Source organism: Mixophyes fleayi, chromosome 1 (assembly GCF_038048845.1).
Source record: "Mixophyes fleayi isolate aMixFle1 chromosome 1, aMixFle1.hap1, whole genome shotgun sequence".
Lineage (NCBI taxonomy): Eukaryota > Metazoa > Chordata > Amphibia > Anura > Limnodynastidae > Mixophyes > Mixophyes fleayi.
In genome coordinates, this window is record NC_134402.1 from 435,894,505 (window position 1) to 436,038,683 (window position 144,179).

The 144,179-nt window shown below is 40.4% G+C and overlaps 1 protein-coding gene across 1 annotated transcript; it reads left to right on the plus strand.

Moving 5' to 3' along the window:
• The first annotated feature begins 4,608 nt into the window (after nucleotides 1-4,608).
• On the plus strand, nucleotides 4,609-92,372 carry NPR3 (natriuretic peptide receptor 3). The gene is made up of 8 exons (XM_075184628.1): nucleotides 4,609-5,577; nucleotides 31,720-31,842; nucleotides 40,374-40,540; nucleotides 63,102-63,237; nucleotides 72,922-73,016; nucleotides 82,798-82,924; nucleotides 85,087-85,171; nucleotides 86,193-92,372. The coding sequence occupies exons 1-8, from the start codon at nucleotides 4,902-4,904 to the stop codon at nucleotides 86,302-86,304; spliced, it is 1,521 nt and encodes a 506-aa protein (XP_075040729.1). The 5' UTR covers nucleotides 4,609-4,901; the 3' UTR covers nucleotides 86,305-92,372.
• Nucleotides 92,373-144,179: the final 51,807 nt, after the last annotated feature.

Consider the following 144,179-nt stretch of genomic DNA (forward strand, 5'->3'; position numbering starts at 1 on the left):
ACACATTGTTTAAGACTGTCTATTCTTTTTGTTTCTTTTTGCTTTTTATCATTTCATATACACATGGTTGCTTCACACATATAATTTTTAAAATAAGTGTTTTTATTGTTTTTCTTTTTTTGTTTTTATTTCCTCTACAGGTCTATTTTGTGCATAGTACCTAAACTTATTACATCTAGGATATCCTATATATATATCTTGCTAAATATGCAAGATAATGTATTTAAATGTATTCACCTGGAATATCAATGGTAGAAATACCGATCCATCTACTCCTGCTCCAGAATCTTGCACTTGTGGCAAACAATTTCATTTGGTTAGATCCTCCCGTTTCCATGGGCTCTGTTTATAAGGAAAGAAAAGCCCTATCCCTGGTAAAAGCTGTGCTTCCAACAGAAATAGGGCTTTTACTTAACTGTAAAAGGGTTACTGGAAAAGATTGGGCAGGTTTTGTCTATGAAAGGTTCCCTATGTAAAGCCCTTGAAAGCCTATTTAATAAGAATCGTGGCGATACAAGTAGCAACGCAGTCCCTATTCTGGGATTTCACCTCAACAAGGTGACTTTATTATATATATATATATACTGTATATATATATATATATATATATATATATATATATATATATATATATATATATATATACATATACACAGCATTAAAACCACCTGCCTAATATGCCACCAAAACAGCTCTGACCCATCGAGGCATGGACTCCACAGGACCTCTGAAGGTGTCCGATGGTATCTGGCACCAAGACGTTGGCAGCAGATTCTTTAAGTCCTGTAAGTTGTGAGGTGGGGCCTCCAAGGCCCGGACTTGTTTTTCCAGCACATCCCCCCTCAGGTGCTCGATGGGATTGAGATCTGGGGAATTTTGGAGGCTAAGTCAACACCTTGATCTCTTTGTCTTGTTCCTCAAACCATTCTTGAACAATTTTTGCAGTGTGGCAGAGCGCATTATCCTGCTGAAAGGGACCACTGCCATCAGGGAATACCGTTGTCCTGAAGGAGTGTACTTGTTCTGCAACAATGTTTAGTTAGGTGGTACGTGTCTAAGGAACATCCACATGAATGCCAGGACCCAAGGATTCGCAGCAGAACATTGACCAGAGCATCACATTGCCTCCGCTGAATTGCCTTCTTCCCATAGTGCATCCAGGTGCCATCTCTTCCCCAGGTAAACGACACACACGTAACCGACCGTCCACATGATGTAAAAGATAATGTGATTCATCAGACCAGGCCACCTTCTTACACTGATCCATGGTTCAGTTCTGGCGCTCACGTGCCCATTGTAGGTGCTTTCAGTGGTGGACAGGGGTCATCATGGGAACTCTGAAAAGTCTGCGGCCATGCAGCCCCTTATGCAGCAAGTTGTGATGCATTGTGTGTTCTGACACCTTTCTATCATAGCCACAATAACTGTTTATATTTCAAATGCCAAAGCAGTTTGGCATATAAAATATATACACAAAAGCACAACAAAAAGATGTTTCCAGTTCCAACAGATACGTCTAAAGATGATATTGCACAGTAGCTCTTCTGTGCGATCTGAGCAGATGGGCTAGTCTCCACTCCCCACGTGCATCAATGAGCCTTGGGCGCCAATGACCCTGTCTCCGGTTCACCACTTTTTCTTCCTTGGAAGGTACTAATCACTGCATACTGGGAACACCCCACAAGACCTGACGTTTTGGAGATGCTCTGACCCAGTCGTCCAGCCATCACAATTTGGTCCTTGTCAAAGTCGCTCAGATCCTTACGCTTGCCCATTTTTCCTGCTTCCAACACATCAACTTCAAGAACTGACTGTTCACTTGCTGCCTAATTTTACCCACCCCTTGACAGGTGCCACATTGTAACAAGATAATCAATGTTATTGACTTCACGTGTCGCCGGTTTTAAAGTTCTGGCTGATCGATGTATATTATTAATTTACATTTCTTTATAAAAAAAAACCAAATACAAATATTTACATATAAGACTATTAAGAGAGTAGGATATTATCAATAGTGTATGATTACTTGTTTTTGTTGATTCTTTTTGTTGTTGTTATTTGTCTTTTCACTTTATCATTCTCAGGCTACATAGATGCCTGACACATGTCATTTTAGAATAAGTGGGGAGTGTTTTTAATTTCTCTGTCTAGGTTACTTTCACTACATGTCTATTTTGTGTGCAGTTACTTTTTGCCCACAAGATGGCAGCATGTTTTCATGTAGCTAAATGAATGAGTTTCCTCTAGAATAACCTGTAATACATGTTCTCACTTTAGATTAAGACATTGCTAATTTTATGCAAAGTTTTAAAGGTAATAAATGTTTTTCCAAACCCCCTATAAATAAAAATAAGTGCTCATAAAAAGTGACCTTCTCATAAATGAATTAACGGTATTGTACAATACTAATGCATATAGACCTATTCCTTATGTTTAGAGGTGTCCTGCAACAACTAATATTATTTATTTTTTTTTAAAAGAAAAAACAAAGCTTAAATGGTCAAATGCAGGTAAAATAATACTGAACTTATACTTGTGTTTAGAGCTAATTCTAATTTTGGAGGGCGTTTGAGAATTTGGGAGCTCCTTCCCCCCTGCATGTGTATTTTCTGTCAAGGACATAAGACAGGGATAGATAATGTCACCTGATGTTTTATTTTTTTTAGAGTACAGACTTAAGCTGGGTACACACTGATGCAATTATCATGCAGATCACAGAATAAACGGCCGTTTGGTCAGATATTGCAAGACTGTGTACGTTCCCACGATCACGTTTTATTGTACCAGGCACATTGTATCATCATCATCATCATTTTCATTTATTTATATAGCACCACTAATTCCGCAGCACTGTACAGAGAACTCACTCACATCGGTCCCTGCCCCATTGGGGCTTACAGTCTAAATTCCCTAACGCACACACAGACACACAGACCTTCGATCAACAATGTGGAAGTGTGTACGCACTCACGACCAGCAGTGTAGGCAGATTGCTATAGAGTGTGCAGAGCCTTGATCTTTTCAGTAGATGGTTATGACAGATGAAAATGACCGATCTGAAGGTAAATCGTGCAGGTGTGTACCCATAAATCTGCATGATCATCGGGACTTTCAGTCGTTGGTAAAATCCTTACAGAAATCGCATCTGAAGTTATTTTCAATAGTGTGTACCCAATTTATTATTGTACAATAAATTGTCAATCCCAATTTAAACCGGTCCCTACTTGCATGACACATGACACACACATTTAACGCAGTCTATGACCAGGAGATTTCTACTTTTATCATCTCTGCGTGGAGATTTCCATAGGAATAGATGTGTGGCTGTGAGATCAAGCCTGAATTCAGCAATGACTGCACACACTGTAATCCCCAGCTCCTCCTCTGAATTCACAGAGGAACAAGACCTTCAGTCAGATACACTGCAGCCCCTTATATGATTATTCATACACTGCTAACCTTCACCTTCGTGTACGGCATATACCAGGAAACAAAGCCAAGTATTTTTGTTTGTGTTTACTTGTTTTTCTTGTCATGACTTCAAAATTTCCTTTTGGCTTTTTTTTTTTCTCTCCAATTTTGTTTATTTTCTCCCCCCCCCCACTCCTCCTCCATACATAGTGGCAGTCCGTTCTAAGTGCCACTCGGTTACTCTGGGTTTTCATTCCAACTTCATTAGATAAGAGTGTGAAAACTGTTCTCCCAAAGAATGTTCCACACTGATAGACAGCTCTGCAGAACGCACCACGCTGTAATTCCACTCAGCACTATGAAACATACCAGAAGCCGCAGGGAACCCAAGACAGCCCCAGTGAGTAAATTCACTGATTTTAACGATTCAATAGGTAGTGGATTGATTTCAGCTGAAAATAAATATATATTTTATATAAAGAGATAGGGCTATGTGTTGTAAAAATATGGCATGTTACCTAAAATATTATAAGTTCCAGTGTGAGAGTTATGGGGGGCTGTTTATAACACACCAAATCTGGGCATTTTTTTTTTTTAAAACATATTTGTTATGGTGTTATATTTCTGCAGGAATGCTTGCAGTGCCCAGGCATTAGGCTGTGTGTTTAGCAAATAGCACTTATACTTTAACCAAAGTGACATCTCAAAGTTCATTCCTAATAACTCTTGTACTGGGAATGAATCACTGTGTATATAAGTAGTGGTGAAAATGGATATGTGAAGTGTTTTACATTCCCCACATACTTTTATTTTTATTTTACAGATTGTGTGCATACCAAGCTACTTAAAAAAAAAGATATGCCTTTTATGTATTGATATTTCTTTTGCATATAAATGTATGTATCACTGGAGTTGATATTAAATGTATCCCAAAAAATTAAAAGTATCCAAAGCTGCTAATTTTAAAGCATATAACAGCAGCTTAATTCAGGTTTCTTTAGAATTTTAGTTGCAGTGATTTTTTTTTTTATTTAATTTTTTTTTTTTTTTTTGGTGTGTGTGTAGTTTTTTTTTATTTATTTTTTTACTTTCAAACAATGCCCTGTTGCTGCCTGGGGAGTGTACAGCTTTAAGAAAGAGGCGTGTCTGAGTGAAATGACGTAGGAATGTTAATGAGTAACTCTTGAGAAAAAACATCTTCCTCAGTGCACCATGTGTGGTAACAGGCTTGGCTGCCACACTATTTAAACAGAGGATATACCAAGGAACAAGAAGAATCAATAAGATCAAACAGGAGATCATCAATGAGAGGGAGCAGAGTGTTACCTTAGAGAACCCTAAACACAAAGGAACAGAATAGCATTCAGGGTTACATTTGTAACACATTTTTTTTTATATATTATTATTCTTTGCTTAAACACAGGGCTGCTGAGGTTAAAAAAAATCCCAGAGGAATAGATTCTACATATATATATATTATTTTTTTAAGGATGTCATCTTTTTTATTGTTTGACTTTCTTTTAGTGATTTTGGTGGTTGTAATAGAGTGCAACACTGTGGATGATAAAAAAGTGAATATGTTAGTGGTTTTACCTAAGGATGATACCTATATGTTTTCAATAAACAGGGTGCAACCTGCAATTGAGTATGCCCTGAAATCCATAGACAAGAATTCCACCCTTCTGCCAGGTTACACTTTAAATGTCACTTATCAAGACTCAGAGTGTGGTAACCAGGCACTCTTCCATCTAGTAGACACTGCCCTGAAGCAGAAGATACCAGATGTGGTGCTAGGACCAGTCTGTGAGTATGCAGCTGCCCCTGTGGCCAGGCTAGCCTCCCACTGGAACATCCCCATGATCTCCGCTGGGGCTCTCGCAATAGGTTTCATGCAGAAGTCGGATGAGTATTCCCACCTAACTCGCGTGGCACCTGCCTACAGCAAGATGGGCGAGATGGTGCTGGCTATGTTTCGCTACCACAAATGGAACAGGGCAGTGCTGCTGTACAGTGAGGACAACCATGAGCGGAACTGCTACTTCACCTTGGAAGGGGTCCACGTTGCCTTTAAGGAAGAAGGTTATCACATGTCCATCCACAACTTTTTTGAGACAAAGAACGTGGATGCAGAGGATATCGTGCACTCCATCCAGAATAAAGAGAGAGGTGAGTGTCTGTGTGGGATGGTCTGATATATTTAAAAAAAAGACAAGTCACAAAGTACAATAATTCTACCTGGGATAATAGTAGCCTTAGAATGCTGACATTTAATTAATTTATCTCTGGCAACTTATTATCTCTGATCGCAATGAGCAATAAGCATCAGAGCATTAAGTCTTTGTGACTGGTGACTCTAATAAAGTCACCAGGCGCAGTGACAGGGATGTTAATGACTGTAGGCATGGTGTGGGTTGAATGCAAGTGTGTAATTACTGTAATTGTCTGTTGGACCCTGTTAACGTGAATCTGTCTGATTTTATGAACACAAGTAGATTGTTCAGGTAATACATTTGTTTCATCCACAAAGACCTGTAGAGCTTGCAATCTAAGCTAAGTCTGAAGCCAGCTGTCCTTTAACTGTGCAGCTGAGCTTTAGAGGGTCCAGTTGTGTTTGAGGATTAGGAACGAGCTGTTGCAAAACGGGCAAACAAATCGGTCCCCGGAACCTCTCTGTCACCTGAAAGGTTGCAGATGATCAATAAACGCTATATTAAACCGTGTCAGATGAAAGCTATATGCGATCCCTTAGCCGTGCCATGTTAACTCATTCAAGCCCAGCAGCTGGGCGTTCTTGGCATGCAAAGACTGGCATTTTCCATGTCTTCATTATGTGTGCTCCAGAAGCATGTACCATGTTCTCAGCGCGCCAGCTGAGCCAATATCTGGGCTAATGCAGGAATTAGAAGCATGAGTGTTGCAGTCAGAGGACACTAGGAAAGAGTACTGCCTGTTACCTCTGCCTGGGGTTGCCCAAGGAGAAAGCTAAAACGAGTTATGTGCTAACCAGGATTATTAAAGATATGTGGTTACAGTACAGTTACACACTTTAACTGATTGAATTTTACGCTTCATTAAACACCAACATAGCAGAGCAGCTTGTTCCTTCTTGTAGTTCATATGCCAGTTTGTTTTTTTCATGTTTTTATTCTTATGCAATGCCCATCCATCCATTTATTATTTCATATGCTTTATGGCATGTATCAGTGCAGTTACATCAAGTATGTTGTGTTAAAAAGCTATTTTGAACCATCATCATCATCATTTATTTATATAGCGCCACTAATTCCGCAGCGTTGTACAGAGAACTCATTCACATCAGTCCCTGCCCCATTGGAGCTTACAGTCTAAATTCCCTAATATTGACACATACTCACAAACAGACATCAATACATTTTATGAGTCTAATGCTACAATGTGATCATGTTATAGCTTAGGTATCACAGTAGCATTCAATAAAAGTTTTAAGAGAGCCACAATGTCTTGTACCTTATACTGTAGATGTGATAGAGAGACATTATAATGATGGCAAAGGGTTTGTAAGTCATTTTTCTGCTAATACTTGAGTGTGTGCTCTTTAGTTGGGTGAAGTCATTGCCCTCTGTAGGTACATGATATAGATAAACCATACATACATCAATCCAAATACAGCTATTTATCTTCATGAACTGTTCCTCCTGCAATAAAGAGATTGCATCACATCCGATTTATGTTATATGCACGGAGGAATGTTTCAATTAGTGCTCTAGTTCCTTTGCATTTGGCGGGGGTAAGGGAAACAGGGGAATTTTGGAGACAAATCTTTGCTATTACAGATACTGTCGCTGTTCCTGTGAAACAGCTGTGATCACTAATACTGGATATGATTACTAATGAAAACAATGTTACACCTGGCAAGTTAAAATGATGATTACAGTTGCAATTAAATATGTAGCCAGAGTTATCCCAAATATATCATATCAGAGTTAGCCTAAATATATCAGACTATACTAGATTTATCTCTAAATCATATGTTAAACTGCATTCCTTAGACTAAAGTTTTGTGTCCTTAGTGTAGATAGGGTTGCGAATTATTGTTTGAGATAATAACTAGCGGCATCTGTACCTACAATATTCTTGCAATGGAAGAATAAAACTACAAGGTGTATGTAATGTGTGCAAGGAACGAGCTCACGGCTAGATTGTTCTTATGATCTTCCCTTGTAAACACTTGCCTAATGACATCATAGAGTGCTTCACCAATCACTGGACAGCTGACTGTCACATCACCACCACTGTCTGAGTAAGGTAACGGGAATTGAGGGCAGTGCGAACCGACAACTATTTTAGTAAAAGCATGGCTTGGAGGCAGACTGAGACAGAGCAACCCATTTTAACAACAATTTGGGAGTCAGGACCATCACGCAGTTACTATCGGCCACACCGGCAGTTCTGGCAAAAGCCATAATTGCCAATTACGGCCTGGTGATGTCTCTGTCCTCCAGTGAACTGATAGGTTACATTATCATGAATAAAACTCCAATATGGCTGCCTCCAGTGTGTGTAGTTGGAGAGTGATCTTTCCAAATTTCCTTTTGAGCAAAATAATTGCCGATCTACATTTCTGATGGTGACAGGTCTTAACATATGTTACCTAGTCAGTAAGGTGTTCATGTAGGCCTTCTTGTTTAAAGGTTTTCTTAAAAGCTCTCCGCTTTACTGACTTGGGTTGTAACAGACATATATTGAAATGGACCGATGGACTGTGCAAAAACAATGTTTCTGGGCTGATTTCGAATTGCACTTGACGGGACACCTCCCTCCCAGACCAAATTTGTTCACGTTAATGCGGTGATGGTGGAGGTGGGAATTCTTCATTCAAAATATTTACAAACTCATGCATCCCTATTGCCCAGTAAATGCAGGCAGCCAGGAGCACACCAAGCAATACAAATCCAAAATAAAAGTCACAATTTACTGTTTAAATTTCGCTGCGATAACTGAGTGATACTGACTGGCAGCTGTATGGTTGAACTTAACTTTTCAGCTATATCCTGCGATTGCTAACAACAGCAGGAGCGCCTTGATAAATTGGGAGATGCCTACCATAAATAGGCCCCTTAGTGTAGAACATGAATGTACATTTGTGATTTCAATATCTTCCTTTTCATAAAAAAATCATCCTATGTTTTACATTTATTGATATTCTAGTAAACGTAGAGTGTATTTGCAAAGATTATTTTCTTTAAGGACTAATTTTAAATAGCTTTTGCTTAACATAATAACATTAACATTGCAGCAAAACACCTATAGACTTATGTAAATTGCATTACCAGGTAAATACATGCAGGTTGATGACCCTGGAAATCCTTGAATTATATACAGTACACACAGCTGCTGTGATTCCCATTACTCCCACCAGGTCATTGTTAGAAACTTGTGCTAAACACAACAGAGAACTAAGTACGACCTGTAATGTTATCCTATGATATTAACATTTGACATTTGCTAGATTCAGGGGAGCAGTAATCATTGTAAATCGATATGTGATTGTCTTATATCTCAATGCACAATGCTGACATTACAGCATCGTTCATTAAGGCACGCAAAACAACATATTGTGCTTTTTTTTGTTAAATGCCCGTCCTTCTGACATACGCACATCAGTTTAACCTCCTATACCACTCTGTTTTATTTTGATACTAATTTATGCAGATACTTCTCATTATCTTGGCTGGTGTATAGTTTTATGCATCTATAGTATTATGGTTTTATTTATATATACACCACCATGTTACACAGCGCTGTACAGAGAACATTCAACCATTCATATCAGTCTCTGCCCCATTGGAGCTTACAGTCTAAATTTCCTATATCACAAACAAACTTTGGGAGGAATTCAATTAGCCGTGGAGGACCTCCGGAGCGGTCATGAAGGCACTCCGCGGGCTATGTAACTACAGATCTCTCGTCGCGCTCCATAGAGGTGGGAGGAGAAATCTGCACTCTTGAAGTACCATAGTACCTAGAGATGTGTGCAGCCGCGATGTTCATCAGCACATTGTGCACAATTGAATACCCCCCATTTATTGCTCTGCCAACTAACCTACCATTAGGTCTTTAGAGTATGGGAGGAAACCGGAGCACCCAGTGGAAACCTACATAAATACCAGGAGAACATACAAAGTCCACATCGATAGGGCCCTGGTCAGAAACAAACTTGTGACCCCATAGCTGTGAGACAGCAATGCTAACCACTGTACCACTGTGCTGCCCATCATTTTCTCTGTAAATATGTTCTTATTAAAGGATATTATGTTAAACATATATGCAAAATGTTACCTGTGTTCTGATGTTCCACCTGATCTATGTAACAAGGCTGCCTTGGCAGGAGTACGGAGAGCTATGCACCCTTTAAGTATTAATTTTTCTTAGCAGTCCTTCTGCAAATCATTATCTCCTTTTCAAAATCTCTCTGGAGGTTCATAAATGGCTGCCAATTATTTAGAGATAGCCTCACAGTTCTCAGTATGTCATGTGAAGGCAGACGGGGGAGGAGAAAGGGGAGGATTTTACAGTACTCAGAGCAGATAGAGCTCAGAGGGACATTCCAAAACGTCTCTGCTCACTACATCATATGACTGTGGTTGCCATGGTTGTCTATGACACTGTGCAGAATTATTAATAGAACAACCTGAAGCCTGTCAATTCATCTCAATGGTCACAGCAGTAAATAGCCCTCATATATTGGTGAGGATAAGGGGAGGAGAATGAAGATAAGTGGAAAGCCGCATGCTGAGAGTTAGATAGTGGAAAGAGCAGGGTCCTCCAGCAGAACAGAATTATGAACTGATTACATGATGATTGTGGGGTTAAATGCATCTATCTATCTATCTATCTATCTATCTATCTATCTATCTATCTATCTATCTATCTATCTATCTATTTATCTATCTATCTATCTATCTATCTCATACTTGCCAACATTTTGTATTTACCTTCCACTAGCTGCCGTGGGGGAGGTGGGCGTTCGGGGGGCAGGGCTCAGAAATTGCGTCATTTTGGACCCGCCCCCCCGTGACGTAATGACGCAAATGCGTCATTTTATAGTGGGGTGCGGGGCAAAATGCCACGATTAACTGAGAATCACTGTATTTTGGCCCTAATTCTGCCCACTTCAAGTGGGCAGATGTGGGAGATTGCCATACTCTCTCAGGAGTCCATGAGACTCACCCGAAATGCGGGAGTCTCCCGGACATTCCGGGAGAGTTGGCAAGTATGATCTATCTATCTATCTATCTGTTCACTATAAAATGTAATAAGTATGCCTTGTGTTCACTTTTTTGATACATTGTTGCCTTATTAACTCTTTGGTTCCATTTATACAGTAATAATAGCACATTTGTATTACATTACCTGTATCCCTTACAATGCATATTTTCGCAAGTTTTACCAGAAAGGGTGTACGTCCAAAATTTTTATTATTTATTCAGTGGTTATGGTTTGTTTATAGCAATATGTTTGCCTACATCAACCAGCTAATGAGTAGTAAACTTTGTTCTTAGGGTGTTTGCCTTCATGTCTTTATTAAGAATTAACACTTCCTGGTGACTGAGCAGTATCCTCCTTGCCCCCCCCCCCCCCCCACCTTCCTGAGTTTGATGTCTCTGACCAGACACTGCAGTGAAATGTACCAGTGCTGATATCAAGTACATGTTGGTATAGATAAGACATTTTTGGAAAAAGTGCTTTCATGTAAACAGCATGTGACTCTGTATTGAATATGGTAATGTACATCAAGTAACCAGTGCCTCGTACTCTGTAATCCCCAGCACTACATTCTGAATGCACGGCACTGGCAATATTTTTACTACTAACTCTTAACAGGGTTTTCAATCAATGGTTGTTATTTTATTGCTTTCCACACGTAAACTTTTTTTTGTACTTTTTACCCATGTCTATATTACCAGGAACATGATTCTTCTCATTCCCCTCAGACACTAAACAAAGCTGTTCTTTATATTTAATTGTATCTAATGCAGAGAATAAAGCTAGAGGAGGAAAATACACTACTCTGCCCGATCCAATAAATGCATGGCCGAAATGCACTGCAGGAACCCAGAAAAGGGATTAAGTTAAAGTTGCATGAGGGCATTGCCAAATCTAGTCGTCTGAAAGTGGAAAAGTTATTTTAAAGCTGAAAATCCCAGAAAGGGTTGAAAAGGCTGGAAAATTGTCATCATACTGCATCAAGTACCCATTTGCTTTTGTACCAGTACACGCTCATGACAATTGCTCAGGATGTTAACGTGTTCCAGCAACATGACAGCCTGCTGACACCCACGTCTATGTAAAATTAGGATTTGGGCATTTACACTTCCGCATTTAAAAATAAGCCATATATAGCTTTAAATACACGCATCAACACATTTATACAAACTTGGTCTGCATTTATAAAACATGTATTTAGGTTAAATATGCATTTTTAATGTGAATGAGTCCTTAACCTCAATCGTGATCCATTCATACTTTAATATATCATCATTCATTTATATAGGGCCACCAATTCATGACCGTGCTTCATTCATTCATTTATGCATTCAAATTGTTTTTGCTCATACCTTTTGTAGCATTCAAATAAAGAAATAAAGAATAGGTGCTTATTATTATTATTATTATTATTATTATTATTATTATTATTATTATTATTAATAATAAATAATATTATTAACAATATATTATGCAGTGTTATACAACCAGATTATTTATTAAATCACATCAGGGAAGCTCACCAAATTCATTCCCCCCAACTTTTTGATTGCATCAAATCGGGACGAGAAGGGGCGTGGCTACAGTACAAAGGGGAGTGGCTAAATCCCATTGGCTCTGGAGCATCCTCAGGGCCAACAAAGCCCAAATGTGCTCTGCAGACGTGTGTCCCTTCAATGTCAGCAGCTCACCTCTCCCAAACATCCTGTATGGGGGACAAAAGTCTTGATCCGCGGGGACAACAGAGCAGTCCCCTCACATCGGGCACACTTGACCTGCTCTCCTTCGAGTCCGGGAGACCTACACAGAATTCGGAAGTCTCCCGGACATTCCGAGAGAGTTGGCAAGTATGTATAAGAACATTAACAGCCCATTAAGTCCCCTAAAAAATTGCTACAATTTTTTTAACTGTATTTTAAACCGTGTCTATGTGGTGGAAATTTACAGGAAATTTAGGTGGATTTTGTTCTTGGGGAAAAAAACTAAAAACTCACCAGTTTCATGTCTTGAACTTGTGTCAGCACAATATACTAACACTATTCCTACATGCTTTACCACAAGTGGATCTATTACAACTATTCATCAATATGTATTTGTATCTCTCAGTATCTCATTATGTGTCTACTTTTAAATTCCTCTGGCCCGCACATATAGTGATGATAATACAACCTATCTTTTCACTAAGAGCTAATAACATCTATGAGGCAGAGAATGCAAATAGATAGTAACTCTGTGATTTCACTAGTAGCTAGTAAATAGAGAGGGGCTCAGTGATGCCTCTATGTCCTAATTATGACTTCTGTCTGTGCCAACCTTTAGGCCTTGTCTGCACTTTTATACCGTTAGTCTTTCCATCCAAGCAGCTAGCTTTTATGCATAAAATTCCAGGAGGTAAATGTATCAAGCTGTGAGTTTCTGGTGGGGTTTGAAAAGAGGAGATGTTGCCTATAGCAACCATTATTGCTGTCATTTTGTAGAATGCACTAAATAAACGGTAACTAGAATCTGATCGGTTGCTATAGGCAACATCTCCACTTTTCAAACCCGTGGCAAACTCACACATTGACACGTTTACCCCCAAGATGTTCAATAAGGGGCTGATTTTTTTGCATGCAGGGCAAATACTTCATCATCCTGCATGCTGCACACACACTGGCTATATATTTTTCCACTGCATTCTGGAGCTTGGGCTAGACTGCGCTCCTTTCACAACGGGATGTGCATTTTTCACCCCCTCGCCCCCGCCCCCCCTGCAACACACAATGGTTTGTCCAGGTGGAGATGCTAAAACTAGTAGCTGGATTTGCACCTTACTCTACATCAATCTCTAAATGAGAAGACACAAATAGTTTGGAGAACTGAAGACAGAGGTAGTAGTCCAAATCACTATGCAGACACAGTGAAAGCTAGCCATTGTCACAACCAGATCGGGCAATGTGGTACAGATTAATGCTAACAGGCAGAAATTTTGCAGCCTCAGCAGAAAGCCAAGGTAAAAAAAAAATCTTGCTATGGCACTTTGGAAATACACCCAGGGACCATTAAACTGAACTGAGCAGTGAGGGATAGCCTCACTTTGGGGTCTATTTACGAAAAACCATAGATCCAACAAATTCTATTTATCAAAGTCCCCTCCCGGTGATAGCCTCCACCGGGGGGCGCAAGCATGCATGAGGAAGCGTATTTATTATGGGCAGACTCCCGGGAGAGTGTGGCAATCTTCCGCATTTACAGGAAATTTAGCTGGATTTTGTGCTTGGGGAAAAAAAACATGGGGGCGTGACCACGCGGACTGCGCCGTTAGGCCACGCCCCATTCCAATCGTTGCCAATTTCAGCCTATAAGTGGGTGAGGGCGAGCCAGGATGACACCTTTAGCCCCGCCCCCACCCACTTCACAAACGAGGTGAGCTGGACCCTGGAGGTTGCCCTGCTCTCCCTGGAGTCCGGGAGAACTCCCAAAAATTCGGGAGTCTCCCGGACACTCCAGGAGAGTAGACAACTATGTTTTTATAAAGCATTTTTCCTGTTTTCTAGTTAAGGTTTTTTTTCTTTTTTTTTCTATTTTTTCTTTATTTTTTTTAAACATAACTTTATTTTTTCTATTGACTTCAGAACTGGGAGCCCAAGTCTGGGGTTTGAGTTCCAGTGCAAATGTGCAAGCCATCTCGCCCATGTGCCGAGGGACCCTGCATTGGCCTGGCGAGCGGTAAGACTCCTCCTCTTACCGCAGCCAGTGCCGTAACGAGGCAGGTACGGTCGCCCAGGCACAAGGCCATGGGGGTGCAGCAGCCGCCCGCTACCTGCCTCTGTACCTTCATCCTTTCAGTTCCGCAGTGGAACGCATGTGCGTTCCACTGACAGGAAGTTCGGCATTTGGAACACAAACTTGCGTTCCACTGCGGAACTGAAGGGATGAAGAAATTCTCTCTCTCTCCCCCGTAACTAGGCATGTGCGCCTGCTTAAACTAGCGCAGCTGCTGGCTCTGGAAGGACTTCAGTCATCTTGCAGTATGTGGCAGCCCCACGACACCATCCTAACTTTACTTCTTCACAGTGCAGCACTGCAAACTTGTACTTCCCCGTGAATGCGGCGCTGGCAGGGGATTAGCATGCTACTCCGTTATCACTCTGCTGTGCAAGGAGAGTCCCCACTCCAGTTTATTTTTTGCTGCCACTCATAGGTTGTTTTTGTTTTTTGTTTTTTTGCTGCCACTCAGTCATTGGATTTCAAGGGATATGACCAAAATTAAAAATGTAGGAATAAGCAGGAAAAAAATGTAAATATACCACAATCTGTCTCTCTCTCTCTCTCTTTCTCTCTATCTATCTATCTATCTATCTATCTATCTATCTATCTATCTATCTATCTATCTATCTATCTATCTATCTCTCTCTCATATTAAGAGCATACTTGCCAACTCTCTCGGAATGTCCGGGAGACTCCCGCATTTTGCGAAAGTCTCACGGACTCCCGGGAGAGAGTGGCAATCTCCCGCATCTGCCCACTTCCTAGTGAAGTAGGCAGAATTAGGTCCAAAACGCAGCGATTAATATATATATATATATATATATATATATATATATATATATATATACATATATATATATATATATATATATATATATATATCATGTATTTCCAAATATGTGTAACAGAATTCTCTCAGCGGCTAGCCACACCCCCACATTAGGTTGGCCACACCCACTTGACAAATGTCATTCCCACTTAGATGGGGGGCGCCGGTACCCTTTCTCGCCCAGGGCACTAAAGTGTCTAGTTACAGCACTGCCACCAGCCAGTATCACCGAGGAGCTGAGCATTGCTGGCGATCTTTAAATGATAACAGAAGAACAAAGAACATTTTATATCGGATTTTCGTAAATAAAGCCCCTGGACTCACACAGGGAATGAGAGCAGATGATATGCCTAGCGTGCGCCCAATATTGGCTTGCACAGACGTGCCAGTGACTGTGCATATTTGAGCTCGCAAAGGGGTCCAAGGAAATGGTGTTTCACAACCAAGTCGGGATAGAGATGTGCGTAGAATCCAATCACAATTGCAATGTATCAACTTGGTTTCACGCGCATCATTGAAAACTACCCATCATGAAGAGGAATTATATGTGATCAAACATTTATACAACTAGTAATTGGAAACATCTGAAGAAGCACACAACTTTCCATTTATTAATGCTAAACAAGAGGGAAGGACAATTCTGTGACAGAGGTACACAGACTGGGAGTGATAGTAAAGAGAGGGGCTGGCTGTAAACACATTAAAAAAATATGCGTATCAAAAAGTGACATGTGCCCTAAGCCCAACTGATTAAAAATAAATTGTTTTATTTGTGACTCTGCAGCTCTAGAAAACACAAAGGGGCCTATTTATTAACCTCCGAAGGGGTTTAAATCAAAATGTCTGCATTGTCAAGTAACAAGGGTATTTATTCTTAAAGGAGAAATCTGCTGCGGTCCCAACCTCATCGATCGCAAATTCAGTCCCCACAGGTGTCTAAGGGCACTGCAATTATACCCTATTTATCAAGCTCTGAAATTTGGAGCTTGACTCCCGACAGCTAGCTAAAGATGACATAAGTCGATCTTTCCTATGGGGAAAGTACTGGCAGGAGAGGAACACTAAGATCGCTCCCGGACAGGCTTCATTCCTCATTGCAAATTGTGCAGGGCCATAAGAACCTGTACTATAGTTTTATTATAGATGTGCTTTTATTTTATCAGAGCCACTGTCCCGGCTAATCAGTTGTAATAAATTGCCACATTAATTCTTTTGTTATCATTGCGATAAGAAATAATAATTACCAAGAGCAATATACGATGGGTCATAAATAGTCGCTTACACTATACAGGATTTAGTACACTAATATGTGTCTTAATTGGCTACATAAGAGAGCACAGAGATGTTGGGGCAGCACGGTGACTTAGTGGTTAACACTTCTGCCACACAGCGCTGGGGTCATGAGTTCAATTTCTGACCATGGTCTTATCTGTGTGGAGTTTGTATGTTCTCTCCGTGTTAGCGTGGGTTTCCTCCCACACTCCAAAAACATACTGGTAGGTTAATTGGCTGCTATCAAAATTGACCCCAGTCTCTCTCTCTCTCTGTGTTTGTATGTTAGGAAATTTAGACTGTAAGCTCCAGTGGGGCAGGGACTGATGTGAGTGTGCTCACAATGCTACAGAATTAGATGATGATGATGATGTGTCTATACACATACATACATCCCCTTCTCTCTGTAATATACTTCTAGGCTCATACTGCAAGACATTCATCTTTATTGTCATCATCATTTTTTGTTGATCATCAATGCAAAACTGAACATCCTGGGCCTGATTCATTAAGGATCTTAACTTGAGAAACTTCTTATTTCAGTCTCCTGGACAAAACCATGTTACAATGCAAGGGGTGCAAATTAGTATTCTGTTTTGCACATAAGTTAAATACTGACTGTTTTTTCATGTAGCACACAAATACTTGATAGCTTATTTGTACACTGAAATTTAAAGTTGATATTTGTGTGCTACATGAAAAAGCAGTCAGCCTTTGACTTAAGTGCAAAACAGAATACTAATTTGCACCCCTTGCATTGTAACATGGTTTTGTCCAGGAGACTGAAATAAGAAGTTTCTCAAGTTAAGATCCTTAATGAATCAGGCCCCAGATTCGTAAACTCAGTTGCAATCAACACACTTTCCAAGTCCATATGCAAAATAAAATCATCTAGAAAGAACGCAACAATAAGATAGGTGGATAGTTTATAGCGCAGTGTGAATGTTCATAATAAGCGGACGACAAGTGTCATCATTTTACTATCTGTGAGTATTTTGTAATGTTTTTCCTAAGAAGCTTCTGAATAAGAGATTGTGCAAGGTTTTTTTGTTGTTGTTGTAAAAAGCCTTTTAGTTGCTGTAACCTTATCACGTGGCAAAAAGGTTATTGGCATAAACAGGGCTGACTGGAAGCACAGTCTCCCCTCACTGACATCTTCACATTGCTTTCAAAGCAGGCTTTAATCCCCAGGACACGTTCCGGTAAATTTCTGACCATGTCCTAATTATCATAACCTGTAACAAGGTGATAATTCCCCTTTAGAAGAATACTGTGCTGGAGGTAAATGTAGATGTGAGAAGAGAACAGATAATATTGCCTTTTCACCTCATAAACTCCCGAAACCTCATGTGCGACGACAAGGGATAATGCAGCTCTTTCCGTGTTGCCCCCGAGCATTCCATGTGTTACTATTAATAACCAAAACTCTAATTGAGAAGACCAAAGAGACTGGGAATGACTCTGTTTCGGCTCTTGCCGCAGGCTCGCTAAGCTCCTATCCTAGGTGGATGGTGAGAACGTGGAGTCCCTGTAGTTTTTGGCCCCGTTTCTCAGGGGTTTATGAATCACAAATCATTGTCCCTACTGGTGTATATGTGTAACAGAAGGAGGTCATTGTTACCTGCAGCTATGTGCACGTTAGATGTAGCGAGTGTGTGAAATGAATATATTTTCTCTAGTGTTTATTTTAAAAAAGTAGATTGTTTTATTATTATTATCATTATTATTATTATTATTAAAACAATATATTTTTCTTCTCATCAACTTTACTCTCTCCAGCCTAGTTGGAAGTGGCGTCCATTTAAAACATTTAGTATATAAATGGGTTTATTTAATAACACAGAGCACAGATCACTGTTATAGCAACCAATCAGATATCCGCGTTTTGGATCCCACTCATGAGCTGTTGTAGTGCCTCATGTAGTTGTTTGGGCAATGCCTTTTAAATAGTGGTTTATTAAAGGATCCTCAATTTCTTCAACTTTTTTTCTTTTTTTTTATCAGTGGCTCTAAGGTCTAATGTTCTGGGATGCCTAAAGAGGTGCTTGAACCTATATGGGAAAACTATTGGACCCCAGAAATATTTTGAGACCTTAGACCCAAGGATTGAGCACCACTGATTTGCTAGTTATGATGGCAAGCATAGGGAGTGTCTAGATAGCATGGCAGTGAGTGGTCCATTTTTGTGCGATGTGTATCCCATAGGCAAACAGAGGGGGAGGGGGGGGGTTCCTAGTGCCTGGAAACCCCCTCCCAGCCTAAGGTACTGTATGCTTGAGGTGGCTGGACCCTGCCCCGGACCAGCCACTTTGCAGCTTGTGTGCAAATCGTTTCTGTCTGCACTGTTCACAGCCATCTCTTCCCAACAAGGATTGCAAGCAGCAAGAACAGGTAGGAGAGAGCAGGACAGTCTGTCAGCTGTTCTGACACATTCAATCAGGACTTTGTCCTGACTGTAGGGACAGTTGGGAGGTATGTCCTGCTTCACACGGCTGTACTCGAAAATGGAGAGCTGTGTGCCCCTAACAGTAGTGCAGGCAGCATTGCCCATGTATATGATGGGGATAGGAAGAGTTGGAGAGCAGCCAAGTACTGTCTGAAATTATAGCCACGCCCCCATACATGCTGGTCCCGCCCACTGGCGGTGTGGCATGGAAATCCCTCTCTACAAATCCTGCGATTGCCCCTGTATCCTTAAAGAGTCAGTCTAGTGTAGTCAGCGAAAGCTGATGCTGTATTTGGTTGATATGGATAGAGCACTAGGAGCTGCTGTATACAGCTATGCTTATAAAACAAATCATTTGTCAGTGGATGTAGTAGCACACAGGCATGGTGTCCAAAATGTGCTTCTTTATCCAACAGTTCAGTTACAGTCCTCACCCAAACAAATTATAGGTTCTGTTTTCCATTGAAAAAAAATATAAAAATATTAGAAATGGTAAATAGTTCTGCAGGACAATTATACACTGTGTCAATCACCAGATTTGGGTGATTTTGCTAAACCCCACCTGTCTACTGTGGACAACCCAGTCTTTAAAGTGGAAAATCCAATCTGAAGAGTGAAAAGTGAGAAGTATTTTCCGTTATGCACAATGTCGCAAAGATTTGATTTTTATTTTAATGATCAGGATACTTTGCTTGTTTCCTGACCTCAAGATCGATACTGTAGATTAATGGGCCTGTAATGTAGAAACTGTTTACACTTTATCTAATATGTTTATCTAGATGTTCCTAATTGTAAAAAATATTTTTAGAAATGTTATTTGAACATGTTCTGGTCATATTCTATACAGCACCTTACATTGAATAAACTGCAGTATTTCACTTGAGCTTTAAAGTCATGTGAAATATCTGCTCTCACAGGGGCTCATCATCATCACCATTTATTTATATAGCACCACTAATTCCACAGCGCTATACAGAGAACTCACTCACATCAGTCCCTGCCCCATTGGAGCTTACAGTCTAAATTCTCTAATACACATACACACACACAGAAACACAGACTAGGGTTAATTTGTTAGCAGCCAATTAACTTACCAGTATGTTTTTGGAGTGTGGGAGGAAACCAGAGCACCCGGAGGAAACCCACACAAACACAGGGAGAACATACAAACTCCACACAGATAAGATCATGGTTGGGTATTGAACTCATGAACCCAGTTCTGTGAGGCAGAAGTGCTAACCACTTAGCCACCTTGCTGCCCTCAACGCCTACACACCTGTTTGCATAAAATATGCAGATTTCTACACAAAAAAAGTGTGTGCCTATGTCCGCATGCAGAATGGGTACCTGCACCTTCTCAGGCTTGGAGAGGTAGAATGGGTGAGGAAAGAGGAAACGCAGGCCGACTACAGTAAGGGCACGTTCGTGTAATTACAAACTGAAGAAAACCTGTACATAGAATTAAGTTTTGAATTAATATTTTGCTAGTTTCATTCAGGATGATCACACAGGCTTTTTTATATTTAAATCAAGCCTAATAGCATGTGTACTTTTTGCTATCAAAACAAATGTTAACAATCTTTTCTTATACTTATGCCCTGGTTATGTGTAAGTATATATGGCTGTATGTCTGACCCATATGCATCTTGTGCTGCCTCCGACTCAGCGTCAGAACATAAATACGCTATTTTTACGCGCAGCGTTTTAGAGCTTATTATTGTCATGCATATACATCCATATCTGCATGACTTCCGCAGTCTTCTGTAAATTATTTTACTAATGAAAAATTTAAATATGTTATAAGAACAGACTTGCAAATATTTTATCTTTACAGTGCAATTTTTCAATACATTTTTATTGCAGAATTATTTTAGAGCATAGATATGTATTCTGGATATATTGCTTACAATTTCAGTTGCCAACTAAATGCAAAATTGTCATTTTGCATATAGAACAATGGAGAAATTGTGACATTATTTCAGGAGCCCTAGACAATGCCACCAGTGAAGGACCATGGGATTGAAGTCATGTATGGTTCAGTGTCTACTGTTTGCAGCCGTAGTTCCTCGAAAGCTGTAGGGTTAAGTATAAACCCCCAGTTCTTGGCTATTAGATTAGATAGCAAACAATGAGTTACATATTCTCTCTATTGATCAAATGTAACTTAAACCTTCTTAATTGAGCTTCTGTTGACCCTATTCATGAGAAAGTTCCCAGATTGCCCGGAGCAAAACTCTTTATTGAGTGGGGTCCTTGTAACAATGGCTCGGTTTTAAGCCCAGAAACAAGCTGTGTTTCATGACAAACAGAACAATAACTTAAGTTGTGGATGGAAGAATTCTGGAGCCCGGCAATCTACAAACGTAGGTTCTCCATAGCCAAACAATTAAATAGTCTGTGAAGGTTTAGATTTCATGATAATGGAGAGTATAAAACAAGCCAAGCAATTGTATCAAGCGTATTATTGAAAAGATCTGTGTTGGATACACAGCACGTCATTATATGTATCAACCAAGCGTGTATTTTTCCACAGTTAAACTTTGTTCTTTCCATAAATCCAGTGCAGGAGGTTCAGCGATCTAGATACCTTGACAAAAGCTATTCTTAACAGGCCACATAGACAAAGGAGCCGGTATTCTCTACCCCACCATGTATTTTCCATTTCTGCTGTAGATTTCTCAAAAGGTATCTCTGACTATTATACTGGGACCACCGAGACCACCGATCTTTCTAATTACCCCGCACACCAAAGCCACTGGCCATTTTTTTTTCTTTATTTTAGTGGGGAATTTCAATAGGGAATTGTTTTATTTCTGGTTGCGAGTGCACCTGAATATCCATTTACCCCGTTGAACGTGTCCAATTAAAGGTATTAGTACATTTCTAGGTCCACTCCAAGTAAAGCAATAGAAGTTGTCACATAATTGAAAACAGCCCAGATGTCCTCCTCGTGATTTATTTTAGCCATAACTAAGGGGTCTATTTATTATTGAGCTGCGGTAACAATCATTATGTATAATGAATTACTGCTGCAATTTACTGTGCCTGGGCTGTTCTGGGAGCCCCGGCATAGAACCCCCCTCCTCCATGAAGGATCTAATGGAAGAAGCGCATGCACGGCTAATCTCCGATTCCTCCTGTGGTAACCCCTTGATAAATTAAGAGAAGACCTGCAATAGTCATTCTCTGGAGAAAACAGCCATTTTTGGACATATAAAATATTGGGAGGTACAATGCATGGCCCTTGCATAAGCTGGCTCCACTTAAAGGGGTATTGAGCAATTCCCAACTCTTGCTGTCTCAAAAAGTGAGAGATTAGCTCACCTGAAATATCAGAGAGGGACCAGGCAAAGTAGTCAACAAATCTGATATCTGGAAAAATGTATAGAGTGCTCATCCTACAAATAGAGTGCTCATCCTACAAATAGAGTGCTCATCCCAAGACTAGAGTGCTCATCCCAAAAATAGAGTGCTCATCCTATTAATAGAGTGCTCATCCCACGAATAGAGTACATATCCCAAGAATAGAGTGCACATCCCAATAATAGTGTGCTCATCGCAAGAATAGAGTGCTCATCCCAAGAATAGAGTGCTCATCCCAAGAATAGAGTGCTCATCCCACGAATAGAGTGCTCATCCCAAGAATACAGTGCTCATCCCAACCAAGCACTTGTGATTCAACATCCACAACCCATGTTATATGAAGAATGTGGAAGTGGTATTTATTGGATTCAGCTCCATGTAACACAAGATCCAATAATCTTAGGTGTTCAGGGAAGATCAACCAGACCCCCTCCCTCACTATATGGGGCCTACTCAGACTAAAATAAGTAAATACATTCTTTGCAAGAAATAGAAATAAATAAAAAGTAAAAGAAAAGTTTATAAAACAAATACTTATAAGAAAAGTACTGGTTTTCCTCCCTTACCCCTTCCCAAAACCCCACAAGACCACGCCATGCATTTTGTATGACATTCTTTCTGTGCGACTATAATACACTAAAGCAAGAATCAATTAAGTGGGACACTCAATGACTGTCACCCAAAACAGCACCCAAAATTGGCTTCCCTGCCGCTGCCCCCCCCTTTCTTAAAGCTTAGGTGGGGTTAAGATTCTTTCAAAACTGTATTCTAAAGAATTTGGCTGTTGAAGGCCCATAAAATTAAACAATATTTATTCCAATATGCTACCAAATCAACGTCCTTAGTCCTGAAAACTATATAACATTTACTGTGTGGACAAAGGAATAACAAAGTTATCCCCAGGTAAACTCACAGATCACCAAAACATAGAAATTAATCCAAAAACCCTCTGGATCTAAAGGTGTTAAACAATTTTTTAAGTAAGTTCACCCTTCTCTTTGTCCTTTAATAACCCTTTGATCTTTCTTTAGGAATTTTTTTTTCCTGTACTGGATTTTTTTGCAATGCCAATAAAAATGTATATTTTTTTAAATATATTTTCAGTCTTTGGGTATGACATAGGTATGACAATATAGCTACACGAAAATAATAACTGTAATATTTAAAGATTACTTTGTAAATAATATGTATACTGCATATCTGTTTTCCATTAATAGAACATAGCAGGTATGCACTATGATGCACATCATTAAATGCTTAGTCACATATATATAGTACAGGGCAATCATGCATGTCTTGGGTACAAAGAACTGCTGCTTCTACCTTGCTTCTTAAAGCACAAACATATTATCATTAATCTTTCAATGTCCAGGACCCATACTGGTTTCATCTAATGTTAATTTCCAGATCATTTATTGTAAAGTGACTGAGTATTGTATTGCTGGTTTAATGGATCATAATGCTCCAGGATTAAACTGTGCCTCTCTGACCATTTGTCCAATTTAATGGCGTCATTATGTTTCTAAAACTTGGTCTTATAATAGTTCAGTTTATTTTAGTAACTTATACGTGGAAGGGGTGGGGCACAGTGTCATTATAAGTACATAGTCAGGCTTGAAAAAGACGCAGGTTCTTCAAATTCAACCTTTCATAAATTGTGATTGTGTTGATTTGGGGGAAGGCAAAGCAAATGCCAGGTTGCCAGTTACCAGTTTAGCTTCACAGGAGTGAAAAAAAAAATGACCTGGTTCTGTCATCCTCATAATGCCCTTAAATAAATAACTACAATGAGCATTTCTTGTACGAAAGGTATCAAATTCTTTTTTACATTATGCTAATGAATTTGCCATCACTGCATCATATGGTAAGGAGTTTCTCTGCTTACCACCCTTACAGTAAAGAACACCTCCCTATGCTGATAACTAAACCGTCTATCATCCACTCCTAAATGATGACCCATTGTTCTCTGCATGGTTCTTCATATGAAAAGCGAATTTGAAAAGTATTATTTATGCTTATTACTTTAAGGCATTACATAAGGCATTGAGTAAACAAACCTGAGCTTTCTGACCACTCTTTATAATTTAACCCTTCCGCTCCTTTTATTAATGAGGTTGACTACCTCTAAGCCCTCTCCTTTGTCGTTATTACAATGCAGTGCCCAAAACTGCGCCCCATATTCATGAGCTCTAACGAGTGACATACACATTAGTAATACTATGTATGATACACGTTTCTCCTCCTTTTATGCAACCCAGGATTTTATTCGCCTTTGCAGCAGCTGCCTGGCATTGTGCGCTGTGGCTCAACTTATTGTCCGCCATAAGCTGTATTTGTATGCTGGGGCTTGAAAGAGCTACAAGTGCCAACATACCCCGTGGCTTCTACAGCATGCTGACACTTGTGAGCTACAAGTGTCAGCATGCCCAGGGGATGCTGGGACCTGCACTGCAGCAAGAATATATACTATTAAAAGAAATAACACAGGGTGACAAAATAGTTTGTTAAAATAAAATATTCCCTCACCCACCTAAATCCTATGGGAGATCCTCTGCTTTCTTCCAGCATTTAATCCATCTCAAAAAAGTTGATATTTGTGTGCTACATGAAAAAACGACCAGTATTTACCTTATGTGTAAAATAATAAACTAATTTACATCCCTTGCATTGTAACATGGTTTTGTCCAGAAAACTTAAGTAAGAAAACTTACTCAATTCTTTTCCTAAGTTCCTTAATCAATCAGGCCCATAGGCATTAGTGATAAAACAGTTAAAAAAATGTTTGGTTTTTGTTAATATATTTTTTCCACATGAAATAAATTTATTAGGATGTTCTTAATGTCTAATGATCCTGATTGCAAACACATGTTATAGCATGCATACGCGACTGTCATCACTAGTAATCAGGATTTAGACTAGCCCTGTAGCTGGAGCAAGAGATAGGGCAGAAAAACAAGTACCTTAGAGATGCCCAAAGCTAGTATGCCTTCGAGTTTGGCACGCCCTTACCGTACATTGACTATGGGCGAACAACCCTTCCCCGCCCAATTCCCTCCCTGCATTTGTAAGCTGTAGTAAGTGTCCTTTGCGTGCGAAGATTATGGTCCGGTTCTGGACATGCAGAAATCCAATCGGCGAATTATACGTACAAAATCGGCATTTACATTCCTTAATAAACCAAGTTCATGGCATGTAACTGTAGAGGATTCTGTAGTCTGTGGTTCTAGCTCAGTTGATGATCTGGTAAACGGTGGAATAACTTCAGGATAAGTCCAGGGTCCTATTTTGTTTTATGTTGTCACCTGTGATATCTGCAAGTAAAGGTTTGGAGTTTTTTGCAGATAATACAAAGATTTATAACAGGGTTGATACTGCAGAAGGGTTAAAACAAATGCAATAGCGATTTACGGAAAATAGAGGAATGCATTAGAGTGTGGAACTTTAAATGTAATACATCAAAATGTAACACAACTCATGGGGGACACAAAGTTCCAAAAGCTAGAAGATATAGAATGAAAGGCAATAACAGCAGAAGACTAACAGAAGAGAAGAGACCTTGGAGTTGTAGTTTCAGATGATATGAAGGTAAGAACGCAGTGTAGTCAAGCGGTGGGAAAAGCCAGTAGAATACTTGGTGGTATAGGAAGACGTATTAGTAGCAGGAACAGAGAGCTTATATAGCCACTTTATAGGAGTCATATGTCTTAAAAGTCATTAATAAAAAAAAAGAGCTACTAAAATGATGCCTGGTCTATATAACAAAATGTCGAAAGGCTTCAAGAGCTCTACAGCTCTAAAGCATTTAAATATATCAAAAGTATTAACAGAAGTTAGGATGGCAGTACCCTTAAAAATCAGAGGATTTCTAGAACAAGAGAAAACACTTGGCGGGACGAAGACTGGAGGGTAATTTAAGGAAGAACTTTTTTACAGGAAGGGTGATAGAACCATGGAACAATCTACCAGCAGTTGTGGGGGGTCATGTAGAGAATTCAAGAACACTTGGGACACGCATATTGCTGTTTGTAAGTCTTAGAAAATGATAAGAAAATAAAAACACGCACATACAAAACAATGGATCTGTGGGTTATTTTCTGCTGTCAAACGTTTAATGCCAGCTTCTGTCTGTGGTGAATGCTCATTCATACGTGTGGTTTTGTGCAAAGTACATTTCAATACAATGATATTATCACTACCTTCTAAATCAGTAGTTGGTCATTGATCACTATGCTTCTAGTTCCTGGTCAACATAATACAACTAAAACAACGACAAATTGTTTGGACAAATAAAGTTAACACCTCCACTAAAGGGGTACATAGTTAAAGGAGGGGGGATATTCAAAAGTATTGTATGAACCCTTTAAACGAGTCTTTCCAGCATGTTATTTGTCCAATTTCCTTTGCTGAAGGTTGACTTTTGGGAGGTGGTGCTTCTTTGTCTTGCATCACAGTGGACTAAGGAAGCAGTGCAGGTAATAAGCATGTATTTCTCCTGATTGGTGCAATCAACTACAAGGCCTCCACTAGTCAATGCATGTTTAAAGGGACCTGCTATTAGCGTTTTGATCCATATCAGCAGCCTTTCATTTATTGAGTGGTCGGTAGATAGGACCATAGAATGCTATGTTATTTTTTTTTCTACCTTTTTATATACTGCTTTAAAATGAATAAGTGACTTAGGACCATTTACATCATTGGTCATTCTGTCCATCTTATTACTTATATTTGGATTTATACTATATATTGATTTTTATAAGTTTTGTATATGTAGTGGATTTGGTTCTGTGGATCATGTTAGGTTTTATATATATACACAATTGATATATGCATCATTAAATAATAAGAATATAAGAATATAAAAATAAGTTATGGTTATATGTCTTATCTGAATTAAATTTTAAAATAAATTGTAATTTTAAATATGCTTGATGCTTTGCGCTCTTCCTTGTTGGGTATGCTATTTTGTATTTTTGACAGATCCAGATTCTGTCTGTGACGAGCTGCAGCACTAGCTTTTTTTGAAGGGTAATTGCAGCGCCTTACAATTATATCTATGTTCACTTAGGTAGCCGACTGCACAATATACAGAACAATGCACAATAATAGAAAACCAAGAATGGAAATTGTGAAAAATGATCTCCTACATAGCTTTCTGCACATTACACGGTTCTGGTGTATCATGTTAACAAAATTTGTAGTCATCGCAAATAATACTTCAGTTTTCGTCATGGTGAGGTTGCACGTACTCTATTATTCCCGCCTCCCCTATCTCTGGCAGTCAACGTGTTCTTAAGTTAAAATTATTTGAAGGTCACGTTTTTGTTAGCCTTACTCTGGAGCTGTCCTAGTGCTCTGCATTTATTTTGATATATCCTGTTTACTATAGGGAGAGGATATTTCAAGTGTAGGCACTAAATCATTGCACAGTAATATGACCAGCGCCGAAATGTAATGGGGGTCTTCTTCCAACACCTCATTTGTATGGAATGCGAAACACACAAACAAGCTGCCTGCTATTTACATAAAATGATATTTATCAGAGTGAATGTGTTCGTTGTGCATTTTCCTGCCTCGCCGCTGCCACACAATAAAGCTACAGCTTGGAGTCTGGGCAAATGTAACAGCTCACAAGTCAGGTAGTCACAAATGTATGTTCCATTTTCACCAGTCATCTAGTGGTTAATAGTGGTTAGTCATATTTTCCCTTTGCTGCTATGGGTTGAGCTGAGCATTAAAATATAATTTTGCAGATGTAAGAATGTGTATGGTCGATACATCTGTAAAATGACTGTCCTGTTAAACTCTAATGGAAGTTGCTTTATAAGAAATAGCTCATCAGAACAGTGAGTTGTTTATAACAATGAAAAATAGAACCACAGAAATGAAATTTTCTCTGTTGTGATGCAATACTAATGTTGCACTGGGTTTACGCTTCTGTCCATAGATATGTAGCGACGTGGTGTCTTTGCATAGGAGGGATGCAATAGATTATAATAACAATTTGTTATTTATATAGTGTCTTTATCCCAATAAGACCCAGAGCACTTTACATTGTTGCAGAAGATGCGGCAACCATGGGCTATTAATGGAATCATACAGTCCCTGCCCCATTACAGACTAATTTCCCTCCCACACACATATTATTGGTACATTTTCGTCGGAAGCCAATTAACCTATCAGCATGTTTGGGTCTGTGTGGGAGGAAAACCCACGCGAATACAGACAGAACATGCAAACTCTACACAAACAAGGCCATGGTGGACATTGAACCCATGACCCCAGCGCTGTGAGACAGCAATGCTAACCATTGTGCCACCATGCTACCCCAAACTAAATTAAGAAGTCCCTACTGAAAATGAAACGTAGTTGCCATCATCTGCTCATCTGAGTCATTCATCCACTCCTGATTGTTGATATTATTAGCAGGGTTTGTTAGTGATAATGTAAATAGCTCTGAAAATAGGATTTAAGTGTGACACACGGACCAGACTGAATGTCTACTCATAGAGCTGTCTGGTGACAGTAAGGTCGTAACACACATCCCATCTGGGAGCACTAGGAGCATACTTACCAACTTTGAATAGTTGGTTTCCGGGAGCCAGTCATGGGAGGGGGGCGTGACGGGGGCGGGGCTCCAAAATGTGCGTAATTTTGCCCCCCCCCCGTGACGTCATAACGCAAAACGCGTCATTTGACAGCGGGGGCAGGGCCAAACACCGCGATTCCCCGGGAATCGCGGCGTTTGGGAGCTTTTTCTGCCCACTTCACTAGGAAGTAGGGCACTTCCTAGTGAAGTGGGCAGAATTCGGGAGATTGCCACACTCACCCGGGAGTCCGGGAGACTCTCGCAAAATGCGGGAGTCTCCCGGACATTCCGGGAGAGTTGGCAAGTATGGCTAGGAGTTGTGAAGGTGGCAGCTACAATGGTATTTATCAAGCCTGACCATGTGACCCGGAATCTCAACCAAAAGTATGGAGGATGTCTCAAATCATGTTACCCACAACCTTCCTATCACGTTAATACTGTAAACTAAGCATGAGAAAAACTCACAATCGCCAGCAAAATTGTAGGGCCCCTGATAGGATAAAGACTTGGGGGTAAATTTATCAAGTTTCGGATTTGAAAAAGTGGAGATGTAGCCTATAGCAACCAATCAGATTCTAGCTGTAATTTTGTAGTATGTACTAAATAAATGATAACCAGAATCTGATTGGTTGTTATAGGCAACATCGACATATACCCCTTAGACTTGGAACCTGAGCTAAGTTAACTTTCCTTGATTGGCGTCAAAGGATCGCCTTAGTCTGATATAAGTCCTTACATAAATAAAACAAGTCCTGGGAAGGGGACCACCTTTATATAAATGGATATCTCATTTATCTGGTGTAAGTATATGATAATATGTTTCATTATATACAATGTAATCCTTATGGTTCCGCAATGGATGCCAATCAGCATGGTGATGCTCATTATTAATTGTGTATAAGATCGTTTTACAGATGTGTCTTTAGTAGCACCTGGTGAAAGCTGACTGTTCCTTTGTAGTATAGTATAGTTGTTTAAACTTTCTAGTTTGATACTATCTCAGTATTGAGGTGCGAATATTGATATTTACAATATAGACCATGGGATGTCCATGGCAACAGTACAAAAGCAACATCAAATAATGTCATTAATAAGTATTAAATATTTAGTACATTCTATGCTATCCTCTAGATCAGTGTTTCTCAACTCCAGTCCTCAGACCCCTAGCAGTACATGTTTTCCATATCTCCTTTCTGGAGCACAGGTGTATTCATTACTGACTGGCACATTGTAGCAGGTGGTATAATTATTTCACTGGTCACCTGGCAATCCTGCACTGTTAGTGGGTCCTGAGGACTGGAGTTGAGAAACACTGCTCTAGATTGTATACTCTCACAATCAAGGTCCTCTCCTCCTCATGTCTTGGGTCTGTCTTCCTTATATGAACTTAGTGTAATTTCTTAAGCTGAATCCTCCATCATGTTTTTATGCACAATTGTTTTCATGTCACTGTTTTTATCTATATCTCCAATAATATTTAGGACTCTGATCCTAATTTTTATCTGGCATTCAGTACCCCTATGCTACCAGAGGTGCTGCTGTTTTGCTATTCCACGTCGTCTGCAGGAGTTAACCTCCTTCCCTGATCATCACATGCACCTGTTCCACTGTCTTATACACCGACTCAAACATTGCTCCTTGCAGTTCATCAATTGTTGCTGATTCTGGTCCCTGTCAGTTCTCCTGTGCAGCTGTGCCTGTTATTCTCCTGTTTATCTGTATTCTGCCTTATCCATCGTTTTTCACCTTTTACTGTGACCCAAGACCCCTGCTTTGTTTGACCTTGTTCCTGCTTACTCCCTTGTATCATTGTGGTTTGGCCGGCATCTGACCCCTGGCTTGCCTGACCTCCTTTGCCTGATTGTCCTGTGAATCGTCTGTATACCTGGACATCAGTCTCTGCTAAACCTGGTAACCTGCATCTGCACTTCCCAATTTGTGCCTGACATGCAATGCCTCATGCCTCCTGACTATCCTGGTATACAGTCTGATTGCACCTGTACATCATCTGTATACCTAGACACCAGTCTTTTCCTGATCCAAAATATACCCGGCCCCTGCTGTTTCTATGGTCTATGCAATTCTATTAACCATCAACTGCACCTATTTATATATATGTGTTCTGTGTTCACAATAAAGACACTTTTCTTTCACTACCAAGACTTTCCGTTGTATCCATACTAGGAATCCTAACAATAATACTTATTGTACTCATGTTTGTCATATCTGTAAGATGAGTGTCCGGTGCTATACAATCTGTGGTGCCTTACAAATACACGATGATGCTGATTCCTTGCCTTTAGATTTAAAGTCAGGGAGGCATAGCAAGGGTATAGAATAATTTTATTTAAATGGAGATGTCCTTAAATTGATATTTGTCAACTCAACGAGTCAGTCAAACTATGTAGATTTATTGTATGAAACAATATAGTAATATATTAATATATTTTCTAAATCAGGAATACTTTGACAATGATCCCATAGAGTGTAAGCTTGCGAGAAAGGCCTTCTTACCTCTCTGTCTGTCTGTGTTACCCAGTATTGTTTTATTCCTGTGTTTGCTCCCAACTGTAAAGAGCTACAGAATTTGCTATCACTATATAAATAAATGATGATGATGATGATGATGATGCTTCGTGTGGCTACAAATCATTTTGCTCAGAATTTATCAGATTAATGAAGGAAAAGTAAACTTGTCTTTTTCGACCAGCTAATTCAGTACACCACCTATAATACCATGTTAAGTGTATGAACGCATTGTTGAGCTGCCAGTGTCATCATTTTTATTGGTTTCTATCTCTTTTCGTTCTCTAATAGTTGTGATAATGTGTGCAAGCAGTGATAACGTCAGGAACATCATGTTGGCTGCACATCGACAAGGAATGACCAAAGGAGACTATGTATTCATCAACATCGAACTCTTCAACAGCTCGTTTTATGGTAAGATATTTCTGTGCTTTCTCTAAAGGTCATTTATGAAGCTGCAACACTGTAAGTCTGCAGCGCAAATGGCGTTTCACCTTCTGATGGGACATCCAGCTCCAGGTTTTGAGCGATTGCACCCTTTTATTTTATTATTATTGTTGTTGTTTATTTTGCACCACCATATAATGCAGCGTTGTAGTGACAATAAATATCTATTCACATCAGTGCCCCATACGATCTTACAGTCTAAATTCCCTACCACAAAAACACATAGATGTATACACACTAAGGTTTTTTTTTAGAGAGAGCAGCGACTTAACCCACTAGTATCTTTTTGGACTGTGAGAAGAAGCTGGAAACCCAGGCAAACACGGGGAGAACATACAAACTCCATACAGATAGGACTCTAGTTGGAATCAAATTCACAACCCTCTAATTTCCACACCACGCCATCAGTGGGCGTGACCAGCATGCATGGGGGAGTGGCTATAATTTTAGACAGTGCTTGGCTGCTCTCCAACTCTTCCTATACCTATAATATACATGGGCAATGCTGCCTGCACTACTGTTAGGTGCTCCCTTTTCAAGCAGAGCCGTGTGAAGTGGGGCAGGGTACAGCCACCTCAATTATACAGTGCCCCAGGCACTAGGAACCCCCCTCAGTTTACCTATTTTATGGTCAACCCTTACTAATAAAAGAGCATCCAAGCAATCAGCACCTGCTGCAACTAGAGATCAGTTTCGGCCAGAGAAATAATTCTTACTGTAGAAAGATTATTACGTTGTTAGGGATTTAATATTTCAATTCTGTGACTTATCCTTTAACCTTTCACTGTTCGTTCTCTATGTCAGTCTTACATGGTCAAAGTATGCTATGCTCAGTGAGGTGTAAACACTGTAAAATACTTATAAATAGCTAGTGTCCAGTATTTCCTTTTATTGCATTATTCAGGTTGTAAAGCTTGTCTGTAGATCCTCTCCCGAACACCGTTGTGTACAACGATGGGTCAATGAATCAGTAGATGATTCATCCGGAGAGTTTCACGTCTGCTACTCAAAAAAATACCCTGAAAACCTGTCTTGTCCTCGGTCGCTCTATATCTGAAGGTGCATACTGGAGATAATGCCTTCTGCAGCATTGCATCAATATGTAAATATTTCTGAGCCTTTGAACCAGATGCTGTTTGCATTCGTTTTGCTACCGACTGATGGAAAGTAAACTTTGTTTATAGCTTTCCAGGTTGAGTATTAATCTTGTAGACTGTCAGTTCAGGGTCTTATGGTTACTTATGAAAAGAGACGTTTTCTTGCATCATTTAAATCATGATGACGACATCTTTCAATTTAAGGTTCGTGTAGAGTTTGTAACATAAACATCAAATAATACAAGACACAACTTGGGCAGCCAGGAGGCAAAACAGGGGGAGTTAAGGGAGTAATCCAGGAGGTATATTTTAAAGGATGGTCCAAGAGAAACATAACAAGGATGAAATCTATTTTCAATTCTAAATGTGCATAATATTCATGCAGGTGAAGGTGTAGCAAGCAGGGTGGAACTGATTGAGTCTGTTGAGCAGTCTGACGGTCACCAAGTCTATTGAATGGACAAATCGCGGTCTTTGTTGAAGATAGACATTGAGAGGGATCTCCACAGATCTCCAGTGAGTTGACATAGAACAGGGATCAGCTATATGTATGTGTTTCACGTTTTCCTAGAAGGGTTTTGTAGACCCACCAATGGCCTTGTCAGAACATATATAAACGGTTCTAAGGGTATATCTTGGTGTAAGGAGGATTGTATGAGATGCTTTAGCCCAGAATACCAAAATATGACTTTACTGAACCTCTTGCCCTACACAATAGCCAACACTAGCGCTATTTGAGCGTGACACCCCCATCACCATGATGACGTCCCAACTTCCCATGTTTGGATCGCTTCCAATGGCAGCAGACGGCTCACCGTTGTGTTGCGCAGGACATACCTCTCAAGTTCTCGGGAGTCGGGACAAAAGTACCGACAATCTAGACGACGGGACATTCCTCTCAAATCAGGACTGTCCCACTTAAATTGGGACAGATGAAAGGTATTTCAATGTAATAACATTCTAACTCACAAAAGTAACATGCTAGACAGTCACTCTCAGAATTAATCTAAGACATAAGTGTCTTAATTATTATTTTGACTATGCTGTTTGCCCACAGTAAAGAAAAATGAAATGGCACAGTTTAAGATGACGCACTTCTGTTTTGTCTCTATTCACCTTAAAACCAGAAATAGGTTTAAATTCTGTGATGTGTGATGTATGTATCAAGGGATTCAACAGGACGAGACGGATGAAGGCAATGGGAAAAGTTTATATTCCTGGGATTCCACATTGATCTCATTGATGGTCGGATTGCTTCCAATGTCTGCATTGCTGCCATTCCAAGCGATTTAAACATCAGTGGTGCCATAATGTGGGGAACATTATACTTTTGTAGGGGAAACTGCATGGCAATCACCTCAAAGATCCAAAGGTCATATATATGGCCTGTAAACTTTAGCATGTGGCCTTCATCTATACCTGTAGACATGGAAGTGGTTGGAAAGCATTGGAAAATATATTAGATAAAAGGATTAAATAAAATAACATGTGCAACCTCCATAGACCACGTTGCATAACATCATTGACATATGTCCCATTAAATAACATTTCCTAATCGAACCCACTGTATTTAGGATCTGTACTTGCAAGTACAGATCCTAAATACAGTGGGTTCGATTAGGAAATGTTATTTAATGGGACATATGTCAATGATGTTATGCAACGTGGTCTATGGAGGTTTAGAGGAAATCTAGTAGCCGCAAAAAAGCATTGTAGAGCCACGTCAAACTAACAGCATACTTACCAGAATATCCAGGAGACTCCCAAATTTCAGGTATCAGCCATCCTTCTGCATCCTGCCCACTTTATAGTGAAGTGGGCGGGACGGGGGTCTCGATGGTGCAATTTGTGGCAGAAGGCGTTGTTTCCCCGCTCACATGCCGCTTGACCTCCCCTCCGGAATCTCTCAGAGGGGAGAAGAGTAATGTCAGCAAGTATAACTAACTAACTAACTAACTAAGGGCATCTGATACCACCACAGCTGACTAACATGTTTATAATAATTTGGCCCAGATGAGATAGTCTTCATGCTACGTGTGCAACGTGTTTCATTACAAAGCTTCTCTTTAAGATACATTTCTTCTGTTCTCACTCTTCCTGTATTATAAGCAGGAAATGATCATTTATACGCTACATCGTGCATTTCTGTTTGTGTTTATGCTGCACAAGGAATTTTTCCATCACCAGTCTGCTCAGACAGCATTTTGTCGATTTGATGCAGCCCTAACTAGCACTGAGATTACAATAGTTCAACAATGATCACAATTTTTATTTCCTTGTGTGATATCTGCATTGAAATCATTTTCTCTTGACCTTCTAATGTGTTTTTTAACCTATAGAACATTAGAATTTCAAGAGCTATCATTACAGCTGGGATTTTATCATTTATGACTGGAAGACGAAGGACGTCAAGTTTTGTGTCGTGTATCGCTTACACCGTTGCACCCACCTCTGAGAGCATGTACAACTTTTCAAGGCAAGATCCTAGCTTTTTCAGAGTCGCACAAGATTTCTGATATAGATGTGCAGATTAGTTCTTTATACATATTGACCTGTGTGCTCGGTATAGTACAAGATCCCTAAATTCTAAAAAAGTCTGTGCACGCCTCGTATTTGAATGAGTTACAAGGGACAGAGATGGGACAACATTCAAGCTGTTCCCCAGTGTACTTGCTGGTCCAGTACTGTGCGTGGCACAAAATAACTTAATTATAACACTGACTTGGTGGGGTATTGCCAACTATGGAATGGAATCTATTATTTCCAATGCTCAACAGTAAGGTTTTTCCATAATTTGGCTAACCATGCCAAATAATACCCTCATCTCTCCCCACATTGCCCCTGGCATTCCCTTCCTCATCCAGTTGTTTAGCAGTGCTCCTCACAGTGACTGTAGGAATAAATGACCAGGGATCATTGGTCATTGTTTACACTTTTTTCCTTTTTTTTTTTATAATGTTCTGCATAACAGGTTTCAAAATAATAGCTCCCAAAACTGTACATTTAATGGAATACTAGTACTGTATGCTCCTTCCATTAGGAGCAATAGCAAAAGTTCCAATTAATGACAGAGGGGTCCTAATCTGGGTCGCCATCAGGGGGGTATGGCCAGTACTTCTGTGAGGGGCCCGGACAGAGCAGGGGGCCCAGACAGACCTCTCCGTCTGTCCGGGCTAACTGGACTGTCCGGGCCTCTCAGTCTGACTGACCGTGCGGCCCCTGGGAGCATGGTGCAGTGACATCAGCACTACGCGACGCGCTCCCAGTGTATCAGTGACCGGGAGCTGCAGCATTGCAGAGGAGAAGGCAAATTATTTAGGTATTCATTTTATAGGAGAGGGGCAGATTGAAGAGGGGACATTAACTGTGCCTGGGGGTGGGAAGGGTACATTAACTGCGGAGGGGGGGGGCATCAACTGTGATTGGGGGGGAGGGAGGACATTAACTGTGATTGAGGGGGAGAGGGAAACATTTATTTTCGGGGGAGGGGAACATTTACTGTGATGAGGGAGTGGGGGGAATGTACTGTGATGAGGAATAGGGGGCGCATGTATGGTGAAGAAGGAGGGGGGCACATGTATGGGGAGGGGGGGCCTTGCCAAATTAATTAGTACTGGGCCACACAGTTTCTGATGGCAGCCCTAGTTCTAATATACAACAGTCGGTGCTTTGATAGAACTTTTTCACCTTTGCCTTTCCCAGCTCATATCAAAGCCACAAACTAACAGGGTGAATACAAGCACAAGGGCCAAGTTCATTGGAGCTTGACCAAGAAGGGAAGAATGCATTATACTAGGCGCAAAGGCACAAGTTCAGATTTGCATATTCAAGTTCACCATCCAATCAGAAGTGACCCCCAGTGCCTTTTATGCTTCTTAGAGAATAAAAGAACAATTTGTAATCTGCTCATCGTATCCCATTCATGTACAGAAGACAAACCCAGGGATATGGAAGTGTTAAACGAAACCCTGCTCTCTTTTTCTGCAAATTGCTCCTCTACCCAGAGCAGTGATGAGTTTTCCTCTATACTATTTTAGCCTAATGTAGAATCTGATTGCTACTTTGAACAATTTATTTATCCTCAATGGACTTGAATATTGTAAATGTTCTCATCAATTTCTGGAACAACAGTTATAATTGTAAAGCTTCGAAGAACTCTACCATAAACTTAGGAATAATTTCGGCAAACCAGAAGCATAATTTGTTGCTACGGTGTACGAAGAATTGGGTCGTTATCCATACATTTAGAACAATAAGAACAGATTTTAATATATTAGAACTGTTACATTCCTTTATAAGGTACAATTATTACCAGCTTATTCATTGTTCATTATTTCTGAGAGTATAATCTTACTCATAGTTGACTACTCTCCTCGAATGTCTGTGAAACACGCGTATTTTTGGGAGTTCTCCCGGATTTCCGGGAGAGCAGGGAAATCTCCCGCATTGTGCCCTCTTCGTTGGTGAAGTGTGTGGAGGCTGGGCTAAATGTGTCATCCTGGCCCCACCCATTATTTTGATAGGCCGATATTGAAAAAGTTTGACAGGGGGCTGGGCCGAACGACGCAATCCACGTGGCCACGCCCCCATTACGGAGCCCCGTCCCTGATATCATACTGCCAAAGTTGGCAAGTATCATCTTAATAGAGACAAAATCCCAAAAACAAGGACTGATTGCATTATTGTGTGTCATCCAGACGGAGATGGCAGTGCATGCTAGCACTTATAGTGCTACTTTGCTTGCACTATTTTTTTTACAGTATTACCCAGGTTCCCACCAGCCAGGGGGCTCAGTGCTACTCAGCCTTGGGCCAGTACTCTGCAGGTGCAAGGGGGCCCGCATAGGCAAACCAAGGGGAGTTTACTAGTGCCTGGAAACCCCCCTCCAAGCCTGGGGCACTGTATAATTGAGGTGGCTGGACTGCAGCAAGTTTAATATTATAGCCACGCCCCCATGCATGCTGGTCATGCCCACTGGTGGTGTGGTGTGGAAACCCCCCTCTACAAATTCTGCGTTTGCCCCTGGCCCGGTCATTTTTCAGATGTCCCCCATAGAGGACAGGACTTATGCTAAGTAGCTTGGCTGTTAGAGATGGGGGGCATTTTTTTGTTCATAGTTTATTAAATTTTTCCCCTTTTTCACAGACAAGATAGCTTAAAACAGCATGGGGTTTGTACTATCTCGCCTATCAGAACCATGTAAAAAATCTGCCTTTTCTTCAGGCGGTTTGACTTGCAGTTTTGCAAACCCTAGATTAATAAATCGCATGGTTTGTATACTTGCCATTTGAAAAAATCAGGATGGCGGTTTCAAAGAGTGCAGTTTGACAACATGCTGTTTTCTGTGCGTTTTGACCTTTAGTAAAAATCACGGTTTCCAAACCGCGCATAAAACGTGCAGTTTTGCAAAACCTCACTTTAGTGAATTTCCCCTTAGGTGTACAGAATAAGGTTTGACTGTGTCTACATGTACCAGCAGGGATCTTATTCCACAATAAAGTGAAGTTTAACAAGAAGCTGCTAGAGTCCAACGTTTAGGTGTTGGATCCCTGCACTTAATTTTAGAGGATAAAACAAACACAGCGTTCTGCATGTGACTGCTTAATCCCTTCTCCAAATACCATCACAGCGAGTTCGACAGTAAACACAGCTTTGAATTGCACCCAAATACTTATAACAATCCAGATGTAAAATGTGACATTTATTAGTAAAGCTATAAATATGTCAGCAATATATCTAAAATACTGATGCATTATTTTGGTTTCTATCCCCTGTATATGCCAAGGGATGAAGTTGTTTCATGTGCTCCGATTAGTGTGTGACACAGCTGCATAGAGGCTGCTGCATTATTTTAATTATACTATATAAACATTCATAAAATATTACAATTAAAATTGACTTTGGCAGCCAGTTCTGGGATCCAAAACCACAATTTAAAGGATCTTTGATGGGATGAGGGGAGACATTCATTTACAGCACTCCTGCACAACATCTGAAACTACAAACCCCAGCATGCTTTGCCAGACGATAGCTGACAGGGAATGCTGGGACATGTAGTTTCATAATACCTGGAGAGCCACAGGTTGTCCATGCCCGATTTATAGAAATTCCAGCCAAAAGGAGTTTATGTGGGATTGGCTGGTGGATGTGCCGCTCAGCCCCTCTCTTTGATCCCATTCCTTTTCAGTGTCCTGTGAAAGAGAGTAGTACTGACGGGTACTTGGCCACATGACTGAGAGTGTGGCCAACTGCTTACAGTTATATGGCTTTAGTACACTACATCATACTGACCAACCTTTGAAAAGTGAATTCCGAGAGATCCTGGGCAGGGGGCATGGTTGGAGGGCGGGAGGCGGTGGGGTGCGGTCAATTGCGTCATTTTGGCCCCACCCCGCAACAAAGACGTCATTTTGTCGCGGGGGCGGGCAAATCGCGTCATTTTGAAGAGTAAGTTGCAGTATGTGGGATACCTTACTGCTCTCCCGGGAGTCCGGGAGACCTACCTGAATTTTCGGGAGTCTCCTGGACATTTCGGGAGTCTCCTGGACATTCTGGGAGAGTTGGCAAGTATGCACTACATGGAGACCGTGGATAATGGGAACAAGTGCAATAACTTGCAGATATATGAACTTATGAATATATGTACCTATGTATACACAGAGCACATAAACACAAAGGGGAACAAGGAAGTCAAGATAGTGGGCTGTGGGAGGAAAGCAGAGCACCAAGAGGAAACACAAGGGAATGTATATACTCCATGCAGATAGCAAGAACTAAACCCAAGGTCCAAGCGATGCTAACTACTGTGCCTCTGCACGCTGTTCAATAAACTACTCTAATTTACAGTAGTTGAAGTGCACCCTAATGTACTATAGATGACGTTTGCATCCATTTACCGTAAACTATAATACACTATAAAAGAGGTCATTATGTTGTGGAAATAGAGGTATTAGCAGACCCTGTCAGCAGCTGAAAGGACATCTTGGGACTTGTAGTTCCACAACAGCCAGAGGTTGCCCCTGCCTGCACTGCAACATGACTTAAGTAAACATACATTCATACAGGGGTGAATATCACTAATCTGCTTCGTGTTCATTATATTTTTCACTTAGCAGACTGCAGGGAAGGCGATGTCTAGTGACAGACGCTGTGTCTAATGTGGCATGTCTAAGGAGGGCAGAAGTCTAAATAAAACGCTGCTTTAATGCTCCCAAGACACATTCCTGCCATTTTTTTTCTACTTCACTGGTGCTAAAAAAAAAAAAGACAAACAATAGACTATACTGTTATTTACAAACATATCTATTTACTGGACGCCTTATGCAGGGGCAATAGCTGATGGAGAAACTGCTTCTTTATGATGACTGGCCGAGATTGTAAATATTTTTATATCTCCCCTAGGAGATGGCTCGTGGAGCCGAGGAGACAAGCACGACGTTGAGGCAAAGCAAGCGTACTCATCCCTGCAAACAGTCACTCTACTCAGGACGGTAAAACCAGAGTTTGAGAAGTTTTCCATCGAGGTGAAAAGTTCTGTTCAAAAGCTGGGACTCAATGACGGCGATTACGTAAGTAGCTGATGGCCGGGCTAATGCTGCAGCTGTCTGTAAACAACTTCTTAATGTAATCAAAGAATCCTCTTCTCTGCTGACCTCACGCTCGCTGCTTACTGACATCTAGAGATGTTGGTTCATTTTTTTTAACATCTTGTCGACTGCTGATCGCCATCATTACGCTTTTAGTATTATTTGTGTCCCTTAAATCATTACAGCTCCACTAAACATAGATTCAAACTGCTTTATATAAATGAGCTTTTTGTGACTGATTTATATTAATATTATATTTCGGATAAGAGTTTGATCACAGTGGAGACATTTTTCTTTGTGAGCTCAATGTGGCCTCCAATCAGTTGGCTTGCCCGTGAGTGACCCAATCAAAATCCATCTTATCATTTTCAGTTATGCTTAACATTCCAGGATTATGTACAGGGGACGGCTGGCAAATGTTATCCCCAGGGGTGAGACTCAGCTGAGCAGCCTATTAGGGACATTTTAAAGGAATGCAGGTGTCCCAGTCCAAGGTAGCCCACTATGAGGCCTGCCCAGGAGGGGCATATGATCCCCTGCCCCCCAGTCCAGTCAGCCCCTGATTATGTATTATGTCTACTTTAAGTTTATTTAAAATTAATCAACAGTAAGTTATTTTGTAAATGTAAACCATTGAACTGTATATATTATTAGCTGAAATACCCGGCGGTGCCAAAGTTTAAACCTTGAAGTTATTAAGTTATTAATGAGTTGGATGTAACTGTCAACATTTTAAAAATAATTAGCAGCTTGGAAGCTGTTCCAACACACCCATGAGGTGGCTGCCCAGTGTCATTTTTCATCATCATCATTTATTTATTTATATAGCGCCACTAATTCCGCAGTGCTGTACAGAGAGCTCACTCGCATCCGTTCCTGCCCCATTGGAGCTTACAGTCTAAATTCCCTAACATACACACACACAGAAACTAGGGTCAATTTGATAGCAGCTAATTAACCTACTAGTATGTTTTTGGAATGTGGAGGAAACAGGAGCACCTGGAGGAAACCCACGCAAACCCAGGGAGAACATACAAACTCCACACAGATAAGGCCATGGTCGGGAATTGAACTCATGTCCCCAGTGCTGTGAGGCAGAAGTGCTAACCACTGAGCCACCGTGCTATATATTTTATATTAAATATCATCCAAATCCATCCAGTGGAAGGCCCAGAACAGGCTCCCCAGGTCAAAGTCCAGGTCAAACCAGTGGGAGGCCGGACCGATACCATGACCCTCTATTATGTCTTCTGGGATCCAATGTTACCAGTCTGTGAAGTTTTTGTCCAAATCCATCCAGTGGACGGCTTAGAACAGGCTCCCTGGGTAAAAGGTCTGTACAGCGTACATGAACGAGAGGTCCAACTGGGATCATAACCCCCTAAAAGCTGGCCAGTATCAAACTGGACCAACCCGCATTGGTTTCATCTCAATTCGTGCAGGGATGTGGAGGATATTCACCAACAAACAAACAAACTTCTTCATATATATATATATATATATATATATATATATATATATATATAATATATATAAGCCTAGTGGCGTGTGTTAGTCTGTGTGTGTGAAAAAAAATAAAACCAAGCTGCAGCGCCACCTGCTGGGCAGAGTTATACACTGACCTACTAAATTCTTAGTGTGTGTGGAAAAAAAACTCAGAAAGGGCTGAAATTTGGTATACTAAGATGTTTTTAATTTGTTAATTTAATTTGTTAATTGTTAAAAGTGTTTATAAAGATTTAAAAAAAAAATATATATATTTCTTGAAGAAGTGACAGTTGGGAGTGGTTGGGGATTGCCGGGGGTGACAGTTGTGAGTGGTTAGTGGTTGCCGGGGGTGACAGTGGGGAGTGGTTGGGGGTTGCCGGGGGTGACAGTTGGGAGTGGTTGGGGGTTACCGGGGGTGACAGTTGGGAGTGGTTGGGGGTTGCCGGGGGTGACAGTTGGGAGTGGTTGGGGGTTGCCGGGGGTGACAGAGCGGGGGGAGTGTGATACTCAGGACCGCTGAGAGAGATCCCTGTGTCTGGATAGACATCTGGATAGATGTGGCGATAAAGATGAAGGATGAGGTGATGGAGAAAAATGATGAGGTGGTGACATGTGGACAAAACCACGGTAAAAAAGGGCGCTTGCGTCAGGAAGTAACGCTCTTCCCCTGAGGAGGCCTGGGCTATGGCCCAAATGCATGACAAGAACCTTTTTAACACCTTAAGTAGCTTGATTTGACTAGAATGCATGAGTATCATGCACGGGTTAACTTGTATATATATATATATATATCTGATATATAAATGTCTAATGGCGTGTGTTAGTCTGTCTGTCTGTGTGTGTGTGAAAAAAATAAAACCAAGCTGCAGCGCCACCTGCTGGGCGGAGTTATACACTGACCTACTAAATTCTTAGTGTGTGTGGGGAAAAAAAATCAGAAAGGGCTGAAATTTGGTATACTAAGATGTTTTTAATTTGTTAATTTAATTTGTTAATTGTTAAAAGTGTTTATAAAGAATTAAAAAAAATATATATATATTTCTTGAAGGAGAAGTGACAGTTGGGAGTGGTTGGTGGTTGCCGGGGGTGACAGTGGGGAGTGGTTGGTGGTTGCCGGGGGTGACAGTGGGGAGTGGTTGGTGGTTGAGGCCTGGGCTATGGCCCAAATGCATGACAAGAACCTTTTTAACACCTTAAGTAGCTTGATTTGACTAGAATGCATGAGTATCATGCACGGGTTAACTTGTATATATATATATATGTGTATAAAGATATAAAGATACATAGAGGGAGCACAATTTCAGCTAATGATATTCTTGTCAGTTCGTGCCCCAGTGCTATATTCTTATGTTGCCATAAAGAGCCTATAAAAATATTAATTTACATTACAAGGTTGAGGTACGCCTTTACAACATGCCTCGTGACTCATTAAAAAAAAACAAAAAACTAGGTTTGTGGGTTTGTTCCGACACGTACGGCATCTGCCTGAACCTCGTGACAACAGATTAATTTGAAGAAGCCGGACTGCGATCTCTACTTGTTTCTTTTCTTGATACTGAAACGTTTTTAAGAATTAAAGGACATTCTGATAAATGGTGTTCAAGGAAATCCTCTCAGCTTTCTGTGTTTTCAGATAACAGGGTCTATCGTGCGCAATTGTAGCTCCTCAAAATAGAAAAATTTGTCCCTGACTTTCCTCTGGAAAGAATGCTATCTAGTTTTGCATATTGTTATACTGGAAGACAAACATAGGCTCAAATCCAGTGTCATCTAGTTTAAAACATTTTCTCCATGAAAATAAAACCATAAAAAATATGTGGTTTTGACTGCGCACACGGAGTTTATTAGAGGCAATATTTGCATTTTGCAGCAGAAAGTAAGCACAGCTAAAGTGATCTATTTATATTTCGCCTGAATCTCATAAATATGTGAGTTTACATAGTCATAAAGAGTTCAAAGTGGAGTATTTTAAGAGGAATTTCAGTATATCTTTTCTATTGTAATCAACCAATAACAGCATTGAACATTATTTCAATAAGCCAGTAATGGATTATCCTTTGATTTCCCTTTTGTTATATCAAATTGTTTGCTTATTTCTACTATTTGGTAGGCATAAGAAAACTACATGTCCTAATTTACTCAGGAAACATAGAAATATTTATTGCAATACAAGTAATAATATTTCTTGTTTCCTTTATTTGTAAAACATTTTCTTAGATAAATATTTAATATATTTAACTACTCAATCTGTAAACATCTTGCTTTGTATAAATAATCGGTTGAAATTGCTTACACAAGATCTCCAGTCAAAATTGTGGGGGGGAGTTTGTCTAAAGAAGGCTCTTACCAAGTAGCAGTCTGATGGGGTCTCTCCCCCTTAGGTCCACATCCCTTACCATATCTCTACTGGAACTGGGCTAATGCTGCCATAATTCTGACCCTTGGCGGCACTGGAGGAGAGAGGCCACCAGGTTAGAACCAAACAGTTGTCAACAGGAAGTGTGCACTGATTAAGGTCTGTTGAATCCCTGACAACCATTCTTTAACCTTTGTGGGGTTCAGAAAGTGCTTCCTTCTAGACTTTGTCTGCTAGGAGGCATCCTTAGGGGGAAAACTCAGTCTTGACTGAAGTTCCTCTTCTTAACTTGTTGGCTTTGAAATTATTTTCCATGACCACTGCACACCCAAAAGCCCCAACCTCAAGTTATTATGACCTCAAGAAATATTGGCCTCATGTAGACCATCTATATGAATTCCTTGAACACGATCTTACCGTGGTGATAGCAAATGTGTGCAGATCGAGTATACTAATGCACCCCATACCATTATTAAGCCCAGTTTTCTCCAGATCCATACATCAGAGATAATGTAAAGGTAGATGAAGCTAAACGTATTTGTGTCTCTCAAACTGTTCTTGGATTATAACTCAACGGGTCCCAGCCTCCCATGGAATTATGGGACTTGCAATTTAACAACAGCTGAAAAGCAGGTTGCCTAGATTTAGTCTGAGAACTGTCTATCCTTATATGTTCCATCAAGAGTCAGGACCACGGACAGGGGCTATGATGTGAAGAGCAGATACTACTGAAGGCTCTTGATAGTAATTCCCTGCACCTTTATTTAAGGGATAATTCCACTTTCAAACAAGTAGCTTCTATTAAAAACATATCAGGCCCAAACTTAAATGTTTGCCAACAAAACAAGGTACCGGTGAGCTTTAGTTCTGATGTTTGAGTGATGGCTATCTTCCTGAGGAGTAATATTGTTTAGCTTTTCTATCTACGGGTGACAGCCACTTCTCTGCAGCCTTGGACCTATCTGGACCACCACCTCCAGCTCCATTTTGTGTTATCTTCTCTGCAAGTGTTAGCTTTCAGGATACAAACACTAACCGATGCAATCATAGGTGAGAGCGGCAACACCCTTAACTTTCATTTTGGCAAATTAGGGAATTACCCGGTGTTACTTACCTTTTCCCATGTTAATCTGACTATTGGCTCTTTTGGTTCTGGAAGTAAGGTTCCATAGTTGTTTTTTTTAGTATGTGACAAAGTGTACTAGGTCAATTATTATGCATTAGTATGTAGTTCTGATATGCTGCCTTTTAGGTTTAGTCTTAATTTTTGAATGTCTGGATAATTGATGCACATTGTACTGTGGTATTGGATTGGCAACCCTTGTTAGTATGAAGCATTGTTTATTTGGCTGAATGTTATAGGCCTGATTGGCGGTATTTGCTTTGATCTAGTGAGCTGGTCATTGTGTGCTGGACAAGACAGTATGTTCCAGTGCGTATAAGATTTATCGTTGAGTACTTGGCCAGTCTGTATGTGCCAGACAGTCTTAGTATGGTTATAACTTGTTACATAGATTGGATATTATCTGTAATTCATGTAACAGATGACCAGATAACATTTTATAAAAGGTGCACCAAGTCATTTTCTTGCCTGTCCAGCAGATTCTCAATCTCAAGATAAATGATATTACTGTATGTTCAGTATGTAGGGTGTCCTCAAAAGTCCGGTTCTCAAAGGAATATCTGACTGTAAGAAGCGCGTTACTAACTTTGATATATTGCATCAGGCAGGACAAGGAACACAACATTGAGCGTTTAACTCTCAGCTCCAGACAGCATTCCTTTATGTGAGAATAATTCCAGATAGCGTAGTAAATGATTCTAGAAATACAGTCTGCAGTGTTTCACTTGTAAACTCTATATTCAGCCTGTTTCTATAAAATGATTCCCAACACGTCCTTCATTGGGACTTTTTCAGCACAGATTCAACTCAAGTTTCTAACTCCTTAATGCCACCTCTGTTCAGGTCATGACGAGAATTCCCTAAATGCTGTTTTCATTTCTTGTTCGGTATTCTGAAATGGAGTGATTTTCAGCCCAGGTTATTTGGCCAATTGTATTTACAGGGGCACCCGTGTTCGGTTATCCCCACTTAACCCTTTTCAATAGCAAACTTGCTTCCAACGTAATGAACTGCAAATTTTGGACACCTCTGACATCTAGATGGTTAAAAACTGCACGAATGCAGTCACGCAGTTCAAGAAGAATCTTGACTTCTATAGGGAGTATAGTTACTGAAACATGGAATTTTGTTTCAGTGAGAAGCTGTAATGGACGAACAAACAGTGCCATCACTTTATACAGCGTTTTAGTGAGAATATATATTATTCATATTTACAGACTAAGGGATAGATTTACTAAACGGCGGGTTTGAAGAAGTGGAGATGTTGCCTATAGCAACCAATCATATTCTAGCTTTTATTTTGTAGAATGCACTAAATAAATGATAGCTATAATCTGATTGGTTGCTATAGGCAACATCTCCACTTTTTCAAACCCGCCGTTTAGTAAATATACCCCTAAGTTTCCTAATAAACAAACACACACAAACTTGGGTCTATTTTAGTCAGCAGCCAATTAACCTATCAGTTTTTGATTGTGGGAGGAAACCTAAGCACCCAGAGGAAACTGACGCAAACACGAGGAGAACATGCAAACTCCACACAGATAAGGCCCTTGTCAGAATTGAACCCATGACCCCAGTGCTGTGAGGCAGCAAATCTGGCCACTAAATACGTCCAGCAGCGCTCTTTGTTCTATCCCTTGGCAAAATCAACTATTGCTTAAGATGGTTGTGCAACTATATTATGCTTTTTAGGGGTGCCCTACATACATACTGTATATCTTTATATAACTTTTAGTGATCAACTTGCTTGTGCCCTCCCGCAACTTGTACTGAATACATTTCTTAATGCACCGATATTATCAGAGCTATTTGTGTGGTTTGCAGCGGCAACAGAAAGTCAACTAAAGTCAAGTGTGACCGATAAAATAAAGACGTGGCTGAAAGACTCAGAAGGACACCAGAAAGGGCCTGATTTATTAAGGAACGTTAAGTACTAAATTGAGTAAGTAGTCTCCTGGACAAAACCATGTTACAATGCAAGGGGTGCAAATTAGTTTTCTATTTTGCACATAAGTTAAATACTGACTGTTTTTTCATGTTGCACACAAATACTTGATGGCTTTATTTGTACACTGAAATTTAAAGTTGATATTTGTGTGATAAATGAAAAAACAGTCAGTATTTAACTTATGTGCAAAATAGAAAGTTAATTTGCACCCCTTGCATTGTAGCATGGTTTTGACCAGGAGACTACTTACTCAATTTATTACTTAACTTTCCTTAATGAATCGGCCCAATGTATTTAGCAAAAAGTTGCAGCACGGTGTGTACAAGGCATTACATTAAATCCCAAGAAGGTGGGAAAAAAATGATATGATATGGGGATATCTGTTTCTTACTATGTCCTGACATCATGGGTATATTTCAAATCGGCTTCTTCTCATGTGGCAACTCAATTTTTGTAAGTGTTTAATATTTTTGAATAATAAAATAGTTGTTGGTGTTGTTAGATTCTCATTGGGCCAGTGCGTGTATTCTGGGTGGCCTAGTCAGCAGGGGCAGGCTGGGCTGGGGGGCCTCTGTTCCCCGAGACAGTCCCTTTGGCTGGATCACTGGACCACCTACATTTTTTTTCCTTTAAAACGTTCCTAGTAGGCTGCTGAGTCAACTCTTGCTCCCCTGGCCAAAATTTGCCAGCCAGCCCCTGCTAGTCAGCCCCCCTGATGAGCCACACCGACTGCCCCACCTGCCAACCCACTTCTCACCTAATGTGGGATGAGGGCAACATTTTCTTTGAGTATGGCTCTGGACTATGACATCATAGCCTAGCACCACACACCCCCAGCCCATAACAAAGATGGAAGACCAGCAGCTGGTAGCTTCACAGATTAGAAGCTGACGTTTGTTAACCCATAATGGTTAGCGACCTGGGATCAGCGCTGGGGCGCCATGGTGACAATGCAGACATTCTGTCACTCAGCGTTTTAGGCGCCCCCTACACCCTCGTCTCTATCCAGGTTGCAGTGGCCCTGGATACTCATTTAAATAGTAATTGCCTTTGGTCTCACTTACAGCAAGCAATATGCTATTCATACTGAGCAGTTTATATGGCACACAGTTCTTTTTTTTTCTGCTCACTTAAACAGACCCACCCCCTAGAACAAAGTTTGTGTAACTTGTTTTCATTCTGCACGTCCAACTCTATTAAATCCTGCTCTGTGTCATCCCTGTAAGTTCCATTCCTCAGATAGCGAGCCTGCAATGCAGGATGCTGGGAATGAATTAAAATGGCCACCAGGGATCTCCATAGAAACCACAAAAACCAAATGAAATCAAAAGCATAATAACGCCTTCATCTTTCGGAATTTCTGACAAGAAAAAAGAGAGGTTTATTCTTGGAAAACAAGGAGACACCATTATGTGAACCTAACACAACATGCAGGAGATTGTTGGTTGAAAAGTTAATTAAACAAAATAATTACCCGAAGCAGAAAGTATTATAAATTATATTCTGTGAGGTTAAACATACAAAACCACATGACATATAAGACAGTTTGTCTTAGGTTTAGTGGTGTATGATACACTTCCAGGCACTATTTTCTTTTTGATTGACTTCTGTATAAATGTGGAGAGAAGGGAAAAGTTCTTAAAGGGGAGATTACATTCCAAGTCCGTATGTCAGGATATATAATGCACAGGAAAACACACTAATATACTCATTGATTGAAGTTGCATACTGGTAGTTTAATCCACTTGATGAAGAGTAAAAATCCTTTTTCATCACTACATTTTCATTAGTCCCACTAATATATACTAAACTGTGGGTTTGAATAAGTGGAGATGTTGCCTATAGCAACCAATCAGATTCCAGCTGTCATTTTACAGAATGTACTAAATAAATGATAACTAGAATCTGATTGGTTGCTATAGGCAACATCTCCACTTATTCAAACCTGCAGTTTGGTAAATATACCCCTAAGACTCCTATCTGCATAGCACCGTCCTGTCTTGTTTTTAAATGATTGCTTACCTGAAATTTAGATTTCTGGTATATCTGAATGTAAATATTAATTAGAATATAGCTATTTTACTGCTTCCTAACATTGCTCATCTACACCGTGCTTTCCTTAATGGTGCAAGTGCAGGATTTGTAATGACGCAACTGCATTTGCGCCATTGTGTGGCAGGGGCGGGGTCATAATCATGTGACTTGCCACATAAGGCCCTGCCCACTGCAGGGGACGTCCAGAATGTAGGCAGGTATGGCCTGCACACAGAGGAAGCAGCAATTTTGTGGACTCACACGATATTCAGGAGAATGCAACCTCTCAGTCCACTTGGGACCTGCAGTATCACTCAAGGAAACAAGTAAAAACATAAAGCAAGTAAACTGCTTTGACATCTAGTGCACTGTAAAGTACATACGTACTGTTTACTGCCCAGTTCTTGGAAAGACCCCAGGAAAATCTCCCTGTGCCTGGATTTGCAGATAGACTTGAAATTGCATGTGGTGAAAAGAATAAAGCATCATTTGAAAGTCCAACCATATAACACTTTGAGACCGCCCCCTTTATTTGTTAAAACTTAAAATTTTACTTCTAAAATACTGCCCTGTTTCCTTCCTTCATACTCTCCCGGAGTCCCCGGGAAGCTCCAAAATTTCAGGAGATCCTCCCGGAGTACCAGAAGTGGGCACCCTCTTGGATCCTGGTAGAGGTTGGGCTTAATCATGCATTATTCATCAATAGGCCCGTTATGTGATGCTGTGGATCTCTGTATTACATAGAAGGAGGACAGGTTTATGGTTATATAATGGCATCCCACACTTGCCGTCTGACCTCCACTCCCTGAGATCCCAGAGGAAAGGTTATACAGTTTGGCAAATATGCCTTCATTTATGTTTAGGTATAAAGACATATTTTTTATTATTCTTTATTACATGTGTTTGAAGGTTTTTATTACAACTGGCGAGCGCAAAATGAACCCTATTAAAAGGAGGTGATTCAGTTAGCCGCAAATCTCCATAGTAGCCTTATGACCACATTACCACATGATAATCTCGGTACGGATCTTCACTTATTTTTGCTCACATCTCATAGTGGTGCAAAGAAAAAAACAGCGAGATTTTCATTACCGTAATTGCCAGTAATGCGCATAGAAGCATAGTCAGGGTGCTACGGAATCGGCCGAGTTGCTGTTAATCCTGTTATGGCGACAAAACCCACTGTGTGCCCTTCTGCAATGCAGAAAGCAACATTGTAAATCCCCTCGCTAAACCCCTTTATTCCATTTTAAATATACTCGTCACACAAAATGAGTTCATGTTTCTGCACGTTCTGCCGTCTTGGCCTGCAAATCAATGTGCTTCCACCAGAAGATAGGTGTATTTGCACAAAAGCAGGCACGTAACATCACAAAACAGCATTTGCCTGCTGGGTTTGTGCTCTGTTTGCAAAAAACCCTTATTATAAGGTGTTTGTGTGTGTTTGCTGAGTTCATAGGTTTATGTTGTCTGTTGTTCATTTATTATGTATAATATATACATTATTACACTCTTTTATAATAATAATAAAGATACTGAATAATAATAAATAATTCCTGGCAATTTCATTTACAAACAAAACGACACATTCCAGTGAAATAAATGTTGCATTGTTGTTTCCCACATACAGAACCGCAGTGCCCTCTATTCATTGTGCTTTCCGTTTGATTGGCCACATTATTTTAGGGACATTAAACAGTGCTCGGTTACATCACGCCTTGTCGTTCTCAATTCAAGGCAACCGAGAAGAAGCTATAATTAAGCACGGTCGGCTAAATTGTGATTCAAATGGATTATGTAAATGTGTCTGCTTCATCCCTCTCTGACACTGCGTAAATTGGTTACTTTAATATTGGGAAATCATGTCCCAAGAAACCATTAGTGAAACATTAAAAAAAGAAAGACACATTTCATACATCTTAGCCAATTTGCTAAAAAGCCTCAATGGTGGTGACAGTAGTCATAACTTTTATCAGCACAGAGTTATTGATGTAAACCAACATTTTATTTTATTATTGACACTCTGGTATACCTGTCATTCTTTCTGACGGAAATCAACCAGTCACTCTTTCCCACTATATTATTTCTCCTTAGTGCATGCTGTTTGCATAAACTATTGCATTACTTCCGAACTGTAATTGTCTTTTCCTTGTATAGTTCCCTTTAACTTATTAACATTCTTCATGCCTTGTGACATTTTGTGTCACAAGAGAAAGTGCATATAGCTAGACCTAACAGCTACACACTGTGACGGCTGCCATGTGGTCACATGGCCCTTCAGCCTATCAGTTCACTAGGAACAAGTGACATCACTGCCTCAGGGTGATGTCACTGGTTCCCGCAGACAGCTTTTTAATGATTATTGGTTCAGTCCTCATACTGTAGTCCCCTGCTGTATGTAACGTAGGTGACGGGTCCAGATTAAGTGCCCCTCTTTGCCCTGTAGACAAGTTATGAGGTATCCACTAGCACATATCTCTACTCGGTGTTGCAAGTTTCCCTTCGCTCATGTGATATATGAAAGCATCAGGAATCAGGAAAATTAGTGAGGAATATTCTGTCATCTATCACAACCACTGAAGTGTTACCAACTTTAGTTCACTGTGGCCAAGCAAGCAATATAAATGACAGGCAAGCTTTGTGCTTACCCTGTCTGCAACATAATGGAGGGTTTTTTTTTTCTCCACTCGGCTAGGGAATAATTTGTCCAGATGAATAGACCCATTCATTAGATAGAGTGCTTCACTAATTGTGGTTGAACGTATAAAAGCAAACCACAAGCAGGCAAGAGAAAGCAACGCCATAGCAACTTTGTAGCCATAAAAGTGATTTCAATCAGCAAAACGGAATTACAGAAGTTCAGGGCACTTTGTGACCCCAATGGGCAATGCGAGGAGAAAACGTTAACACCAGTCCACGATTTTCCAAGTGCCCCGTTTAAATTTGTCACTAATATATTCACAAGTAGGTGCAGGGGCACATTTATTTTTTTAGCTTTGGCTGTCAAATGCAGCCGCCACATGCGTTGTGCGTTTTGTATGGGGGTGTCTTGTTTAAAAATGAGCGCAAATTTCTCTAAAATAAAGGAGCACAGAAAAATAGTGAATTTTCACCCACTTCTACATCTTGAGATGCGTTCGCCGCTGCATCGCCAGCATATGCGACTGGTTTATAAAAAGTCATCATCATCAGGGCGGATTTGCACCAATCCTGCAGATATGCCTCCTATAGGCATAAATATGTGTGTTTCTGCAGGTCTGCATGTGCCGCATTTGCATTAACACGCCTCCCCTCCCCCATCTCCAGATGCTGGCGGGCGTAACAGAATCACGCAGATTTACACAGGCGCATATGCCCCCGCCTACTTTACACGTAACCACACTATAGTACAGATAATTATTTTATGGTCTGCAAAGTGAACAACAATTCTGTTCTTTTCTTTTTTTTTCTTTTTTTTTATTACAATATCTTTTGTATGTTTCTTTGTTTTTCAAACACTCAACCAAACTAATTGTAATCTTTCCCATGATCCCGCTAAGCTCTGCACTTTATAAATCCGGGCCTGTAACTGTTTCTGCACCCATTTAATAAACAAAGGCAAGTTCTAAGGGCTAGTAGAGAAAGCCATATCCTGTGAGTTCAACAATGCACTTTTATGTGAAAAGGCTCTGATGCTCTGTGGAATAGCAGCTTGTATCTGAAGTGTCAGAAAATCTCCTTTCTGACATATGAATAAACAGAGGAGTGTTTTGAAGGGTTTTTTTTGTTAATTTCAAGTTACAATATATTCATCAGGGACACATGAGTGGGGCTGAATTTAATTAGTTGTACCAGAGGGGGAAAAAAAAAGCTCTGGCTTCAATTTAAACCAGACCAGTAGTGATTATCATTGTGTGATCACAATGTGAAATCAAACAGGGCCGTCCGGAAGGATCAGAGAACAGCTTGGGATTGTTAGTTTCTTGTCTTATAAGACAGCGTTATCTCTTCCTTTGTTTTCTCCTGCGTACATAGTCAAATGGCTCATGTTCAAATAACATGAACTCTCGCCGTAATGTTTAAAATAAGAGATTGGGAGTTAGTCATGAAGAGATGATGCAGCATACTTTTCCTCATTGGCTTCAGGGAGATCCCAGGGGAGGTGGGCGTGCAGGGATGGGGCTTGACAAATCGCATCATTTTGGCGCCGCCCCCTAAACGATTGTCACAATTTTAGCCAATGAAAGCAGGGGGTGGGGTTAAGATTATGCAATATTTTTGTCATTAAGCCCTGCCCCCACCACTTATCTATTGCGTGGGCGAGAATCGGGAGGTTGCCCTGCTCTCCCGGGAGGTCTCCCAGAAATAAGTTAAAGAAATGCAGCTAATAAATCTCTGGAGACTGAAGTGTCTTTTACATTTCTGTCTCCATTCCTAAAGTCATGTTGTCTTACCTGTTAGTCTTTGATTAAATCTTGGTCTCCATGAAAATGGCCACCTCCATAGGCATCAATACATGGACATAGGACACAATTTCTGAACTGTGTCATCATGCCACAGATGGCGAAGTCAACCATGTCTTGTACTGGCTCAGCATCAGGGAGAATGCCAGACTCTTCAGGGAGTGAGGGAGATCACCCCTAGTTCAGGGAGTCCCCCTGACATTCAGGAAGAGTTGGCAGGTATGTGACACAGTGCAAGTAGGTGTCTCTTGTTTAGCTCCCTCGCTCCAGGATTGGTGTGTATCTCACACACATGAGCAACGCTTTATCACCTAGTTTTGCACGTCTATTGTGCATTGTGACTTCAATGAGCACGCGGGTGCAAAGATAGCAAGGTCATGTTAAAGTGCTGCCTGCTTTTTTGTGTGTTGCTGTATTCTGAATATTTCTGTAATGTAGTGTTCTTTAAACCCAATAGCTAGTAGGAGTTGGGGCTGGTCAGGTCCAGGTACTTTCTAATTTTAAATACATTGATTTACATCCTGCAAATTATAGGCTTGTTGTACATACAGCATCTGGAATGGACTGTATGCCATGGGAATAGTGGTAACATTATTGAAGCTTTGCACAGGGAATAAAGTAGGATGCCCACACAATCAGGAATGCTTTCAAGTTTGAGCTGTCGCACCTCTTGTTTCTTATTCCCGAATGTTGTTAGCATGATGACAATTTGTTTTTGGAGTATATACATGCAGTCATGCACATAATTGTGGCTACTGGATACCTTTAGGGAGCCTCCGTATTCATCCATGTTTAACAATAGCAAAGTTGATGGGACACTCTCTTCAGTAATCCCATAGTTGCCCACTCTCCTGGAATTTCCGGAAGAGTGGATTATTTGGGAGTCTCCCAGTATTTCCGGGAGATATCCAAATTCCAAATTTCAGGTACCTCTCTGTCCCCCCATGCCCTGTCCCCTTCCGAGCAAAAGTGCTCTGGATGGGACCTCAATGACGTGGTTTGTATTTGTAGGGGATCACGTCATTTTGAAATAGCAACTTTGGAGCTAAATGAGGCGATTTGCTGCACCACGCCGCAATAGCCACTTGACCTCCCGTTCGGGAGATTAGAAAGTAGCCAACTAACGGTAACCCATCCATTTATACTGCTATTTTGGACAAATTTTATAAGCTTTATGAAATCTAACTATTTTCTCCACATAACTTAGTGGCAGAGGATATTACAGTTTGATTATGTCTTCTTTTTGGGGATAAATAATTTTTTCGCTGCATAAACAATATATTTTTTTTTTTCTTTGGTAAAAGTGTGTTGTGTAATAATTTTGAAGGCTTGAGATTCTGTGTCTAACTAAATATCCTGTACATGTAGTCTTGTGCTGTCATCACCATACTTTGAGTCTGTTCAGTGGAGCCTGAAACGCGTCATGCACTTTGGCCGCGGACCAGATCTTGCAATAGGGAAACCCATATATGATATGCACACATAGTTTGCCGCGGAAGTGATAGTGGTGCACAGCTGTAATATTGAGACAAATGTTATCTTTTAACTCAGGAATGTGCAGAAGCAAGTGAGCTTGTTTTATGTGGAGTAAAAGCAATTCAAAACATACAATTTAATGCGATAGAGCAACAGAGGGGGTGCACGTCGTGGCACCATGCTATACTTTCATAAAAATTCCAACTCACAAAGGGCTAGATTCAGCGTGGAACGCAACCGTAAGCGCAACTTGCTTTTGAAAAAGTCGGACGCAAGTGTAAGCAAATGTAAGTGAATGGCCTTATCTGTGTGGAGTTTGTATGTTCTCTCCGTATTTGTGTGGGTTTCCTCTGGGTGCTCCGGTTTCCTCCCACACTCCAAAAACATTCTGGTAGTTTAATTGGTTGCTAACAAATTGACCCTAGTCTGTCTGTCTGTCTGTCTCTGTGTGTTAGGGAATTTAGACTGTAAGCCCCAATGGGGCAGGGACTGATGTGAGTGAGTTCTCTGTACAGCGCTGCAGAATTAGTGGCGCTATATAAATAAATGGTGATGATGATGATGTACACTGTATTCAGAGCTGAAGATTAGGCCTGGTCTGAATGAGTAGCAGATGCAACCGCTTGACAACGGACACAGACCTCAGACATGTCCAGCTTGTGAGCATGTACCAAATCCTTTTATTTTATCATACGTGTACAATTGCCGTGAAGCATCATTTAAGCTTGAATAACTTAGCTAATACAGCAGGAACAACTTCCCAACATGAAAAAAACAAAACAAAAATGATCTACAACATGATCTGCAAATCCTAATTTATGGGCGAGCGACTGCTAAAGTCTCAATAAGCGTCCGTGAATCCTTTGCAAACCTGTAATTACAAGTGGCTCGCTAGCTCGGGTTCCCATCGTCATCATCATAATCTGCTACTTACACCCGCTCTTGACCACCCACAAATAAAACTGCTTTTCCAGGCATTGCAACTATGTCACAGTCGGCATCCGCGCGGAGTTGCTTGGACGCGCCCATACTGTGCATTGTCTACGTTACAACGCCCCGTCCCTACCCTGACACGTCTCTTCAGGAGTAAGGAGTCGTACATTCCAAGTCTCTGGCCCTGTACATCAACGGGTTTACAGGAGGTGGTAAAAGTTGCGCTGGCATAAGATTGTATATGATAATCATGATGTGGTGACTAGATATAGACGTGTATATATAATGTTGGACCTCCTCAGGTAGATCCAGCAGTTTGGTACAATTGTCTAATGACTGGATGACCACTAGTCCACCCGGTGTGGTGGTCTTTTTTATCAGACATGCCAGTACCGTCATCAGGTGATTTTCTGTCAAGCAGAATCAAAATCTGATTACTCCTAATTAGATAAAATGACTGTTTAGGGCTCACACACCATGCTTTAATGGAATTCTCAGGTTCTTGCTGCCCCGTGCACCCCTCCAACATCTACTATATACAAACTTGCCACCTCTCCCAGAAGAGTAGGCATCCTCCCATGTCGTGTTGGAGGTGGGGCTTAATGGCGCGATCCACTATGCACTGCCGTGAACTTCAGCATTTCAGAGCAGGGGGCGGGGCCAATGGGTATTGTGATGTCACCTGACCTCCCCTCCGGGATTTAAAAGGGAGCAAGTATGCCTATATAGCTTACATTATAATGTGCTATCTTCTTAGTATAGTACTAGCCCCCTCCAAACTTTGGAATACAAAGTTTAACCGAGCACTGTATTCTATATGCATTTCTCCCTTTAATTTCTGGGATTCCAGTGACATTATTTGTCAAGCCCCAAATAAAAAGGGTCTGGAGTAGTGTAGTGTTGACAAAACTCTCTGGCGATACTGGCTAGCAGCGGTAAGAGGAGTGACCAATCAGTACAGGCCCTTCTGCGCCAGCTTGACCTGGGCTTCCACTGCCAGATTCATTAAAAAAAAAAATCTGACAATTTAAAAAACAAAACAACTATATAAAAAAAAATAAAAAAAATGCTTTAATTTAATAATAAAGCCTTTTATTCTTGTTCGGAATGCCGGCAATCGCAATTGCGATAACGTTAGGAGAGGGTGGCATATCTTATTTTCCCATTTTCCCTCCGACTTTAGTAAATAAGCCTTGTGCACTGTACCTATGTGTCTATGGAGATGAAGAGGAAGCCTTCTCGTCTCTTTTCACCTCCTGACATTTGAGTGCACAAGGTCCAATACACAAACTACACTCATTTCATATTATGCGAGGAGTTTCTTGCATTCAAAGTATTTAGGGTGCGATCAAGTTGCGCATAGAACTCGTAGTTTCTGTCGATATCTCAACTGCTTAAAGTCTTTTGCAGTCACTGTAATGTTGAAGTTAGACAGAAACCAGATGGTCTTTGATCTGCTACAACTCTCAGGGAATTGGGGATTGTGACCAGCAGAGAAGTGATCTCGTAAATTGTAATATTCAACCCTAAAATTGTAAATTACACTCAGTGTGACAGTTCTTCAATATTAGAATAACAATACCTCCCTCCATAGTTGAGAATTACAGATGTCACCAAATGATCAACTGTGAATAAGTGCACAATATAGCACTACATTATGATCTTTATACAATGCCCGTGGAATACATTTAATGCATTATATAAATAGTGCAAGCAGTGTTATACGTGTGTGACATTCATCACCAAATATCTCTTGCGAAACATCGACTCTTTCCCACAGAAACACCAACAATTTCTGTTCCTCCTACCGAAAGCAGAACTGTCCGAGCAGAAATATTACCCACTTTGTAGCGATACAAGCTTAATAATCAACTTCATAACCCTGTGGGAAAAAAAAATCTGAGATGTAGTATCTGTGCTTTTGTTTACAATAACCAGACCACGTCTGCCCTTAGCCCTTAATGACAAACAGGGAACATTTGCAAAGAACGGATTTGGACACTGACACTGTTTATTGGCTTGGAACAACCCAACTATTTCCCTCAAATGTGAACGCAATGCACAAATACTTTTCTGTGGTCTGGTAGTGAATTTAGTTTTATTTTATTGCATTTTCTTAATCTTCACAGAAAACTATTTATAGAACAGTGATGGGCAACCTACGCAACGTCGGCCATCTAACTGTCAAAAGGGCCGCACATTACCTTTAATAAGTTAAAATAATACAATTAGACCCCATCTGTAAGTACATATAAGCAGGCACTTTAAATAAGTGTTACAAGCTATAACAAACAAGTCTAACAATAAGGCAGGAAGAAGCTGGGGGCCGCAAACAAAGGCTCGAAGAGGTGCATGTGGCTCAGGGCCGCCTGTTGTCAATCATCATCAGTTATTTATGTAGCGCGACTAATTCCGCAGCGCTGTACAGAGAACTCACATCAGTCCCTGCACCATTGAAGCTTACAGTCTAAATTCCCTAACACACACACAGATAGAGAGAGAGACTAGGGTCAAATTAATAGCAGCCAATTAACCTACTAGTATATTTTTGGAGTGTGGGAGGAAACCCACACATACACGGGGAGAACATACAAACTCCTCACAGATAAGGCCATGGTCAGGAATCAAACTCATGACCCCAATGCTGTGAGACAGAAGTGCCAACCACTGAGCCACTGTGCTGCCCGATGATTGTTATAGAAGCTAACATTATAGCCCCTATTTATCATGGAGAGGCAGTAACGTAGATTTTACATCGCCGCCTATTGCAATGATAGAAAATCTGGTATTGCTGCTATTTACCATTTAAATGTTGCTAAAGCAGCTGAGTGATACTTATATCTCTGGTGATACTGGCAGCAGTAAGAGTCCTGTTATTGCTTCGCCAATATATATAATATTTTAAAACTAGTCCTCTCAGGAAAAAATGACTTATTTAAAAAAAATAAAAAAAATAATCATTTTCTTTAGGATTGAACCCTGCTATTGCTATACCGAGATGGCGATAGTGATAAGTCGACCGCAGTCCATGGTAAATAGGCTTCCCCATGTTGACAAATCTCTTTGCCGGCAGCTAGAAATGGAAGATACCTCCCGCGGTTCTCACCCGCGGGACAGAGCCGTACAATCAGGACTGTCCCGCTGAAATTGGGACAGTTGGGAGGTGTGGATACAGAAGACAGAAAGAGGGACAAAGGGATATGACCCAATGGGAAGACAGGGAAATATGTTGTGTGGATTATCTAATAATACGGTGATGGTCAATCACTGGCGCTGATAGCAGTTTATTCTTCTACGTACTATTTTATTCCCATTGTGTTCTGTTCTGGCATTTTATGTATTTGCTTAAAATGAACTATGTGGAGGCTGTGCAGGCATGTTCCTGGCACCGTTCTGCAGTGCTATACTGCAGACTAGACAGTTACTACTTGCTCTGATCCGGGGATGTTGTGTGGAATCCAGAATCAGCAGACATTGGAGTGGGAGCAATCATTAAACAAAACACATTTCAGAATTAGATTTGAAAAATACGTTTCCCCAACCCGAAGAACAATTTTCTTTGCATAGGATAAGTATAATAATGTCATAAGATTATATATATTTTCATTATATTCCCACTGTTGCTGTCCCCCGTAATAATTTCTAAAATGTAATTTATGTTAAGACATAGATACAATTACAGAACACAGATATTTGTATCCACGGTGATGGCACAGTTCCACCGCTATGTTGGCATAACTACAGAGCATTGTTTTGTTGAGTCAATAGCCTCATACAGATTGTAAGTAAATCTGTGATCTATCCTGAAATACAATATTTTTTTTCTTCATAAAATGAACCATCACCTCAAAAGTAATGAAATTATCACAAAATAGGTATGAATTACAATTGTAAGAGTCAGTGTAAAAAAAAAATTAGAAAATAGTGTCTCTTTTTAAGTTGGTCCATGATTGCTGCCTGCCTGACATGGTATAGTGAGCTGAAGACATGCATATCTCGTCTCCTCTGAGGCATAGGTGCAGAGCTATGTCTAAGCATTGTCTAACTGGGTCCCACCATCTCATTAATTCACCATCACCTTAATTCTAATGTTTTACTACTTATTAAATCCTCATTTTCATATTAAACACCTGGACAGGGGCGCACAGAGGATTGTCGGGGGGGGGGGGGGGGTTTCCCCCCCAACCCCCAAAAAAAACCAGTTTAGGCAGCGCTGTCTTATACAGCAGCCGCGGCGCTGTCAAAGGAGCATCCGCGGCAGTGTTGTATACACTACAGCACCGCCGCGGACGCTTCTTTGACAGCGCCGCGGCTGCTGTATAAAACAGTGCCGCTATAGTGGCCATTTAGTTAGCGCGGGGGGGGGGTTTCTGGAGACTCAGAAATCCCCCCTGCATGCGCCACTGAGGAAGATAGAAGTGAGGTTTTTAAAGTGGATCTATCAAAGCAGACTAAAACTAGTGACTTTGAGGCTGATGCAGAATTGGTCGTAAAAAGGGCGTAAATTAGTTGGATGGATTAATAGCATATTTCCGCCCATATGCATAGCCGCCCACGTCTCGATATGTCATTATCATAACCGTGTATTTGCACTTACCCTATAGCAGCTGATAAAGACACGCCTCCTATATATAGGCGTGTCTATTCCGGTCTGCATGAGCTCTGTTTGCATAAACACACCCTTACTATACTCAGTTCCCGGCAGCTGGACAGGGGGTGTGGCCATGTTGCATTGGGGGGAGTGGCATGTTGCCCCTTCCCTCCCCCATCCCGGCTCTCCAAGTGCAGGCGGGCATAGGTGCCTGAATCACGAAGTAGGCATGTGCGCAAATACCTGCACCCACTTTCTCTGTGTGAGCAGAGCAAGTTACGATGCGCAAACTGACGTCTATCCCAACTCTGCATCAGCTCCTTGATGCCTAATGTCATCAGTGGCTATTGAATTGAGTGGCTGAATATGTGTCAATATGACTTAAACTCATGTGTTAGGTATTTCATTTTATTTTATATTTTATATATGTTGCTTTCTTTTACACAAAACACAATTGTTGCTGCAACTGCTCTACCAGCCAGCACGATTTTACATTTGGATTACTATGGTGAATTAATGAATAAAGACCTGAAGCCATCAATTACAAAGTATTATCAGGCTGATTAAACTGCACAGTTTCTGGAACATTTAGTGCTCTGTACTTAACCTGCTCTTTTTAGTTATTTATGTTTTATCAGTTTTCATGTAAGCCATAAAATAATGTCTGTACTTTTATAGTGTTCTATGGGTAGAGTATTTTTTTTTTTTCATTCAATATTTTATTTTATTATTGTAATGCAGACATGACATAAACAACCCGGAGTGTCTATTCTCCTTGTGACCTTGAGTGGCGTCTGGTATTGTATATTTGGCTCCGAGTTATTTGCAGCCTAAGCATACACCATATATATGACTTCAGATGAGATTTTTTCGGATCTTCTGCTTTGTAACAAATGCACTAATTGGCTACACACACTGGAGGCAGACATTTTTTGGGGTTGGGCCAAGCAAATACAGCCAATCAATTTACTAGGAGCAAATGACATCACTGGGCACTAGCGGATTGTTGGATTGGCTGCATTCACAAGATGTCTGTCTCTACCGTGTGCAGATGACCCAAACACTTCACAACAACATTAAACAATCCAGCTGCTCCTAGAGATATTTGTATTTCTGTGTAACCATCTTTCATATCAGTCACCTGTGTCATACACAGACCTGTTGAGTATCGTTCATCCATTTCCATTTGGCAGCTTCTAATGACGATTCTCCCCTCCAATGATCACCACTTGAATTTACTATATTTATGCACACCTTCTCTTGTTGGGTGTTTTTTTGTAGGTCTCTTGCTTAATTAGGTTTAAAGTGAGTCATCTTAAAGATGACTATTTGTAGCTTTTATATCAGATCTGAAATGTCATAATTCAATTGCTGTTTCCACTCCTTCCCCCCTATTGTCGTTTGCTACCCTGTCCCATCCGAATGAACCCCCTCCTCTTCCACTTGCTTCCTCCACACCTACCGTCTCCATTTACTTCCTTACCCCTCTTGAATGTTAGCTCTCGCGAGCTTGACCTCTCACCCTCCTATCTTTGCGTCCTCTTTGTTAGGTTTCCTTTTGTTCTAATTGTCTATTCCGATGTCGTTTTTCTCTATTGTCTCTTTTTGTATTCTATTACTTCTCTTGCTCCTTACTTATATGTATTTTATTCTGTTTATATTTTCTTGATTTTATGGCACTACAGATTCTCTGGCACTTTATAAATAAACGATGATAATGATGATAGTTCTACTTATGGCATAATCTGTGCTTTTATGCCTCTGTGAAGGAAATGGCTTATACTTAGTTATGGTGGGGCAGGTCTGACATATAGTTGTGTGACTTTCTAAATTATAGTTTATTTTCTACAGGACAAGAGAAATTTATTTTTTTGTTAACTAGTGGAACACGGCAGATGTTGATAATAAAAACAAATCTGTGATTGCTTCTTCATGAAGGTCCACTTAAGTGTACCAGCCAACTGGAGCTGGAGCCACTTTATACTGTCAGAAACAGAACCTCAGGGAATGGGGCGAGGGTGAGGATCTTGGTAAACTGAAATTTAACCAACACACTTTGATTACCTGTTGTGACAATTTAAAAGCTTACATAAAGATAAACCAGGCTTTCACATGTCCTGTCGTTCACCTTTACTGTCTTCTCTTTTAGGTCAATATGTTCGTAGAAGGATTCCATGACGCCATCATCCTCTATGCCCTTGCATTGCATGAACTAATCAAGAATGGTTTCAATAAGAAAGATGGAGATAAACTTGTTCATCGGATGTGGAACAGAACATATGAAGGTACATTTTTATGAATTAATTAGGTACATTATCATGTTGTTTGTTTTCTTTGGAGTTTAAGGAGAAAAATGTCTTCCCCTCCTTTGATCCGTCATCATTTACAATATGTTATTTAAACAGTGGATTGCTATGTCCATCACCTGCTCCCAGCCATTGGTCTAGAGCACGGGTGGTCAACCAGTCGGAGCCTAAGAGCCAAAAAAATACCCATAGATACGGCAAAGAGTCAACTTTACCATTTATATATGTGTGCATTAAATATACGCAGTATAAACATGTGCATACATAACGCACACACATACACTGGATATATAACATAATTTACAGTATCTCGCTAAGTGAAAAATAAGATATCCAACATTGTCAAAATGTTCATAATAATAATAATCAACTCAACTCTTACCTTGTTGCTGTGCCCAGTTGAGGAGGGTTCAAAGGACTACTTATAGTCTCTTCATAGTAGCTCACACTCTTCTGTATTGACAATCGCTGTGGAGGGAACTGTTGAAGTGAGGATAAAAAAAGACATAAATAGTCAACATGCCCCTCAGACCTCTTCACATTCCTACCAGACCTCACCACATGCCCCTTACAAACACATCAGCCTCTCCACATGCCATGAGATATACCCACATGCCCCATACATGCCAATCAGCCTCCCCACATGCCTCTCAGCCTCTACACATTCACCATATATGCCACTCAGCCTCCTCACATGCCTCTGAGTCTCCCCACATGCCCTATACATGCCACTCAGCCTCTCCACATGCCCCATATATGCCAATCAGCCTCCTCACATGCTCCATACATGCCACTCAGCCTCCCCACATGCCTCTCAGTCTCCCCACATGCCCCTATATATGCTACTTATCCTCCCCACATGCCCCATGAATGCCACTCAGCCTCTCCAAATGCCCCATATATGCTACTCATCCTCCCCACATGCCCCATGAATGCCACTCAGCCTCTCCACATGCCCCATATATGCTACTCAGCCTCCCCACATGCTCCATACATGCCAATCAGTCTCCCCACATGCCATGAAATCTACCCGCATTCCTCATACACCACATCAGACCACCCCACATGCCCCTTGTATACCATCAGATCTCACCAGGTGCCCCATCAGACAACCCCACATGCCCCCTATATACCATCAGACCTCACCAGATGCCCCATCAGACAACCCCACATGCCCTCTATATACCATCAGACCTCACCAGATGCCCCATCAGACAACCCCACATGCCCCCTATACACCATCAGACCTCACCAGATGCTCCATAAGACCACCCCACATGCCCCCTATATACCATCAGACCTCACCAGATGCCCCATCAGACCACCCCATATGCCCCTTATATACAATCAGACCTCACCAGATGTCTATCAGATCACCCCACATGACCCATGTATACCACCAGACCTTACTAGATGCCCATCAGACCACCCTACATATGCCATAAGATCCCCCACTTGGCTATCAGCATCCCCAAATTTTATTAAATCTAACATTACTACCTCTTATTTACCTTACACACAGCACACACACAGCAGACACAGCTTGGATCATGCGAAAAAAGGAAGGAGGGAGAGCACTCTCCACTGTCTCCTCCTCTTTGGTCCTGATTGGACTGATATGACCATGTGACCTCCTTGCGTTGTGCAGAGGAGGTCACATGACCAGGGAGTTGCATTAACTGGGGACCGAACTTCCCCTGCCGGCACCTGGAGCAACGGAGCGCTGACAGGAGACTGATCTGCTAAAAGAGCCGGCTGCAGCTTGAGAGCCGCAGGTTGGCCACATGCCATGAAATCTACCCGCATTCCTCATACACCACATCAGACCACCCCACATGCCCCTTGTATACCATCAGATCTCACCAGGTGCCCTATCAGACAACCCCACATGCCCCCTCTATACCGTCAGACCTCACCAGATGCCCCATCAGACAACCCCACATGCTCCCTATACACCATCAGACCTCACCAGATGCCCCATCAGACAACCCCACATGCTCCCTATACACCATCAGACCTCACCAGATGCCCCATCAGACAACCCCACATGCCCCATATACACCATCAGACCTCACCAGATGCCCCATCAGTCCAGCCCACATGCCCCATATATACCATCAGACCTCACCAGATGCCCATCAGACCACCCCACATGCCCCCTATATACCATCAGACCTCACCAGATGCCCCATCTGACCACCCCACATGCCCCTTATATACAATCAGACCTCACCAGATGTCTATCAGATCACCCCACATGTCGCATGTATACCACCAGACCTCACTAGATGCCCATCAGACCACCCTACATATGCCATAAGATCCCCCACTTGCCTATCAACCTCTCCAAATTTTATATAATCTAACATTACTACTTCTTATTTACCTTACACACAGCACACACACAGCAGACACAGCTTGGATCATGCGGAAAAAAGGAAGGAGGGAGAACACTCTCCACTGTCTCCTCCTCCTTGGTCCTGATTGGACTGATATGACCATGTGACCTCCTTGCGTTGTGCAAAGGAGGTCACATGACCAGGGAGTTGCATTAACTGGGGACCGAACTTCCCCTGCCGGCACCTGGAGCAACGGAGCGCTGACAGGAGACTGATCTGCTAAAAGAGCCGGCTGCAGCTTGGGAGCCGCGGGTTGGCCAACCCTGGTCTAGCGTGTTGATGGAGAGCAGGGATGTAGCAATGTATATATAATAAATCAATAGAGTTAATATTCCTGCGAGTATGAGTAGGCTTGGAACAAGGTGATATGAGAGGGGGAAAGTAGTGTTAAGGAAATTAGAAACTAAGTATAGCCTAGAGAAAACAAGATCAAGACAGTGGCCATCCTGATGAGTAGCCGATTCAATCCACTGTTAGAGGTCAAGTGAGGAGGTTAGCGAGAGCAGGTTTGAAGCAGCATTGGAATATAGATTAGCAATAGGAATGTTGAAATCACTCATGTTGATGGTGGGGATGTCAGAAGATAAGAAGTGAGGGAGCCATGCAGAGAAATGTTCAAGAAATTGTTGGTGGGGTCCAGGGGGGCGATAGATCACAGCGATACGCATAGAGAATGGGTTAAAAATCCTAACAGTATGTACTTCAAAAGATGTGACTATGAGTGATAGGACATTTGGTAGAACTGTGAATGTGCACTGTGGGGAGAGAAGTATATATGTAAGATATATAGACCCCTACAGGGCTGGATTAAGGGAATGGAGGCCCCTTACCTCCTTCCCCGGCGCGCTGTACGCTCTTTACTGAGGAGATCTCGTGAGAGTGAGACTCACGAGATCTCCTCAGTAAGGAGACTACAGCGCGCCGGGGAAGGACCGTAGTGAAAGTGCTCAGCAGCACTGACCGCGCCGGGGGCGCCCACACCCCCGACCGATCAATACTGCTGCTGAGCACTTTCGAGGGCCCCCTGGATGCCATAGGCCCCTGGGCTGTAGCCCAGTTAGCCCTATGGTTAATCCGGCCCTGGACCCCTACACTGTGTTACTCTACACTGCAATACATGACTGTACTAAGGACAAGCCATGACGTCTTGCATTACAACAGTAGAGATATGCCAAGTATAACATTTGTAGGACAAGGAAGCAATGCTATCATGCTGCTTCATGCAATAAACAAAACATTAGCCCAGTACATCGGGATTTCTTTAATCTACTCAATGACAATAGTTTTTTTTTTTTCTGTTCCCATACTTGTTATTGCAAAAGACAGGTTGATAAAAACCAAACTGCCAATGTTATTTTATTGCAATTTTTTTTGGTAATTGACTTCATGCTTATCTCAAAATACTGGGACCATTCTTCAAGTATAATCTTCACTGCGCAAACAAAGGAACCGTTGCATACATCTTTTGTTCCATGCACTCATCCTTCTTTGAAGAACTACAGTACCGAGATTTCGGGGCAAACACTTATAGAGTGACTGACTCAGGTTTAGTTTAGATAAGTAAACTCCAACTGATTTTCAAGTTCACAACTGAAAACTTGAAATGCATTTGATGCCTACATTCAGTAAAGGTGGTTCCCAAACTGTGCGTCTAAGCTCCCTGCGGTGCTCTGGAGATCTCACAGGGGTGCCTCAACCAGGGCCAGTGGTAAGCAAGGCGGGGGACTACTTGGTAATTATTTTGGCTTAGGGGTGCCTTGAAAATATTTTGGAGACCCAAAGGGTGCCATGAACTGAAAAAGTTTGGCATCCACTGCTCTAGGAACAAGTGAGATCACAGATGCAGAGTTTGATGTCTCTGGTTCCTCACCAATGAATAGGCTGTACTTTCCTGAATATTGGTTAATCCCACAAACTGGCCGTCTCCACGGTTTTCAGGTGACAGGTGCACGTCAACCTTTCCAAAAATAGTTTTTGTTTTGGAACTTATCTTTTTAATTATAGATCCACAGTCAGTCGCAACATTGGCCAAGAGTTCTATTTTTGCCCAACCTATTAAGGAATCTGTTCTAAGCAATAAAACAAATAATCATGATAAGGGCGCAGAAGTTCATTTGTAGTGTACATCTGTTTAGTGTGTTGTTATTTTCAACTTATTTGTTTTACAACATCTTTTAGAAGACTGTTATGTTCAAAAATTGTAAATATTATTTTCTATATTCCAACTTTTTTTTTTTGGCATGACCTTGAACCAATATGCTGGACACGGAACACTTATATTCATAGAAGCTAAAAATTGATTGTCTCTACTTAAATAAATGATAACTATAATCTGATTAGTTGCTATAGGCAACATCTCCACTTTTTCAAACCCGAAGCTTGTTAAATTAAGCCCTGGGTATTATTTACCTCTGATTGATTCCTATGGGCAACGTATCCACTTTTCTCTTTTAAAAGGTTTGATAAATCTACCCTATAATAGGTTAACAACAAACCAAAATAACACCTATTTCCCCTACAATCCCGATCTCCACAACTTGTTTAGAATAACACGCCACAAGCTTGGAATTGCTTGAACATGTAGTTCAATTGCAGCTGTAAAAAGTTGCCTGGCCCTGTAGAAGATGGTGGGACACTCATTGCCAAGTCCTAAAGGGCAGAAATAGCTGTTGAAAAATATCTTGAATTGAAGTTGAAGTAGTTTTCACGCCTAACGCCAGAATTAACAGCATAGCTGATACAGTAGGTAAGATATAATTAATTTTCCTAGGAGCTGATGGGTGACAGCTTATTATGTGTTTATATTATCAAAGGGAGTTGTTATTAACTTTAATTTTCCTGCCAAGCAATATAAGAGGCATGACATTTCGGAAGAGCTTTTTTTATTAAGTCAGGGGAACATTTGTGTTTCTAAAAACTGTTTTTGTACTCTGTTTATAGATGTCAAGCTAACTTAACTGTATGTAGACACAATGAGCCACATGGGCATGTCAGCACATAAAGATCAGTATAATAACTACTAATAGGCATACTTGCCTACTCTCCTGGAATTCTCGGGTAGTCCTTCTGGACTCCCGGAAGAGTAGACAAAGCTCCCGCATTTGCCAAAATTGGCGGCATTGAATGGACGGCGTGGGGCTTAATCGTGTCATTAAGCCCCATCCCCGCAAATCAATGCTGTGAATTTCGGCATTCTACAGAGGGGGCGGGGCTATGGTGATGCGACAATGTCACCACGCCCCCCTCCTACCCCTTGTCACATGACTTCTCCCCTGGATCTACCAGGAGAGAAATCTTAAAAGTTGGCATGTATTCTAATAGGCCGTCTGTTTTGTGTCCCAAAGCAAATAAATGGTACAGTCCACAGAGGGCAATGACTGTTTAAGTTGCGTCTCTAGAGATGACTGAAATTGAGAAAGTAATATACACTGTCCTTATGACATAAATCCCTCCTGCTGGACCCAGGACCCTTAATAAAGGTGTAAATAGGGCATTTGCACTAAGCTCACCAGGACAGTGGACGTGTTGCTGGATTGAAAACGTCACCTGCTTTATTTTAATTGCCCATATCTATGTATGTATAATATATTTAATTAGAGAAAAGGGATATTTCACACTAATGTACTTCATAGATCTTTTATCTCCAGGAAAGTATCTAGAGGTTATGGTTACGTCTTAGTTAGTAGAACTCCGTTGGGTGGGAATAGATATAACGTAATTACTTCATGTTCCAAGGTTTAGGCTGTGATAAGGGTCCATCTCCAAGAGCAAACCAAAGCCATATGAAATGTATCTAGGGATTCATTAGCACAGATAATAATTATTTCCATTGTAACTAAAACCCAAATTGTTTGTAAAATATCTAATCCCGAGGGGGATCTCTCTTCCAGTATCGACCTAGGCAACATCTGGTAGCTGTGCAAATACTCAACATTAGTTGATGTGAAGGTTGGAGATGTATGGTGATGTGGACTGGCAGGGAAGTAGCAGTAGTAGTAGAAGTTGCTCTGTAAAGGAAAGTTCTGGTCCTATCTATTGACCCACCATCTATTGACCCACCAGTTCTTCTAAATCCTGGACAAGCCCCAATGACATGAGACAAAATATTGCTCTTATGGATTTTGTGCATAGTAAAGCACCCTGTTCTGGCTATTGTATAGCAATAGGGAACACTTATCATGCGTCCAAGTTTGCTCCATCCTGTATAAAAGTTAGTCAATTCACATTTCTTCATGCACATTATCATCATCAATATTTATTTATATAGCGCCAGCAGATTCCGTAGCGCTTTACAATTGCACATCCATACCTCTTTTCATACATAAAAGCAGCATGCGTTCCATGAAAATTTTTTAATGTTTTGTTACTTTTAAAGTGTTGTTTCTTTGTTGGAGGTATTTGAAAAATTAAAAGAATATTCGCCCCCTTCCAGAGTTGGTTGCAAAAACTGTATGTTTCTCCACTGGAATTTATCCTTGAGTGTATCTCAGCGAGAGTCCGATGTCATATTTCTTCCAGTCGGAATTCAAACCCGCCAGGGAATAGAATTAATTGACCGTCATTTTCCCAGCTCAATTTTTCACCATAAATTTTGTGAAGTGCGCTTGTGCATTGCGGGAACCCGAAAGTTGTATCACTGGAACTTTGTGTCTCTGTGAAATGGCCTGTTAAGTCATGAATGGGGTTCATATTGGGATTAAATCATTGTTGTTCCTATTTTTTTCAAAAAAGTACATTACAAGGAAACCTAGTGTCTATTCCCTTCAAAAGATATCTTCCCATAATGGCATAGGAAATAAAATGGGAAATCAAAATAAAATATCAAAGTGGGGGAAGGTCCTTCCATATTGTCAAACACGACATATCATTGGCTATTCATGGCTTCAATTCAGTGCGGAAAAGCAATCTGCTGCGATGGGGAACAAACCGGACCATAAGTATAGATTACGAGTTGGCTCATATGAATTGAGCTACTAATAATTTATATAGAACTCTTTAAAAGCTTATCAGAACTACCAACATTTTGTATAAAGTTGTTTTTATTAATACTTTTAATTTAGAAAGTAATGCAACACTTAAAGGCAGACTCTGCTCTCTATTCTGATGACATCCAGTTGGTGATGCTGTCTACGGTCTGCGTTGACTGATAACAGAGAACAGTAGCTGGTACAGAAAATGTAAATACCTTCCGCTGTCTCTCCTCATTCCAACTGTACCACTCCACCAGTAACTGCTAAGAAATGCTAGTAGCCAGATTTAGACCTCATGGGGCCCTAGGCAAGATACTGGTTTGGGGCCCCCTCCCTGAAAAAATCCATAGCACTATAGTTTTTAGCATAACATATACATAACATGGCTGGCAGACTTTAGCCCAGGGGGGCAAGCACATAGCACTGGCCCATAAGTAGCGGCCCATTTTTAAAGGTTGGTCTCAACGCCGGCCCTGGGAGGGCCCTTTGGGGACCGCTGAGCCCTAGGCAATTGCCTAGGTTGCCTAGTGGTAAATCCGGCTCTGGCCGATGGCAATATTGGTGGCTGATAATGCTTCTGCCTTACAATAGCCACACACACTTTCCCTATCACCAGCTACTATTATTATTCCGCTACTTTATGTATCAGTTGCTCCCCGCACCTCTTTCATTGTAAGCTCATTTGGGCAGGGTCATCTTTATCTTCTGTGGCATGACATTGTATGTTATTAATCTGTATAATGATCCCCTAATTCAGTGTTTCCCAAATCGTCATCATCATCATTTATGTATGTAGCGCCACTGATTCTGCAGCGCTGTACAGAGAACTCATTCACATCAGTCCCTGCCCCGTTGGAGCTTACAGTTTAAATTCCCTAATATACACACTCAGAGACAGAGAGACTAGGGTCAATTTTGATAGAAGACAATTAACCTACGAGTATGTTTTTGGAGTGTGGGAGGAAACCGGAGCACCCGGAGGAAACCCACGCAAACACGGGGAGAATATACAAACTCCTCACAGATAAGGCCATGGTCTGGAATTGAACTCATGACCCCAGCGCTGTAAGGCAGAAGTGCTAACCATTTAGCCTCCGTGCTGCCCAAATCCAGTCCTAAGGGAACTCTAACAGTGCAGGTTTTACAGGTCACCAGTGGCATAATTCCCGTGTTTGCATGGGTTTCCTCCGGGTGCTCCGATTTCCTCTCACACTCCAAAAACATACTAGTATGTTTAATTGGCTGCTATCAAATTGACCCTAGTCTCTCTCTGTTTCTCTCTCTCTCTGTCTGTCTGTCTGTCTGTGTGTGTATGTTAGGGAATTTAGACTGTAAGCTCTATTGGGGCAGGGACTGATGTGAGTGAGTTCTCTGCACAGCGCTGCGGAATTAGTGGCGCTATATAAATAAATAAATGATAATGAAGATGATGATGATAATTATACCACCTGTGGATCTGTTACAATGTGTCAGTCAGTAACGAATACACCTGTGCTAAAGCAAGGACATATGGAAAACATGCATTGTTAGGGGTCCCTGCAGATTGGATTTGGGAAACACTGACCTGAATGTACAGCACTGTGTAATATGCTGGCACTTTATAAATAAAGGAAGATAATAATATAATGTCAAACATTTCATGTTCTGTTGAGTTAAGAACTCTTTTTATAAGACAACTTGTTAGGTGTACTGGCCCATTATTTTTCTAGCTGTCACCTGCAACCTTATTTATTTTGTGCTGTTACTTTTAATAGGGAAATGTATCTTATATATATAATTGGTGTTTACGGAAGATAAAGTATATATATACAATTTGTTATGTATCTTTTCCATCTATAAACTGTGTAATTGAAACTTGCAATATCACATCATAGACATAACTGTTAATATCCACTAGCAAAACAGTTTATTTATATATAATACATGTCAAAGCTGGACTGCAAAATTGTTCTTTTTATATTACCATGGAAGTCCTCAGCAACTTTAAATTGAAGCATATTTAAATTAAAAATGATACTGTTTTTTCCTATTTTGAACTCTAAACTCTATAATATGGCCTTAGTGCGTGGGTCAAGTTCTGTGTGAAAATGGAACAGGGCTCAGATTTTAGGAATGCAGACACTAAGATGAAATTTCAATATAGTTTGCGATGCCAACAAAAATCCTGGAGGCTGATGAGATTTCCTGTTGTATTGTTCAGTAGAAATCTGCCGACTCACTTTTTTAGTGTTTGACTTGGATTGCGAGGTGTTTAAAGCAATTCATTTTCTAATTCTTCTTGTGCCTTTCCATAGGGATCGCCGGGCCGGTATCAATTGACGCCAATGGTGACCGATACGGAGATTTCTCAGTAATTGGCATGACGGATCTGGAAGCTGGTACACAGGAGGTAAGGTGAAATATTCTTTCAGGCTCCACTGTCCAGAACTCCACTAAGCCACTAAGACTGATGATATGACCCGTTTTTACATCACCCAACACAATAAAATTCCAGTAATGGTGAAGCCTATTTAACAGGTATAGCAGTGGTAACAAAACCAAACCATTACAAAAATGCTTTATTCCTAAGGGTAAATGTATCAAGCTGAGAGTTTTCCGGCGGGTTTGAAAACCAATCAGATTCTAGCTATCGTTCATTTAGTACATTCTGCATAATGACAGCTAGAATCTGTTTGGTTGCTATTTGGAACATCTCCACTTTTCAAACCCGCCGGAAAACTCTCAGCTTGATACATTTGCCCCCTAGAATAGTTAATTAATATTTTAAAATATTTAAATACTCTTTAAAATAAATTAAAAAAAAATTCTAACATCAGTGGAATTGAGAGTCAATGACGGTTCGCCCATCCGTACATCTGCAAAAATCGGCCCACTGAAGCGATAAGTTTACTCTTGCTGCTGTGAGCGAGTATCATTATATATCGTTTCAGAAATACCGGAGATAAAAGATTATTAGAAGAAGATCAGATTTATCTCTGCAATCGGGGTTTGGTTAAAAAAATAGACCCCGAACATATTTACATCCATTTTGGACGCCATCTGCTTATTTGCCAAAATGGTAACATATTGTAAGAGAGATAAAAGTAATTCCTGTTTAGTTGTTGTACAAAAATGTAATGAGGTAAGCTGTTTATACACAATGCTGGCTGTGTGATCTGTAACACATTCTTATGTAGCCTGGTCATGCTCTTCTTAGATGTAGACCAGATAGTCGCACGCATGTGCCCATAAAACATTCATATGATTTCAGTTAGCATGTTCATACTATTGAGATGCAGCTACAAAGTTCTTGCTAGATTGGTTATGTAGATTGGGTGTTGAAAGCCTGCATTTGTCTTCAGCAGAAATAAAAACTGAGGAAAAAAAAGAACTATGGAGCATCCTAGTTTCTTCAGAAAGTGGAACCACAGAAATACTTCCTCAGACTTCCTAAACTCAGTGCATTCATGTTGTTCAGTAGATCCTCACTCTCCAGGAGATCCACCTCAAAAAAGATCATGGAGTAGATTTACTAAAATTTTTAAAAGGGAAGAGTAGAGGTGTTGCCCATAGCAACCAATCACATTCTAGCTACCATGTTCTAGAACAGGATAGGCAACGTTTTTCTCTTTGGACACCAGACATTGAACATTATAAGGCAAAAAATTTTTTTACAACATATACAAATTTTTAAAAAAGAAATAGTTGGGTACTAAAAATGTTAGTGGGTCCCCTGTTCTTTCTTTTAAAGATAGTTTGCTCAGTTCAGCAGGACTAACGGGCTGAAAAAAAGAGCAATACACCGCAAGGGGCGCTGTCACGCTCAGTGAGGAAGGAGGAGGTTGGGATTCAGGCAGGGTTGGTGCAAAGTTTCTCACGCTCTAGGCAAAGCTTGTCTACTGCTCCACCTCCCTCCAGATGCAAATTCAGGATTTCTAGAGGGGGACGGTTCCAAATGTTAGATTTTGGAACAAAGTAAAAATAAGTTGTCAGAATAAGGCAACAGATACTCTGTTTACCTACCTTATACATACTGATTATTACATACTTGCCAACTCTCCCAGAAAGTCCGGGAGACTCGCGAAATTTGGGTCAGTCTCCCGGGCTCCCGCGAGAGCTGGCATTTCTCCCGCACCCCGGAATTCTCTTGTTAAAATTACACGATTCACAGAGAATCGCGTCATTTTCAACCCCCCCCCCCCCACAGGCCAAAATGACGCGATTCGAGGCGCCCTGTCTCCTCCCACCCATTAGTCACGCCCCTCTCCCGGACGTTGCCTACACAGATACCACCTGCCCACCAGTTTTTCTCACACATGTCCATCTGCTCACCAGCTTTTCTCATATATGCCACCCCCTGCCCACAAGCTTTTCTCTCACATGCTCCCTACCTACCAGATATTCTCACACATGCTACCCCCAGCCAACCAGCTTTGCCCACCAGTGTACCACAAACTAGCCTTTTACTTACCTGACTCTCCAGCAGTGCACTCAGCAGGAACATTTGCAGCAGCCGCGGGCTGTCTCCGCTGCGTACCATGTGACTGAAGCAGTCACATGACTCTGTGATGGAAAGAAGGACAGATCAGCAGGAAGGACCGCCCCTGCTGCTCTATCAGTGCAGCTGTTGTATGCGTTCCATTAACGCCGATCACCGCACTGTGCGGTGCAGGATGGGGGCAATGAGTGGTGCCCCCCAAATCCTGGCACACTCGGGTACCACTCAAAGCGTCCTCCTTGTGGCAAGAGTTGTCGACGCCTGTTCTAGAATGTATTCGATAAATGATAACTACCATCTAATTGGTTGCTATGGGCAACACCTATACTTTTCCTTTGTAGAAGTTTTAGTAAATCTACCCCCACATCTTATAAAATACATTGTGTCAGAAGAAGCTGTGGTAAAGAAGGGACCAGGGCCGTCAGGATGAATTTTGGGCCCCCGGTGCAGCAACTTTTTGGGGCCCCTTCCATAGTTGCCGACCACAGATTGGTGGCTCCTCCCACTGCACAGGCCGACCTTTGAACCTACTCCCCCCCTCTCAATGCCCCTGGACCACTGCGGATCTAATTAGCAGAGCAGGGTTGATCTATAGAATTTTGTCACCGCTTCAGTGGAAATGTTACTTTAAATGCACTTTTGGAATCACTGGGATTTCTCTTTACTGAAACAGGAGAAAAACAGGTGTTTCCAATAACATGTATGGCATCCACAGTGCGAGAACTAAAGTATTTTCATATTTTGGCTTTGCATTTTTCCCTCGATAATGCATATAAGCCTATGTTATACATAACAATTATATACTTGTTCTGTTAATATGTTACATTTTATGTATTTTATTCGATATCAGGGGCGAGCCAGCAAACTTCCCCTGACCTGATAGAATATTGATGTCACCCTGTCCCATGTTGAAACTATAGTAGATTTAATGCATATCCCGCCTTTCTCCTGACCTTAGCAGGAGAGCAACATTGAAACCGAGAGGCTTGATTTACTCATTTGCATTATTAAAGCTTTAGCGGATCATACATTATATAGGAATTACGTATGCAAATTGGCCAAATCTCTCCAGCTCCGATATCAAGAATTACATATTACTCTAGACAATTAAATGAGCTACAGAAATAGCGAACAGTGAACTGAGCACATTACATTGACCTTTATTCACTAAGTAACGCAGCAGAATTTATTCTCTTTGTGACCCAGTATACAGTTTGCTGCAGTTGTCTTCAAATCCCCTACAGCTGGCTTAGGCAAGCTGTGACTCGCATGCTGTTGTGGAACTACAGGTTTCAGCATGACCTACTGGGGCATTCTACTTTTACGGCATCCAGAGTGGCACGGTTTGCTTACCTCCACTCAACAGAGATTTGCTGTTGCTGCATTGCTGGAACACAATTGAGCAGCGGAACTAGGACCAGGCTTCCAGTTCCGATTTTTGACACTGAAAAAAAGTTTAAAAACAAATTGTAAAAAAATATGAAAAAAATACTAATTAGTTTAATGTGTTAACTAAGGAAAAAATGCTTTACTTCTATAAATAATAAAGATTTTTGTTTCGGTGGGGAGGCTCTATTGTCGTCATCCCGACTCCCGAGTTCGCGATAGTGATAGGAGGACTATACTAGGCTTGTATTGCCGCTGTTATATAGTAAACAACATAGAAAAGCTTCACTTCACCGGTCCTTCTTAGGCCCCTATCATACAGTACATCAAGCATTGTTAATGAAAAGATCCACATTCTCTTAGATGTTTTTTTTCACAGATTAAAAGTGAAAGCTGCTTTTCTGACCTAGCATCCATTGTTATCATCTTCATCAGTTATTTATATAGCGCCACTAATTCTGCAGCGCTGTACAGAGAACTCATTAACATCAGTCTCTGCCCCATTGGAGCTTACAGTCTAAATTCCCTAACATAGGCACATAGAGAGAGAGAGACTAGGGTCGTTTTTTATAGCAGCCAATTAACATACCAGTATGTTTTTGGAGTGTGGGAGGAAACTGGAGCACCTGGAGGAAACCCACACAAACACGGGGAGAACATACAAGCTCCACACAGATAAGGCCATGGTCGGGAATTGAATTCATGACCCCAGTGCTGTGAGGCAGAAGTGCTAACCACTGAGCCACCGTGCTATATATTTTAAATTAAATATCATCCATATCCATCCAGTGGAAGGTGCAGAACAGGCTCCCCAGGTCAAAGTCCAGGTCAAACTAGTGGGAGGTCCGAACGGGACCTTGACCCCCTATTATGTCTTCTGGGATCCAATGTTACCAGTCTGTGAAGTTTTAGTCCAAATCCATCCAGTGTAAGGCTTAGAACAGGCTCCCAGTCAAACTCATTAAACTCATGACCCCAGTGCTGGGAGGCAGAAGTGCTAACCACTAAGCCACCGTGCTATAGGAATTAACCTGTTTTGTGTCCGATGGTTTCTATGACAATTGTTGTAGTTGTTTATGAGCAGGTGGTCAGTACATCTCTAAGGTTTTACTGACTTTTGTTTGACTATTTAATAATACCCAGGAGAACTGTACAAATAATTAATTAGATGTAGTTGCTCATAACTAGCTGATTCATGTGTTAACTTGTCATGGGCTAATTCTTAGCTGGTAGAAGGATGATTCTTTTGCACATAGGGTATTAAGCCTGTACTGTACGTGCAGACCTCCTGATTCTTCTGTTCCTATCATTTGGTTGGAGAGGCCCAAGTCCCCCTGTCCCTGCCTCCTTTAATATGACCTATTTTCTGATCTGATATTATCAATAGTAGAACTATCTGGGCTGCAGAGGTGGCAGCGACTACGGGGCCCGGAGATGCAGTTGGCCTCACAATGCCTCACTTCAGAGACTCCTCCCCCAAGGACCCTGCTTTAAAAATAGCAGAGCAGAGTCCTCTTCTGAATTGCACAACTTTTCATAGCAGAGCAGGGTGGTCCGAGAGGCTACAGTGGCATCAACGGGCTCCTACCCGGTTAGGGTAGGGGCCCCTGGGTATATTGATCCATGTTCTACATAAACGTCTTCGTTGGCTCTAATTATTAAAACTTACCACTTTTCTAATATTTTTTTTTTTCAACCATGAGCAGAAGATTGAAATAGCTGAAGAACCACTTTAAGCAAATTAAGGCAGGACAGGACCTCCGTGACTTCTTCAAATACTTGACCAATCTTTAAATCTCGGAGAGAGAAAGAGACAGTGACATGAGGGCATATAAGTGTAAAATTTGAAAAGAAGACTATTATTATGTATCATTGTTTATTCGTATAGTGCCACCATATGACGTAGTGCTGAACAGAGAAAGGTTAAACATTCATATCAGTTTCTTTTTAGAATGTTTAGTAAATCTAACCCATTATCGCACTCACCCACAGAACAAAATCCCTGTTAGGACTTCACTGCAGCAATAAACAAATTTTATTGTGCCGTGAAACCTTTGCTGTGTTTTAATAAACTCAAGAAAAGTTTGCTGGCTGGCTTACAGTGTTTTCACATAATTGACATTCTTAAGGGAAAATATGCGAAGGACAAAAATGCAAACATTCATTGTGTTCTCTTGGTTTTTACGGAATGGAATCAAATTCTGAAATATTATCATTAAATTATGATTACTTAAGGATCAGTCACACTTTGGTTGCACAGTACCTGTCTGTGTTAATCATGTACATGTTCCTACCACAGTCTAAACATGCTCCGACCACAATTTAGTAAAATAAGCCACAAACAGAATTTAAAATAATAAAATGTAGTCTCGTATTTAGCTATTACATTCACTGTATTTTTTACATATAGGAAAAATGTTAGAATTATTTACTTTTAATATTACTATTTACTTTTGGCTAGCCTCTATCTCGATGAATGGGGCCAAGTGAGAGACCCGGGCTTTTGACTTTTGCTGATCACTCTGTGTCTGGACCTACCAGGCAGATTTTGGCTGCTGTGAAGCTTTTGATGATATTGCAAAAAAAAAAAAAAAAAATTAAATTGATGTAGTGGAGACATCTAGTGGTGGATGTTGTGAGAAGTGAATGTATTGTTACGTAAAATGATATGTGCTTTAAAATGTTGCAATGCTGTAGGACGTACTCTCGTAAGGGACAATTATCATGTGGACAAGAAGGCTTAGCGCTAAGGCATCTCCAAATTGTAAGAAAAGCAAAACTTTTTATACCAAATTGGTAACAAATACATTTATACAAACAAGGTGCAAATATTTTCCTCCTAATTAGAACTTTTGTACCCGCATGACCCAACTTAGTATGTTATTTAGTACAAACTTGCAATGGGAAAAAAAAAACGCTTTCAAAGTATTGCAAAGGTCAGAACTTTCACTAAGGTTTTAAATGATCTATTTGGCTTTGGTTGTGTTCTTATCTCTACAGCTGCAACAGCTGATTAAAAGTTTGTGTTTAGCCTTGAGCACTAGTTATATCTAGATAGAGGCATTATCATTCCCTCTATATTTGGACTCCAGTTAGCCTCCTCACCCTCCTGTTGAAGTATCATTAGACATTTTTTCCAATCCCCCTACTGTATTCATCCAGATGGGACACTTTTTTTTTTTTTTTTAAAGAATTGTTAAAGCCAACAAATTACATCCATCCATTACATCATCCATAATCATTTATCCACCGGGGGCACTGTTGCATTCACTTGTGTGAAGGCTGATTCATTGCCCAGCCAAGCCAACAGTTTAGGCCAGTGGATCCCAAACTTTTTCAGTTCAAGGTGACGTTAGGGCCTCCATAATTTTTTCAAGGCACCCCCTAAGCCAAAATAAATACCAAGTAGTCCCCCGCCTTGCCTACCACTGGCCCTGGCCGAGGCACCCTTGTGAGATCACCGAGGCACCCCAGGGAACCTAGGCACACAGTTTGGGAACCACTGGTTTAGGCAGTATTTTAACAATGGTACATCTAAAATAACCAGGAATGGAATGGAGGCCCATCTGAGAGTCTAAAGAATTATTGGATACATTTGCATTACTGGTACATTAAATGCAAATGTTCCACACCACTATTCTTCATGTATTTAGACATTTTACTTTTATGAATGATATTACAGCAAATATTGTAACTACACATAGATTGGTATTCATAATATCTGTGTTTATGGTACATTTACAAAGTCCATAAATGTAATGTGTATGTAACAATAGGTTTACCTTTACTTCATAAACCTGTTAGGTAAGAGTCAAATCCTAGCAAAGGTTTAATAGTTAAAATGATCAGGAGGGCAGCTGTGTGGATAGAGGAAGATAGTGTTAACAAACAGTGTAAGATTATAAAGCTAACAAGTTTAATCACTGGTGACAGCTCTGCTTACTGAACAGTAATCAAAAAATAGATGCAAACTGCATAATAAACAAGGTGGGAGAACATGTACTGGCACCAACATTAACAATTTTATATTAAAAACGAATTTGTGTTCTTTAGCTCTTGCTTGCCAACTTTTTAGTCTTTCCCTCTGGGTGATTCAGGGAGGTGATGTGGGAGGACGGGAGTGGGCACAGCGCAGCCAATCTCGTCATTTTGGCCCAAACCCCGCGATGCAATGATGCAAAGTGTGGGGGATGGGAGCAAAATGACGTGATTCACCTCTTACTGCGTGATGGAGGCTCCCACCCTGCCCACAATGAAGTGGCCAGGATGCAGGAGAATGGTTTGCTCCACCAGGAGTCCGGGAGACCTGGCCGGAATTTGGGAGTCTCCCGGACATTCCGCAAAGTGGGTTAGATCCATTATTATGCTGTAAACTCAGTTCCATGGTTGACCTCTCTAGCACAGACTTGGAGCAACAGCCCACCAAAGTGAACAAAATGTCTACACAGTGCAAACGTTTGCCTGACACATGAGGACAGTCTGGATGGAGGTCTTGTTAGCCAAAATTGCAAAAGGGCAAATTCATGGCTAATTATTGGCTCTTCTCACCCTCTTACTGCGATTAAACAGCTCAGCAGAGTGATAAACAGACCGTCCCTCATGATGAGCATAACTTTTACTTTTCCAGATGAGTATTTTTCTGGTAAATCCACACTTTGGGCCCGATGCAGAGTTGCTGGCAAAATGAGCGTAAACTACTCTGCAAAAATAAAAAGAGGAGCAAAATACAATATTTCTCCCCATATGTAGAGCTTTACACATCTCAAGTCGCACCTGCCTCCAAGTTATCAGCATATGATCCTGGTTTATGACAAGTCATCGTCATCAGTGTATAGCTACACCTGCCTTCTAGTAGGTGTAAAAGATTCCTAGCAGGCGTATATATATGGTGTTTCTGCAGGCCTGCGTGAGCCACATTTGTGTGAACATGACTTTACTGTACTCCTCCCCTGAGCGGCCCTTCCCTTTCCTGTCCCGCCTCTCCAGGTGCAGACAGGGTTGAGTCTGAATAGGTGCATATGTCTGAGCCCACATTCCCTAAAATGCGCATGACAGTTTCATGTAAGATACGCTGCACAAACTGGCATAAGCCCACTTCACATCAGATCCTTTATCCAGCCAGAAATGATATGCATCTGTACAGCATCCGTCTCTATGTGTATATCTGTCATCATGACTTGTAAAGGCAGGCCCAGTGCTCTCACTCGCTAAGGAGCAGCTGTATCTATTATATAACTGAACATGAAACGAAAAGAACCTTGCACTATATCACAGAACAACAACGTATGGAATTATGAGACAAAGTTTCATCAATTTGCAGAAATTTTTTAGCTTAGTAATTGAGCTGCAGGCAGCACCTTTCGGCAAATGAGATTCTATTGTAAGCAAAATCCTCCTATTTGATCCATATGATCTGCGCCTCTGACCATAACATATGAGCTCCATCAACTCGGTTGGCAAGTTGGTAGTGCTGCAAGACAGACCGGGTATGAAGTACTGCAAATGTGTGTAACTGAGAATTCTGCATTTGTGTACAAGTAGAATAGCAGCTCTTTTACTGGCTCACAGCAGTGTCGCTGTGGGATTTTTCTCTGCATATTTTATTATTATTATTATTGTAGATTTGTTAGATTCCACAGTGCTCCGCAGAGCCAGGCAATAGGGAAAACAGGACATACATAAAACAGGGACATACAAGGCAGACACTATAACTGCAGACATGAAAACAAAGGGTATGGAGGACCCTGCTCATTACAGAGCTTACATTCTAAGTGGAAGAGACATAGCTGAACAAGAGGAGCCAGTGTGGCTTAGAGTGGAGATTGGGACTGCTGTGAGGACGTATTAGTGTGAATAGTATCATATAAATATGTACTGTATATAAAATATATATTTTCCTTTCTGGATAACTCCACCTTTTCAAGCACCTGCTGTGAACCTTTAAATTGATTGAGCAACTTCCACTTCTGTATTGTGGACAGGAAGAATTGTATGACATAGGTGTGTGTTGTACATCTATATTTTCTATACTACATATTGGCTCATAATAATGTATTTTCTATACAATACTTAGATTACAGTTTTCCCTCTTTCTAATGCTTTTTGAATGCATTACCTTACGTTTCCTCATGATTTCTGTGCGATTTAAATTGAATTAACCCCTACCGTACAGTCTGTTGCTATATGTAATACGCTGAACTGTGTAACATTATTTTGCCAGTAACCCAGTCCCTTGTGTTCACCCTCTGGTACTACTGAAGAACATATCTGCATGTCATAACTCGTTGCTTTAAATTGCGTCACTTAGGTCATTGGAGACTATTTTGGAATTCAGGGGAATTTTGAACTTCGACCAAATCTGAAGCTCCTCTGGGGATCCGGTAGGATAAGGCTAGAAGAGAACAAAGTTGAACAGATGCCTCCGTGTAAAACATGTAAGTCATTGTATTAATTGAATTATTCTTTATAGATCCTGCATGGAAGAAAACATATTTGACAGTGTTTTTGCATAAATGTCATTTTAGAACAGATTGCTCTGCACAGTCGCTTATCAAACAAATCTGCTTTGTAATGGGAAAGTTTACATTTGTGTACAGAGTGATAAGGAGAGGAGACTCCTGTGTCATGGACAGAATCAGGTTGTGGATAAGGCCCTACCCGTAACACTACACACCCAATTATAATACACATACAAACAAACATCCTATTGACACTCAGAGCCCCAATTCAGAACCCTTCCATCTACTCATCTAGCCTTCTCCTCTGTGTATTTCATGCTCCTCTTGCTCACTAATTAAGCTTATTACTAACAGAGCAGCTTTTCCCTATTAATGGGGAACTGCAATTACATTAGTCTACAGCAGCAGGGGCACACCTGGTGGGGGGGGGGGGGGGTCCTGGTGCCTGGAAACCCCCTTCCAGCCTGGGTCACTGTATGTTTAAGGTGGTTTGCCCCATGTATATGATGGGGACAGGAATTGCCTCTGTATATGATGGAGATAGGACTTGCCTGTGTATATGATGAGGATAGGAAGAGTTGGAGAGCACCCCAGCACTGTCTAAAATTATAGATACACCCCCATGCATACTGGTCATGCCCAATTGCATGGTGTGGAAACCCCTCTCTAGAAATCATGCATTTGCCCCTGAGCAGGGGGCATGCTGCTAAGTTGAGCCATGACTTAGATCTACTGGAGGCTATCTCCTACAGTGTCTGCATTGCATGGTGTGCATGGGGATCGGTCCAAACTCCAATGGGGTCTGCGCAAAATATAACTGGGTTTGTCCGGTTTAAGGCAAAGTGCTTTGGGGTCTGCCACAGTTCAAAGATAATAGGGCTGTGAGGTCTGTGCGAAAGTGCAGTTGAGACTGTGCAAAAGGCAAGGGTACCTATGCATTGTGGTCTCTGTTATTGTGTGCAATAGGGTTTGCTCAAAAGGCAATGAATATCTGGGCAATATGATCTGGGTAATATGAACTGGGCAATGTAATCTGACAATATGATCTGGGCAATAAAATCTGGGCCATAAGATTTCGGAAATGCAACTCAATAGGTAGAAGGTCTAACAAAGGACAGTAGGACTTATGCAAATCACCCGCAACACATACACCTCCTAAAAGCTGTATCTAGGGATGCACACACGTTAATGATATCTTACAGTACAGAATTATTTTTCCTGGCAACAACATAAACATAGGCAAATGCTAATTTCTTTCCCTGCCCAAGAACCAGACTCTGTGTCAAGTTGTGGGTAATATTTGTGTGTAGCAAAGTGGCCATGGTTGTCTATGCCTTTTGATAAGGCCATACCATAAAATGCCTGATATTTAGAAATTTAAGTTTGATACAAGAAGACTATGGCCGTTGTTTTAAATACATAAATCAATTAAACCCATAGAAGGAGTGAAACCCTTCATTCTGGATATATGAAAGTATTGAGATGAAATCTTTTCATTCAAAGCTGCCGAGTACCATTGCAAATCCGTAGAGCTCTGGTAACAATATTCTCAGCTGCCAAAAGCACAGATTGTAAAATCAATTAGCAGTGTTATTTTTAGTACCAGTCGTAGTTCCCTCCAAAAAAATAAAGGATGCAGGAAATTTCACACCCATTTGTACACCGCTCCAAAGTCAATTACCTTTAATTAAAAACTTAACAGCTATTTGCGGAACGGAAGAATAAGCTGCACCTGATATTACCATAACGTCCTCAATCAATAGCTCCCGTGACTTACAAAAACCCAAGTCTGACTAATGCCGTCTAGCCAATGTGTTTTTAAACCAAACACTCACCGGATTGTAATGTGTTTATTTTTTAATCAGAGTTAGCTTTAAGGCTACAGTGAAGTGTTATGTAATCATTGCAGAAATCAATTTCACATTTTTTTGGGGTTTATAGTTGTTCTAGTATTTAGTTTGAGCATGTTGCCTCCTAGCAATTGTGTATGTTTAACCCTTTGCTTGAAGCGGAGAAGTCTGCTTAAGAGTCAACTACATGAGCATTGGAGGGCGTTAATGATTTACAGAATCTATTTAATCCCGTGTTCATTTTAGGTAATACTAATATTTCCTATCTAAACTTGTTACTTCAAATAGGTGGCTTAGGAGAATCTGCAGTAACTGGAATTGTGGTCGGGGCATTTCTTGGCACAGGATTGCTAATGGCCTTCTACTTTTTCAGGTAATTTAAGAGTGTTCTAAATAGATATTTTTAGTTTTTAAATAAGTTTTTTTTATAAGCATAATTATTGCAAAATAATATATATATTTTTATAATATTACCTCTGCATGTGCTGTTTCTCGAGTCCCAGTAGATACATTTAATATAATTATGAGGGACATTTATGAACGTGAAGATATTTGAAGATATTTGAGTATTCCCTCAGTGTTGGTATGCCCATTCTCTTTACTCCACTATCATCCATGTAGAGACACATTGTATTTTTACTTGCAACTCTTAGGGGTAAATGTATCAAGCTGAGAGTTTTCCGGCGGGTTTGAAAAACCAATCAGATTCTAGCTATCATTTATTTAGTACATACTACAAAATGACAGCTAGAATCTGATTGGTTGCTATAGGCAACATCTCCACTTTTCAAACCCTCCAGAAAACTCTCAGCTTGATACATTTACCCCTTAGAGTTTCCAAGTTAATGTAATACAGGTTTGAGTCACTATCGTGACCTTTTTATGTGTTTAATTCAAGTTTATACATTTGATCATAAAATAGAGATAGATACATGACAAAAGTAGGTCATATTGTTGTTTAAAAAACACAAAGACTAATTTGTAGTTGTGGCGTAAATGTAGTTATTTGGATTGTTTTGGTACTAAAACATTATCTTCCTAAAAATGTAAGCTCAAAATGCTGTAAGTTTACTTTATGCTTCATATTATGTAAAGTATTTTTTCTTTGAAGAAATAGCTCAGTTCCAAATATAAATTTACACAAATATTTATAAACGTTAATAGGTATCCTTTTTACGTAGGACCTACTTGTATACATATAACCTAAGATATTGCCTAGGTTCCTAAACTTGTTACTTTCAGTTGTTTATTAGACCTGTCTATTCCATTTCTTGTAATTGTATCAATAAGTGTTGCAAAGACTAGAAAACGTTATACTCACCTGAACAAAAGCAATGAGTTCTGCATGAAATATCCTTTTTTACAACGATAGATTTTTATGTTTTTAATTACAGAAAGAAATACAGAATAACGATTGAAAGGCGAAATCACCATGACGACTGCAACATCGGCAAACACAGACAACTTCGGGAAGATTCCATTAGATCTAATTTCTCTGCGGCTTAAAAAAAAAATTTGATTTTACGAAAAATGCAACCAAAGACACCCCCAGTGTCAGATGGAATTCTTACAGAAGAGTAATGAAATCATATTCTTTTGTTTTTTTTTTTGTTTTTAATTTCTTTCAGAAACTCAGGAATGATTTATTAATCATATGATGCCACATGGCCTTTAACTCATAGAAAGGGACAGTTTCGCGATTAACAAATTTATAAAACGTGCTCTAGATAAAGGAGAGCAATAGCTGCATATAATTAGAAATGGTCTGTATCAAATTTTTTTTTTTTTTATTTAAGAACTTTGGGCAGTCGTTGACACTCTTTTACCACAAACATTTATTTTCCATTCAAGTGTTTTAATTCTGCGACCTCACACAGTTTGTGTTTCCAAAATTCCGTCTTAGAAGAAAAAAGTAGTATGATATTTTCAAATTACCCTGGTGGCAAATTGTTTTAAAACAGATTCGTTTAAAAGCAATTTGTTTACTAGTAACAAAACCGTACTGTGCTGTATGAAATTGCATTAAATTGCAGCTACTGAAAATATATCTTTCAAATTATGCTTAAAGGTCACCTGCTAAGTCATTTGTTTTTCCATGGTACACTAAAGAGCTTATATTGAATTTAGTGAGTTAAACACAAGCACAATGAGGCATTGATGGCCCAAATTTTGTCCATCTTGTTACATTTTTCTGGGTTGCTCTGTCCCCTATACAGCGTTCCAGTGTGACCTGAAGCTGTAAATTAGTCAACCTTGAGCAATCACAGGCCATGACTGTAATCCTGTGGATGTTAAATTGCTTTGCCGTATAATATATTCAGGATAACATTGCTGAAAATCTTGTTTGGGGTTTATATTGTATAGGTTTATTTAATATTGATGAAAGTTATCTTTGCGAAATATAAATATTTACCAATGTTCCCCCCCCCCGCTATATTTCTAAAGCATGTTTAAGAACAGAAATGCCACAAAGATTCTTGGACATATCACATGCTGGGGAATCAATGATCTGTGAAATCAGAACAATAGAAAAGGAAAATGCTCTAAATGCTTAGCTTATTCATAATAGAATTTGATTTTATTTTCCTATAGTTCACAAGATATGTATAGCAATTCTGTTATTTTAGTTGGACATTTTTAAAAATGGTATATTTTTACAATAAAATAATTATTTTGTCTTACTGCAAAAGGAGAAACAATTGGACCAAAAAGAATATGTTATTTGTCAAATTTGGGAGAAGGATCTGGTACTACTCTGCAGTGCTTTATTGCATAAACAGTGCGATCAAAAGTAAGATTCTCAATGGGGCACCTACACTTGAGAGTTTTAAAAAATGAAACAGTCTAACAGGTAATAAACCAATTAATTGGGTTGGCTATACCACTAAAATACCTGTAAAAAAGTTATAGGCTAGATTTATCAAACCTTCGAAAAAGAAAACGCGATAGTAAACAGCAATTCACGTCATCATAGCCCCATCCCCCCGCTGTGCAATGCTACAGACCGCGGCACTGCATGCAGGGGGTGGGGCCACTGTAACGGGATCGCTCCGCCACATCCCCCGCTTCCTCTCCACTTACCGCCTGCCCTCCCCTCCGAGATGTCCCGGAGGGAAACTTTTATATCTCGGCAAGTATGGTTAAAAGTTTTATTGATGATTGTTAAAAAATTATTTTAAAAACCATTCACTACAATTTAATGGTTATTTTGCAGAGAAAACATTATATAGGCTAGGATTACACAATATAATTCATTATCATGCAGTTAAAACCATTATATGCTACAAAGCCTTGCCATCTCATTGGCACTATTATTGTAAATTCACTGCCATGTCCTAAAATCAGACATTTAAAAAAAAGTCTCTGAATCAAAGTGAAGTTGCCATTCATTGTTTTAGACAAAATATTTTTGCTTTAATTCCCCTTTATATGGCCAACACATGGGGCTCAATTTGTCAATATTTAGATAATACATTGCCTAAGTAGTACAGTGTCAGGGACTTAAATGATTTGATTTGATTGGGGGGCAAATTGCTTTTGTATCTGAAATTGAGACATTTCTGGGACCTTTTGAATGATTTATAAAGGCCCTTGGACACCACCCGATGTGGAGTCTGATCATTTTATACTGAAAAAAATGTAAATATTATCATATATTCTTGTACAGTAAAATAACTTAGATTTTTGTTTTAGAGAGAACATTCCATTCTAACCTTTTTTTGTTATCCTACATTTTAGATATTTTTTGTTCTGTTTTTGTTAGTCATGTTCAAGCTGAGAATAAGAGCTGGCATCACACAAAGTAGAATTTTTGATCAGTGTTCACTGTAAATAAATAGTATATTATTTAGGCAGAATTTGTCTTTCAGCCATTTTTAGGAAATATATGTGTTCCTACTTTTTTGGATAGGTACAAGGAAATGAAAAAAAATATTGTAATTAGACACAACTACAGAAATATCTAGAGATCCGTTGCTTCCAGAGATATTGCTAAGTAAACACAACCAATCTCTCAATGTTTGTAAACAAACCAGTCATATATATATACACACAATATAAAATAATATTAACATTAATAATAAAGAGCTTTTTTTATTTAGTGTAGCTATGCTGACTTTGGAGACACACAGCGAGTATATAAAAAAAAGTTGCTATAAGACAACAAATCAAAAAATAAATAAATATTGCAATGTTCCCATTGTCTCTGCTAGCAGGGCCAAGCAATACCTAATTTGATTTCCAAAATAGTCAAAAATATCCTTAAATTTTAACAGCCAAATCATATAGGTGATAACGGAAAAAACACAATGGTTCTAAAATAAAATATCATTTGTAACAATAAAAAAAAGCATTGTTTTTCGCTAGGTGTTAACCAAAAAATTTACTGAAGGCACCTGAGTGAGCAATTGAGCTAAGCAAATAAAGCTATTTCGTCTTGTATAAAATGTTTTAGAATTTTAGCACATATTGACGCAATCATATGATCTATCTTAGCTAATCTGGAGAATGGAAATTCTTACTCTTGAAAATGAAATAAATGCACTTGCCATATTTGATCAATTTTATAAACATTTGATACATTTGTTGACGTAAGTGGTATAAACATCAGTAATTTTGTAAAGCAAAGCTTTGCCTTGAAGTATTATAGTCACTGAGGGCAAGGCTTTTGAGAGTATGTCTAAAGAGAATATATTTAATATCGGTTTAATTTGTCCAGTAATATGATAGTTTAGCTTTGTAAAAGCTTATCATACTTTACCAAATATTGATCTTATTCTTCTCTATTATATTTGCACCTTAATAGATATTAGATTGCTTTTCTTAACTGTCTCTCAACATTCGACAAATATATATTTCGCAACAAATTTCCAAGATCAAACTGTACATACAAATTTTAATAATTGCCGATTGTAATTGGCTTTCATTTCTGTTTAGTCAAAATGTCTCTTAAAAAAAGTGTTTGTATGGCATAACACTAGACTAGTGCATTATTTACATACTTGGGCTTTCTTTTTAACTTGATATGTATTTCCTTTAAATCAAATGGCTGACGGTGCTGCAGTATAAACTTGTTTTCTCTGAACCACTATTTTTTATGTCAAGTTTGAAAGAGGATTTAATCTATAGACTGTAACTGGATTAATTAATTTTGAAAAAAAAAACCCCAACATACTTCCTTTTCCATACTTTTAGGGCTCATTCACAGGTGTTGAAAAATAAACCTAGTTACGACCATAGACAAAACTTTGTACATTGTACTACTTTTAACAGAGCTCAAAGCATGTTCTCAAAGCCTCCTTGCAAGATAGTGCACTGAGGGTCACAATTAACTCATATCTACTGGTCTCCCGAACTCCATAGAGTCTTACAATCCCAGAAAGAGTCAAACCGTGTGTGCGCTGAGTGATGACATGATTGGCGTCATTAAGTCACGGTGGGCAGAGTATATTGATGTGAGTCATGTCAGAATGTTATATTATTTCTGGCATTAATACACTTGAATGCTGCAGGCTTCATTGATATTGACCTGAGGCAAATGCTTGTAAGAGTTGTGTAATTGTATAGGTCCATTACCTTCCTTCCATTGGACCTCACTTGGGGTTAGGAAGGTTTTGGCAAAACCATATTGTGCTGCAGTGGGGCAAATTTAAAATGTGTGGGAAGATTTAGAGTTGGACAGGAGGCAGGGCCAAGCTCAACTCTAAATTGCAGAGTTAAAATAAAGCTGTTCAATATTTTTTGTGCTACATGCAGAACCAGGCAGCATTTTCACTTCCTAAACAAAATTGCACGTACACTCCATTTGCATCGCAACAGTATTTGTCCAGGTGAAAATTTGCACCTTTACCTGGTTTTGCTGCCAAATATAAATCAGATCAATTATGTCGTGGACTATCAATTTTAAAGCATGTTTACGAGCATTAAAAATTTGCAGAAAACCGATAAAATTAACATGTATGTGTGAGCCCTTATGGATTCCTTTTTAATTGACTTGTACAGCACTCAACAACATGGCATTTTACATGTCTTTCTGTATTCAAAAATAAGCTGGTATTTTTGGTTTATATTAGATCAATTGCCAAATAGATGTTTGTTATCTTTTGTGTATTTTATTTCATTGTCTTATTTGTACTAGTAAATTACTATATGAAAACTAAACATTTTCTTTAATTTTTCGGAAGTGAAATCAGACACTGTGGTCATATATGGGGTAATGGTTGTCTCCTACTGAGAGATCATTTCAATTTCATTATTTTGTCTAGTCTACGGATAATGGTTTTTGTTTATTGTTAAACACAATGTTAACAACTTTGATATATAATATGGTTATTATCCTACTAAAGGGAATCAAACCTGCATACATAAAAAGTGTGCTATTCAGAAGTAATCTGATTATAAGATACTGCCTGTTTATTTTTTACCAACTTTCCAGGTAACTGATGTATTCGAGCCACAAAGTATCCAAGTATGTGTGGTCAGCTATAGATATAGATTATATATAGGGGAGGACAACTTGATCACCACCTCCTGGGACAGTCGGGGAACACAACAGCAAGCACACAAGAAACACAGGCAGAATCCAGCAGTGAAGTTTAACTAGCTTATAGCTAGTATTATAAATAGGTGATCATAAAAAGTAGGTATATATTCCCATACAGGTGATAAGCAAAAACAAAACATAAGTACAAAGCACATTCTTACTAAACAAACAGTTCTCAAACTAACAATGAGTGGGCTTTGTGTCCATCTCACAAATAACACATCTTTGCAAACAAATGTACCTTTAACTCAGGTTATTCTCCAATGTAAGAGCAATGTGTTTGTTAACAGCCTCAGTTTTTATAAAGACCTGATCAGTTATAGTCAATTAATTGGTTTGATAGGGCAAAATCTGGAATGGCCTTTGGAGTGGCTGTTCCAATCAACACAGAGCCACTCACTCCAGGGTTCCCTTTCCCTGCTCTCGGTGTGTGAACATAGACAATTTGTATTTATAGTCAATCATCACTCTTAACACATAAGTCTAGAAACAGTTCAGGAATAAAATATATATTAAGTCCTGTTAGGGTGTTAGAGGTAAATGAATACATACATGTTGTAATATTTATATCTGAAAAATATATACAAAATAAATTAGTAAGTTAGTCAAGGTATAGCTCCTCTCCATGAAGGAAGGGGAGATCGGAGCTGTCATTTGTGTCTAAGTAACTATTTAGTTTAATTAAAATGTACAGAATAGCACAATTTTTTCTTATGTAGTGTTGGAATCCCTATAGGAGTACTCACAAATCTAAAATATGCTATTGTACTGATGTAAGTAGAACTGTCTGCATATAATGTGATTTATTTATTGTCTTTTTTTTTTTTTTGTAGAGCACACATATTCATGATATGAATATGTTTTACTTAATGTAATATAATTCTGTGCAAGTGATGAGTTGGTCAGCTGTGCTTTGTGTGATATCTGTTCACTAGTGTGTACATCTTTGTAAGCATTTTTATTTTTATTTCATAGCCAAATGCAATGATATGTTCCGATTATAAATAAATAAAGCTAGATGTTGTTTGTGTAATCTGGTTCATATTAATTGGAGTGACCCCATAAACCAAGAATGAAAACTAAATGCAAAACAAGTTGTTCATTGCAAAAATTAGAAAAAAAAAAAAAATCTATTTTTTTTTATGACTATTTGTTTTTTAGACATTAGAGAAGATCAAAGGCAACGAGAGTTTACTGTTGCTGATTTTTTTTTTATCTATGTCACTAAAAGCTACCATAAGACCAACCCCTTTGCAGTCGGTGTTATAGTTGTTGAGTATTTTGGTCAATGTTATAAGCTCAGAGAACAAGTGGGTAACCAGTGGAGTACCTATGGAATCATTATCATCATTGGCGCACATATAGAGATAGAGAAACAAGTTAAAGAAACAGTTAGTCAATGTTATAACATTATGGCAACCTTATTTGCATATTTTTAACATTTTCGGTAAAAACTACCTACATGTCATTTTATATTATATTAAAAAAAACAAATAACTCATCTAATTGCAGGATGATTAAATTTGTGACAGCACTCACAATTCTCATTTCATGGTATCTTAAAAGACCCACTTCACCCTTTTCTTTGATCCGAGTATAAAACAAACATGACAAGGAATCCTTTCAGTTCAAATACAGATAATACTACAAGTTACAGAGACACATTAATACAAATATGTATATATATATATATATATATATATATATATATAAATATATCTGTGTGTCATACTTTTAAAATGTAACAAAACCTTCTCTAGTGTTCAGATTATGCTGTTTTAGTAAAAAAGTTAATTTTGATGACACTTTTTTAAATGTATGCGATTCTGTTAATCACAGAAGCGTATTGAAATTCCAGAAGAAAAGCCTTGTTGTCACAACCTAAGGGTTTGCAAGTTCTAATTTTCTGATGGGACAATTACGGTTTTCAGGGACCAAAAGAAGTGTGGCCTACAAAAATAGGGGTATAGCTTTGGAAAAAAATGGGCATGTTTTTATAGTTCAAGAGTGTACGTGGACATATTAGGGTGCAACTTTACCAGTTTAAGGAGTCAAAATATATTTTTTACAATAATGAAGAGACACACAAGATAGTGATCCTGATTCAATAAAATTAGCAATATGCTAACATCATTGGACATTAAGAATGCTATACACTCTGTTAAGCCATAACATAAGACAAGCAATGGAAATACTTTGCATTGATGCAGGATACAGATATTCATCCCTTCCTAATTGTGCCATTTTCTAACATAGTGTTATAAAGGGAGCTTACAGGTCCTCTGTCACTCACTCTTCCTGGTTTTTCTTCGAGGGGATTACATCTTTGAATGCTGCAGTAAAATTTGTGACTGTGACTGGTAACATGAGCTGTGACTTATCACTGGCCTCTGACTATTCCACACTTCAATTTGCAGCACCATGAGACAGTTATACTTTAATGTGATAGTCATCCTTAGAGGGATGGTATGAATAAACATTTATTCTCACCCCATGCTCAAAGGTGGCCAGATGAGAATGCAAATTTGCCAGCAAGCGATAAGCTGGTAAATGTTCTCAGACATCCAACCTTGCTAAATGCATTGTGCAAGAAAAGAAGCAATGCTTGTGCCAGTGGTAATGAGGAAAAAAAAGTAGTGCTGATGCATCATCATCCAGTTTATTTAGAATTAAAAATGCATTAGATGACGAACATATGTCAATAAAATGTGTAGAAAATGCTTATGAAGTTGCATTATACAGTGATACAATCATGCAGTTAGATACAGCTGTCAATCAACATGTAGATGATCAGCAATATACAAAATTCCCTGTCACACAAAACCTCATCTATGAAAAATAACATTCCCCATTCTACTCCCTCCTAAAAAAATATATGAGAAAAATATGAGATTGTGAAGGAGAGTGTAATATATTATGGGTTAAGTGAAACCAATAGGCGGAAATTATCAGGCAGGGCCATGGCTGCTACTTCTCCAACACCTACAACCTGAAAAATAAGCACCAAGAAAGTTCCCAATTCAATAAATAAAAGCCTTGCTGTATCTAAAGGCCTGTTATCATTATAAGCCAAAAATCTGAGGTCGAGTTGCCTTTGAAGTTGCCCAGGAACAATGCCTGGAATGTCTGCAATTGTCCAACATGTAGAAAACATCATAATCTCCTTTAGGAAACATGCAAAGCCTGACAAGCTGGGTGTCAGTTTCAAAAATACAAATGAACATGTTGCTTGTGCATCTAGCATTTTTGTCCTTGCTGATAGGGATGAAGATGCACCTGATGATAACTGTGAAGTACAAACTGTAAATTCTTAGTCATCATCTCTTAATCCAAACCAACCAATGTTATTGCCGCCAAACATCACTGCTAGAATCATTAGAAAGTGGGAAAAAGTACAGTAGGATACATCCTAGAGCACTTTACCTAAAAAGACACTCAGAAAAATGATAGCTTTAAAAATACTGCTCTTTAAGATTGTTGAATCTGCATCATTTTACAAATTTTTAATACACAGCCAAGGTTTCAAGTACTTACAGCTTTATATGCCTATACTAAAAACCCTCCTTTTTAATATTTAAGCATCCTCCCTACATTTCACTCATTGTGTTGTGCTGCCCGTTGTTCCAATTGCAGTTGTAGATGGCTGATAGGAAGTGGCCAGAGCAATTCTGAACTGGAACACCATGAATCGAAGGAAATCACAATTTGAAAGCACAATGTAACAAAATTAATTTCTGGGACTTCCTACGACCCTGTTTGTGGCTTAGGGCACCACCAAACATCAAAATCAATCAAAGATCTCACAAGGAAAGCTAAAAAAATAAAAACAGGTATACAATGTAAGTTCACGGACTAGCATTTAAACATGACAAATCAAAACTGAATTTCAGTACATTAAACCATTGCATTATACAAGTTGTTTAGTGCAAAAACATAAATAAATTTAATTTCCTGGAGATTTCTCTGCAGTGACCCTAAGTGGCACAGACATAAATAAATAAATAAAGGCTGTGTGCCTACTGGATCTCAGAACTAACTCGGGGCATACTAGTAGTAGTAGTCTGACCGAAGCCGCATTTATATTACTTAAGATGTCGCATAGTAAATTGAAAAACAAAAAACACCGAACACCTAATCGATTATGAATTGAAGTAAGTTTATTTTATCGCAGTCAGTAGAAAGCTACGTCATTACAGCCAATTAGTATGATGTTTTCCAGAAGAATTCGCTCTTTACATAATGTGACTACAAGCAGAACGGGCCAAGGGGTCTCTTCATCTCAAACGTGGACAGCTCTGCTAAATGTAAATGTGACAGCCATGGCATTCAGTACGCGTTACCGGTAAATCAAGATCTACAGCGTGTGCAGCGAGGATTCATGTGAGAATGTCGGAACTACATTACAACTTGGAAAATACACCTAGACATGCACCAACAGAAAATAACTAATTCAAATAATAATACAAGTAAACACATGGGTAGTTTGGGTCTGTAGATCCAGTCTCCTAGTACAGCTTCGGAGAGTGCAGTTTAAAGATAAATTCTGAAATATAGTCCAGGAAATACTTGTAGCCACGATACAATGTACAACGTATTTCTTCCCGGTAAAACACTTTATAAATAAGTAACATTTACACCGTTTTCAATGGAATTAAAGTAGTGTCATTTCAACAACTGGCAGGTACAGTGATACGTCATGTATCATGGGTCCTCCTCCTCGTGTACTTATCACAATTAAGCCATAGTACTCAACGGAAAGGAGCCACCGACCACATCATCATCATCATCATCATTTATTTATATAGCGCCACTAATTCCGCAGCGCTGTACAGAGAATTCACTCACATCAGTCCCCGCCCCATTGGGGCTTACAGTCTAAATTCCCTAACACACACAGACACACACACAGACTAGGGTCAATTTGTTAGCAGTCAATTAACCTACCAGTATGTTTTTTTTGGACCACATGGAAAGGTTAATAAGGTAACATGGTAGCTAACAATCTAATTGAAAACTGCTCCTTGTCCCCATATTCTTAAAAGTGGAGACAATAAAAGTAAGGGGTTTAAAAATGCAGTTATTAAAGTTTTATCACTCAGTTCTCAAGGACATGATTTAGCAATGTGAGAACAGATCCTACTAAAGTAACACTTTTAAGAAGCTAAGTTTAAGGCAATTTCCTGTTATAAATTGTTTCTCTGTATATTTAACCCTTTAATGTCTGTTCACTATAGCTACCAATATATATGTACATAGTGGGTCTGAGTCATTAAGAAGAGTAAAGCATAAAAAAAGAAGTAAATTTGCAACTGGGCAAAACCATGATGCATTCCAGGGGGAGGTAAATGTAAAATGTGGGTAGAGATTTATAGTTGGGGTAGGACGTGACCTAGATCAACTTTAAATTTCAGTGTAAACATAAAGCTATCATGCATTTGTGTGCTAGATGAAAAAACAGCCAGTATATAACTTATGTGCAAAATAATAAACTAATTTGCACCCCTTGCATTGTAACATGGTTTGTCCTGGAGAACATTTGCTCTTCATTTTGCCTTACTTTTTTTAATGACTCAGGCCCAGTGTGTGTGTATATATATCATAGTTGCCTACTCTCCCAGAATGTCCGGGAGACTCCAGAATTTCTAGGAGTCTCCTGCTCCCGGGAGAACACGCTAAGTTCCTGGTTCCTAAACACCGAAGCAGTACAGTCGCGTGGGGCAGAGCTTAGGATGTGAATAGCGTGTCTTGATGGTCCCGTCCCCTGCTCCAATTGGTCCGAAAAGGTGATTGATGTTTAGAGGTCAGGGCCAAATGACACGACCCGCTGGGCCCCGTCCCCAACACACCTACCTCCCCCGATCTCTGGGAGCAAGCCTTGCCAAAGTTGGCAAGTATGATATATATACAATGGAGCAACTCAGAGAGCGACAGTTTTTACACATACTATACCATACATTTATAAGCTGAAGTAGGAATATTTGTGCTACTGTATAAATTTATATCTCAGCATTGTTTCCTTTTTACCTGTGGCTTGTGACATGAAAAATGGATCCTTTACTTCTTTGGGTTCTACTTCAATGTATACTTCCAAGTATTCCTCTTTTGGAAATTGGGACATTTTTAACTGCTCCCCAAACCACTCAGATCCTGTCCTAATTGCCAAAACCGTACCTCTGTTTTATTAAGCCCCATCCCCTAAATTATAAAAGGCCTTCCCATTTTAGGCAGCAGAGATTGGCACAAATGTGGTAACGCCTATAAAAATCTTTTGTAAAACTATTGTGTTCTACCACTAAATAGTTATTTCAATATTATGTTCTGCGATTTTTGAGCAGCCAACTTTTAGTTGAAGTAGATTATTACTTACTAGTCAACAGTAAGGTAATTAAAAGAAAATACATTAGTAATTGAAAACTAATCATGGGTCTAAGACTTCTTAACCTGGAAGTTAAATCTTCACAGGAAATGGTATGGCATGAGGAAAAATACTTTTGCAAGACCATATCTGGGCAGCACAGTGGCTTAGTGGTTAGCACTTCTGCCTCACAGCACTGGGGTCATGAGTTCGATTCCCAACCATGGCCTTATCTGTGTGTTATTTGTATGTTCTCCATGTGTTTGTGTGGTTTTTCCTCCAGGTGCTCCGGTTTGTTCCCACACTCCAAAAGCATACTTGTAAATTAATTGGCTGATGTCAGAAGTTTTGTCTAATTTCAACCATGGACTTATCTGTGGGGGGGGGGGGGGGTTTGCATGGGTTTCCTGGTTGATTAATTGGCTTCTGACAAAATTAACCCTAGTTTGTGTGTCTGTATGATAGCGAATATAGATTTTAGATTCTACTGGGGCAGGGACTGATGCGAATGATTAAATATTCTCTGTAAAGCATTGCAGAACATCTAGGGACTGTATAAAGAGCTATTAGCAAATAAATAATGTCAACTCAGCTAATATTAAAACAAGCTTCCAATTGGTCGAGCATTGCATTGTAATATAAGAGTCATATATCATCATTAGCCATTTATATAGCGTCAATAATTCCGCAGCGCTGTACAAAGAACTCACTGACATCAGTCCCTGCCCCATTGGAGCTTACAGTCTAAATCTCACAGACAGAGAGAGACTAGGGTCAATTTAAGAGCAGCCAATTAACTTACTAGTATGTTTTTGGAATGTGGGAGGAAGCCAGAGCACCCAGAGGAGACTTATGCAAATACGGGGAGAACATACAAACTCCACACAGATAAGGCCATGGTTGGGAATCGAACTCATGACCCCAGCGCTGTGAGGCAGAAGTGCTAACCACTAATGCCTCTTCAGCTGTTTCTTGTTGTCTAGGAGCACTGTATTTCGTATATATGTCTCACAGCTGATCAAGGAAACAACTAGGAACATAACAATAGCATTTATCAGCCTGGAGGCACAAGAGGCCCAGTGATATTCTGGCCCAAGAGGCTAACAACATATGGACACTTTGCATTTCCATATATTTTAGCCTAAAGATCTCTTTTATGCTGTATGTCTCTATTCATAACAGGCAGCATAAGTGACACATTCCTGAAACACAAGAGCTGTCGGAAGCATTCACAGAACTAATCAATATTCGTGTGTCAGGACTTTAGAGCTTATGCTGCCTTCTAGAAAACAGCATAATAGTGCTGAGTCCCATAGGATTAATAACATGCCTGTTGCAGAGCAGGTAAAGAGGTAATGGAACACCATCCAAATGTTGCAGTGGGGCCCCTTTATTTCTAGTTATGCCTTGTGACATAGGGATATCTCCTTCTTTGAGTGTGATAAGTGCTTTTTTACAATTGCTAATTCTGTCTTTCATTTTCCTTTTTATCTATTTATTATTATTACCATTTATTTATATAGCGCCACTAATTCCGCAGCGCTGTACAGAGAACTCACTCACATCAGTCCCTGCCCCATTGGGGCTTACAGTCTAAATTCCCTAACATACACACACACAGACCGATAGAGACAGACAGAGAGACACACAGACTAGGGTCAATTTGTTAGCAGCCAATTAACCTACCAGTATGCTTTTGGAGTGTGGGAGGAAACCAGAGCACCCGGAGGAAACCCACACAAACACGGGTAGAACATACAAACTCTTCACAGATAAGGCCATGGTCGGGAATTAAACTCATGACCCCAGTACTGTAAGGCAGAAGTGCTAACCACTAAGCCACCGTGCTGCCCATATGTTATTTCTTAGCAGTCGGGCCCTCCTGAGCTTCTTATCATATAACCCCCTTTCATTGATTTGGCGACTGGTGGTTTGAGCCATACCTCGTGTCTGAAGGTCGGCTTGAATCTGTTAGGCAATTGATCGAGGTGATAAGGCCATGGTGGGGAAATTAACTCATGACCCCAGTGCTGTAAGGCAGAAGTGCTAACCACTAAGCCGCCGTGCTGCCCATTTTTATCTCTTTTTTTATGCACTATCGTCAGTTCAATTTTTCTGCTACGATTTCTCAACGGACGTCTCTGCTGGAGACCTCCCATGTGAAGACTGCAAACATGCTCTTCACCGTGGCAGAGTGGTCCGAATACCGCCAACCATCCCAACACTATACATTTTATACCCTCTACATATCACCGGTTCCTAGAAAGCCGATAGGTTGAATTCTCACGAACGTGGCTGCAGCTCTCAATATGGCTGCCCCCACTGTGTGCAGATCATTTTAAGTGAACTCACTCGTTTTCTCGTTCACATACCATTATTTCCAACAAATAAACATATGACAGAGTCATGTTTATCCGGCATACACTGTATTCACTGTATGAACAAGGAATTAACTAGGAATTCAAAGCTTGTACTATACATACATAATTGTGCAATGAATAACCTCATGTGTGATACAGTGTTAAATCACTAGCAGAAAGGTAACGTTTATTTTACACTCTCGATTACATAAGCAGAAATCCAGCCTTGAAAATAATTGCAATAATTGGTTTTACTAACCTTCAGCTGACGGCATTTTGTGGTTTCCACCTATATGTTTAAGCACCTGGCAGGGACAAGCGTTATTGCATCTCAGGTGTACGTGAAGCTACGTTGTTCTAGAATCAGTGACCTTTAAGCTGGTGTCTGCTAGACACCTATATTTTTAAATGATCCATTTCTTCCAAACTGAAAAAGGCTTTTGAATACTACTTAAAAAAAAAAAAATGTTCCTACTTTCTTTAGACCTTGGTCTTTTCTGCATTTTTCACATGCCACTGTCACCTCAGATCCTCCTTCATTTAGTCTGGAGAGGGAACAGCCTTTAGCTTTGCTATGAATGAGATATTTGTTGCACAGGTGTGTTAGAAATCTGCATTCTCTGTAAATTTAAGTTTATTGAGACATTACATTTTGGAAGCAAATTGCATTTTCTTTAAAGGTGTTGTGTGCTGTCCAGTGGAACAGAGAAAAGGTCATTTATGAACCGTAGAGTCTGAGGATCGCCAATGATTCTTTCTACATGCTAGTGCACTTACTAGTTCGCCAAATGCATCTCAAAGCAAACGTCCAATTCACAGTCCCTGTAAATAATAGGTCAAAAACCAATTGTTTTTGTAATTGTGATTACGCTGTTGAAGTTAAATAATTGGATGAAGATGGTAATCAACAATTTTTGTACACTACTATCAGTTGCAACGCGATTAATATGCAACCGAATCATAATCGTAGCGGCATTTAAAGAATTTTAATCTATTTCTTTCAGCTAATATAAAGTATAATGTGGTGAAGAAGTTAATTAATGTTTCCAACATGTTAATTGCACCGAGTTTGGTCTCATTCAGTTTGCAATCGCATGAGAACATTTCCGGTATTATATATGTAGTGTTCGCACATTACACTATGCATAACTAATATTGCTTTTTTGATGCACCAAATGGCAACTCCAGAGATGTCGCAGACGAACCAGTTTATACAGGTCCAGAGGCAGGAGCCTGAGGAAGGTCACCTGGCCAGACATGGAAAGATGACCCACACATCAAGGAGCAATGACCAAAGGAATCAGCCAATGCGGCGTCTAGGGAGGTCATGGCTCATCGACCTATGGATGTGGACTTTAAGACTGTAGCTGTGTATTTGTGCAGACTGTACAGTGATAAATTGTTCATCTCTGCCTTTGGAAAACAGAGTGTTCTAATAGAAGCTTGTTGTCAGTGCTGACCGCGCAGAAGTATGCACGCGGTACTTTGCCCTGTATTCTAGTTTGCGAATTAAACTCTTGTGTTTTGGAACCATAGCAATCGCATCGGAAAATCGTTATTCCATACGATACAATGAACGGATCAAAGCATATACCCATATAGGGTTGGGTACTCTTTTACGGTGTGGATAATTTTGACACTGAGGAGTACTACAGTTAAATTCCGAATGTGTGAAAAAAACGATTGTAATCTAAGCAGACTTACCTGCAAACCGACGCTGTAGATCTCCGATCGCAGCAGGATGGTGACTGGAAGTTATTCCGACTAGTCAGGTGTCCGTCAGTAGGTTTTCACATCATCGCAACCTGTATGACTTTTAATTTAAAGCGGCAATGTTGGGTTAAGTGTTTAAACACTTAACCTGCGGGGTCCTGACATTGCCGCTTTAAATGAAAAGTGACTCCAGCGTACCTGTTCCCAGCTATCTGCTACATTGTGTTCCTGCTTGTTATTCACTTGTCACTAGACCTCCCTTTGGATCCTGATTTGGCATCATATCACCCCTCTGGCTTACCTCAGCATTCCTGACTACTCACTTGTCTCCTGATTTGGTAACGCATTATCTTGCTCATTTCGACCCTGGCCTGTCTGACTTCTCGCTGTTCACCCCTATCTTGCCGATGACTGTCTTGGAGAACCGCGACCTGCGCATCGCTTGCGGCCAAGTCCATACTCCCTTGTGGGGATCCCTGGTAAAAACAGGGGTGCATTAGACTCCGCGCCTCCCTGTACAGTAGCACTAATACCGGCTGAAAGCCTCCATCTCTTACTCGTTGTGACATGTGTTAATTTTGTCAAAACCAGGCTGTTGTTGGTTGTACATTTCACCCCAAAAATTAATTTTATGAAAATGCTACCCCCCTACCCAATTTACAATTGTGTCATTTTGAGATTTATTTTTGTTCCCACATTGTTTATGTAATTTGCATGCATTCACATTAGTTTAGTCTCACATCTCAGAACTGTTCCTCAAGTTCCTGGCTGTGCAGGACAGCCCTCCAAAATCTAGACAACCCTGCTGGGATCAGGACAGTTGAGTAGTAAAGTTTTGTTATTTTACTGACCATGAATGTAAAACAGAAACTGCATTTAAATGGTATCAATCAATAAAGACCGGAGACCTATTAAAGTAATTCTATCGTTTTCAAATAAGCATTGCCCAAGCGATTGTGTTGTGTTTCCAAGGCACAAAGTAATTTATTTTAGCAGATGTAAAATTTAACAGTTCAATATATAATTATAATACAGTACAGCCAATACCAAAAGATAAATACATACCGCTGCGTTCGCTTGCGCTAGCTGCGCTCCCACGGGTACCAGTGGACAGGATTTCACTCCAGAATACTGTGGTCAGAGAATGACTGAAGCCAGTGGGAGTACAGCTATATTATATACACTCAGTGTTACAGAGAGAACAATGCAGATGACGTGGCTTGCTTCTATAGGTCCAGACTTCAGGTGGGTCCAGTGTAAACAGGTCATAGGCTAGTTCAAACAACCCCCTTCAAGGCTGAGGGTCAACATTCCAGATGATTCTCCCACCCAGAAACCAGTTACAACTAGTCCAAGTAGCATTTTATAGTCGGTATCACTTTAGGTGTTTTATTCCCTAACATCACTAACTAGAGCAGGGGTGTCCAACCTTTTAGCTTCCCTGGGCCACATTAGAAGACGACGAGTTGGTTTGGGCCGCACATAAGATACACTAACAATAACGATAGCTGATCATCCAAAAAACCATAGAAAACATAGTTAACATATATATATATATATATATATATATATATATATATATATATATGAGAAAAAAAAGGATATATATATATATATATATATATATATCACTTTTTTTTCAAATCCCCCTATACTTACCTTTCATTCGCCCTGTTCAAAAAATCCTCTCTAGTTATTATACTATAATCACTTTTTGTATTGTTTCGATGCAATATCAATAAAGTGCATTTAAGCCAGGCATTGTATATCAGGGTGCCCTGACCAGGCCTGCAGTACCTGACATATACACCACTGTGACCCCAAATTGTGACCTGTTTTGCTAATTACCCCACTATGTTAGTTAAGGGATAACAACTTATAATGGGCTAAAGAGAATAATATATAATGCCCCATTAGTATTACAAGTAGAAGTATGTAGCAGGGAGATAAGGTCCATGATGCTCCAGGACCAGGTGACTTTTATTCACTGGTCAGCGTCCCTTGAAATAATAAAAAAAATCCCCCTTAAGTTTCCTTTTAATCGGCTTGTTCTCCAGTCCTCTTCTCTTCTATTCTCCAATTCTGTGCTGCCCATTGTTCTTCTCGCACGGGTGTCTCCTCTGTGCTGCGCTCCGCAATGGATGTTGGGCGCCCAACATTCACTGCGAGCACCGCACAGAGGAGGAGACAAGGGAGGGAGCCGGAGTACCAGCTGACGTGACCGCAAGGTAAGTATTTTCTTTTCTTTTTTTTGCTGCCCCCTTGCCACAACCAAAATTCCTTCTGGGCCACATTTACAGGTGTGCTGGGCCGCATGCGGCCCGCGGTCCACTGGTTGGACAACCCTGAACTAGAGTATGCAATGTGCGATCTCTACGCCGAAAGAACCGGACAACTGCTGATGAACAGGGGATTAAAATAATACATGACACATTTCCTATAACCTGAACCTTAAATAACACTAAAGTGTATATATAATCATAATATATAAACTAATGATAAACTAAATACTATCTGCTCAAAAATCACTGTGGATTGGAATCAATATAAATATGAAATATATAAATAACTAAATGTTGGAGTGCGTGTGCGTGCGTGCGCATTTTACTGTGCGATCGCACCATGCGACGTGTTACGAGGCGTACTGATCGCAATCGCACGGCAAAACAATATTAACCAATATACTTTCGTTCATCCAATTATACGACTTCGACAGTTCCACCCTTTGATAGTATAATAAACTATCACCTTAAAGATGTTATATGCAGGATCTCAGTACCACGTTCCATTGCTCTGTAATGTAAGCCCCCCTTGGTGTATGACCACACTGTCTGTAGATCTAAACAAGTTATCATAAGAGAGAGTCTTAATCCTCAAAAAAAATCTTTCTTTTACTATAGACCGTATACCTCTGGAGCTTGGAGATAACCTCCTGTATGCCCTTCAAGGGTGCAATAAAACATGTAATACATTATTTGGAAGGGTACAGAGTACAATAGAACATGTATCAGTTATACAGAATACTCTACTACAGTTCTTCAAGTTTAACAGGTTCATTTGTCCACAGCATGTCTTTTAGCTCAGACAACATTTAGATCAATAACATCATCCTATGTCTATCAATAATGTCATATACAATCTCCTTCAGCTTGCGTTAGTATATACACTCTGATAATGTCATCAGTTCTTTTCATTAACACTTGTGAGCGGACTATTGTCCGTTCGTTCTTCCCAGTCTCCCAATACTCAGGTTTCTTTGTACGTGAAATAGTGGTCGGCTTGCAAAATATTGGGAGACTCCAGACTAAGGGACCTAGGTGTCGTACTTTTCCCCTAGTCACCTCCCACCCATAATTCGGGTACCTCAGGAATATTTAGTGGAAAGAGAACTAGTCCTACTCGATATAATCACTGAGGCACGTGAGAGCACGCCCAGCACTTAGTTTAGTCTAAAACCTTACCCACCCAAGAATGATAATCATTCTCAAGGATGCCTGTTCAAGTCCAAATATTACTGGACTGGTATCGCTAGATGTACCTCTCTTCAACTATGGGGTCAACATACTTACGGACGCAATGCTACTCGGACAATAGCCCCTCGTACTTGCTCCAAGCTCCAAGGTTTCCAAATTTTCCTTTTACCCCTGAATTGAATAGAGTAATTGGCTGGACCAATTGTGTTACTAACTTCTCCTTCATCCCCAACTCCTCAATATCATTACCTGGACCAGCCTCTGTCACCTGTCAACAATTAAAATAATTGACCGTCCTGAAAAGAGAATGGGATGAGAGAAACACAGAACAGGAAAACTACAACTTCATGCTGGACAACAGTCTTAGCCTTTGGCTCCGGTGCTACTAACTGCATTCGAGGCCTTCCAGAACAGATTTGTGCACTTGGACCCTTCTCTGAGTGTTGGCTCTTCTGCAGTGGGTGAAATGGGTACCAGTGTCTCTGCTACTCTTGAAGTCGTGATGCTGGTAGCTTACCCCTTGTACCTGTCTGTCAAATAATCTGAGCCTAGGAAATTATTGTTCCACAACTTACTCTCCCGGTCCAACGTCCTGACAGTTAGTGTAAATTTTTAGGAGACAGTGTTTTAAACGTTCTTGGTTACTGTCTCGCTATTTACCTCTCCTCTCAAGGTCTAGACTAGTCTCTCAGTTACAAATTCATCACAAGAGAAGTCAAAAACATTTCAAAAGTCCACAGGTTAGGAGGCAGTTCAGGAGTGGTCTCGATAGTGGGGAGGACTAGTGGCTAAAAGCTATCAGCCACTTCAATCAAGTTCCAACTCTCATTCTATTCAATTCATTCTATCTAGTACCGTTATGTTCACACTGGTTTGTGGCTGATCAAAAGTATGTAATTTGTTACCACTACTCTTACATTATACATTTATTTATCAATAACATGAATATCCCTATCACCTATTATAACTCTAGGGCTGTCACATTGAATAACAAAAGCTTTTAGTATGACCCAGTAATACATTAGACACATTTCAATACACCTTTACCCAGACATATTTCATCGGTACACCAATGTATACTTGATGATCCTGCAAGGTGGTAATTGGATGACGTGGATTTGTTTTACCTGGAGAGAAACCCATCTGCAGGAGGGATATGGGATGGCTCTATTGGTATCATCTTCCTGACATTCTCTCAGTCAAGACAGGACGTTGCTGTCCTATAAGCTTGAGAAGAAACATCTGGTGTACCCCAATATACTCTTACCAGCTTGCACATACCTACTGTACCCAGTTGAGCTAGACCATGTGCTGCCTCCACTAGGTATGGAAGATACACTCTGGGAGCTACTGGTCTACCTTGTCCATCTCTCTAGGGTCCGCCAGACTCCTAACCACATCTCTTCACCTTCCAGACAGTTTATTCTTCAGGTAACACAAATCTTCATATATTAACCAATATGTGTATGCGTGTATATGTGTGTGTGTGTTCACATTTTAAAACAATACAATGAAAAACAAAACAAAACATAGATTTGTCAGCTGTCACATAAAACCCTGCTGTCTATTTGACAGCTATGTTCGCCATGGTGTGACAGCCATGTATAGTCGTGTGTAAGTGTGGGCTTTACTAGCAGCTACTTCAGTTGATAACTGTGTCAGTGTATCAAGTCCTCTATGTAGTGTCCTACTCATGTGTTGGTATTGCTATAAAAGATTTTTCAGTCACCTCAACGTCGCCCCCTAGACTAGAAAAATGCTGAAGACCAATGTATATCAATCGATTTTCCCTCTGCCAACTCACATGCCATTTTCAGTACCCCATGTTCAGCTACTTGGCTAAGTGAGAAGGGCAAAGGGGTCTATCTCTATAACACTTTCTTCAAAATATAACAGTAACCAGTACATATCTGTCTAACAGTGAGAGAATATAAAACACGAAAATTCTACATTTTCTAGCGTTTCACATTATGTCGTATCTTGTGGCAAAAATCATACTCCAATGTTCTACACAGAGATGCATATCTGTATGTCTAACCTCCAGCAATCTCCTGAGACCACCCTTTGTGCATACATATAAAGACACATTTTTGTACAGGAGGCAATAAACACAAAAGAAACCAAAAAACAGATATGCAATCTATAAAACATGAATCGTATTTCCACATCAAAAAACTTTTCTGCTTAAATTACCAGCTTCTATACACATAAAACAAACCCCTAACTGTTTCTGTAACTCATGTCAATCTAGTGTGTATATCCCTGAGTCCTTCTTATGTCAAAAAATGTCTTAGCCCCATTAATGAGACCGTGTCTACGTCTTTTTGTATCTCTATACAAGAGAAGAGAGAGAGATACCAGCATAGATGTAAATAATGAGAAATAAGAAAGCAATGAAATAACAAGAATACAAGGATTTAAATACAAGGGTTTGAAAACAAATAGACATGCAGAAAGGGAGTTTTTTTTACAGTAAACATGACAGTTGGATTGGACACTATGGGCAAATAGCTGTATTCATTCCACTAATACCCTTAGCTATTCGCTAAACTATGACCCCTCCCCATACTTGACTAGGGGGTCATACATCAACCGTGCAATCCAGTGTCGTCCGTCATTTTGGTCATTAAGAACTCGGTATCACCATAACTGCATACCTTTGCAACGGACTTCCTGACTTAAAACAGAGAAATGAAAAAAAAAAAACTCTTGGTGACTCACGTATCTGAAATACATTAAACGATATTTTAGAGCAAAGTATGTACATACTTCATTTTTGGATAATGATAATGATTCTCAGCCAGACCAATTATCAAGAGTCACTGCAGCCTAAAACAAAGAGTGTTCCAACGATCCATTGTTAACTTGTCTTTCAAGAGTAGTTTTTCTATTTCTCTATCCCACCCCCTTAAGCACTAAGTCTATATTCCTTTTTTCTACCCTTATCTGTGAGAAGGAAAAATAAAACAAGATAGTTATCTTAAAACAGCAAACAAACCAAACATTTTCATTGTTTACCATCGGCCAGGGATCAGGAAAGCAAACATATGACATATAAAAAAAACAAGCAAAATCAACAAAGTATTACTTTTAAATCAGTTTCTTTCTAAACCTGCACACTAATACTTTCCACAGATTAACATTTACCTTGCCTGGTTGTAGGACTACAGATATGACCTGACTTCTAGAGTTGACTATAGTTTTTGCTCAAAGTATTTGTTGCTATGAGGTATGCAGGCACTGTTGGGAAACCTTTGAGACTTGTGTAAGCCTTCTTTGTGGGTGTCTTTGATCTATTCTCTTTACAGTATCTCCTTATGTGTCCCTCTATGGCAGTTGAAACACTTCAAATATTCCTGTTTCTTTCATCCCTTATAGTGGTTTTTATCAATCTGAGGTTGTGAATGTAATTTTTCTAAAGCCTGGATACTCACCATCATTAGCCTATCACTCTGCGCTTTTTCCTTTTCACATATATTTTTATCATGTTCTACGGCATGCTCTCTAATTGCATTTACCGCGAGACCTCTCCAATTAGGAAAATAAGTTTGTATCCAGGTCCTTAGATCCTCCCGGAGTCCGTCCATTAGTACTGCAACAGCTACCTCCCTATGATGTGGATTTTCCCTTATATCTGTTATCCCTGTGTACTTAATCATGGCCGCTATAGCCCTAGAAAAATAGTCAGTTGTAATCTCACTACCTTTTTGTTTGATAGGGAAAATTTTTCCCCATTCCACTGTCACTGGAAAATATATGGCCAACTGTGTGATTATACGTCCAATATTGTCCTGATTGTCATCCTCGGTTAAGGATTTATCCTTCTCCAACCTACAATCCTTAATGAACTTTTGTATATCAGTATCAAGAGGAAGACAGGCTCTAAACACCACTCGCCAATCTTTATTAGTAGGCTCATGTGCATTACCTAAATGTCTAATAAATTTCTGACACTTGGCCAAATCTTTTCTAGGATCAGGGAAATCAGACATAATTGTAAACAGTTCCGTCCTAGTCCATGGAAAATGGATTGCTACATGTTTTATGGGAACTACACCATCTCTGTCCGCCTTCCCATTGGGAACTGCTGTTGTGCAGACAGGATGCAGACTTACCAAGTCGCTACATTCTGAACTAGTTGCTGGAATTGCTGTTGCAGTATAATGAATGTCCCCCTTTCTATTAATTTCTATATTGTTCTCACTGATTTCAGCCGCTGCCCCTGCTGGTGGAACCGTTCCCTTTCCTTGTCCGTGTACTGTTTCTTGTATGTTACTGGCATGGGCAATGGCTGAAATGACGGTGGGTACATTTTCTTCTTCTAAAACATTACTCTTATCATAACTTAAGACATCATACAAATTACTCATTACATTTTTAACATTTTTGGTATTGGCTGCACTTACCGCCCCGACCGCATTTGTCGGGGGCACGCGTGCCCTCAGTTCTCAACGCTTTGCTACGCTCACTTCCGTTGTGCGTGCACTTTGCGCAACGCCTACTTCCCTTGAGCACGCGCTCCCTTGCCACGTGTACCCTTCTTGTTGCCACAATATTAAACAGTCATCATGTTCAATTCTCGTTTTTGTTGATTTAATCAACCGTACTTTACCTCTAACATTATTTAACACCTCTGAGTCAAAACTACCTACGTTTGGGAAAGGTTTCACACACTCCCGGGTCATCTTGACCCATTTGTTGCAGTATGCTGTTGCATACGCACCGAATTTATTATGCATAACATACTTTGCCGAACCAACCGGCCATTCTTTAGGCAGCACATGTCTTCTTGGCCCTGGACGATTTCAACAGGTACGTCCCCTCAACTCCACGCTACTGAGTACAACTAAACAATAACACGCGATTGTCAGCGTACACACTGTAGAAACAACCTAACACAACTGGGATCAGACAAGTACCAACTTCGCAATACCCTGCTTTTCCTAGTTTGAGTACTTTACCACTGTTAGCAACCAATATCAATCAAGAATATCAGTGGTTGCAGCGTATTTCCTCCCACATCTCCCAAGTCAAAATCACGGCTGCACAAAATCAACCATGCAGTCCGATCGCACCGCTTACAGATACTAACTATCAGTAAACTTTGCGATTACTATTGGGAATGCCGCTAAAACCTGTTATTTTTGCTTCGAGTATACCTGCCATGTATACTCTGCGGTGTCTCTTTTTCCCATGCTCTTTTGTTAGAGCAGAACACCACTTCACACAAAGGTCTCTTTATATCCTGCTCACCCTTAGAACAGAACCTTTGTTGTCAGGTCACCTTTTTACCGTGCCCCGTCAGACACACCTGAACCATAGCGTTATCTCTTTTCAACAGTTCCCCGCTGCTCTCCCAATACTCAATCACGGCCTTACCATGTGGTTCAATCGCACCGCTCAATAATCTTTATGCGGACCACAGATAACATGAACAACATACTACATACTATTTCATAACATAAATTAAAACAATAAATGAACAATAAAATTAAATTAATAATAATAAATAAATTAAATATTGTAATATTAAGAATAGATTACTATCTTTGCAATAATAGTGACAATTATCACAAACCCAGATAACTTGGTGTATATGTCTTTCATTTATATCATTGGTTGTTTGCTAATAATATTTATTATGCTTTGCTAGTTTAGTACATCGATGTAAGGTGTCTGTTAATTATTTTTTAATTTTTACAATTGAGTATGCTACCTCTGAATTGCTTTTTATGTAATTGTTATAGAATATTAGTTGTATCTTACATGTAAGGCTCATTTGAACTCAAATGCCGGCTAACTGAACTGCATTCCCGATAGGGTCATTCATCTTATTTAAATGCCAGAGAGAGTGTTAAACAATCATTTCCTTCTGAAGAAAGTGTTTGAGAGCATTGAAACGCGTCAAATATTATTATTGTTACACCTAATCCAGCTCATAGTTTGTTTGTTACAGGAACAAGCTTAAGAATACATTATTTTGCTGCAAAAACGGGATTTATACAGAAGCAGACTTGAAACAAACATCTATTTCAAATTGAAGCAGCAACTTGGGAAGCAAATTCTGGTGGACACAGTGGTGAGACTCTTCTTCAACACCAGCAGTTCTGGGAACTACACCTGCGAACATCTATTCACACATACTACCGATAGCCTCTTTCTATCGCTTTCTAGACTATACAATTAATCCCATACCGTTAAGTGACCACTATCAATATTGTTCCTGCAAATCCGTATGATAAGTTTGATCAAAGTTTTTTGCTTTAAATTATTGCATGCATTATTTGCATCTAATTTGAATTTTTTAACAGCTGGTATATTGTATATAAAACTGATATACTTATGTGATTTTAATAAATAACAATTTATTTGATTCTGAGATAGTTGAGTATTTGATATATTTTAAGTGTTATTGCAGCTAATTATTTTCTTTTTCTTTATGACTTGAAAACAAACTGGATGTGAGGAATGGACTTGTAAGACTGAGTAAATTGAGATGAGAGAGATTTGAAGGGTTGTGGTGATTCTAGGAGGAAGAAAGAAGATTAACTCTGCTTTGCACTTTGAGCATTAGGTAACATTGAAGCGTCCATGTTCAGATAGCAGAGAGGTTACAAAAGATAGTACAGAAGGGAAGCGGGTAGGGGAGGACAGGTCATCAGCATGGATGTGGGACTGGTGTCACTGTCATCTGTACTTCTCGATCCAATTTGGGATCCTTGGGCTTAGCTGGAGCAGGAATGAAACAGAACCTAGAAGCCTTGATGATCTCTCTGCTCATCTAGAGTCCTCAGAGTAGCACAAGCAGTATTGGAGTCTTAGGACCGGAGTCTGTACCTAGCACTGAATTGGAATCTAGCATAGTATCTGACTGGAACTGTTCGTGGGAACTCTATCCCGGCTCCTGTAGCCAGGCACATGGGACTGGAACCCGTTAATAAGAACTCAGACAGGAAACTCACGGAAACACAGAACAGAGCGAACTGGAACTGGAGACAGGGAGTAGGAACTCAGAACCGTGATACAGAATGGCGAACTCAGGACTGACCTGGAACCCATAGACAGATACACGGAACTGGAATATGCCATAGAACCTCAGAACCAGCCGTAGCAACAGAACAGGTGATCCCAGTAAAGCCACTGGTACTGCAGAATAGATACTGGATGGTGCAAAGTTTTTACTGAGGTGAGCACTCTTGCTGAATACGGAATATTGTAGGAACGTGAGCAGCTTGGAAGTGCAAAGTACTTGCAGGTTAATGAACTGCTTGGAAGAAAATATGCACTTTAGAATGCAGGATACTTGATATGTAGTTGGTAATGCAGGATGAACACAGAAGATGATCACTTTGCAAAACACAGGAAATCAGGAACAGTGCAGGAACAACTGGAACCTGAAGCCAAGAACTATCTTTAGGAGAGAAGTGTGTTGTTCTGGCAATTAACAGCTCTCAGCAGCAGGTTTAAACTTTAAATAGGGTGTTCCAAACAACTATTGGCTGCACAGTTCATGTGATCACAGCTGCTGAATCTGGTTGGTCTGGAATGATCAGCTAACTGCCTCCAAGATGGCCACGCCCATGCAGCTGAACAAACAGTATGTGTTTGGTTACAAATGGAGATGTGATGGATACGAATGCTGCAGGCAACCAGGAGGGACCCGGGTAGCCATGATATGACAGCGACAGATGTGGTAAGTGCGGCTAAGACCCCAATGTGTGACAACTGGAGGCTGAATGAGTCAATTAGTTCTCCAAGAGGTGCACCAGTAGAAAAGCAGATGGCTAAAATCAGAGTCTTGTGGGACCCCAACAGATAGGCAAAGTGAAGGGGAAGATGTGTCAGAGTTAAAGATACTAAATAAACAGTTTGATAGGTAGGAAGTGAAACATGACTGTGTCATGAAGGCCATTGGAGTGAAGGGTATGGCAGAATAACCTGGTGACCAACAATGTCGATAGCAGCAGAGAGGTCCAGGAGGATGAGAATAGAGATGTGACCCTTACACTTTACTGTAAGTAGATCACTGATCACTTTTTGGAGCGCAGTCTCAGTAAAATGTTGGGGGTGGATGCCCAATTGCAGAGAATCAAGAATGGCGGGAGAGGAGAAAAGGTGAGTCAGGTGGTTGTACACATGTCGCTCAAGTAGTTTGGAGGCAAAATGGAGGAGAGTAATATATGGTTGAAAAGAGAGGCTAGGTCGAGAGGTGGGTAGAGTGGAAAGAGACAGACTGAAGAAGTGAGCTAAAGGTAGATGTGGAGAGGAGGAGAAGAAGTGGAGAAATTGGGATGGAATACGTTTGAAGGGACAGGTTGTAGGGGGAGATAATGAGGCGAGTGCAGAGACTACATCGTCGATTACTTAAGTTAATCAACTGAGGATGGATTGGGGAGTATAGTAGAAGGTGAGTGTGGTTGGCATGATGCAATATCTGGTTGAAGGTATCAATGTTATCTTTAAAGTAAGTGGCAAAATTATAAGCTATGAGAGAGGAAGGGGAGGAGATGCAGATAGGCAGAGAAGTGAATTTAAGTTAGGGATGCTCACTGACCCCCGTGTTTTGGATCTGTATTAACTTCGTGTTTTGGTTTCGGTTTTGAGAAAACTCCCCTCACGTGTTTTGGCTTTGGTTTTGGATCTGTTTTTTTTTTTTTTAAAAAAAAAAAGAACTAAAAATGTTAAAATCACATAAATTGGCTCTTTTTTTGTACCTACATTATTATCAGTAACATTAATTTGCAGTCATTTACAGTCAATTTTTGTCAAGTGACAAGAACACTGATACCCCTTCTGTTTCTGTATGAGCAATGGTGCTGAGCAATGGCACTGGAGACTGGAGAGTGACAAGAACACTGTTACCCCATTTCTGTGTGAGCAATGGCACTGAGCAATGTCACTGGAAAATGGATAGTGACAAGAACACTGCTACCCCTGTTTCTGTGTGAGCAATGGCGTTGGATCTTTGGGGATGGGAGGTACTTATGGGATCCAAAACCCGCGAGATCCGACAACGCAACAGTGACGTTTTTCCTCAAATCAGATCCGAGGAAGCGGGATTGGTGATGTTCGGGGGGTTCGGTTTTTGGAAAACCGAGCCTGAGCATCTCTAGTTTAAGGTGACATTGGGGGCTAGAAGACTGGGTGGATATTAGAGAAGGGATCTTAGATGAAATAATTAATTTAATTTGGCATTGGGGCAAGTTCAGTCAGTGGTGCTGAGCAGTGCATGGCCGCTTTTGTATGTAATGGGTCTGTTTGGTGTTTCATGGTTGAGGTTTGTACTATAGGAGACTATGTGTGGTGGCTGATATGAGTGTGTGGTGAAAGAGGAAACCTGCTTGACAGTTTCCCTGTCACCTTGGATCTGAAATTGAGGCAAAACATTGCTTTCCCATGATGTCAGTATCTATTGATCAGATCAATCATGTGGTAGATGTGACAGAGCAAGAAGCAAAAAGTTTGTGGGAAAACAAAACAACATATAGAGAGAGCACTCAGTGGGCTCAAACAATCAAGCACAAAACACTATCTAAAAACAAATTTATGCTTTTTCAGTTTCTGACAATGATACTGGGTGATAATTTTGTTGACAATCGGAGTGACATTGATTAGGATGAGGATGAGCAAATTGAGCAAGATGTCTACTCTGTGCCTTATCTCTCATCCATAGTCTAAAATTCATAATCATTCCTTTTCCAAACAAGCCAAGCACTTCAGCCACAAAAGTGACATTTCATGCCACAGTGGAAGTGACTTGTTAAACAATGTGTGTCCTGTTTAATCTACAACATCAGGGTGATTGGGAAGACACAAGGTCAATGCCACCTTCTTGTACTATTATTATAAAATAATTTGCTGAGCTTTGCTCACATGTATCTTTTATTAAACTGAAAGTAACAAACACAGAAAAAAATGCCCCAGCACACAGTTTGTTCCTTTCAGGATAACCCCACCCTTTCAAGCACCTGCTATGAGCCTATAAATTGATTGAGCAGCTTCTACATCTGTATTGTTTGTTTGAGAGGCATGTTGGAGTCAGTAGCTGAGGTGGAGTGGTGGCGCTGTATTGCCATTTGGAGCTCTCTGGGGTACTTCTTGGTAAGTTAGGTCTCGATTTAAAAACACATATATGTATGGCTCAAATACATGGGACTCTCACTGTTTAGAGTTAGGACCACCCTATTAGCAAAAGCGCCGTGGAGTGGCGGGTGGCTTTACATACATTTGCAAATATGTACAACTGAGACTTTTGCATCTTTATATACAAGTAGAAATGGCAGCTCCTTTGCTGGCTATAGCAGTGTGCTTGGGGATTTTCCCCACCCTTTCAAGCACCTGCTATGAGCCTATAAATTGATTGAGCAACTTCCACTTCTGTATCTTTTATTAAACTACTTAGTACTTAAGTACCTAGTACTACCTACTACCTGGTATTTGAGGCTGCGCTTTTCGCGTCCAATGCAAACTTTTTATACTATTATATTAGGAAATGCTTTGCCCTCCTGTATCTTTTATGCCACCCTATCTGCCACCACTGTGCTACGCTATTTCATTTGGGTCCAATTCCATCTCCTTGTACTATTAAGAAAAGTTGGGCTTTGTAATGTTGATTCCAATGGGGATGAATATATATTAGGTGATGATTTTTGCAGCAGTGCCGATAAGTGATGAGAATGATGAGGACATTACAAAACATTACAGAAAATGTTCTTAGTGGTGTAATACATATATAAAAGACAAACAGTAGAGTGGATGGTAGGGCCCAAGTACAATCAACTACAGCTACTTGTTGGGTATGGGTAACATGTTCAACCAACCAACTCGCTGCAGGCTTTGGCCAATGTTGCTCAAAGTCAGATATTGATAATTTTGAGGCAGTCATTATACAATCTATATATATCAAAGAAGAAGTTTGTTTTTTGGTGAATACCTTCCACAGTTGTCAAGGTAAAGCTGCCAAATTTTACATAGTTATTTAGTATTAAAAAAAACTAAGCTATTAGACCCCATTGCGGCTATGCAACAAAGTGACAAAGCGACAAATATTGAAAACATCATTTTTGCGGCAGAACTTTGGCCCGGGAACCCAGTTCTGAGCCTTCTCCTGGATGGATTTGGAAGAAAACTTCCCAGAGTGGTAACATTAGATCCCAGAACACATATGTGAAAATACGTGGTTCCCAGATCACTCAGACACGGCAGAGGAAAAATAGAAGGATGATTTATTCTGCAGAACAGGATTAAATACAGCACGGCCCCCTTAACAATAGCAGGTCCAACAAGTAAGGAAGTCAGTTCAAATAAATCCAGTGACATAGGTTCCACAGTGAATCTTTGGCAGAGCATCGCCTCTTGGCCAAAGTCAGTCACTCTCATGTCTCAGGATAGCTTCTTTATCACTTCCTAATCCCACCTTGGAAATTGCCTGCCCAGGGGAGTTGCAAATGGTCTCTATTGGTGGGCTTCTCACACTATCCAGCCCCCTCCCCTAACTCCCCCATGTGTCTTCTCTCAGGTGACCCCTGTTGAGTCCGGCTCCTGGCTGTCTGTAGAGCTGACTAGTGGACAATAGCGAGTAAACAGAAATAACAATGGTAACTTAATTCCCTCAACTCCTGAGTGTACCCTGTGGAGGTTGAATTTTACCCCTGAAGTGCTTTTCCAAGGAGATGTTACATTTCCATCACTGATACTTCCTGAGAACCACACGGCTAAAAAGTGCAGTCCGGGTATGGATTAGAAGTAGGAGTTGTTACTCTGGTTCAAATACACCATGCCCGTCTCTGTACAACATACTATGGGGTTGAGGTCCTATTGGTGTACGCTGGGCAGAACTTTGCCCCAGGAAGCCTGTTCTAGGACTGCAACTGTATGGATTTGGATAAAAACTTCACAGAGGTGTAGCAATTGGTCTGGGACGCCTAGAGTAGTTGGGGTCCCAGTTAGAACTCCTGTTGGTGTACACTGGGCAGAACATTGACCCAGGGAGCCTGAGCTGAGCCTTTCACTGGATGGATTTGTTACACATCTTAGCTGCTAATTATTTTTAAAATGTTGACAGTTACATCCAACTTATTGATACTTTAATAATTTGCAGATTTAAACCTGGGCAACGCAAGGTACTTCAGCTTCAAATTATATAAACACTAATGTAGGCTAAAACAGCTCAAAATTACATGATGTTTTGCACATTTCATAAAATGTACATTTTAGGACATCTAAGACCAAAACCAATGCCAAAACAAAATGATGGTTTGGAAGCAATACAAAAAATACAAAGGTCAGTTCACTTATCTCTACAAACTAATTAGTTTTTCAGAAAGCCATACATTTTAATGCTACTTCTTTATTAAGATACGGTCTTAGATGGTAACCTACCAGACCTTCAAGTCTAACACCTTACCTTTGGTCATATCTATTGATTTGATGTTAGATCCCATCTAATTCAAAGTGAGCTGACAGATACTTAGAGTATGAGCCACCTTGAGTTCCAAGAAGGAGACTCCAGGACATAGCTATGACGGATGACCAATGTGCCAGAGAGAGAGTGTGAGTTTCAAGAGGTAGTCCACAGAACTCCAAAAGTGGTAAAGAGATGATGGCAAAACAGAGTATCGGTGAGAGATCTAAGGTACAGCCAGGGCAACTTCTGTAAACCTGACTTAGTGAGCCAGAACTGAGTGTATATTCTATACAAACTATAAATTATTATTGCTTTTTCTACTAGTGCCACCAACAATACAGTATTGCTACACACTTTTCATTTTACTTTACTTTTACCCTGAATATATTCCTACATCTGTGCTTGAATATAATTACTTTTTTGGCTGCTTCCTCATATTTCAAATTCAACACTTGACGTCAGTGACCCTAGATAATAAACTCGTAGGAATGTTATCTGCAGCAGTGCAAATAAAGTAAAATACTTTTCAAGGCAAGATCTACATTTAGGATGCTGGTCTTCCTGTTTCAGGGTTTTAGTCAGTTATTTTGTTTGTGTAGACCAGTGGTTCCCAAACTTTTGCAGTTTGCGGCACCCTTAGAGTCTCCAAATTTTTTCAAGGCACCCCTCCAAAATAATTATTGAGCAGTCCTGTTTTAGAAGTAGTTCGGTCAAAAAAATGTAATAAGTATTTAGGTCAGGACAGAAATACTTATTTAGCTGTATGCAAAAATGCCCCCTCTGCATCCAGACACTCTGCCCTCAGGCACTCTGCCCCCTCTGCATCCAGACACACTGCCCCCTCTGCATCCAGACACACTGCCCTCTCTCACACAGCCCCCTCTGCCCTCTGTCACGCTGTCCCCCCTCCTCTGCTCTCTGTCACGCTGTCCCCCCTCCTCTGCCCTCTCTCACGATGTCCCCCTCCTCTGCTGTCACACTCATCTGCCCCTCTGTCTGCCCCGCTGTCACACTTCTCTGCCCCGCTGTCTGCCCCTCTGTCTGCCCACTGTCTGCCCCGCTGTACCCCTCTGTCTGCCCCTCTGTGCCCCTCTGTCTGCCCGCTGTGCCCCTCTGTCTGCCCTGCTGTGCCCCTCTGTCTGCCCCTCTGTCACACTCATCTGCCCCTCTGTCTGCCCCGCTGTCACACTTCTCTGCCCCGCTGTCTGCCCCTCTGTGCTCCTCTGTCTGCCCGCTGTGTCCCTCTGTGCCCCTCTGTCTGCCCCGCTGTGCCCCTCTGTCTGCCCGCTGTCTGCCCCTCTGTCTGCCCTGCTGTCACACTCCTCTGCCTGCCCCGCTGTCACGCTCCCTCTCACTCCTCTGCTGCGAGCCAGCCATAGGAAAAAACAAAAAGGCACATAAACTTACCAATCCGCGCGGCCCCGGGATCCAGCAGACTCCTCTCTCCCGCAGCAGTCACTGAATATCGATTCTGCAGGAGAGAGGAGTCTGCTGGGTCCCGGCGCCGCGCGGATTGGTAAGTTTATGTGTTCTTTGTTTTTTCCTATGGCTGGCTCGCAGCACCCCAGTGACAGCGCCGCGGCACCCCTGGGAGCCGCGTCGCACACTTTGGGAACCGCCGGTGTAGATATTAAGCCTTAATTGAAAATTGTCAACATTTAACAGTTATACCATGTGTAACATAATCTAGCCGTTGGGAGATGGACTGCTATTATGTGATCACCTCTGCAAATTCTTGGTCCTTTTTTTCACCTACTACGTGAGGAGCTGTGGGTGTTTCACAATGCCATCATAATCCACACATGTTTTTTGGGGAGCAGAGTCTGCTAAACATGAATTGTAATTGTGATTCTTTACAATACAGAAACTGGGCTCCTTTAGATTTGGATGTATGTCTGTTTTTTGTGTAATATAAGCATTTTGGTATCGTGCATGTGCAACAAAACTCTTACGCATGTGTCTGCATATATATTTTGTGTACCGTTGAGAGGCAGAAAGAGGGCTGGTAAGCATAAGCTGGGAACAGTAAAGGCGAGGTTGCCTAATTGCGCCACAATTAGACTTGGGAACATCCAACTTTCAAGAGCTATCTCTTGCAGACTATGCAGGGCTGGGGCAACGATAAGCAATGATAATGACCCTCAGCAGTACTATCTTGCAGCTTCTGATTGGCTGATTGCTTACTGACTCCCTCAGGTTCCAGGGGCTTGCTGGCATATTTAGCCAGTCATTAGGGGACGAGACTCGGCTCAGCAGCCTATTAGGAACATTTTAAAGGGAAAAAAATGCAGGTAGCCCAGTGACCCAGTCAAAGGTAGCCAACTATGGGACTGGCCTGGACGGCAGATGGCCCCCATGCAGGGGCAAACGCAGGATTTGTAGAGGGGGCTTCCCACACCACGCTGCCAGTGGGCATGGCCAGCATGCTTTGGGGCGTGGCTTTAATTGTAGACAATGCTTGGCTGCTCTCCAACTCTTCCTATCCCCATAATATAAATGGGCAATGCTGCGTGCACTACTGTTAGGTGCACGCAGCTTTCCCTTTTCAAGCAGGGCCATGTGAAGTGGGAGCAGGGTCCAGCCACCTCAGTTACACAGTGCCCCAGGCTTGGCGGGGGGCACTAGGACCCCCCCCTCGGTTTGCCTATGCCCTGTCCTCAGTCCAGCCAGCCCCTGGGCCTTCTATTTGTACTACTTACCTGACATTTCCATTTCGACAAGTATAGGAAAGAAGATGTCTGTAAATAGGGTAATGTAAGTTTAGCTTGTCCTACTAACACTGTCAAGCCACATATCATCATCATCATCACCATTTATTTATATAGCGCCACTAATTCCGCAGCGCTGTACAGAGAACTCATTCACATCAGTCCCTGCCCCATTGGGGCTTACAGTCTAAATTTCCTAACACACACACACAGACAGAGAGAGACACACACAGACAGACAGAGACTAGGGTCAATTTTTGTTAGCAGCCAATTAACCTACCAGTATGTTTTTTTGGAGTGTGGGAGGAAACCGGAGCACCCGGAGGAAACCCACGCAAACACGGGGAGAACATACAAACTCCACACAGATAAGGCCATGGTCGGGATTCGAACTCATGACCCCAGTGCTGTAAGGCAGATGTGCTAACCACTACGCCACCGTGCTGCCATATCTACACTAGGGTACAAAGTTTAGACACGTAACGTGTGAAAGGGCTCTAACAGACTTGCAACCCAAGGTTATTTTGGGTTATCGTTTTAGACACACTCCAACCAACTGGTATAACTAAGGAATGCAATTTTCTGCTATACCTATATTGTGCTTCCTGCTTTGCATTTTTCACATACTGATGTGTCTGTTGATAGAGGTGTATGTGAAAAGTAAATTAACAATTTAAGATAACTGTTTTCACTCAATACTAAGTATCCACAAATATGAGTGGATTTAAAAGTATGTTGTTTTGCCTTTCAAAACCTTTTAGACCTGTTGAATAGATGAAGGGCTCGTGTTATCATATGTATCAAAAAACATTTTGAAGAAGCCAAGAAAGTTGGAGTATGTTGTCCCATTCAAATATTGTCTTTACTCGATTATAGTAAATAGTAACGAATGGTGAGAAAAAATGGTCGGTATGTAATTCTGGATCAGTGACCTGTTACTGGCCTGAAGAAGGTGGAGGCTTGGGTGATATAAACCCTGACATGATCATTGTATGTAAGCTTGTTTAACTTCTCATGAACAAAGATAGCACAACGTACCAGGGTCTGGCTTGCAGGATGCTCCAGAAAGACTAAAGATTTGCAGATCCCTGACTTTTACATAAAAAAATACATTTTGAAACAGGACTTTCATGAGGCCCATGAGTAGTAGTGGTATCAGCTCGGCTTCTGAATCTTAGATCCATCTGGGCCACAGTAGCATCTGAAACACCCAACCCACCGATGGTCAGGTACACATCTCCTCCCCGTTCTAAGCAGTCTGTTGTCTTGTGTCAAAATATCAGGTATGACTTGTGTTTGATTAAAATAACAAATACATTTGCACTTCTTTCTGGATAAATAAGGTTTTACTTTGGTAGCTTGCTGGAATAAATGTGATGCAGTATGAGAGGCTGGAACAGGGCCAAACAGCCTCACCAGTGCGGTGAAGACATAATGTAGCAGAGATCATTGTATTGAGGAAAAAAAATAATCTGGCAGCAATATACAATTCTGGGTGCAGGGTGAGTGGCTCTTTGACTCATAGGCCCATGTGCACTGCACCATCTGCACCCATTAAATATACACCACTTCCTTTGCATTGTACATACTGCAGCTATGACTCCTAGAAGGATATACAATTATCACAAATTTTAAAGCAACCTTTAATGTTGAAAGCAGCCTTTCCGAACACTGTACTGCCTGGATACAGTAACTTCCCTATGTTGCAATATCTCAACAAATCTCCACTATGATGGCAGAACTTTAAATCTGTTATAATTAGAGATGTTCACTGACCCCCGTGTTCTGGTTTTGGATCTGGATTAACTTTGTGTTTTGATTTTGGTTTTGGATCCAGATTTTTTCTAAAATCCCTTTTTTTTCTAAAATCCCATATTTTTGCTTTTTCCCCCCACATTATTATTAACCTCAATAACACTAATTGCAAGTCATTTGCAGTAAATTTTGACCACCTCACAGGTCACGATATTATTTTCATACACTTTCAAACAAAAACTGCAGACTACACTAGAGACTGCCAAGAACTGTGCTACCCCTTCTGTGTCCCTCTGTAAAATGGCGCTGGATCGCCGGGGAGGGCGGTGCTTATAGAATCCAAAGCTTGCGATATTCGAGGTCGACGACGTAACAATGACGTTTTGCCTCGGTTTCAATTCCAATGGCATAGAAAAGTACCAAGCTAGCTCAGATCTACTAAGTTCAGGGGCTAGATTTACTAAACTGCGGGTTTGAAGAAGTGGAGATGTTGCCTATAGCAACCAATCAGATTCTAGCTTTCATTTTGTAGAATGCATTAAATAAATGACAGCTAGAATCTGATTGGTTGCTATAGGCAACATCTCCACTTTTTCAAACCTGTCATTTAGTGAACATACCCCCAGGTGTGTTCAGTTCTCGGGGAACCGAGCCTGAGCATCTCTAGTTATAATGAAACATTGGTAGAAAGCCTTACTACATACCCCAAACCAGGGTCCGGCTGGTAAATTTTAGCCTGTGCAGCAGCCTATTAGGCAGGTATCCCAGTCAACCAAATATAAAAACAGATTCCGGCACTAAAAATGACTGCTCAGACAAGGTACCAACGCTGGGGATCTGCACCCCAAAAAATAGATATAAACACTCGAAAAATGCGGTGGGTAACCAGCCCAAGGTAGCCCACTATAGGACCAGCCCAGCAGGCAGATGTCCCCTAACCCCCAAGCCCAGACTTCCCCTGCCCAAACTGTCCTATTTTACATGTAACCAGGTGGCATGGTTTAATGATTTGTGGGTTTGTGCAAAACAAATTGTATTTGGGCCTAGGTGTCATTACAGAACAAAATTGGGACCAAAAGTGAGTATTCCGTTGATCTTCCCAACCACTCACCCAATCTATTAGCAACAAACCATTCTCCCAACTATACTCCTGTTTTATGACCGCTACATCTAAATACAGTAACCTCTAACAGTCTATTAAGGCAGCTGACAATTAGACTATCCTGTTAAATCTGACAATGATGTGGTATGTTGCTGCATGAAAAAAAAGCCAGTATTTTTCTGATGTGCAAAATAATAAACTAATTTGCTTCCCTTACATTGTAACATGGTTTGTCCAGGAGCAAATGTACTCCTTTTTTCTGCTTTGTGTGCTTTAATAAATCAGGCTTTATATGTAAATCCCCGATGCAGGAATTCATGTGACATATCTACTATATAAATGCCTAGTGGCGTGTGTGAAAAAAACAAAACCAAGCTGCAGCGCCACCTGCTGGGCAGAGTTATACACTGACCTATATATTTCTTGAAGGAGAAGTGACAGTTGGGAGTGGTTGGTGGTTGCCGGGGGTGACAATGGGGAGTTTTAACATCTTAAGTAGCTTGATTTGACTACAATGCATGAGTATCATGCACGGGTTAACTTGTACTAATATATTTGTCATATGTCCATTCATTTTTTCTCAGTTAAACAGTAGTGGCCCCAGTATCCACATGTTTGCTAATTAACCAAATAGCTTCCCAACACATATTCCTTGCATGGTGCTGGTATTAATATCAGACAAATGCATCAGCTGGTCCTTTACATTCATAGTAGCAAACTATATGGACCTGCAGGAAACTATGTATTATTACATAACAATATCTTTCTATTTCGCTTATTGCTGTAAGAAAATAATCTTTCTTAAAGCCTCTGTATATTAGTGCATTGACTATGTCTGCCCACAGCTCTGTAAATATTATTTTTACAAGCTAGACAGATTGACCCAGCGTGTTATAGAGAAACAGACCTTGGTACAGCATTTCCTATATGTGTTGCCTGTTGTTGATTGTTCTGTGTGCGTAAGACGGATTTTGAGTGTTTTCTTTAGCTCTCCACATATGTGTAGTGTATCTTGTAGATCCATGAGGAATGTTTCAGCAAAGTCACTTGATCACATCCACTTACAAGTCTAGACTGCTTCATACTGAGGTATAGGCTGTAGTTTCGGAACACAGCAATACCAAACTTCTAATGCTCCTCATTAAGAAAGTGCCTGAAATGTACATTATACTGTATATATAAAAAAAAAAAACAATTCAAATGATTTAGAAAGATACCCTGCTGCCATTCGTTACTTGCTCATGTTATGATATGTTTAATCAGATGTAATTCATAATTCTAAATATTTTAAAATGCTTTTCAAGGACATTTTGCCATTTCAGTGGTCCCAGTATAATAGAGCGAGGTCCCTTCCCATTGTACCACAAACATACAAATAAACAGATAAACACATTTTATAATAAACACATAAACACATTTTAAAATACACTTAAATGTAATGAAATCCTTGTTAACGACTTTATTATATCTAACATAAGATCTTCTTTTCTTCCTTCTTGATCAATCATAGGCCAATTATAAGCATTCACCCACGCTGGACCAGGGACTTTCTAAATTTTAATGTAGGAAGTAGCAAAGTTGACATTGCACAGTTTTTTTTTATTACCACAGAACCCCCACATGGGGCTGGTAGCCTCTGAGGGGGTCACACTGCTTTTTTGTGCTTTGTACAACCCTAATCATAATTAGAAGGAACTTGAACCTATTATATGGTATTTCAGGGATGTTCCAACTATCTTCTGTCCATAAGTTGCTGAATTGGGTGGCTCTTCCTCATCTTTTTAAAAAAGTTTTCATCATTTCATCATCATTTCATCATTCCTATCAACAAAGATTTTGTTGCATGTTCACAGATTCATAGGTTCCTATTCTCTTTCACCGAGAATGTTGGGGACAGTGAATTTCATGATTGCATTGCCATTGAAATTTCAGTAAAAAATCCATGTTGTGTCCAAAAATCTAATTTAATTTTGTTGCTGTAGAGAGTCTGTGCAAATTTCTTGGCATTACATCCTTTCAGACAATTTTTCACTTTATAGTGAGGATCTAGCAGGGTTGCGAATAATCATGTGTATCATGGTAGTTTCCATACACTTGTTATTTTACTTCAACACAAAAGCATCGCCAACTATTATACCATCTTCTATGCTTGTTTCATCCTCAACTATGATCGATTATTGACTCCCATCGGCAATACCTATCTTACCAGCAACATCATCACCACCATTGGTACAACCTCTCCATCAGCACGAACACTACAACATCTCCCCCCCCCAAGATATTACTCCCAGGCATTGGGGCAGAGGGGGTGGCCACATCAGGCCGGTGGCGTGATCATGACACAATGGTGGCATGGCCACATTACGTGGCATGCCTTACGAGGCATGTCCGCTACCCCAAAGGTTTGCCTAGTCCCTTCCCCTCCATACATTGCTGCATGCACCAGTAGCAATTGTACCCATTCACCGCTGCTCTGCTCTGCTATGTGAATGGAAGATACCTCCCAATGTTCCCACCCACAAGACAAACATGTCCTCAATTGGGACATAGCCCTAAAATTGGGACTGTCCCTCTGAAATCGGGACGGTTGGGAGTTATGATACCATTAGGCAAACTAAGGCAGTCGAGCCCTACATGCCTTCCAGTGATGCTGTTGTTTGATGGTCCTCTGTGTTAGCAATAGGCGGGGAGTATGGCACCATTCTGTGACAGGACCGAGCACATGGAGACACAGCAGCTGGCAACATCACAGGGATTACCATCCCCCTACTCCGCCTGCTGCCTCCCGTTTGCCATACAAAACAAGAAGTGAGGGGAGGGAGAACATAGGATCAGCGAAGCCCCAGAGGTGTTGGGCAAATGGAAATTTACGTTTGATGGTGAATCAGGCACAAAACGTTTAAAACTTTTGGAAATTAAAAAAAAGGACTTATTCAAATAATAATAATGATTTTTATCTGTAGACTTAATGCACAATATAATATCCATACATGATCAAAGGTAATATGATCACTGACATCATCATGACCAAGAACAGGATCTGAATATCTTGGATGCCCCAGCACTTTCCTAAACTCAATATCCAAGACTTAACACCCCCCCCCCCCTCCCCCAGGGCTCCCTCACCTCCCCTGCTCACTTTGGGCCTAAGTCAATAAGGACAACAAGACAAAAAAAAGGAGAAAATTTGATCGTGGACAAACCATGTTACAATTCAAGGGGTGCAAATTAGTTAATTATTTTGAAAATAAGGAAAATACTGGCTGTTTTTTCATGTAGCACACAAATATGTAATAGCTTTACTGCTACACTGAAATTTAAAGTTGATCTAGGACATGCCCTACCCCAAATATAAATCTGTTCCCACATTTTAAATTTAGCTCCCCTTCCAATGCAAAATGGTTTTGCCCAGGTGGAAAGTTACTTTTTTTTATGCATTGCTCTCCTTAACGACTCCTTTATGTTGATAACACTACACTCATTTCTGTCCCTCACATTCGCTGCCTAGGGGTCATTCTTGGTTCTTCCCTCTACTTCAAAGCTCACATTCAGTTCTTCTCTAATTCCTGCTGCCTCCTCCTCTGGAATATATTTGGCCCTTATAATCTCTAACCTTGATTACTGTAGCCTCCTGCTCTTTTCTCAACTCCTGCTTAGCCCCTCTCAAGTCTATCCTCAGTGCTGCTGCCTGGCTTATTTTTCTTTCCTGCACTCTATATCTGCCGTCCCTCTCTGCCAGTCACTACACTGGCTCCCCGTGGCATACAGAATTAAATATAAACTACTCACCCTCACCTACAAACCCCTCAACCAATCCTTTCCGCCCTTACATCTCCAACCTCGTCTCTGCCCACACCCCTTGCCACCCCCTCCACTCTGCCAACAACCGGCGCATCAATACCATACAGATTACCTCTTCCCATTCCACATCTCCAAGACTTCACCTGTGCAGCTCCTCACCTGTGGAGCGATCGCTCACACCCTATCAGGTGAGCCTCTACTCTCCAAGGCTTTAAGTGTATCCTTTAAACTCACTTCTTTATACAAGCTTTACAACATCTGTCGCTGTTTCAGATACAGAAGCTACCAACTGGGAATAGTTAAATCATCATTATCACCATTTATTTAAATAGCACCACTAATTCCGCCGGCACTGTACAGAGAACTCACTCACATCAGTCCCTGCCCCATTGGAGCTTACTGTCTAAATCCCCTAACACACACACACAGACAGACACACAGACTAGGGTTAATTTGATAGCAGCCAATTAACCTACCAACCTATAAATAAGATGTTATGAACCTCCTCATCATAGAAACATAAGGTCATGGCATGGGTGTCTATATAATTTTACAGCTCTCTACATACTTCCACCTTGCAATTTGCCTCCCAGAGATATGACTTGTACTGCTGCACCTGCTGATTTTATAGCTAGAGAAAATAAACAATAGACACCATATACTTAAACATGAATGCTTATATAGTACAAATATATAAATTGCCTTATCAGTGAAACACCTCAGATCCCTCATTACGATTGAACTATTCCTTGAATGCAAAGCAGCCAAAAATGCCTTTACCACCAGTGTTTGTTTGTTTTTTTGTTACTGCTGGCTGGCATACATAACAAATACATGTGATTAAAACAAGGGGCAGCATGCCGCCTCTGGAATTCTGCCACCCCAGGCATTGGCCAATGTCACTGGCCTGTAGGTACTACATTTTAACACTGTTCAAGTGTAATCATCTCTGAAGTGGACAGGGCTAGAAAAAAATTCCTAGCCCAACCTCTATCCTGTCAGGGCATTAATATATTTTTTGGGCTATCCAGCCAGTTGCCGATCAGAGCATTAGAACATTCACAGGGCCAGACCAACATCTTGCCATTCGGAACAATAGAAAATTCAATGGCTAGGCCAGTATAGAGCCAATCAGAGCATTAGCCTATTCACAGGGTTTGGCCAACCTGTAGCCAATCAGAACATTCATAACACCAAAGTAAATAGAGCCAACAGTCAAGTACAAAAAAAACAGCACCAAATTGTGTACATAACATGCTCCTCTATATGACAAGGAGTTCATACATTCAAATTCCATTCAAAGAAGAGGATAAAGTAACTTTTCTACAAATTTATATAATGAGATATGTGTTTTTTTGTCTTTTATTAAAAATATATAAATATTACTTTTCAATTTTTATGTTTTATCCTTTTATATAACTCTACATAAAACAAGCTATGTAGCCTTTGACATTACTGGGAAACAGAACAATGGAAGTCCAGTGCAAAATAATTATATTAAATCCATAAATTTAATTACTTAATTTAGACTGTCTATCATGTTAAGTCACTTTCAGGCAATCTTATTAGTGCTTGTTGTAAAAGGAATTAAGTTAAACACTGTTTCAAACCAACTGACTCTTGCTTCATTTTGAATAAAATCGCCTAAAATATTTATGCCCAATCTAATAAACTTCATGGATATCATTAGATTAATGATTCGTTAACTGTAACCTATTATGACGAACATGGAAAATGAAAGTGGTTTTTACTGTGTAACCTTATTGACTAGTATATTTTAAATATGCACCATTTACGCAAATTAGTAGCATTTTTCATCAAGCAACCATACCGCAAACTCCCATAAAATGCAATAGGGCGCCAAGTCTACACCAAAGAAATTCAGAGATTTAAAAAGGACATCTGTATGCATCAATTTGCAAGGCTTAAACATTATCCCTTTATTAATCTGGCTGGTCTGCAGTGCAAAAGTTAAAACTGGTAAAATATGGTTATCAATAATTTAATTTACATATTTTCTTAAGGAAAGCTATCTACATGTTTAATTCATAATGTTTTAGCTTCTTATGAACAATTATTCCTCCACCCCTAGAACCACGCTTCACCATCTGCTCCCTCTCTTGCAAGTTTGTCCTGACTTCTGTCACCCCCCCTTCCTCTAGAATGTAAGCTTTTATGGGCAAGGTACTCTCTACCCTTTGTCTCCTGTCTATCGCTCCTGTCTGTATGTACCTGTTACATTGTATTGTGTTATTTATTATGTTAGCTTCGTGTATTGTTGGATTTGTTTTATTATATTAAATTACCTAGGTATTATGTGGTTTATTTATTATTATTATGTTTATGTATTACTACTGTATGTATATTGTTTTGTATTCATCTACCTTCGCTGTACGGCGCTGCAAAATCTGTGACACCTCATAAACAAATGATGATTATGAATATATAATCACCAGAAGTGTATCTGTCACTAAAACACAGTGAAGGCAGCCACTTTGTGAGCTGCACCAATTTTCAGCCTATCAATTCACTGGGAACTTGTGACATCAGAGTGCTGAATGTCTTAGTAAAGCTACTAGTTCACAATGAATGAATAGGCTGTATTCACATAAATATACTCATATGCCTATACTCAGTGGTTTAACCATTACCCCATAGGATTTTACAACTTGGCATGGCAAGTTTACAACTTGGCCCGGTGAAATAATTTCTATTATTTATATAATGGTTATTGTCATATTGACTCTGGGATAATCTGGGGGTACTTTTGAGCTTGGAGAAGGTGCTGGTGATTATTTAATGTTAATTTTGTCATAGTAATGGCTATAGTTTACAGTTGTGTTATCTTCACTAATAAAGATACAATTGTATCATCCATCTCTTCTTGCTTGTGTGATCCAAAGAACCCTAAGATGCTAGGGGTATTTAGTGATGTCAGACTCTTACACGCTGGTATCCTGCTGCATGTCTAAAGAAAAGACACGCCCCCCCAATTGTCAAAGCACATGTAGTACAATGTTGGAACCAATTTTGGTGGCTAGTGTATAACACAGAGACAAGGTCCATATAAAGGTCCATATAACATAGAAATAGCGCCACATAAACAGACCAGCACAGGATTAGAAAATAAGATTTAACATTTAGGGGGGGGATTCAATTCAGCCGAGACTAACGCAGCGTTAAAGCTAATACCGTTAATATGGTAATTTTAAGCCTCCTTTCTGCTCGCGGCATTGAAATTACCGTATTAATGGTAATTTTGTGCACAATTACCATAACGTCGGTAATGGTGAGCAGGCTGCGTTACTTTTTACAGTAATCATAAAATTTCTAAAAATTTCATAAAATTTTAATCTTGTATTCTAAACCCATGCTGGTCTGTTCACATCTTTGAACACTGTGGATATATATATATATATATATATATATATATATATATATATACATACATCTCTATCATTATATCAGCAACTAAGAGCAGTGGCTGATACCAACTCTGCTTCTTGGAAAATGCCCTTGTTCCACTCCAATCTCCAGCACACACAATGCTTCCCTTTCCATTGATTCCCATGCAGAGCAGAGCTGTAACTACAACATTTTAGCGCCCCTTTAGCTTTTCACCCCGGACAGTTGGCCCTCACACACTCTTTTGGCTCAGTCAAGCCATATATATACTGTCAGGGATAAGCCCCTCTAGCTACTCCCTGATTAGATATCTCATCATATACTCCAACAGTCATACAATATATCACTTCTTTTTGTCAGGAAACTACTCCTGAACCCCTTTATCGGTCACAAACCGCCCTCTGAGCATTTGTGACTTGGAAGCTTACTGTAAGGTAACACACAGGATTCCAGCCCAAATCTCACACTCACCTCTTTCTCTAAGGCTACAGATTTTACTGGTCCCTTTCCCAACACATACGCACGCTTCCCCAAGAAGCTGACATTTTGTTGTAACTGGTCTCAGTTTTTTAAAGACACTTCCACACCTGTCTCTGCCCCAGGGGTTGTGTCTGTGATACTTTTTTCAATCACCACTTGCATGTTGCCTGATTTACTACCCAATTCTACTATGTGACCTAACTTTTCTGTGGAGCATCACACAGACCCAATTTCATTATTAATAAATCCCTTATGAATTTGTCCATCTTTCGCTACCAAACATGATGGAATTATGACATACCTTTTCCAAAGATTTGTGATTATAACTGTTCCCGGAAACTGCCAGTACCTGACATTCACAACGCTGGTGTGATCTCTGCTCCTCAATATGAAGTGGTACCCAGATTTCTCAAAATATGAACTATGAAGACATTTTCCTTTGAAGCTCATATTTCTATATATCTTTATAGAAAGTCTTCAAATTCTGTCTTTGTCTACAGGGATCTCACCTAGGCATATGTCTCTGTAATTGACACCTAGAGGTTCTTTTGTGTTTACAATACCTATTGAAAAGAAGTCAATTAGGAAGTGGAATACATGATCAAAACAATGGATGTCTAGTATCTGCATATCTTACACTGATCTCATCACAAAGGGTTTCCTCAACCTAATTACCTCCTACTGGGCTAATTGTTTCCTTTCCAAAACATTTGATCAAGCATTTATCTAAGGGGAATATGAGGTTCACTTCTATGTATCAATGCAATATTTTATTTGGGCCCTGACATTCAATATTCTATTTCATCATATCAGAGTTATGCTCTCATCCTGACATATAAGTACATAAATAACTGTCAATTGGGGTTTGAACCAGTATCCTAAACAATTGTCTCAGAAATTTTTGTTATATAGTCAGTGGCTTAAACTGAGCTTCTCCTGCCTGAAATTGCTCCCTGGAATAGCTCTATCTTCATTTGGACAGATGGAATTTCTAAGAAAGTTGCTTGGAAGTGAGGTGCTGTCAGATAGGTGAGAGAAGTGTGCTGTTCACAGATAAAAATGATACATTGCAACATCCAGCACATCCCTTGCTGATAAGGTCAAATAAATAATTCTTCAATCTCTTCCTCCTCTCTATGTTCTACCTCTGGCAGACTCTTATCTACTCCTACTGCAGAATATGGGGGAGACAGAAAAGTCTGCTGTGTGCAGAGAGCAATCATATTTTATGTTTTAAGGTAAGGTTTGCCAATATCAGCTAAGATGCTTAAGGAACAATTTGATGGCTTTCCCTATGTGCTCCATTTTGCAGAAATTATTCACTTTGTTCCTGATGCATAGTTGGTGGCAAATCCAGCCTAATTTAAAGCTGCATGTATAAATGTATTTATGTCGACATCCAGAGTCCTACGCATCTAAAGATCCTGCAGATTTACACCATGAACATGTGTCAGATTTATGCCAGGTACGCATCACAGACACTTTGGATGCCTAAAGGGGAGTAGCTAGAAATTTGTGGTCCCCATAGCAAAACTTTGCCGGGGCCCACAAAGATTTTAGGGGAAAGTTACAATCAGTGCTGTTCTTCTCTGAACGCAACACTCAGAGGAAATGGCAGAGGGGAGCAGGGTCCAGAACAGGATGGGCGGGAGCTACTCGGGATTGGACAGCTGAGGGACCTAAAATGCCTTGCCGTGAATTAGTAGTGCCATCTGCTACACCAATAGTTATGACCATTGTTCCATCATTAAAAGTCTTCACTAGATTTTGAAAAGGTAATTGGCAGTCTGACTATTGCTTTCTAGTTGAAAACTAAAGAAAAATAAGACAACCAGTTTAATTTACTAATCAGCACAGAACAGAATGTACAGATATCTGCTTCACTGAGGCTAAGTCTGCTTGTGCAGATAACCCTGTATATTGAAATAGTTGGCGAGATTGCTTTTACTCCCTTTTAGTTACAATGTCAAAACCTCTTAACAATATAGTTATGGGAATATCTCAGAGATCCACAAGGCAGTACATATATCTTAAATATATCTATATAACAAAATGATATCTAAAAGATTAGGTCTAAACAGATTTATATCACAAATTGCCAAAATACTGGTGTGTATATATACATATATATATATATATATATATATATATATATACACACCAGACATATACTGTGAAGGCAGGGCCGCGGGGGGGGCCATGTACATACAGTGCACACGCAGATCTCAGCGCGTGCATGAACACGGATGGCCGTTGGCGCATGCACAGTCATACCAAGGAACCCCACTGTGTGTGCCGACTCAAGTCTGCACACACACTGTGGGGAAGAACGGCAGGGGTGATGACCCACTGGCCCACATACAGCATCCACGTGTGTGAGTGAATCACAACACACACGTTGACGCTGGGGAGGCTGGGAGTTTCCGAGTCTGGACTATAAAAGCCAGACCCGGGACTCCCCCTCACTCTCTCTGCTGCCTGCCTGCCCCTGCACAACGAGCATTCCCTACACTACAGAAAAGAGTATACTATCGGAATACCCTATTCAGGGATACACTACACTACAGAAAAGGATTCTATACTACAGGAACGTTCCCTACATTGCAGACAAAGAATTGGATCCAGCATACAAGGATTTGATAAGTATTATTGATAATAATATATATCTATAAAGCTATGTGTTTGTAATGTTGGTTTAACTATTTATATACATATAACGGTGTAGTTATTGTTTGATACCTGTGATAGTTTAATCAATATTATAAATACTAATTCTTATAAAAGATACACATGTAAAGAAAATAGTGCAAGGATAGTGTAAGGAATAAAGGTGGTAAACCTAGGGTTAAGTTTATATTGTTATACTATGTTATGTTGAACAATGTTGTGATATGTGTGAACTGTGACTGCAGGGTTTTCTGTTATTTAGTATGGTCAAAAGACTGAGTAAGGCAAGGAAAAGTGCATAAAAGTGTGAGTTTTATATCGAGTGTATCTGAGAACAGAATAAGAGGATAGCGTGCGCATTTAGGGCATAACCACAGGTCCTTTTACATATACTATCAAAACACTTTTTTTGCAGCTATAGTTCAAGATTAAAACGAAGTGCCATTCAATTATGTCTCCTATAGAGGGCAAATATTGTGCATAATATTAGTACAGACTCATAGGATAAGCTTTTAGTGAGATAATTGATAATAATTGTACCAGAATGTTTGTTTATCTTTCACGACTCTATACGTGCCTAGAATGACCCAATCCAGGATTGTGTGAGTTACCATCTACACTTTCAAGCAGAGTCACCTCTCCAAATTGTCTAACTGTTCCATTTGCACTCGCCTCTCATTAACGAACATTGTGTCTTCATTAAGGAACTTAGGCAAGAATTTGAGTAAGTTTTCTTACTTAAAAAAAAGTTTGCTGGACAATACCATGTTGCAATTCATAGGGTGCAAATTAGTTTATTATTTTGCACATAAGTTAAATACTGGCTCTTTTTTCATATAGCACTCAATGCACTCAAGCAGATTCAATTGATATAATTAATGTAAATTACAGTACTTGCAACTGGATGAGCTTGGTCTACACCCCGTAAAAGTACTGGCGTGCAAAACTTTTCTCTTTGTGGAAATGTACCTTTTTGTCTACCAAGCCCCTTCATAGGTGCATAACCACATTCTGGTGATAGGAACTGCCACTTCATAACCAATCTGCCCCTGTTTTGGTGGGATTGTGGGACCGACTGGAGACTGGTGGAAAGATTGAAAATGTCACTTCAAAATCCATTCCGAACCACTTTAGAACCACCACCAATATTGCTCATTTAATATTTTCCATTTGTTTTCTAAAATACTCAGTTTAGTCTCTCCGACTGTCTTTAGTACATTTGCCACTTTTGTGCTTTTGAATATTTTTGATCCACACATCTTAAATGTGCTTGACCCTATAAAGAGCACATGGAAACATTACGTTATATCGTTAGATGCATAAAATACATCAAATAGAAAATATATTTTCAAAATGAAACACTACAAATTGTCTTAATTTATTATCTACATAATCCTCCTGTATACATTCCCACTGATTTTTATCTTGGAATTGTATTTCAGTACCAAGTAACGTCTCAATGGTTGCATGGTTAATATCAGGATTTACAATTACATTTTTTTTTCATTTTACAATTAATATTAATCAAAAATGATCTCTACCACCTGTCACTAACATCATCCTTTTCTTTGTAAAGGAATATTAAATGAAATAAACACTAGATGGTGCAGTGCTGTATAAAGCATATGCAGGACCTGTGCTCCTGCCTAATGGAGAAAGACCGATAAAAGTGAAACATTTAATACAAGTGAGAACATTGTACAGTAACAAACTGATTTCTGTAGCAGATTCAGTGGTTGGTGTTTCTGAAATAATTCTGAAAAAAACTAGAGATGAGCGCACTCGGATTTCTGAAATCCGAGCCCACCCGAACGTTGCCGATCCGAGTCGGTTCCGAGACAGATCCGGGTATTGGCGCCAAATTCAAATCTGAAACCGAGGCTCTGACTCATAATCCCGTTGTCGGATCTCGCGATACTCGGATCCTATAAATTCCCCGCTAGTCGCCGCCATCTTCACTCGGGCATTAATCAGGGTAGAGGGAGGGTGTGTTAGGTGGTCCTCTGTCCTGCTATATCTCGTGCTGTTCAGTTCTGTGCTGTGCTCAGTCCAGTGGTGCTGTGTCCTGTGCTCTGTCCTTCTGAGTTCAGTGGTGCTGCTGGGTCCTGTGCTGTGTCCTGTTCAGTCCAGTGGTGCTGTGTCCTGTGCTCTGTGCTTCTAAGGGCATAGTTATTTCCCCAATATTCCCAAGTGTTTAAAAAAATAAAAAAAAGTTATTTAAAAAAATACAAAAAACTAATTTAAATTTTTTATAATTACAACAAAATTTGCACAACCAATCCTGCAGTATAAGCCCATTGGTACTGCAATATTACCAAGTTCACACATTAAGCAGTAAAAATCCAGTGGTACTGCAATATTACAAAGTTCACACATTCTGCAGTATCAGTCCAGTGGTGCTGTGTCCTGTGCTCTGTCCTGCTGAGTTCAGTAGTGCTGCTGGGTCCTGTGCTGTGTCCTGTTCAGTCCAGTGGTGCTGTGTCCTGTGCTCTGTGCTTCTAAGGGCATAGTTATTTCCCCATTATTCCCAAGTTTTTAAAAAATCAAAAAAAGTTATAAAAAAAAATCAAAAAAAATAATTATAACCAAATTTGCAAAACCAATCCAGCAGTATAAGTCCATTGGTGCTGCAATATTACCAAGTTCACACATTCTGCAGTATCTTGTGCTACATATAATGGAGACCAAAAATTTGGAGGATAAAGTAGGGAAAGATCAAGACCCACTTCCTCCTAATGCTGAAGCTGCTGCCACTAATCATGACATAGACGATGAAATGCCATCAACGTCGTCTTCCAAGCCCGATGCCCAATTTCGTAGTACAGGGCATATAAAATCCAAAAAGCCCAAGTTAAGAAAATGTAGCAAAAAGAGAAACTTAAAATCATCTGCGGAGAAACGTAAAGTTGCCAATATGCCATTTACGACACGGAGTGGCAAGGAACAGCTTAGGCCCTGGCCCGTGTTCATGACTAGTGGTTCAGCTTCACCCACGGATCTTAGCCCTCTTCCTCCTCCCCCCCCCTACAAAAAATTGAAGAGAGTTATGCTGTCAGCAACAACAACAAAACAGCAAAGAACTCTGCCTTCTAAACAGATGACATCACAAATCCCCAAGGCAAGTCCAAGGGTGTTGTTGGTTGTGAACCCTGACCTTCCCATCACTGTACGGGAAGAGGTGACTCCATCCAGCATTTGCAGCACGCCCTCTGCATATGCTGGAAGGATCACCCACAGTCCAGTTACAGATTTGGCTAATGAAGGTGTGAATGTTGTACACCGGGAGGAGGATATTGATGTAGCTGGCGCTGAGGAGGATGTTGATGATTATGATGCAGACAGATACCAAATTGCCTTTCTCAATTTCTATTTATATTCTAGATTATATAACGGCTGAATAGTTTTCTATTTTACTCCTAGTGGAGCGGGGATCTGATGCAGATAGATACCGAACTGCCTTTGTCCATTTTTTTGTATATTTGAATTTCTAGTTCTACAGTCTATGCAGGCTGCTTTTTTTTATATTCAACTACAAGTGTAGGGCGGGGGGAAGGAGGGGCATAGATAGCCACCAAAGTAACGTGGTCCATTTAATTCCACTTTCTAGCTCCACAGTCTGTGCAGCCTGCTTTTTTTTATCTTCAAAGTATTTACAACCCTTGCAATCTAAATTAACTAGAGGTAGTGACGTGGTAGAACTCCAAAAGGCAGTTTGGAAGCCCCTGTACAAACTGGCTCTATTTTACCTGAGTTGTCCCCCCTCCAGTGTGTACTCGGAAAGAGTTTTTAGTGCAGAGGGAAACCTGGTCAGTGAACGGAGAAGGAGGTTGCTTCCTCAAAATGTTGAAAAAATGATGTTTATAAAAAAGAATAATCAATTCCTCAATGAAGTACAGCACTGCCCTCCAGATAGTACAGAGGGACCTGTGGTTTTGGAGTCCAGCGGGGACGAATTGATAATGTGTGATGAGGAGGAAGTACACACTGTAGGGGGAGAGGAATCAGAGGTTGAGGATGAGGACGACATCTTGCCTCAGTAGAGCCTGTTTAGTCTGTACAGGGAGAGATAAATAGCTTTTTTGGTGTGATGGCCCAAACAAACCAATCATTTCAGCCAAAGTTGTTTGGTAGGCCCTGTCGCTGAAATGATTGGTTTGTTAAAGTGTGCATGTCCTATTTCAAAAACATAAGGGTGGGTGGGAGGGCCCAAGGACAATTCCATCTTGGAACTTTTTCTTTTGCATTATATGACCAATCAACAGTCGTTTGCCATGTTCAAAAAGTAAAACCAAATTTAAACAAATTCAAGAAATTAAACCAAAAGTAAAATGCCCTGTCATAATTTAAAACAAGAGGTATTGACGTGCTCTAGAACTACTGTATTGTTGTTTATATTTTATAAACACTACACTTGAAAGCTTGAGTCTTTCAATGAATAAGTAACTCTCCATTGCACGAATATTTGCAATAGGGACAATTTTAGGGTTAAGAAAGTCAACAAATAACACTTCGACGCTGTCTGTCTTTATAAACACAACACTTGGAAGTTGGAGGAGGTATTGTGGCCCCGGCACCAAATTTACTACCGGGGCCACTTCACTGTGCAGTCCATATTTAGGTGTATCAGATATTAAACAACGGTGACAGTTGATGCCCAATTTTTTAATTATATTGTTGGCGCTGTAAAAAATTGTGTTCCGGGCACACCACACTACGTAGTCCATACCCTTTTTTGGTGGAATTCTGACCCATGGAGGGTTTTTTAATTATATTGTGGCCTCGGTACCAAATTGTGTACCGGGGCCACCACACTACGCAGTCAAGAAAGATAGATGCGTATCATAGATAAAGTACATTCAGTGTTGTGGGGCAAATCGAAAAATATTCAAAATGCACTGTCATTATCAAAAACAAGAGGTTTTGACACGCTGAAACTCCAACATGTATATGATGGAGAGGATGGAGGAGCAGCCGTATGTGCAGTGTAATGCCGACCTGTTGAAGGTTTTCTATATATTATATTGTGGTGGCCAGTGGCCAGTCCTCTACGCAGTCCAGATACTATTTTTGGGTGTAATTCAGACCTGTTGAAGGTTTTCTCTATATTTTTTATTGTGGTGGCCAGTGCCCACTACTCTATGCAGTCCAGATACTATTTTTGGGTGTAATGCAGACCTGTTGAAGGTTTTCTATATATTATATTGTGGTGGCCAGTGGCCAGTTCTCTACGCAGTCCAGATACTATTTTTGGGTGTAATTCAGACCTGTTGAAGGTTTTCTATATATTTTTTATTGTGGTGCCCAGTGCCCACTACTCTACGCAGTCCAGATACTATTTTTTGGGTGTAATTCAGACCTGTTGAAGGTTTTCTATATATTATATTGTGGTGGCCAGTGGCCAGTCCTCTACGCAGTCCAGATACTATTTTTGGGTGTAATTCAGACCTGTTGAAGGTTTTCTATATATTTTATTGTGGTGGCCAGTGCCCACTACTGTACGCAGTCCAGATACTATTTTTGGGTGTAATGCAGACCTGTTGAAGGTTTTCTATATATTATATTGTGGTGGCCAGTGCCCACTACTGTACGCAGTCCAGATACTATTTTTGGGTGTAATTCAGACCAGTTGATGGGTTTTTAATTATATTGTGGGGGACACTCCTCTACGCAGTCCAGAAAGATACCTCGTTGCAGCGTTTTGTACTAAAAAAAAATAAATATTGTAAGGTGTTAGGTGTTCAGAATAGCCTTTAAATTAGTGGAAATGATTGTTATTGAATGTTATTGAGGTTAATAATAGCGTAGGAGTGAAAATAAGCCCAAAAACTTGATTTTTACACTTTTTAGTTTTTTTTCATAAAAAATCCGAATCCAAAACCTTAAATCCGAACCAAAACCTTTCGGCAGGTGTTTTGCGAAACAAATCCGAACCCAAAACATCGCGAAAATCCGGATCCAAAACACAAAACACGAGACCTCAAAAGTCGCCGGTGCACATCCCTAAAAAAAACTAAAGTGTGATTCTTATAAATGCGCAGACTATATATCTGTAAGGAAAATAGAGAGCGCTAATTCATTACCATTAAATCAGTCTAACACTATATGCGAAAATATATATGATAAAATCATACAATAAAGCAATGATTCCTATATAAGAGCAACTGATACTGTGCTTTGTTAGCCAAGATATTTAATATTCTGATAAAGCTTAGAGTGTATACTAATAAATATCAGAGGTAAGTAAATGTTCATAGGAGAACAAAATTAACAAAAACATCCAGGGAAGAAAATATGATGCAAGGTTATAGCTGTAATAATATGGAACATTGTTACCCAAGGTTGTAAAACAATGTCCAATTTGCAGGACTTGTAAAAGATTGTTTTTTACTTCACATATTTTTCAATTACCGCCCGGCTTAAGTAATGTTGAAGCAAAGAGACCGATATCAAGTGTCTTAAAAAGACGTCTCAACCTTTGGTGAAAAAACAATTGAGGGAAACTCTTAGCCTGCTTGATGGCAGGATGACGATGACTTATCATAAACTAGGCACATACAAAACTGATGTGGAGGAGGAAGCGGACACCATCTACTGATGCATGCAGTGGTGGACACCATCTGCTGATGCAGAGGCAGAGACAGACACCATCTGCGAAGGCAGAGGTGGACACCATCTGCTGATGCGGAGTCGAAGACAAACATTATTTGCTGATGTGGAGGCAGAAGCGGACACCATCTGCTGATGCGGAGGTGGACACCATCTGCTGATGTAGAGGCGGTAGTGGACACCATCTGCTGATGCGGAGGTGGACACAATCTGCTGATGTGGAGGCAGAAGCGGACACCATCTGCTGATGCGGAGGTGGACACCATCTGCTGATGTGGAGGCATAAGCGGACACCATCTGCTGATGCGGAGGTGGACACAATCTGCTGATGTGGAGGCAGAAGCGGACACCATCTGCTGATGCGGAGGTGAACACAATCTGCTGATGTGGAGGCATAAGCGGACACCATCTGCTGATGCGGAGGTGGACACAATCTGCTGATGTGGAGGCGAAAGCGGACACCATCTGCTGATGCGGAGGTGGACACCATCTGCTGATGTAGAGGCGGTAGTGGACACCATCTGCTGATGCGGAGGTGGACACAATCTACTGATGTGGAGGCAGAAGCGGACACCATCTGCTGATGCGGAGGTGAACACAATCTGCTGATGTGGAGGCAGAAGCAGACACCATCTGCTGATGCGGACGTGGACACCATCTGCTGATGTGGAGGCATAAGCGGACACCATCTGCTGATGCGGAGGTGGACACAATCTGCTGATGTGGAGGCGAAAGCGGACACCATCTGCTGATGCGGAGGTGGACACAATCTACTGATGTGGAGGCGGAAGCGGACACCATCTGCTGATGCGGAGGTGGACACAATCTGCTGATGTGGAGGCGAAAGTGGACACCATCTGCTGATGTGGAGGCGGACACCATATGCTCATGCGGAGGTGGACACCATCTGCTGATGCGGAGGCAGACACCATATGCTCATGCGGAGGTGGACACCATCTGCTGATGCGGAGGAGGACACCATCTGCTGATTTGGAGGTGAACACCATCCGCTGATGAGGAGGCGGACACCATTTGTTGATGCGGAGTCGGACACCATCTGCTGATGAGGAGGCAGACACCATCTGCTGATGCGGAGGTGGACACCATCTGCGGAGGCGGACACCATCTTACACACCTAAGGGGAAAACATGTCTGGGGTGTGATGTGTTTGGGCTTTTCTACTCTAAGTGGGTTTTCTCACAAAGTGCTTGGAAAATGCACAGTTAAACAACACTGTTTGAAAAACATTGGGCAACATCTGATTACTCCCAGGAATAAGCTACATCTCCTGCAGCCTATCTCTGCACTATTTCACTAACTACACGGAACACTGCAAATAGATATTTCTTTTAACTCTCTTAACTCTGTGGCTTTTACTCTAAACTCACAATATTTAACAAATTTATTTTAGTACTCTCCTTGCATGGCTTTATCTTTAGGATTGTATCATCCTATACCCTTCCTGCAACACAAACATTTGTCCACATTTCCCCTTCATTACTCCACTCACCCCAATTTAACACTCATGAATTATTTTTTGTAACTAGAACAGCCTCCTCCTATGACCATAAAATGCAAGGCACACACTCTACAATCCTCTTACCTATCTTTCTCTCTCTGCTTCTATTAGCCGGTGATATATCTCCTAATCCAGATCCCCCACACTCCTCCACTTCACATATAACAGAACACTATCCAAATCCAGCAAACCCCAAACACATCATGTTTCCCTTCTCTTCCAAAGTCCTTTAAATGTGCCCTTTGGAATGCATGCTTTGTTTGTAACAAACTTATCTCCATACGCGACCTCATTCTTTCAAAAAACCTCAACCTTCTGGCAATAACTGAAACATGGCAACATAATCTATCCTCTATGCTTGTTACATTTCTCTGCATGGCTCCCTCACTTCTTATCTTTGGACATCCCCACCATCATCATGAGTGATATCAACATCCCTATTGCTAATCCACCTTCCAATGATGTTTCCAAACTACTCTCCCTAACCTCCTCACTCAACCTCTCCCAATGGGTTGAATCCACTACTCATCGGGATGGCCATTGCCTTGATCTTGTTTTGTCTAGACTATGCTCAGTTTCTGATTTCCTTAACATGCCATTCCCCCTCTCGGATAATCACCTCCTCAGCTACACACTCAGTCCCAGGACTTCCATGTCAACCATGTCACATTAAAATAACACGAAACCTTCAAAACCTTTCACGTAAGGCAGAACGTCACTGGCATAAATCTCGAACCTCTAATGATTTCCTCACATATACTTCTATCTACCTCTCCTGTCGAAATGCTCTGGACACTGCAAAACAAATATATTATCGATCTCTCTTCTATGCTCAGGCTTCAAACCCCAAAGACATTTTTAACCCATTTAAACCTCTTCTCAACCCTCCCACTCCAAACCCTCCGACCGCTATCATTGCCCAGGAACTTTCTTCCTACTTCAAGGACAAGATTGATAAGATCTGGATAGAAATGGTATCATCTTTTCTGACAAGCAATCAGCACAATTCCTTCCCAGCACCCTCTGACACCCTCTCTTCATTTGACCTCACAAATGAAGATGAAGCATCTACTCTCTTCTTATCTTCCTACTCTATCTGCTGTCCTCTTGATCCTATACGCTCACAAATAGGTAGATCCCTGTCTCCTGTGCTCATTCCACCTCTAACTAAAATCTGTAATCTCATTCTCTCTACTGGTATATTCCCATCATTATACAAGCATGCAGTGATTACTACTATTCTGAAAAAACAAAATTCTGACCCAACTGGAACTTGCTGGACATTAACTATTGAATCTCTCTCCTTGAAGTTCTTGATGATCCAATAAATGGTTGATTTAGGTGCAGTCTTACTAGCAACAATATTCTTGCCTCTGAAGCACTATTTGTGCAAAGCAATGATAACTGCACATGTTTCCTTGCAGATAACCATGGTTAACAGAGGAAGAACAATGATTTCAAGCACCACCCTCCTTTTAAAGCTTCCAGTCTGTTACTCTAACTCAATCAGCATGACAGAGTGATCTCCAGCCTTGTCCTCGTCAAGCGCTACGGAATTTGCTGGCGCTATATAAATAATTGTTGATGATGATGATGATCTGCAGGCGGACATCATCTGCTGATGCAGAGGTGGACACCAACTGCTCATGCAGAGGAAGACAAATCTTGTTTTAGGTGCTCTTTACTCTCATTTAGCAAACTATGGATCAGCCCCACTGACAGGATTGGGACACAGACAGGTCTCTGTCTCTTCCCCCTGCGCTTCAGGCAGCTACAGCATCCCCTCGATCCCTCTTTTTTAGGTATGTGCTGCTTGTCTAATGATGACATAGGGACGTAGGGGAGGCACGCAGCAGATGCTTATTCTGCTCCTTCCTCTCTCATACATCCACTTCTGTGTACACACAAATGAGTGTGTTGTGTGGAATAGCCGCTATATATTGAAATAGAAGTTGATGAGAGCCCCCAGCAGGTTTGGATCCCAGCATATTTATCCCAATAGCCTGTACTGGTCAGAGGACGCACACATCGATTGGTCAGTGGCTATCACCAAAGCCGTGTAGTTCCTCCTGATTTGGTTTATGCAGAGAGACCAGAGAAAATGGAATGGTTCTAGATTTAGGAATCAGCAATGGATTCATTTGAGCATAATATGTCACTGTTTCAAGGCACAGCGATCTCCCACGAGCTGGTAGATTAATAAAGGCCAGCATACAGTACATGCCTTATAAAACTGAATACATAAAGGTTGTTTGAAGTAGTACATAAATCATGTGTAATAAAATTGTTATGTTTAATAATTTTGATGTTCATTTGTTTCATTACAGTAAATGGCTAATAAAAAAATACTTATTTTTAAAACTCATTGTAATGTTTTCTTTGTGTTCAATTACGTGAGATAAAGGAGTCATAGAGCCCTACTGTAGGGTATTTATATTGCAGTATCTTATGAATCTTACATACTGTTTTAATGTATTTCCCCTTTATGTG

Coding starts and splice junctions, on each gene's coding strand:
- NPR3 (XM_075184628.1), top strand. CDS start 4,902: ATGTCATCTTTTTTATTGTTTGACTTTCTTTTAGTGATTTTGGTGGTT. Junction 31,843..40,373: donor CTTCAACAGCTCGTTTTATG/GTAAGATATTTC, acceptor TATCTCCCCTAG/GAGATGGCTCGTGGAGCCGA. Junction 63,238..72,921: donor GTGGAACAGAACATATGAAG/GTACATTTTTAT, acceptor GCCTTTCCATAG/GGATCGCCGGGCCGGTATCA.